The sequence below is a fragment of the Mytilus trossulus genome, chromosome 5 (assembly GCF_036588685.1).
Source record: "Mytilus trossulus isolate FHL-02 chromosome 5, PNRI_Mtr1.1.1.hap1, whole genome shotgun sequence".
Classification (NCBI taxonomy): Eukaryota; Metazoa; Mollusca; class Bivalvia; order Mytilida; family Mytilidae; genus Mytilus; species Mytilus trossulus.
In genome coordinates, this window is record NC_086377.1 from 42,616,190 (window position 1) to 42,733,266 (window position 117,077).

The 117,077-nt window shown below is 31.1% G+C and overlaps 1 protein-coding gene across 9 annotated transcripts; it reads left to right on the plus strand.

The window, feature by feature from the left end:
* The first annotated feature begins 17,761 nt into the window (after positions 1-17,761).
* Positions 17,762-108,447, plus strand: LOC134718859 (uncharacterized). 9 transcript variants are annotated; one of them, XM_063581671.1, is made up of 14 exons: positions 17,762-18,431; positions 82,377-82,454; positions 84,459-84,512; positions 85,336-85,389; positions 86,595-86,657; positions 87,996-88,134; positions 88,553-88,600; positions 90,842-90,963; positions 93,728-93,751; positions 94,350-94,373; positions 97,274-97,497; positions 99,254-99,323; positions 100,527-100,685; positions 102,756-108,447. In XM_063581671.1, exons 1-13 carry the CDS (start codon positions 18,312-18,314, stop codon positions 100,650-100,652), a joined length of 1,146 nt encoding a protein of 381 aa, XP_063437741.1. In that variant the 5' UTR covers positions 17,762-18,311; the 3' UTR covers positions 100,653-100,685; positions 102,756-108,447. The 9 variants fall into 9 exon arrangements, with proteins under 9 accessions (XP_063437741.1, XP_063437747.1, XP_063437746.1 ...); XM_063581677.1 differs by lacking the exon at positions 85,336-85,389 and having other exon boundaries at positions 17,770-18,431; XM_063581676.1 differs by lacking the exon at positions 84,459-84,512 and having other exon boundaries at positions 17,771-18,431.
* The last annotated feature ends 8,630 nt before the right edge of the window (positions 108,448-117,077 follow it).

Here is a 117,077-nt window from a genome sequence, read left to right on the forward strand (position 1 = left end):
AGAGGCGGATTTAGGGGGGGGGGCAGGGGGCCCGGGCCCCCCTTTTTGGGAAAAAATTTGGTTGCTTATATAGGGAATCACTGAAGCGTTACTGGAGCGGGCCCCCTCTTAGGTCAGTCAGTGGGCCCCCACTTATGAAAATTTCTAGATCCGCCACTGCGGCCTTCAGTGGTAGAGTTCGTGTTGCCCAATATATAGTTTTTGATGTAGTTCTTTTAATAAATCATCGTCGTTTTTCGTTTTTATTTTTTATCATTGTTTTTTCGGTTGCAATGGCATTGTCATTTTTGCTTCAACACATGAGTTTTGTATTTTCCCTTTGAAATCAGCCGTCTCTTCTTTTCTAACCGTATAAGTGAGAAACAGATTGGACTAACTGACTTTCGAAATGATTCTCCAGGTCAGCCTCATATATCTGACATGGTATATTTCGTGACTTACAAGAATTAGTCACAAACAACCCTAGTTAAGCTTTTGTTATCAATATTTTTACAAAATCTGAGTTTATAATTGATAAAAGAGCTTTGTGTGACGCGCATATAGGAATGATAAAATCTATCTCGATGAGTGGTGATCTATTCATACAATCACAAACAGACGCATTCGTTATATGCCATTGGTTTTCTCTCCAGAAATATATATGGCTTTTTTTGTCTTTTGGTTGTCTTTTTTTTTTTATAGATTAGACCGTTTGAATGATTTTACACTAGTAATTTTGGGGCCTTTTATAGCTTGTTGTTTGGTGTAAGCTAAGGCTCCGTGTTGAAGGCCGTACATTGACCTATAATGGTTTACTTTTATAAAGTGTTATTTGGATGGAGAGTTGTCTCATTTGCACTCATTCCACATCTTCCTATATCTATGGAACGAGAAAATGTTTATTTTAAAAATGTTCTCATAAATTTCCTTTGACAAACGAAAAAACATTTTCATTTGGAAAATCAATCAAGATTTGACAATTTTTTTTGGCTATAGTCATGACATGAAATGTGGCGTTAACCTATTTTGGGGTACGGGGTGCAGCGTAAGCAAAATGGCTTAAAGACCTATCACACACCCTCTACCTATATATGCAGCCTATGTAGCGTCGGTTGGCTCAATGGAGTAGGTCCGGTAAGGGCCGATTATGGCCTCAAATTTCATGTTCATCCGACGAATGATTTTCGACACTTTTTTTTAAAACAATTAGGTGTCTATTTGATTTGATTCAGTGAAAGATTTTTTACTGATTTAGTCATTTAAACCGCTCCGATTCAAGCTTAGATATGACAAATCTATCAGATATGCCAAAACATGTCACTTTTCAGATGATTTTTGTCAAAAATTAAAGTGGCCGCATCCGTGTCCATCCTCAAATTTTATATATGTTATGTATTATCATCAAATACAACTTACAGTTCAATATTAAGAATGAATACAAATGCGGCCACTTTCATTTAAGTAAACAAAATAACTAAAATGCTTAAATTGTGAACATTTCAGTAATTTAGCACGAGTTAATGATGCTAGTACCAGATATATGTGCATTGTATTGACAAAAACAGCCCATATTTATGTAGCAGAAGCATTCTTCTTTCCAATAAATAACTAACAGTTTATATTTTAACAATTTTGTAAAACTGCTATATTTTGTGGCCAAAAAGGGGTCTTACTGAACCTACTCCTTTTCAATTAATACTTTTAAAATTAGAGTTATTTGCATGAATACATGTGAACATTGCCACGAGACGATTTTTCGATTGCACAACCTTGTGAGAGATATGTAAATAGTCTTGGTCGCTATTCGTTCAATAAATCTGTCAAAATATAAAAATACGAAGATGTGGTATGATTGCCTATGAAACAACTCTCCTTTAAAGACCAAACTACATAGAAATTAACAACTATTTGTCATCGAACGGCCTTCAACAATATTCAAAACCCAAACCGCATTGACAATTGTCAGCTATAAATGGCCCCGGAAACTGGTTTTGTTTGTCATTGTCGACGTCGATAATTTGAAGCTATACTTGCCATTCGTCTCAACTCGGTCGATTCCGTACCCTCGAAGGAGAGAATCGGATTCTACCGAGGATTGCCGAATGCTATACATGCATGTATTTGCGGCACTAGTGAAAGATGATAGTGCATCCTTACTTTTCGTTAGGTTCTGTGAGAAATATATGTTGCTATACAAAAAAGATAATATAACCTGGGACACAACATTAAAGTGCACCCTAACTTTTCGTTAAGTTCTGTGAGAAATATTATGTTGCTATACAACAAAGATATAAACATTGTCCTGGGACCATAACAAGATTTCTATATTGCCCAAGCATTAAATATGCCATTGGTATCATAACAGCCACATTTTAAAAACATAAACAGGGTAACTAAAAGGTTGGGTTGATGGGTGTAACAAAGGTGAAACTCTTTTTTTTATTTTTATTTTTTTTATTTCGTTAACCTTGAATTTAATTTTTAAAATATTTGATCATGTAAGTTAACAACTAACTTTTTGAGAACTTTGAATTTAATTTCTAAAATATTTGATCATAATGACTAACATCGAACAATATACATCTATAATGTAAATACTACCCTCAAGGACTAACCATCTATCAGTATATACGTTGAATTGATCATATGCATGAATACCATGTAATGATGGTAATTCGATGCATCAATCAGTTTGAAAATAGCTTCATGAAAATACAACTAAAATGAATTGTTATACACTTCGGTATCGTGATGTTTTTTGTTTGGCAAAGACAGTCTAATTGCTCCCTAATATACAACAGGACTATTTTGTGTGGTGTTTTGAGAAAAGAACGTCTCGAATCATTTTGATATGAACAGAAACAGATACACATGTAATTTTAAGTTTTGTGTGCTAATAATTGAATTAAATGTAACAAAGCAAAGATTTTAGATCCAGTAAAATGAAGAACGACATCTACCATCATCTGTTTATATCAAAACTCCATCAGTTCTGTAAATTTAGAAATTTTTGCGTGGATTTGAATTTGAAAATGTTAAACAAATAACAAAAATGCGATAATAGTGATTTCTATGCTGTATTCCAATAAAGCTATCAAAATTATACGATTTAAAAATTATTTTTTTTGCGAAAATATAGCTTTTTACCAGTTACCGTAATAATAAACCAAATTGCAAATCTTTCTGAATATACAGTATCAAATCATTGTGTATGACAGTGCTAGAATGATAGTAGGGTTTTCGATACTGGTGAAATGCATTCTGGGTAATATTTTCAAAAGCGTACACCAATGCGTTTTGATTGGTTTAAAACGTTATAAACAATGGAAATTCAACCAATGAGGTAACGTTATTTTCACTTTGGGGTACGAACAATGAAATTACCCATGATGCTTTAGATTCTGAAACGGCCAAATTATTAGTTTTTGCAAATAATTGTCATTCAATATATTTTCTCTTGGAATACGGAATAAAACAATTGTCTTGTGTTTCAGTAAATATATAGTGTCATTGACTTCTGAAAACTGATATTCATTTCGGCCGTTGGTCTTAGTGAATTTGACAAAAGTCAGTCATGCCAACCTCACCAAATGACGACAGTAACTGTATATAGTATTCGATATGTTATTCAAAATCCTCATTCATGAATTTCTACTTTAAAATGTAAAATTTTCGAGCGCAATTGGCTCATGTTTCAAACTAGAGTAACCATACACTCTCTAGAGGTATGCTTATTTGGTTATAGAGAAATGAGTCTGTTTGCTTCACTTCACTTTCTTTGGGTCAAAGAAAACGTTATCTTACAACAAGAAGAAAGTTGGACGCCTAACGTGACTTTCAACTTAAGCTATCTTCTGATCTCTATTCTGGCGTTCCGCCTGTTTAATACGAGAAATCTTATCTTGTTTTTTCTTGTATTCTTTCCTTTATTCAAATGTTAAGTTATGTTTTTCTAAAGTACAATGTTCCGATCTCGTAATTTTCAATTAAATGGTTTACATTTTAAAGCGTTTAATGGACAATACGCCAAGGTTGTTGAAACATAGATATCTGTTTAATCAGGACACGCGTTTAGTGTGAATGTAAATAAATAACAAGGAGGCGTTGAAATAGAAAGTTCCTATTATGACAATACATTGTCATTTTCTTTGTATTTTTATCTCTTTGTAATCGAAAAAGCCTTTTGTGAACAAAGATTTAGTGCACAAATATTTTTTTTTTCAATCACTAAGGTCTTTTGTGAACAAAGATTAAGTGCACAATTTTTTTTTTTTTTTCAATCACTGATGTACGTCGTTTCATACTTACCAAGCACCATATTGAATTTGAATGTAAAAGTATAATATGTATAGAATATTAAATCTCGTTGGTTAACCATGATATCTGCCATTAATGTTTGAATTACTAACCTTTCTGATATATGAATAAAAAGATATGTGAGTTCTACGTCAATAAGACAGCAATCAAACGACAAAAATAACCAAAAACGTGTGAGTTCTACGTCAATAAGACAGCAATCAAACGACAAAAATAACACAAAACGTGTGAGTTATACGTCAATAAGACAGCAATCAAACGACAAAAATAACACAAAACGTGTGAGTTATACGTCAATAAGACAGCAATCAAACGACAAAAAGAACCAAATACGTCGATATATGTCACATTTCCTTCCTTATTTAACACGTGACTGGTATTCATTTCACACGTTCGTCAAACATGCAATCACTCGCTGCCAAAATAAAACTAAAAGTTGCATATATTGTTTACCTGGATGCAGTTATTCTACGAAGGTTTGCAATAACTGGCTACCAATCAAAACGATTGATTGATAAGAGACAACTACACTTCGTTTAAAAATACCTTTGAAAGCTCACTTTTTAACCACGGTTTGATATAATTCGTAAGTATATAAAAGGTACAGTTCGATACAGACAAGAAGAGTGAACTTTAAATGAAATGAGTGAAACCTGTTTAAACCGAACCTCTTCGAGACTGAAGATTTTGTTCGATTTTGGTCGATCATCGGTTTTATCAGGTCTACAGCGCATACAATTTGATATGATGGTGCTTAAGAACATGTTTGGTTTATGCAGGTTTTCGGTTTATGCAGGATTCGGTTTAGCCAGGTTTCTCACTGTACTAATATATAAAAATCTGGTAAACCAGGGGCTGTTTATCACAATTACCTCAATGCTCTTCAACTTCGTCCTGCTTTTTCGGCCTATATTTTTTTTTATTCGAGTGTCACTGGTGAGTCATATAGACGGAAAGCGTGCCAGGCGTACACAATTTTGATTCTGGTATATATTGAGTTAATTATACCTGATCTACGAGTTTGCATCTCATTTGTTATAACCTAAAACTGTACGATCATTGCTGATATTTTTCCGGACATGTTTCATTAGATTTATCATCTTCAGTTGTAGGGAATGGAATGTTGTGGGTTTTTTTTCTTCACAAGAGCAGTGGTACCTAACACTACAAGGAGATAACTCTGTAAAATCAGCTAAACGTTTGAATTACGTTGTGTTGTTAAGGGAATATTAAGCTTCTCAATGATCAAAATAAGGGTTTTCAAACTGCTATATATATATAACCAGTGTAATTTTTCTGATAAAACGGTTGGTTCAAAATTTTTGAAATTTTTATACTTTTGTAAAAGGGTCTGGAAATTAAACGAGCCAAATTAATTTTAGTGAAGGTGATGGGTACCACCTTAAATACAGAGGCTCACATTGGAAATGAACATATCTAAAATATTATTTATATGATCCATCTTAGTCTTAGCGATATAGCTTTCAGGGGCAGACCCAGGATTTATGAAAGTGATATATATTGCCGAGCGGAAGACAGTATAAATCGCGAGAAACATGAGTTTTCAGTGGCGGATCCAGAACTTTTCCTAAAAGGGGGGGGGGGGGACTCTCCAGTCATGCTTCAGTGATTTCCAATATAATCAACCAAATTTTTTCCAGATCTTCTAGTGAGTGGGGAACACCAATAAAACATGGAACTATCCATTATAAAATAATCTCTATAGCCACTCTACATCCTCATTTTCCAACTGCATGTTATTTAATATAAGTCCCATTTTGACCCTCGCAATCCTTAATAGAATGAATGGAGTTTGATAATTATATATAAGAAGCTTACTGACACAAAGACTAAGTCGGGAGTACATTAATATGGTATAGAATCTTTTTGTTCGTATATATTTATAATTTAAGATACGGTGTGGAGAAAGCCGTCAATACACTATTATAACTTACACAATAACGCCATACACGCTAAAGAGGCGCGGATAATACCACTAATTTTCCTTATGCATTTTAAATGTGACATTATTACTTTTCTGTTTGGTTAGGGAACCAAGTGTATTTTGCGAATTTAAAATGCGCTGAGTTTATAAGGGAAAACTAAACGTATATATTCACAGATCGTGAATTTTTATTTGACATTCATCTGGTCCAAAAGGGACTTTTTTCTGGGTTTTTTTCGTGTGTAGAAAGAACAGTTGTTTCTGGTTTGATTTTTTTTTACATTTTGTCATGTCTAGACCTTTTATAGCAGACTAAAATATTTGGGTTTCCTTATTGAAGGTCGCACGGTGGCCTAAATTGGATATCAAGCTACTCATGCATGCTTTATTTCTCTTTGAATTCTGCCCCCCTTTTTTACACGTAAATGGGTAACACAGATATCCCATGTTCACATATAGAAGACCATTTTCGTGCATAATTCAACCAATCAAAATACTGGAGTTTGTGTTTCAACCAATGCAGACAGGTTGTACTCCGGGAACTGAAAAAAAAGGTTACGACTAGGAGCACTGGAATTTACCTCCTAACGCAACTTGAGGTAATCGCAAGAAATATATTCCTTTGAATATTACCATCACATAAAAAAAAACATTGAAGAGTTGTCCTTCAAAGTTGTAACTTATGAGTGAATATTGGAAGAGCAGATTCATGATAGAATTTTAATAAACAAAGAAACGGATATCCGACAAGGAATTATAGCTTTGCATGTGGAAAATATATATTCCTAAATTCAAATTGTTTTTTCAAAATTTTATAACAGCTAATTTCAAATTATATCGGATTTCTGGACCTGAAACTTTAATAAAATATTGCAATCTACAAATGCATTGTCTCTTGTTAAGAATGAAATGGTAAGTAAGTGCAAAAACGTCAAACTATACACATTGTAACAGTTTTGTAATCCAAATGTTTAAAACTACATTGACATGACTGTGCCAAACTACATCGTAAATGCGGTTAACTACATTGTAATCATTGTAATACAATAAACAAATTGTAATGATTGTAATACAATAAACAACATTGTAATCATTGTAATACAGTAAACTACATTGTGAAACAGTAAACTACATTTTCAACATTAATAAAATTGAGAATGGAAATGGGGAATGTGTCAAAGAGACAACAACCCGACCAAATAAAAAAACACAACAGCAGAAGGTCACCAACAGGTCTTCAATGTAGCGAGAAATTCTCGCACCCGGAGGCGTCTTTAACTACATTATAATAAGGTAAATTAAATGTAGTAAGGTAAACTGCATTGAAATACAGTAAAAAAAATACTGAACTCCGAGGAAAATTCAAAACGGAAATTCCCTAATCAAATGGCAAAATCAAATGGCAAAATCAAACGATAAAACACATCAAACGAATGGACAATTATGGAAGTATGCTTTATACCACATCTTCCTATATCTGTTTATGATTTATACCACATCTTCCTATATCTAGTTATACCGTAGTATTACAGACTAGGGGAATAGATGGAGGCGATTATATACGGACACATAAAATAACATCAGCTCCCATTTCTACATTTTAATCAGACAAAGATTACGTCACAAACATAAATACAAAATACTGACAAAAGGGGAACAACTCTCTCTCACATACAGAAACATAATCTGACCATTCATACTGATATATAACAGTAGACTAAAGATTCTAATACTGAGACTGAGACTGAAAAATACACTTTTTAAGAACATTTCAATATCATAACAATACGAAAAAAGAAGATGTGATATGATTGCCAATGAGAAAACTATCCACAAGACACCAAAATGACACAGAAATTAACATATATATGTCACCGTACGGCCTTCAACAATGAACAAAGCCCATACCGCATATTCAGCTATAAAAGGCCCCGAAATGACAATGTAAAACAATTCAAACGAGAAAACTTACACTGTTTGAAATACAATAACTATACATTGGCTGATTTACGTCCAGTGGCAAATTAAATAAATATTCAGGACGAGAGCATTGTTATGAAATGAGTGAATAGACCTCCTTTGTACTATATATATATAGAGAGAGACCGACTCACTGTCTCGAATTTTTGTTCACAAGATAAACGTCAGCAGAAACACGTGTCACCTTTCACGGACGCATTATTCTGACACCGACCCGACCGTTATTTGCTCTTGCAACATGCTTAGTGGAATATTGAATAATAGATCAAAAGTGCAGAATAAAAGACGAAATATATAGAATAAAGAATAATGGGGTGCTTCAGTAAATATAGAGCATAGAGAAGAACATTACATTCACGTAGAACCCCATTCAGACCCTTACGTAAACGTTTCAGTGATGACATAAGTCGCAGAAGAAGCAAAAATAAACAGTATGCGCTCCTCATAAACCTAATCAGAGCAGATCTCCAGAAAACCAATTGGAGGTTTCCATATTTAGATTTTCTTGAGTTCAGTAAATATTTTATTTGATTCTTTAGAAATTTATAGTATCTTTCACTTATTCGGGAATTAATTACCCCTTTAAATTCTTAAAGTCTCATTCATTATTTACGTAATTGCTTCTTTTAATTTAATTAATGTAATTTTCAGCCATTTAAACATTTCTTTAAAGAGTCTCGAGAGAGTATTTGAAAACCTCCTTTCCTTTGAAACAGAAAAACAAGATTTATATAACGCAATAGTATAATGAAAACAAAATAACACATTAAAGAGATAACAAGATTCGTCAAAATACCACACACTTCGACAGATCACGTCCACAATACATATATAAAAAATACATATAAGAGAAAGCTATATGAATAGAATTGTTTGAGACGATTTAATAGATTATATCCCTTCCTATAGTATGAACGTTGTGCTAGAAAAACCAAATCCTAGAAGGTTACTCGTGCTCCACATTTTTATAACCACAATGCAGATATTGTGGTACACTTTGTATTTTTCGTCTGTTCCATTTTATGATAATCTTAGTGTTTTAACTGCTATATTGTATGATACACGTAGTATTCTTCATCTGTTCCTTTTTATAATACAACGAGTATTCGTAATCTCTTTCACTTAATGATACATTGAGTATTATTTAACTGTTCTATTGTATGATACACTGAATATTCTTTAAACGTTTAATTGTATGATACACTGAGTATTCTCTAACTGTTCCAGTTCTGATACAGGGATTATTCTTAAACTGTTCCATTTTATGATACACTTAGTAATCTTCATCTCTTCTTTTTTATAATACAACGAGTATTCGTTATCTCTTTCACTTAATGATACATTGAGTATTATTTAACTGTTCCATTTTATGATGCACTTAGTAATCTTTTACTGTTCTATTGTATGATATACTGAATATTCTTTAATTTTTCTATTGTATGATACACTGAGTATTCTTTCACTGTTCTAATGTATGCTTCACTTAGTATTCTTCAACTGTTCTATGATATGATACATTGAGTATTCTTCAACTGTTCTATTGTATGATATACTGAGTATTCTTCCACTGTTATATTGTATGCTAGACTTAGTATTCTTTAACTGTTCTATTGTATGCTAGACTTAGTATTCTTTAATTTTTCTATTGTATGATACACTGAGTATTCTTTAACTGTTCTATTGTATGATACACTTAGTATTCTTCAACTGTTCTATTGTATGTTACATTGAGTATTCTTTAACTGTAATATTGTATGATATACTGAGTATTTTTTAACTGTTCTATTGTATGATACACTTAGTATTCTTTAATTTTTCTATTGTATGATACACTGAGTATTCTTTAACTGTTCTATTGTATGATACACTTAGTATTCTTCAACTGTTCTATTGTATGTTACATTGAGTATTCTTTAACTGTTATATTGTATGATATACTGAGTATTTTTTAACTGTTCTATTGTATGATACACTTAGTATTCTTCAACTTTTCTATTGTATGTTACATTGAGTATTCTTTAACTGTTATATTGTATGATATACTGAGTATTTTTTAACTGTTCTATTGTATGATATATTGAGTATTCCTTCACTGTTCTATTGTATGATACACTGAGTATTCTTTAACTGTTCTATTGTACGATACACTGAGTATTCTTTAACTGTTTCATTGTATGTTACACTGAGTATTCTTTTATTGTTCTATTGTATGACACACCTATTGTATGATATACTGAGTATTCTTTAACTGTTCCATTGTATGTTACACGTATTCTATAACTGTTCTATTGTATGATATTCTGAGTATTCTATAACTGTTCTATTGTATGATACACTGAGTATTCTTTTATTGTTATATTTTATGATATATTGAGTATTGTTAAACTGTTCCATTGTATGTTACACTGAGTATTCTTTAACTGTTCTATTGTATGATATACTGAGTATTCCTTAACTGTTATTTTTTATGTTACATTGCGTATTCTTTAACTGTTCCATTTTATGTTACATTAAGTATTCTTATACGGTTCTATTGTATGATACACTGAGTATTCTTTCACTATTCAATTGTATGATACATTGAGTATTCTTTAACTGTTCTATTGTATGATATACTGAGTATTCCTTAACTGTTATTTTTTATGTTACATTGCGTATTCTTTAACTGTTCCATTTTATGTTAAATTGAGTATTCTTATACGGTTCTATTGTATGATACACTGAGTATTATTTCACTATTCAATTGTATGATAGATTGAGTATTCTTTAACTGTTCTATTGTATGATATACTGAGTATTCTTTAACTGTTCTAGTGTATGCTACACTGAGTATTCTTTAACTGTTCTATTGTATGCTACACTTAGTATTCTTCAACTGTTCTATGATATGATACATTGATTATTCTTTAACTGTTCTATTGTATGATGCACTGAGTATTCTTTAACTGTTCTATTGTATGCTAGACTTAGTATTCTTTAATTTTTCTATTGTATGATACACTGAGTATTCTTTAACTGTTCTATTGTATGATACACTTAATATTCTTCAACTTTTCTATTGTATGTTACATTGAGTATTCTTTAACTGTTATATTGTATGATATACTGAGTATTTTTAACTGTTCTATTGTATGATATACTGAGTATTCCTTCACTGTTCTAATGTATGATACACTGAGTATTCTTTAACTGTTCTATTGTACGATACACTGAGTATTCTTTAACTGTTCCATTGTATGTTACACTGAGTATTCTTTTATTGTTCTATTGTATGACACACCTATTGTATGATATACTGAGTATTCTTTAACTGTTCTATTGTATGCTACACTGAGTATTCTTTAACTGTTCTATTGAATGCTACACTTAGTATTCTTCAACTGTTCTATGATATGATACCTTGATTATTCTTTAACTGTTCTATTGTATGATGCACTGAGTATTCTTTAACTGTTCTATTGTATGCTAGACTTAGTATTCTTTAATTTTTCTATTGTATGATACACTGAGTATTTTTTAACTGTTCTATTGTATGATACACTTAGTATTCTTCAAGTTTTCTATTGTATGTTACATTGAGTATTCTTTAACTGTTCTATTGTATGATATACTGCGTATTCCTTCACTGTTCTATTGTATGATACACTGAGTATTCTTTAACTGTTCTATTGTACGATACACTGAGTATTCTTTAACTGTTCCATTGTATGTAACACTGAGTATTCTTTTATTGTTCTATTGTATGACACACCTATTGTATGATATACTGAGTATTCTTTAACTGTTCTATCGTATGATATTCTGAGTATTCTATAACTGTTCTATTGTATGATACACTGAGTATTCTTTTATTGTTATATTTTATGATATATTGAGTATTCTTTAACTGTTCCATTGTATGTTACACTGAGTATTCTTTAACTGTTATGTTTTATGTTACATTGCGTATTCTTTAACTGTTCCATTTTATGTTACATTAAGTATTCTTATACGGTTCTATTGTATTATACACTGAGTATTCTTTCACTATTCAATTGTATGGTACATTAAGTATTCTTTAACTGTTCTATTGTATGCTATACTGAGTATTCTTTAACTGTTCTATTGTTTGATACACTGAGTATTCCTTAACTGTTCCATTTATGATACACTGAATATTTCGAGTCATATCCTGTACCACTTTACTGTACACACACTGTTCGTTGTATGTAACTTTTTTATGGAACATGTTTCCATTACATGTTTCTCATAATGGTACAGCTATTCATTATCTGTTCATTATATAGTATACAAGTATTCATGTACATTTCTTTCTATGCAAAAATTATTCAATATAATACAAGTGTTGAATAATTGTTGTCTCTTGTACAAGTATTCATTTTCTTACTTTCTATAGTATAAGTATTCATTTTCTTCCTTTATATGATACAAGTATTTAGTATATGTTCTTCCTTTTATCCTACAAGTATTGATCATAGTTCCATTTAACGATACAAGGAGTCATAACATATTCCTTACAAGCTTTCAGTATCTATTCTTTTAATGATACAATTATATTCAGTGCAAGTTCTCTTTTTATTATAGAAGTGTTTATCATTTATTCCTTCTTTTTTTTTATATATACAAGTATTCATTGTATGTTCATTTTTTATGGTACAAGTATTGATTATACATGCTCTGATTTATAATACAAGTATTCATCATGTGTTCCTTTTTATGCTAAAATAATTCATTCCATGACGTCACAAAGTAGATCGGTTATTAAATATTCTAAAAATAATCGTGCAATATGCTCTGTGCAATTTGCTTTTTGCTAACCGCCGTTTTCTCTCTACCTTCGAAAATATAGTTTAACATGTGACTATCCCTAAACGAATCAAATTTGTTAAAATATACGAATTAATAATATCTACAAATATCCGCTACAGCAGAATGCATTAAGTGTGTAGGTAAAAGTGGTTTTTTTTTGGTTAGCTTGCTAACTGAACCGTGAAGTCATTATTATGTTAGGTAACTTGACTATCCTTTTAAGAGTATCTTAAGAGTATTAGATTATTCCTACAGATAACCACTATATCTCTAACTGTAGCACTAGATTAATCTGAAAGGAGGATAGTATACATAACCTTAGGCTTATAATGACTTCACAGTTCAGCTTACAAGCAAGTTCGTCACAGATTCTACCTTTACCTACAGATTTATTCAATGTATTCTGCTGTAACTGTCCTGTTTGTTTGATAATAAAGGCAAGTATTATTAGTTTAAGCAGGTTTTTGCTCTTTACATGGTAGTTTAAGATTCGTTCAATGACCTTTTATAAATTTGTTTGGTTGCATCCCAATGGTTATAGTTGACACATTTGGTTCAATTTGTTGCAGTTGTGTTGTAGTAGCTAGGAAAGCTGAACGAGACGGACATAGACAAAGTGATAAATAAAGCTCTTTCTATCCCATAGGACCGTTATAGCTGCAAAGTAGAACACAGTGACATCTTAAGTTGTCCTTGTTTTATTGGAATAAAATATAAACTAATCGAAGATATACAGGGAAGGTAAAGAACCATAACGAGTTTGGGGTCAATAGTTCAACGCTTAAGGTCACTGCTACTGATAGATGGGCTCTTTTGTTTTCTGTGTAGTGTGTTGTAGAGTGTTTGTCTTTTCGGTCATGCATGATATTCTCGGTCCTTTTTTCCTCGACCCCTCGTATCTTCTAGGACTTAGTCTCTCTTTTATAGATCAATAACAAAAAGTAACAATATATACATGTATAGCTGTAATAAAGCAAAACAATCCCATACATACAAACACCATAAACCACAGGACAGACAGAAATGATATCCATCATCAATTCCATGGCATTTCTACATCATGATCTAACGTATATTCGTTCATCTCTAGGCAAATTTTTTCTATATCTGTCTTTTTTTTTATAAGTTCTGTGTGAATTTTCATAGATAAATCTTGATACTTTCCATGACATTTTTTAAAAATAGGTATCAGAATTCGATTAAAATCTATCACTGGGTTCAAAATATCAATACCTTTATCTTCAGACAGATTCGATTCTTGCTATTAGAGAACCACGCAAGCAAAGATTCCTTCTAAGGGTTCAGACTAACCAAGGAGGTAAGGTTTATATATAACTTCCTTTGTATATAACCATGTACAATACCGGTATATGAAGGCATCTTTAAAAAGAGGCCAGTTTTTCAGACTGGAAACGAGCACATTATTTCGTAGTTTGCATCGCAATATATTTGTCTCCTGGTCATGTCTCGTCCAACATCTGCCTCGACGGCTATAGTTGCAAAATTTCTCAAGCTCGTGTCCCAAGGTATTTCTTCAAAAATTGAATTATAAATTAAGTTAGATAAATACACTTTTTTAATTTGATAAACACGTTTCAGGTAGATTTATGTCCAGCGGGCGAGATATAGTCAAAGCATATGGTTAAAAATCGCGTTTCTATGCTATAACTACTTAAAACACAATTAAAGTTCAATAAAAAATCTGGTCAAGTAACAGAAAGCTACATAGGGCGGCTAGACATCAAAACAATCAAAGTTTCTCACAATAATTTGCAAAAATCATTAATTATTCAACCCATTTCTTATTGATCATTTTTTTTTTACCGTAAGACAATTGACTATATTCGATAAATTATTTACTGTGTACCTTGAAAAAGTAACGAAATCGCCATTAATTAGATTAATAAAGAAGATTAAAATCGAACGTCTAACGCGGAATTAGGTGTTACTTCGCCACGTAAAAACGTAATTACTATGGGCCACAAAGGGGACATATGCTCTATCGACAAAATAAGATAAAGAAACTAATTCAATTTCTGACAAAAATAAAATTGGGTGTAATTTGATAGAAGCAATTGGATAGAGCAATTTGTGAGAAATAGTGACCATAAACTTATCTTTATTCATACGTATCTCTCCTGCAACGGAGAACCATAACTATTATATATATATTTATGTGTAATTTGGGATTAAAGAATAATGTGCGGAAGTGTTGCCAAGAAAAATGCGGCTGTAAAAAATTATTGAAAATTCTTGGTATCAAACACAAAACTATGGGAAAGTAATGTTTATTACTTTCGTGTTACAATAAGAAATTATCATTTATCAGATAATCCATACACGGTTGATCTAAACTATAAGGATACAACAGCTTCGCTTTTCCTGAAGTATATCCAGGGATGATACAATGTCTTATCTAAGGAAGAAATTTTAACAACCAATTACAAATTAAATTGAAGAAAAATGACAGTCATAAGTCGACAAACAAACTGGAATTGACATGGCAAAACAAATTAGAAAAAAACTACAAAAAGACAAACAATATAGTTTTAATCTGGTTTATTTAAGAATAATACATATCAAAATTAACCAGCTAATCAAACTATTGCTGAAATCACCAGTTTTAACTAACACGAAACTGTGCTTAGGATCAGACTCGTCTCCTCTGGAATAATTTCATATATTGTATACATGAACTTATCAATTTTATTTTGCAAAATTAAAATGTGAAAAGAGGAGGAATATGGGACAATGACACGCAGATACAGATAGTACAAAACCCCCAAAATGCAACTTAAAAATATATGATTTGATTCCTCGTCGGGTTAAAGCAAAACGTAGAAAATTGGTATTTGCTGCTTGCGCCACATAACATGCACGCACTTGACAGTCAACTATCACTAGCACGTTTAAAATATAACGTTCGATCTATAGTTTACACAGAAGGGTTCAAATTCATGTCATTAAATAACATGTTGTCGCCCTAATATTCATGATATATTTTCCACTGGACATCAAACACCAAAAAGGGCGCCGCAATCAAGCCGGGTTTAAGACCGGGTGAGTCATAAGAAATTCCGAATGAACCACCAACAAAAAGCAAGTCTTCCCGCGAACTGTTATCTTGTGGACTGTAGGACGTTAAAAATCCAGCTCAGTGAAAGCAGGGTTCCTATCCATATCTTATAAACACGTTTTCGTCATGAATATGCATATAACATTTGCCACTGGACGTAATTTACCAATCAATCATTATAACAATTTTTCTATAACTATAGTCGTGGCAACGAGCTGGTAAGTTTCTTTTACGTGTTGACCTGTAGTTGAATAACGAATTTTCAAAGGTATCTGCATACACAGTGTATGTCAAATAACAGCGAAAATTATGAGATTGTGGCATAAAACACGTAAACCTATACACACACATGATAAATTAACCTGTATATGTTAGTCCTTGTATAGCGCTTATTAGTTAATAAAAAGTAAGTCCCTAAGTAGCATTTATAAGTAAACAACAGAACCCGAGTTACCATTCGCTGAAATAAGAAATTAATAAAAAAAAAAAAATATGTGTCCAGATTTTTTTTTAAACAACGGTCATTTGTACTGGAGATAATTATTCAAAGATTTTACATTCGTGTCCACCCAATACTAGAAAAAAAAATCTCTCAATTATTTTGGCACATGATCCAAATATATCAGTACTAGTATATAGGAAGTTAAAGTCCAAGCCTAAGATTACAACTGTTCCTCCGTACTCCAGTGTAAACGATCGTCCTGAATATGCATGAAATATTTGCCACTGGACGTTAAGCAACCAACAATCAATCAATCCAGTGTAAAGGGTACATCTACAATTACTAGTCTACTTCATTCTGATGAGGGATCTTTATCGTATATCACTGCAAATTTCCTGACTAACGTCGGATAACGTATAGATCGCTACTTATACCACGAATCCTAACTCTGCGATGCTAGCCTAAGATTGGACTACATACAACCCCTCCACTAATCGTTAAACAATCGAAGTTTTAATATCAATTATTGTTTTTTAAGAATGTGAATCAATGACAACTTTTTTACCATGACTTTAGTCTTTAATAAGAAAAAAGTTTTGTTTAAATATTTCAGTGGTAAATATTTGATATGAAGTTTTTTTTTCATAGCAACAATATCGAATAATAGCAATAATTAGTTCAATTTGTATTTGGACCATTGACAGACTATTCACTAACATAATTTATAATATTAATATATTAGTCCTAGTTGTAACGCAATAATGAATTGTCATAAAATAAATTTCGTTTAAAACATAGCTATCATAAAAGCACTATAAACATTAAATTTGTATTGCTATCAATTTAAAAGCTTTATACCACTCATACAAGTTTGTCATAGTTCGATCATCTATGTCATAATATTTAAAATATGAAATAATTATTAAATTAAATATGCGTACAGACATGTACATATAACGTTCCCGTTAGACTCCCCAGTCAAAACATATTGAAAAGAGTTTTTAACACTCTTTTTATTAATAGATCATTGTTTGTTAAATACAAAACTGGGTGAAATGAATTTTCTTTCAATACGTTCCAAACCATTGAATTTCTATACAAATGTCGAATAAAGACATTTAGAAATTGTTATAAAACCTCATAAAACGGTTGGAAATGACTCAAGTTCGTTGATCTATCATTGTTAAATTTAATCTTAGTTAGGAAAAATAAAAGCATTAGTCCTAAATGATCCGATTTCAATCTATAATCGATTTTTAGTGAAAATAAATAAGTTTTATGCTAAACCTAACTAAGAACAATGGGGCGGGGTTACAGGTCATTTTTCCAATAGTTGATTGCATTGTGGGAAACCACGTGACTATTGTACACAGTGAATTCGCGTGCATTTAAATAACAAAATACTATGTTGAAAGCACAAGTGTTTGAAAGCAGAATGTAGTTTTACTTTGAAGGGGAAAAGTGTAGCACGTGCAAATATACATGTAGGTGACGGAAGTTTTTCACGAGACATTTCCCCCGAGTCTTTCAGCACTAGCACATTTCAACACCGAAAGTGATATTTCAGAGCACACGTTTTGTTATTCAAAATATTATCGGTTCACGATAAAATTATAACGTTAATCAACAATTCAGAGTCGTTAAATAAACATAGGAATTTATATTGAGTGGAGACACAGTGTGTATATTTACTAAACCAGTATTAATTTATTTACTTTTAAAAATAGTTATTTAATTAGTGCCGTGACTTTCACTTTGGTCAAATGTTGCTAACATCGAATATGAGGCAAACTCCAGAGGTGCCGAGTTCCTCTTTAAACACGGAGACAGCAATACAGTTATCACAGAGTATGGACTCAGTTAATACATCTCCAGAAGAAGAGGTGAGTTAATTTTACCTTAATTAATATCATACCTGAGCGCAGGTGAAAATGTCACCAAGCACGTGACGATGGAGAAATGATACTGAAATTGAACACAAGAACACGCCCCCTTAAATGTTGAAACTTTCTTTATAATTCTTGTAAACTGTATTATTTTTCTTGACGTTTTATTGCATTTTTGTGGTTTTTTGTTATGTAAAAAGAACGTAAAATGAAGATTTATTAAAATTACATTTTTAATACCTGTTCAAAAAGGAATAATACACGTTATTAAGAAATCATTTTAAATTTTGCTATTAAGAATTTTCCAAGTCAGTTTGTCGCTAAATTATTTAAAAGTTGTAAGACAAGAGATTTTACGGAAAATAAGCTCATTAAACATGATAGATTACGCTAGTAAAATTGGTCTCTCTGATCCGCAGAGATACATGAAACGATGTAATCAAATTCTGTTCTCATTTGGAAACAATTTGTAGCTCTATAAAGAGCCCTTGGGAATATTATTATCTATTTACTCATAGAGGCTTTCTTTTCAGTCCAAATTAATCAATTACGTTCATTATACATACATGTAAATTTATAATTGTAAAACAATAAACAATTCTTTGTATTATTCCCGATGTTCTAGTCGACTGAATAAAGAAAAATATATCGTTAAAATATGAAAATTAATGTTTATCACGCCTCTAGGAAAGAAATATGTAAATATTGTCTCAGTTTATGAATTTCATATTCATATTCTATATACAAATCATTATTGTAAGACCTTTTTATCTGTTTAACGAGGGTCCCACGGCAAGGGGTCTCTGCAAATTCTTTTCTTGTCTGTATACAAATCGTTACTGTAAGACCTTTTTATCTGTTAAACGAGGGTCCCACGGCAAGGGGTCGCTGTGCCAATTCTTTGTTCTTGTTGGCAATTTTCATAGCAATTCATATTCTGTGTACACATCATTACTGTATTACTTGTAAGACCTTTCTATCTGTTAAACGAGGGTCCACCGTCAAAGGGTGTCTGTGCCAGTTTTTGTTCTTGTTGGTAATTTCCATAGCGAGACGACCTGTTCCACATGGATTCCAACTAAGCTATCTACATGTCTCCTCAGGTTGTAATTGACTTCTCAGACTCGATCTCTTCTGGTTAAAAGTTTTCCTTTATATCTGATCTAATCAACATGCTGTTCTTTATAACTAAAGAGAGCTGGTACCTGCCTACATCGTTATTTTTACATGATACTCGGTAATGGGGCTTGACTTTATCCCTGTTATTTTCTTATTCTATGCATCCCTTTTTGTGCAAACACCCATATACCAATTTACAACCCGCGGGACACCCGTCGTCTTATAACGGTAACCCTTCTCATTTCTCATTTTCTTGCTTCACATTTTTTTCATGGTTTATTTGAACAGTTTATTTTCCAATGTACGAAACTTTTTTTTAGTGTTTTACCACGAAACTTTCTATGTTCAGCCCGTCTTTGGTACTATATAAATTATCAAATTTCAAATCTAAAATGGAACATGATTAAACAACAGTTAATACCTTTATGCAGTAAGTTCCAAAAGATTTGCTTGATCATCAAAATTGGGGATAATCCGACATACTTATGAACAATAGAAAGTTTTAAACTGAGCCGTTTGACAAAGATTTTTTGTTTAATTCCACCCAAATCCGACGACATTCAATACACAGTCGAAACGAACTAAACGACCTATAAAATGACCTCGAAAACAGATGTTAACATTTAAATAATTGCTATTTATTACTTTAAATTGTGTTTCTTAAATACGTTTTCTCTGTATTTATTTCAAAATTAATTTAAATTTTGTTGGTTTGTATTAAGGTAAACAATACTATGCTTACGCTAGGGTGTTGAAGATTAATGAAATCTGAGTCACGAATAAATACATATACAGAGGTTTGGACAAGATTCCAACCCAAAAATACACAACCGAAATTATTCTGCTTCGCGTGCTTAACGTGCAAATACATGTACATTTACATGCATGTGAGGTTGTTGCCAATGTAAACACATGCATATTCCCTCCCAGGTCACTTGTAATTCAAACCTCTTTATAAGAAAAACATTAGGAGCTTTGCTATAGATACTTCTGCCAGAACGGACTTCTGTGCGTCTGTCGACTTCTGTGCGTCTGTCGTAAGAATGTAGTTCATTATTTGGTTTGTAAACTCGAAGTTTTCGGACAGGAAACAACTTACTTGTTATATAATGTACACAAAGAGTTTTGTCAGTATCACCCACTATATCTAAATTCTTCCCACGAAATGCACTGCTGAATACATTTTTGGGAAAGTCAGGACGCTGAATGCCAGTGTTACAAAATGAAGAGAACAAACATAATGAAAGCCCCAGTTTCTAGAGAGTTAGACCATACATGTATCAGAGAGGACCACTAAGCGCTGTATTTACATTCTCAGTATCAACGTTATAGCAAAAGTCGATAAAATGTTTCGGAAGTATTTGTTTGTTTAAATTCCGTGAGCAGGCACCAAATGCCTGTTTGAAGTTTTCATCTTACTTGTTTCTTTCAAATCCTACGATCTAAAATTGATTTTGTAACGAGTTTTATTCGTGTTAGACAAGAAAATATGGATAGATATTCACGATTTACTTTCTTTCCTAATTAATCCAGACTATAAAACACATTTTAACTTTCTTCCGCAATTAACTGAACAGTGCATGGTAAAAATCGACCACGTTGAAATAGTTGTAATTTCTTAAGAAAACCAGACGGGCTCCTGTTCCGACATGTTACGATTTTATGTTGCATGCATTTGTTTTAGACAATAGAATATATTTTGTTTAAAACAGAATGTTGCAGCGTAATCATTTCATATATAAAACTATTTCAAAAGGAACAAAATGTTTCAGAACCATCAACTGGGGGTTCTGCCTGAAACAGTCAAATGTATTGGGTAAACGTTATAGCTGACTATGTGGTATGGGCTTTGCTCATTGTTGAAGGCCGTACGGTGACCTATAGCTGTTAATGTCTGTGTCATTTTGGTCTCTTGTGGAGAGTTGTCTCATTTGCAATCATACCACATATTCTTTTTTTTTTTTAATAATTATGGGCTTGATAAATTTTAACAAGTCTTTCTTCCCGGTAGTCTGATATATCAATGGAATACAGTAAGATAATATTTTAATGCTATACAGTACTGCACTCGCAGATGCACCATGGTACATTAATTTATTCAATTACGAATTAATTTTGGCTGGTGCTTGTTTTTACATCCCCTCACGTACCACAGTACTGAATGTAGATCTGAGACATGATTTGACTGAAAGCCGGTTTACAGAGTTTCATCTGGAGAGAGATTTTAATGAAGAAATACTTGAATCGTTATCCTATGTTGAACATTAAATTAAGTAAAGAGATAGTATGAAGATAACGTGAGGTTCGTAGTCCTAGAGTGAAGTTCAATTTGTTGATCTCTAAACAAATAAACCCGACATAATCACCCTGGATTATTTTATCAAATGAGGATCAACGGGGAGTCAAAACCTTTTTATATACAGTGAATACAGTGGATCAGTTAGCAGAGATAATTTGTGTTTCTGGACTTTGAATGAACACTTTACCCCAGATTAACAAAAGCTTCGTTAAGCATTACAATAATCGTGAAGGTTGAAGGTTAAATTCTTATGTAAACCTTACTAGCATGAGTAAAGACCTGTAAATATTTTTCCTGAAACAAAAAATATTTTTCTAAAACAAAATTAAAGTACATGGAGGAAGATAAAATGGTCTGTCATTCCATCTAAAGTTTTGCACCGAAGTCAGTATAACGATATGTGCCAGTTTAGAAGGAAGATTCACATAGGGCGTAATATGCACCAATGAGTTGTGCCATAAGGCCATAAGATTGAGGATTCTGATCGTACTGTAAAAAAATGTCATAAGATTACTCCTATTTTCTTGATGAATGCCAGATTCGAAAACAGTGCTCTGGTCGAATTTATTGACTTGGTAATTCCTTTTCTAGTTGACCAGTGATGCCATCAATTTGATCTCTGTCGGTATCAGAGCGGTAATTTGCCGGTCTCGCATGCATCACGTTTGGAAGATGAATCCCGTAAGGAAAAGATTCATGAAAACTAACTCTCTTATTGACCGAGAAATTGATAGGCAGTCCCTTAAGAATTGATCTGGTCGTAATGAAATTCGTTTGGATATTTATCATCCCCTCAGTTCGTCGTAATTTGGTTTATGTAGACTTCGTTTTGAGAAAGCACATGATATAAGTACAATGAGTTCGCATGGGTTGTCAGTGGACCAATAGTTTGTTATCGAAACCACTGAATCCTTTCTGACAACGCGGGTTGCAACCTAGACCATTTGGCCAACTAGGAGTTTTGACATCTTCGCTAGCCAAGGGTTACGATCCACTCTCCTCCTTTTGGAAGGGGGGGAATGGATCGTACTCAAAGGAGGGAGGTGGATCGTAACCCTTGGCTAGTGAAGACGGAGTTTTGAATAAAACAAGATAGAATACTTTATCCATAGAACATGCACCCTTGTGATGTATGTACGTTCTTTTTACCTCCTGGTAAACGATACCAAACTGATCGCTTTTTTTTCAAATCTATATATTCTTTAAAACTCCACTATATAGTTTGAGTACTAGACAAAGTTATTTCGTGCAAGATTATTGATATAGTATTGAAACTTCGTGGTTCGTTGCTTTGTAAGTTTTTACTGCTGATGATGAGATCCATGGAACAGCAACCAAACAAAAAATAGCCAAACGAATTGTACATTGATATTGCAGGCATAATGAAAAACTAATGCAGCTGTCTGACAGTCGAATTGATCGCACGAATTTTGAATCATACTGTCACTCTCATGAAAACTTGATCACTCAGCATGTAGGAAGTAAATCCGATCATTTTTTTCTGCACTCCCTTGCTGGCTAGATCTACAAATTAAGCACAAAAAACCTCTTACTGTTTTGTTATGTTTAAGCCGATTTCTGACAACTCGAGTTGACCGCGTCTAAAACATTGCCATTCATTTTCGTATCGTAACGACTGGTTTAGACACTATCATATGGAAGTCTATTGATTTTATTTCATTAGTAATTACCCGTATATTGACAGTTCTCGTGTATAATTGATACCTATTATAGACATTTAGAAGGATAATATTGGTTTATTTTAGCCTTACTTGGTCACTAAATATTTGTATATCGGCAGTAGTATTGAAGAGTCGATCTATCTTATAACGGGTAATGCTAGAATTGTCAGTAAATCACATGTAGACAGATATTTTGTAGATAATTGGGCTCAGAATCGTTTTATTTTTAGGATTCGTACGTCATTGTTTCAAAGATTTCCATTACTATTTTAAATATCCCGACAGGAATCTAATATGAAGTTGAATCATTGGAGAGCTATATAGACGCATGGAGGAATGACGCCTTTTGTGTTATTTTGTAGTTTAAAGTGAATGATAATGCCAGTAAGACATATAGCTTCATGCCGCAGTTTGTAGGCCAAAATTTTAAAACAATTAAGCAAGATATTCGCACCCACATGCGGTTTCATACATACATCAAAGGCTGATACGGATTCCCTTTTGTGGACAAAAATGGTTATTAAATATATAGAGAATCACTGAAGTATGACTGGAATGCCCCCCTCCATTTAGGGTATTTAGGGTTAAATCACCCCCCTTATGAAAATCCCAGGATCCGCCACTGTGTATGGCTTTAAAAACATTGAAATGCTTTACGTAAGATTTTGCCTCCTCACTCTACCCCACCATCTGAAATCCGAATGATGGACGAATCTTGATAACCTGTTTTATTCACATTTCATTCTTTTTTGTTTTGATAATGATGTGTCATTGTTAATTCAACAAGATCTCCGTATTCTACCATAGGAAGAATACGAACCTTATTCAAAGTAAAGATTAGAAAAAGGCATGTCAGAAACAAGTATCCTTTATCAACTGTTGTCTGTATAAGTAAACATTCAGAGGTCACCAAATATTTGATATCTCGATCTTTTCTTTGATTTCAAAGTTCATTTGTACTGATTCAGTGGTAAATATACAATGATATGCAATAATCATATGACCCCTCGCTCAGATCCAACATTTTAAGCGTTGAAGTCTGTCACTGCACGTGTGATCATTCTACATGTATAAAAGTAGCCAAGTCACTTCACCGAAGTATCTGTAAACCTTACATGTATACAAGTATTTTAACAACGAATTTCACTATATTGATTTAACGTTTGTGGCAACATTAAAGTATCTCGGTGATGATGGTATGAGGGAAGCTTATCTGCTGGAGAAATGGCTTAATTTTACATACTAAAATAGGTGGATAATTTTCTTTTCTAAATAACTTAAACAATCTTGTCTGCATGTGTAAAATCCTTTCTCGTCAGTGTAGATATGAGTTAATTGATATTGTTTCTTTTGAGATTTCGCGGATGAGCTTTGTCAAAATCGAAAATTGAAGGACACGAGGAACTATAAATATGTAATATGTTTGGTCTCCATCTACGAAGATGGGTATTATCAGATCTGCTGGCTTACTTCATTTGCCAAATTTTTATTTTCATTTTAATAAAGAGGGATTTAGGTGACATGAATATCTTGTCCTAGTTCCCTATTAAAATATGACAAGAAATACATGCTTGCTTCCGCTCAACGCCATGAATACTTATGAATTTACGGCCATTAAGCGCTAACAATCAATCATTCAACTTATGTCATACATGTATACCTCTTTGAACTTATAGGAACGATTCCCGGCGATGATGGGTTCGCCGTCTCGGTCAAATGTGCTTTGTCACCTCTTTGAAACAAGAAAAACGACACATTTTAATTTACGTTTTCAAATTTAATAATTACATTTATGATGTATGTATTTTAAAGAGCTTATACTTTTCACAAAGACTTTGTCTGGGGTAACGGTTTAGTATTTCTTCGTGCAGATCAAACAATCGATCGTTTCTCTTTTAATAAGCGATTTAATTTTACACAGGCAAACAATGCACAATAGTCTTTTAAAATTTTAAATAAAACTATAATTGTTTCCTTTCCACAATAACACAGAAAGTCTTGTCGAGTTATGGTTTTATCTACATTATTGTGTGTTTTTATAAAACTTTATATAAAGCTTAAACACAAATCCGATTTTGTTCTTTGGTAGAAATAATATTGGCTTAAAAATGAGAACAGGCTTTGTTCGTGGGTAAAAAGCGTAAAGGAACGGAACTAGGCGAAGCGACACTCGATACTCTTCGGAAAGTTAGTCATTGTGTATGGGCTTAGTTGAGGGAACCGGGGTGTGTAATTTTGCTTATGAGAAACCGTTTTAAATTTCGGTATTTTCTTTTGTCTTGTATGCTGTCAAACAATATTTTTTTCTTTCTCTGTTTTATTTTTTAATGACTTTGCACCTTTGACAACTCCTGTCCTGTGATTCAAGTTTATCAATATACATAACTTTTTCATCTGGTTAGGAACGGCCTGCAGGGGGTAACTGTCATAACTATTTTGTGTTTAACCACAAATTACTTGAACAGCATGTATATTACCAAAGTGATTTAAAAACTATTTTGATATTAAGAGATAATTTCTTAACATGCCAACATATGAACGAACAGCATTTGTATACTAGTATATGCATTCTTATGTAAGAGTGCACACCATGAAATTTTGATCGACCAGACCTCCTTGATGAATACTCCAGACATTTCTCTCTTCCATATTGAAAGTTAGGGAATATAATTTGTTTCTTTCGATGACCTGTCTCGCAAAAGTTGTTGGATCCTAACCTTTTCCTTCAAATATTACAAATCCGCCACTGTCCTTTCGGAGTTCTTTTGAATTTTCTTTGGTAGTACAAACAGGTCTCATCGAAGTCTACACATCGAAACGACAACATAACTAGGTACAACTAAAACCACAAGTTGAAGATAAACATGAAGAAACCTATGTCAAAAGATCAAAAGGAAAGGAAACAATTAACAAAGAAACCCAAAGTTGAGACCGTAAACTTAACTTTAACTTTAACCACAATTCTGTATACAGAAGATTGACAAAAACACTACAAACAAGAATGTGTCCCTAGTACACTGATGCCCCACTCCCACTACCATTTCCTATGGCCAGTGGACGGGGACATTAGGGTCAGAACTCTAATTTGGATGATTGGACTTCAACTTCATAATAAAATATCTAGACCAAAAACTTTAACCTGCATGAAGCGGGACAGACGGACGCACAGACCAGAAAACATAATGCCCATCTACTATCGTAGGTGGGGCATACAAATATCTCACCCCTCGTCTATCGTAGGTGGGGCATAAAAACAAAACAAAATTGAGACCGTAGACTTAGCTTTAACCACAATACTGTTTACAAAAGAAGAAACCGAACAAGTTTGAGCTATGTCATATGGCAGCAGGTGTATTTTGTTATGATCACAAAATATGTAAAGATATATTTAACTTATAATAAAATAACTATAACATCAAGTGTGTAGGTTATGTAACAACATATAAATATGTCACAATATTGTAAGTCGATATTTATTTATTTATTTATAACGAACTGTTCAAGGCCATTTTGTAAAAGAATCTTACATACTGGTATTTTGAACACGATTCTATCACTATATGATATAACGGTGTAGTTCTGACAAAAAAGTTACTGTTGATGATAACAGTAAATAATTTCACACCTGAAACGTAACATCTATGATGGTGTAGTGTTGAAATGTATTGAGTAATTTTTTGTAAATTTGGAAATGTGTATCTTGGTAATTCACGATATGCTGCTGAAAAAACGTGAATTAACCACAATCCTTAAGAAAAAGCACGTAGCATTTTTCTACAAGTTTTTTTTCGTTATTGAAATTATGCCACGGAAAAACGTCGACAGCTGTATTACGATTCTGTTGGGTGTCGGACATATTTACAGCTGATTTTCTAATGCTTGCAAAGTAAAATTTTGGTTGGCTTGCTTGCTTTGTTTGTATAATTATTTTTACAAGCTTTATAAATAAGATTGACATCTTTCAATAATGTATATAGGCCAAGTTTAACCTGTATACATTATATTTGAATTTAATTGGGTGTTATACTAATATAATTCTACAAAATACAAACAAACAAACAAAGCAAGTAAGCTAACCAAAGTTTTGCTCTACATGTTGTATGAAATGAGCTGTAACCAAATATTGTTTTCTCACTTTATCCAATTCATCCAATTGTCTGCCACCTTGTCAATTGATGTTAAAACCGAATTCCAGCAGAATTCTCTTGTTGTTATAATTGAGGGTTATGTGAGCTGCAGAGATGATAAAAAAACAACTCACATTCAATGCTAGAAAGAAAATAAACGGAGTTGGGGACAGAATAAGTTATCAATAACGATAGATCAAGTCGATTAATCGATCACTCAATCGAATAATCCGTCAATTTTCTATCGATCGAGGACGATTTCCTTATGTCTTTTATGAGGATTTTGAGGCTTCGTAAACGTAACTTGCAAGGAAGGAAGTTGAACTTCTGAATGGGTAGGCCAATATATATTATATATATTAATAACACCTTATATCAGTACCGTTGTGCAAATCTTTAGACTGTTATATATATATTATATATATATTGGCATGTATATACTTCTCATTTAAAGTACATGTAATACCTATCGTGTTGCTTAATTTAGATTTACTGTTGATTCTTATTATTCGTTGAATACCAATTTTCGTGGATTTCAAGGGTACAGGAGATTCACAAAATTAAATGTACAACGAATAACAACATTTCTGTAAATTTATATGCAGACGCGTCCAAACCACAAAATCAAAGATCAACGAACAGTGGTACCGTACCCACGGAAATAAATGAATCCACAGCAATCAAAATAATGTTTTAACGGAAGTTACATCTTAACCAAACGTTTAGATAAGGTATGATAATCATGGATGAATAACAGATCTTAGTTTTTTAAAAGACATCCAGTTATCACAAGGTTGTAATATATCAATTTATTTATCAATATAAAAATTGAGATTAGAATGATTTATTACTTTTTCTTCGTAAAGGATATACATTAGATGGGTTATTAAGTACCTCTTCAACAAGAGATAGTCTTGTTTCTGCTTAGGCCTTCCGCAATATTTTCATATCTTTTGAATCAGCTTGCTGATTATCATTTTAGAGGTGGAAAATCTGTAGACATTTCGATCTGATTTAGGACGTTGAAATGGAATGATTGCGTTAAACCGAAGCTATTGCTCTTTGGGAGAGAAGTGAAGAAACTTGTGGTAGTGACATAAACTGCTACCCTACTCAAAGTGCCATTCCATTTTCATATGAAATATTATAGCTTCCCGTTTACATGTTCTCGTCGTATATATATGCAGGTATTTGCAAGTAACAGTCAAACAAATTTGAAAAATTCAAAAATCATTAATACAGTCACGGGCAGCGTTTATATTAAAAGAAAGGTGCATTCGATTCATATGAACTCGGGTTTACTTTAAAGCACTGAGAAGGTCCAATACAAAGGTTTAGTTATATACATTGTGCTAAAATTAAGACAAAAGGATAGAAGTGGTACACACAAAAAAAAAACCGGTATAAAAAAAAAGATTTTTGTTTGTGTCTTTGCGGTGGTATTATTAAATCAACCCATATAGGGCCAAAGGACCGTTTGATGACAAAGTCACATACGTTTACACACAAAGGTGTGAATTAAACAGATCATATCCGCAGACAGACGACATATTCCATTACAGAGTTATTCTGCCTGGAGGCCTACATCTTAATTAAGTTAACACTTTACTGTGTAAAACATGTGATCTTTATGTCATTCAATTCATCAAGGAGAATTGAGATTGATTTATCGGAGATTCATTGACAAATTGGTTTATCATTTTCCAAACATCGGCAAGACTGTTTTTGTACGTTACGACGTTTTGAAGAATTTTGTCGTTTTTGAAAATATTAAATCAACACTTTACCAATTATTGAGGTCAAGATTAAGCACGTGAAGCATGTGCCGAAAGAAGATCAAAGTCTTTAAGAACAGTAAATCTTAGAAAAAGACGTATAAATTCATTGAGATTACAATAGATTAAACATTTACCAAGTACAAAAAAGTGGGATTTCAAACGAAAATGTTAGAATGTAGTATCTACCACTGGCGGATCCAGAAATTGTCATATGGGGGCTCACTGCATGACTGCCTAAGAGGGGGCCCGCTCCAGTCACGCTTCAGTGATTCCATATACAGATATATAAGCAACCAAATTAGGGGTTTCCATAAAGTGTATGCACTTGTCAATTCACACCTTCATGTTTTAAGATATCAATCAGTAAACCTCTATATGGATTCAGTGCATTGTCAGAATGCATAACCACAAGTGTAAAATATGTGATAATAAGGCCAATATTTCAACATTTAAAAAGAATATTCTAAATTCTTATATTAATGTCATACATCTGAATATTTTTATGCATTAAACGGAACAAAACATTTGAAGTTTTCTGTATAAGAATATATTACAAAACTTGATATAAATTCATTGACAAGGAGAATATTATATCTGTAATTCTTTGTTGTATATATATTTTATTCCATTTCATTTACATATGACAATTATAATTAATTGATAAATTTCTGAAATGGTAACAATAGAATTTACATTTATCAAAAGTTTATAAATACACTACAGGTAATATCGAGTTTGTCAGAGGAAAATTTAAGGGGAAAAGGGGGGGGGGGAACACTCTGACAGTCCCTTAAAAAGCTACATATACATGTAATGCACAAGACTAAATCAAAGCCCTGTCCCTTTCTTCTTTTTTTTAGGGATTAAAATTGACTTAAGAAAACAATAACAAGGAATATTAATAAAATAGCTGAAGTATATTCAAAATTACAAAATGATAAGGTGGGCTTCCCATGATGGTTCCAACATATATATTAAACTTCTGGTCCTGAACATGAAGCAAGATCCAATCAATCAATTAATTAATCAATCAATCAATCTTATGGTGAGCAGGTTAAAAAAGCTAAATCACCCTCTCCGACATGTAAATTTAAAGTCACGATTGCTAAAGTTAAATTCTGCACAATTTGAAAAAGGACAATTAAACAGGGGCTTAAATAGGGAAAAATAATAATTGTGGACTAGTTTGAAGTGTAAGGATATGGTTGTTACTAAGCCTCCTTTTGTCTAGATGTGTTCATTGCTTACAGGGTTTTGTACTGTGTTATTCATACACTGTATACAAACTTTTTGTAATCTTTTGAAGTCTTTATCAGATAACGAGGAAAAACAAAAGTAAAAAGCTATATCTTCACTGGGACAAGATAATACTAACGGCACTTTGATTTTTAAGTAGCAAATTATTGTGCCCTTCAGGACTAGATGACATTAAAGTCATATCATATAATCATCCTTATAATAAAGTTCATATGATGCATGTACATTCTTGCCATTATACATAATGAAATAGGTCTGAATTTGCAAAGGCATATATACATGTAGTTGTCTTGATAATCTTTTAAAAATAAATCTTGGAACCTCTTACTATCTGACTAATTGAAATAGTTCTTTAAACTAATTTTATGGTATTTTATTTTTTAATTAAAATTATCAAAATCTATTGGGTAAACTTTAAAAAGTAAAGTTGATCTAATTTTGGTGTAAGCTTTGGAAAATATAGCCTAGACTCTTATAGTATTCAGTAAGCTGTGATTTTAAGTCCTTAGTATAGGAGGAATAATTGCTAAATTGCCTAAAACAGATTTTGGTTTATTATATAGGGAATATATAAAGCATGACTGGAGTGGACCCACTCTTAGGCAGTCTGTGCCCCAAACCTCCCCCCCCCCTCATCACCCCCGGGGTGAAAATTTCTGGATTAAGCCACTGTAAAATGTGATAAACGGCTCTATATTTATTTACTTTCCCTATGATCTGCTTCAGCCAAGGACTCTTCAACTCTTGTATTATAGGATATATCTATGTATTTCTCCAATCAGCTTAGCTAATTACCTTATAATTAAGACCTGATGCTGGTACCAGATAGATATTGGAAATTGATGCCTGCAGAGTTCTTTCGTAAGCTGATTTTATAAGATCGTACTTACAATCATTGTCTTTTATGGAGTCTGAGTCAATTTTGCATTAAGTTTTTCTTTGTTGTGGTTTATGCGATGGAGAGAGATTGGCTTGCTTTCGTGACATTTATTTTTTAAGACATTTTCTTATCCTAAAAAAACGACTGATTGAAGATGGAAGAATCGGATAGGTTTTGCAATTATTTTTGAAATGCTGGCCTGTGAGGGGTTTTCAACAATTTATTTTAAAGACAAAAAAAACTTTTTTTATGCATCCAACAATTTTCTTTCATGTCCGTTGGTTGTGTGTATACTTTAGCGCCTTGCTCTTAGTACATCAAAACCAGTAAACTGACTGCCATATGCAGGGAGGTCCATACAACACTTTTGTAAGACACATTGTATTTCTTTTATTCAGATGACACTTTTGAGAAAATTTTGAGGAAGTTGAAATTTAAACTTAAATATGATGTTAAACATTTGAAAAGTTTCATTAAAAATAAAATTAAAAATTAAATGCACAAAAGTGCATAAATGTAGGAAAACTGCATAAACTATTAAATCAATTAGAGTTTACATTAATATTGTCTATTAGTCTATTAGGACATGTATAAGATAACACATTGTTATTAGTATACAAGATAAAAGATAAAGAAATCTATTACTAAAGTGTTTTAAACAACATGTTGAACCAATCATAATATTATATGTTGTGGAATGACGTACATTAAAAGAGCCTTGGAATTGAAATGTATTATTTCACAATTACAGTTATACAGACATCTGTCTTTTTCATTTATTTATTTCTAATACACTTAATAGGATACCTTGATTATGGTATAGTGGGGAAATAATTTCTATAGGGTAACATGCTGTGGGTGAACTTTGAGGTCAAGGCTAAATAAAAAAGATCTTTGTTTCTGTAAATATTTATATGTACTGGAATTTATATAGAATTGGTAAACCTTATAAAAAGTGCATGTTAAATATTGTAACTTTAATTCATATAGAAAATAAGAAGATGAGGTATGATTGTCAATAGGACAACTATCCATACCTTGATTATGGTATAGTGGGGAAATAATTTATATGGGGTAACATGCTGTGGTTGAACTTTGAGGGCAAGGCTTAACAAAAAAGATTCTTTTGTTTCTGTAAATATTTATGTGTACTGGAATTTATATAGTACTTGCAAACCCTTATAAAAAGTGCATGTTAATATTTTAATAGGATACCGTGATTATATTATAGTTGGGAAATAATTTCTAGAGGGTAGCATGCTGTGAGTTAACTTTGAGGGCAAGGCTAACGGGCAAAAAATGTTTAATTTTGTATATATTAATAAGTTTTAGAGTACATGTACTGGAATAATTGTCAATGAGACACAAAATTCACCAAAGTTCAAATGAATTGAATTTAAGCAATTTGTGGCTTAGTACAGCTTTCAACAATTTGAATAAACCCATATTGTATAGTTGCCTTTAAAGGCCCTAACATGAAAAATCTATTTTACAGTTAAGAAATGTACAGCCAGTTAAACAATTCTATATATCTGCTAATTAAAAAAAACACATATCAGGGTACATTTTTTTTATGGTCAGGGTTTTTAAGATTTAAATATTTTTAATATAAGTAACCATGCAATGACCTTTAATCTATAATGAAAGAAAGGTATACTGTTTAATTAGATTAACTTCAAACAAATTAAGGAAGCTCGTCATTTTACATCAGTGGGAAAATGAAAAAAAATGTCTCTTTTAAAGGAAGAAACAGGTGAATCTGCCGTTTAACAGAGAAATTTAGTAAATAAAAGTTGTCATCATCCATTATAACTTATAATGGAGTAAGGTAAAGTCGGAAAATTCCTCTGTAACCATAAATTTACAAAGCAGTAAAGGGATTAAAGAGAAGTCAAACAAAATAGTTCTGAATTTTTAATTTTATTTGACAATTGTGATAAATTTTGATTTGAGATACTTGGACTCGGTGGATATTGAAGATTATAGATGATGGGAGGTTTTACGGGATGACAGAAGATTGATTGAGTGTCCTTGAGACGAGAGGAGATTTGTGATAGCCATGTCCCCGTAGAGGAGATATGGAAAGGGGGTCAGTGGGTAGCAATATAACGGCATCTCATTATTTCATAATGATCACCCCTGCAAATGACCTGTCTTCTAACTTCATTTGTTTTTCAATTCTGACCTACATTTATCTTCATTAATATTTTATTTCTCTAGAACATTATAAAATATAATGTGTTCTGCATTTTAATGGTGATTAACATTTTTCTGCTTTTGGTAAGATTATATATAACGTGACAAAGGTTTATCTGTTCTTCTTTATTCTGACAAACAATTCTTTTAGCTTTGGCTAACTAATTTTATCTTTGTCTATGACATCACAAAAAGAGATAGACTTCTTTTCCAGTCTGACCAACATTTGTTTCTGCCTCCGGTAATATTATGTTGGTCAAAGACATGACAAAAATTAATCAGCTCATTTTATTTCCTCCTGACCAGCATCTTTCTGCTTGGAGTGGTATATTATATTGGTCAAAGACATGACCAAAATTTATCTGCTCTTAATTTCTAATCAACCCACTTTTCTCTCAATCCAAAAGAATATAAAAATATACTTATTTTTCATCCTGACCAACATTTCTTTGCTTGGAGTAATATTATATTGGTTTATGACACGACAAAAGTTTATCTTTTCTTCTTTAATGCAATGTTATCCTAACTCCTAATTCCTAATGCATAACTATCCAAATATAAGTTGTTTTAGCAACTACAAGCCATTTGGCACATCAATCTATAATAATTAATCATAACTTCTTAAGCTCTGGATTTTGTCTAGATTGTATTATTGGCATATTAGCTATAAATCTAAAAATTAAAGTGCCACTGCAAATTCTAATTTCACCAACAACTTTGAAATTTATGAGCTTTTATCGCTGTATCGAAAGAAATTATTAACTCTACACTTGAATGCAATAAGATGGAGTGTCTTTAAGACAAATATTTTGGTCAATATATTTGAATTGAACTTGTGAAGTATTTATTTACAATATACACAAATATATTTGCTAATGTATACTATGGTAAACAGTTAGGGCAGTCTAAATGGTTTTTAAGTGGAATTAGGACAAAATGTCCTGGTCTGGTCAGAATATTCATGTTGGAAGTCGTAAATTTTTATAGGTCAATAAATTTTAAATTTAGTACTTGTCTGAAAATAAATAGGTTTAAAGTTTGATAAAAAGGTGTTAAGTTGATGCTAAAATTGAAGCTTGATGTACTGCTGAGGAATGACAAAATTCATAGTGAGAAGTACACAATGTAACATTGAGGGGGGGGGGGGGGGTGGAGAGGGGGGGCAGGACCTTTTTTCAGGATGATGGTATCAGGTGTTTTTAAGCTCAGGATTTCAGATTGATCCTTTAAGGATCCAAGAATTCTTGTTTAGAATTTTGGGATGTCAGGATTTTAATTTCTTTTAATTCAGGACCTCAGGATCCCTCCGGCCCCCAACCCCCCCTAACATGGTCATTGATATCTAAATCTATATGAATTTGCTTGTATGAATATGAAAGGATTTAAAACAATGTGAAACCCATTTGGATTCATTATTTAACCCTTGGAGAATGTGTGTTATGTATAACATACCATAGTGACGCAATATTCAAATTACCTTTGAGGTCCATATTTTGTCATCTCTGATTTCTTTTAAAACAAATATTAAAGTGAAAAAAAATATCGACTAAAAGTTCAATTTCAAATGATTGCTAATTATGACAGAATTTCCTAGCATCTATTTGAACATTTTCTGAAATGTCTAAATCCATTATAAAAATCTTTATATTTATTTTATAGAAGATTAGCTGTTTTTGTTTAGTGTTATTTATATTAGACAAACAACAAGTATGTTTGCATAAGCCTTAAAGAGGACAGCTATATATTCTATAAAACCTTTTGGGTCATTATTCATGTTAAATTAACTAGATATACAACATAAAGATCATCACATAAATATCTAGGTAATTTTTTATGTTTAAAAATAAAGTAATAGGTTCATAAGGGCTAAGGCAGTAGTATTAGGCCAAATACATTAAAATATCAGTATTTATCTTATGAAAACGACCTAAAATTGCATGATTTAATATGTGTATTTGTTATTAAAATATTCTCAAAAATTAGATATTGTTGACATCAATTAGATGGCAAAAGATTTTTTTTCATTTTCATTTTTTCATTTATTCTTTTCCTTATTTGTTAAATTTGATTTTTTTATAGCTTGATGTAAAACATTGGTCTATTAAGAAGAAGACAGATTTAATACCCGAACCATTGCTATAATACTAGCTTTTATTTACCACATAATGGAACTATAGAGACTACTCTATTAAAAAAGATAGAAATGACCTAAGGGAAAACTCCTAAATCTTAGTAATTTGTCTTTCTGTCAGAGGTGTAGGTTTCATACCACATGGTGTCCATCTGAGGTCTAGTTAATAAACAAACAAAATTGAAAACAGGTTTTAGGTTTGGCTAGCTTAGATAGGTGTACGTTTCATACCACATCGTGTCCATCTGAGGTCTAGTTAATAAACAAAAAAAATTGAAAACAGGTTTTAGGTTTGGCTAGCTTAGATAGGTGTACGTTTCATACCACATCGTGTCCATCTGAGGTCTAGTTAATAAACAAACAAAATTGAAAACAGGTTTTAGGTTTGGCTAGCTTAGATAGGTGTACGTTTCATACCACATCGTGTCCACCTGAGGTCTAGTTAATAAACAAACAAAATTGAAAACAGGTTTTAGGTTTGGCTAGCTTAGATAGGTGTACGTTTCATACCACATTGTGTCCATCTGAGGTCTAGTTAATAAACAAACAAAATTGAAAACAGGTTTAGGTTTGTCTAGCTGAGATAAACTGTATAATATATATGATATGGGTAATTATTACTAATAGGACAGCCAATTTATGAGAGCAAGGAACATAAACAAATATTACTTTCATATTGGCTTAATGTATCTATTATCTATATTAACCTTGTGTGATTCAGAGATCTGGTTAATTATATTGGGGATTTTGTATATTAATTAACTTCTAGGCTAGACAAAACGAATCTTTGTTTGTCTATAGAAATTTTGTGTAATCTAGTTGATTATATTGTGATTTTGATTAACTTTTAGGCTAGACAAAAAAAAATCTTCGTTTATCTGTGTAAGCCCAGTTATCTAGTTAATTATATAGCTATTTTGTATCATTAATTAATTTCTAGGCTGAACAAGAATGATTCTTTGTTTTTCTATACAAACCTTGTAGGATCCAGTGATCTGGTTACTTAAAAGTTGTATGATACTACATAATTAAAATTCTAGGCTAGACCAAAAAAGTTGTTTATCTATAAAAACATTGTGTGATCCTGCTTATTTCATGTCTTGACCAATTAAGTTATGTGCAAATTCTGGGAACGATCAACATTGATGAAAGAAACCCAACAACACATAAACATATTTTAAGAAATAGCCTTTTGATTTGAATTCAAATCATGACATCACAAACCCTTATTTGTATGTGATATTTGCCCCTGAACGTTTAGCAGCCAACAATTCTCCCAACATAATACACATCTCTTAAACAATCAATTGAAGAACATGATTAATTTGTAAGTCTTGGAAATATTTCAATGTTTGCTATGGTCTTGGACACAAATTTCAACTATAAATACAATTTTCTGTAGGAAAATGTCTTTTTTGACAAAACAAAATTGCTTCCCAAGAAAATTTGAAAATATAGGTTTCATAATCTGATTTCTCCGACAATGCTTTTAAAGCTGTTATTGCAAATCTTTTGAATGTGTCTGTAACTATTTATCACAAACAGACAGTGTTTTGTAAGTCTCTGATTATATTTTTATGTAGAGATATTTGCATGCTTTTATTTTTGCCAGAGACATATATACACATATGTCTCTGTTTTTGCCTACAATAACAGTTTATAAATATCTTTTGAGAATTTCAAAAACTGTGAATTGATTGAAAAACAAATAATAATTTTGTGTTAGAATGTAAAAGAGAGATATCTATTACAAAGTTTATTTTAACAAGCTGTTAAAACCTTTTTTGTATAACTATAAATATGTAACAAGATTCTCATAACATCAATCTAAGAATTGATGCTCTGAAATTTGAATTGTGTTTTAAAAACTGGAAACAATATTGGACATATATAATTTTCTATAGACAGCGGCGGATCCAGAATTTTTCATAAGTTGGGGCCCACTGGCTACCTAAGAGGAGGCCCTATTTTGTCACGCTTCAGTGATTCCCTATATAAGCAACCAAATTTTTTTCTCAAAAGGGGGGGCCCCGGGCCCCCTGCCCCCTCTAAATCTGCCGCTGATAGACTAAATGAATAATGAATGCCAATCCATGAAGCCAAATATTTGATAAGTAAATACCTTATTCCTCAATCCACGTTAAAATTAGTACCTGGGATATATAAATTAATCCACAGTATTCTCAATTATTGTAAATTTAGAAATTATTATGAGCATTTATTATTGTGATCTTGTCAATTTAGACTTAATTTTTTGGATATTGAGAAAATTAATGTTTAATTCAGATACAAAATGTAAAATTGCGAGTTTATTTTTTTGCGACTACGACCCTTTAGCATTTATCGCTATAATTAAAAAACATCCCAATGATTTCTGAATTTACAGTAAACCAGTTGACAAACATGATAAGTTTAAAAAGACCTTGACTACCATGAGAAAAACAATAAAAAGAGTACATTAAGGACATTTGAGGTCCCTAGCTGCTCTGGTTTTTACATAAGACAAAATAATTAACAGTTCCATCTGCTAGCCAATCTTTCTTGTACATAAATAAAAATAATTATTGATTTACAACAAAACAGCCTTCATTTTTTTACACGAATCGAAATAGATAGAAACATTAAACCTTTGCGACATTAATTAACATTGACGGGGAGACTTTTCTCCATGTCTATAATATGTGCTAATTATGTTGATTACCTTAAAAGGAAATAAGACAATTATATAGGAAGGGTGATCTGTAGGAAAGATGGATGGGTTCCGTTGAGTGTCTGACTGTTGTCAGCTGATCTCGGGGCTGCCTCGACAGATACTAATGGGCTAGATCAGGCAATTGTGGCTAATAAGAGAATCTGAGCTGAAATAAGAGAATTTACAAGTACCAAGGGGTGAAAGATTAAGCCTTTTCTTGACCTAAAACTAGAGACTTACAAGTTTTACCAATTGCCTACTGTGAATAGTTTTACTGCCAGATTTTAATTTTGGAGGTGGCAATTCTTCAGTAGGAACTAACATTATTCTGGAGCACAGGCCGGTAGCCAGGTATTTCCAAGGGGGGGGGGGGGGGTTTGTTGGACTCACAATCTCGACTTTAACAGTCACAATTCGAACAGAAGATTGACTTTAACAGTGCTTATTTGTTTTCAAGGTTAGGGGGGGGGGGTCGTCCGAATCCCCTGGCTATGGGTATGGAACACCTAAGATCCCCCTTGATTTGATGGATCATTTATTTCTCACTCGTTAGCTTTGACACTATAAATTTTTAGATCATGAAAATTTTAGTGATCTCTCCAAAAATAAAATACTTCTCGATAGTATGTAACATATTTCAGCTATAGATGCAATATTTTACTGCAATTCAGCCCTAAGCTGATGCATCTATTTGCAGAACAGAAAAAAAAATTATAGAATTTTTAATTATTTTCTTGATCTGAACAATAAAATATTGAACGCTAGCTAATAAAATATTAAATTACACATAGATCAGAAAGATGAATGGACAAATTTATATCTGTTTGCTAAAATAGCTAAATTACGAAAAAAGAAAACCCAATATAAAAAACTATTGTTTTTCTCGTTGCTTTGTTTTGAGGCAATCATCTGACGTTTATTTATGGATCGGAGGTTTTTTCTGTAATGAAAGTTTCATCGAGGGAATAATTAGAGCTATGTATAAAACTGTACTGCTACTCCTTTAAAATCTATAAGTAACGGTCGCACTGGGCTATAACTGAAGATCAATGGTAGGTCTGAACATTACCTATTAAACTAGTGATGATTAACGATAAACTATATAGTAATTGTCTTGTAGTTTGGTAGGTATATAAAACACATTGCCTATTATAACCGTAATTGATTTTAAAATCAATGTCATTTCTGAGACTCGAGTGTTCCTTTTTGTTCCGCTGTCGGAGGTAAAACGAGTATTTGAAGTGTCGTTCTAGGGCTCTTCAGTTCTTCTTGAGTAGAACTGTTTAGACAATATGAGTGAACACAGGAAATTTGAATATTGGAAAATTTATCTTTGAAATGTGATGTAGATGGTGAAAATGATCCTGAAAATATGGGAAAGTTTGGACCAATATGATAAAAAGAAAGTTTTTCCCAGGCCTGATTTTTTTTTATACACTTCAAGTCTTTGTTAAATATGAAAATCAATCTTCAACACGTTTTTTCAGATTTTCAAATAACTTTTGTCTGCAGCCTTTCGATCTAGGGTTAAAATCGGTAAATAGATTTTAGAAGTTGAATCAGATATATAGACTATAACAATACCAGTCCATTGTTATCGGTCTATGCTCACCTTTGTTAAACTTTTGTATGAGAAAGTCTTGAATTAAATAGCGGGTTTGTTGATAACAAATCATCTATAGGTAAATTTAAAGATAATAGTTGTACGATTTTACGCTGGTACACGGCTTTTATATCATAGCTATTCAAAAGCCTGTCATAACTCAAACTCGATCTGTATATACAAGTATTAATAATCTATCAAATGCGATGGATTTAATAAAACGTCATATTTAAATAACAATTTACTCTGATCAACCCACGATAGGGTTTTATCTATTAACACTTTTCAATATCACTGACTTCGCTCAATGCTGGTCGTTCAAAGCAATTGTAAAAAATGCATTGAAATTTAATAATTAGCCGTTCTGTTTGAATAAAAAAGTGAAAACGACACTTCATTGTTAGTTAAGTTGTCTGGTTAAGTCTGTCAAGGGAGATAATCTGTTAATTCTTTTAATATTTATTAAAACGAGGCCCTGGTTTGAAGTTGATCCCAGGTGCACAAAAATGCAATAGTTCTGTCTGCACTAATGTGTTTGCAGTTAATCTAGTCGCAACTGTTAGCTTTGAAGTTGATGGCATTTGTAAGCCTGAGTTACATTTATAAGGCGGGGAATTAACAATAGTTCAGTTGTCTGAACACCTTAAGTTACAAAATTTATTCTTTGATGGACCCTTTCGAACATTTTTATCATCCACTTTTAGTATTTCTACATCATTCATAAGGGAGTCATCTGAGGTACGAAGCTGATAACCTTGGCCTGCCTTTTCTTTCCAAACAGACACACACACACACACACTTCAGAAGGACTTTAAGAATACCACTAGATAATTTTTAAAGTTACAAAAGTATTTTGTCAAACAGTTTTTAAACTTGTTTGCTTCTTTTACATCCATGGCTATCAAATTTTCAACTTTGAGTGTTCTAGATGAAAGAAAATCCAGAAAAGTGCTTCAAATGCATGAAATTTATAAACAGTTTTTCATTTTTTTTCAACCATTTTGCTTTTCAATCAAATGATTTTTGTACATAAGAATATTTTATCTATATATTTAACAGTTTCTATCCTGTTATCACCTTATTATCTGATTATAGTCTGATGATAGTTAAATTAAAGTTTCCCACCTGCCTCAATATATTTCTTCTTCAACTCAGTTGAAATCTATTGAAATCTTTCGAAATCTAGAATTTTGAATAGTTAACCCTCTTAGAGTTAAATACCTCATGTAAAGTTAAGAAAACTCTGAACTGAATCGAATTTTGTACATTGTCCCATGTTTAGCTATGTGATTGGTTGCTTAACATCCAGTGGCAAATATTTCATGCATGTTTAGAACGATGTTAAGTGAGAAAATATTGAAATGAGACAAACTTGGTACATACAATGTCCTATATATAGCAATGGAAAATTTCTATGATTTTTGTCCTCTAAATGTCTACCTTTATCATGAAATCAAAATAGCATATTTAATCATCTTAGAAAACATTAATACCCCATGTAAATTTAGAAAAATTCTGTAATAATACGAAATATTGGGTCTTTAATAACAATACTACGCCATATATGTTCTACTCATTGTTGAAGGTGGCCTAAAGTAGTTTAAAAAACCTCTTTTTCATTTAGTCTCTGGTGGAGAGTTGACGCAGTGGTTATCATACCAAATCTCCTTGTTTTATATTGGCACATGTAAACTGAAGATAACTGTTCTTCTTTGTTTTTTCCCTGTAAAATGTCTTTCTGTATTTTTTATCATTAGGTTTTTGTCTCGTTGACATATACCCCCACATCTCTGTTTATTATTAATTAAACATAAATATTTGCTACTCATACTGTTACATATTTTCAAAGTGATTCATTAAAATTAAAAATTGAAATTACATTTGTAACATGTATATATGTTTAACATATTATATTACCGGTTATGATAATTAGACAATAAATGGCTCCAGACATAAATGTCCCAGTTTTGACAGTTTGATACGACAGTTTTGACACATGTATAAAAAAACCTAACAATAAAAAAAATCGCTCCCTGACAATGGTAGTCGTTACAATAGGTAGCCATATTGTAAAGTGTATTTATTGAAATTAATTATTTGAAATTGGTTTGAAAAATAATATTGATTTGATGATAAAAATATGTACTTTTTGACTCTGTGTATGGGGGGTTTATGTGTTTGATTTATTCATTGAAAGGTTTTCCATGCTTATTGTCCAGTTCAAATATTAGAAGACACATTTTTTAAATTTGAAGCTACCATGGATTCATAATTATTTGTGGGAGGCCAACTTTTGTGAAATTGAAATTAACCATGAATTTAAAAGTTTTAAGATACATGTAGCGAAAATTTTCTAAAGGTCTGTATGCTGACTTTGCAAAATCATTTTGAAGCATTTTTCCTCATTCCATGAAAATTGATACTTGCAAAAAAAAATAAAAAATCTGCAGTTTCTAAAATTGTTTAACAACCTCTAGAAAAAGAAGTTTCAATATTTTCACGAAATTGTCAGATTAAAAAACAAAGTAAGATTTAGATGCCCAGTATCTGACTGATTAAAAGATGACTGATTATTCCAAGAAATGTATGAGGATAGATTTTCAACCCTTGATTGTTTTAGAAAGAAAGGATGAGATACATCAGCTAGGCAGGAAATTACTTTAAGGGGATCATAGTTTTTTTGTGACTTTAATAATTTCCTCCCCAGAATAAATCAGGCCTTAATACTTTGGCCCTTTAGTCTTTTTCAATTCTGCTTTGATATTGATCACTGATGAATCTTTAATAAACAAAATTTTAATCCTCAGATACCAGTATCTATGATGAGTTTATCTACTGTGGCTGAGTTATTGTCTCGTTGAACAGCAGAAAATAGCAAATGGTTTAAAATTTCCAAAAGAAAAAAAATCAGCCAGTCTTTAATTCTTCTCATGTCTATCTCGTTTTCCCTGCAGAGAGAACGATTTTTAAACAGGATCAAATTTTACGGCAAAATTGAGTATTTGATTCGATAATAATGACAGAACATTAATTTCAGTACAAATAGAAGATAAGAACTTAAATTCAATAGTCTCTATTAAAATCATATTACGAATCGAGGAGTAACAGGGAAACAAATTAATTAGTAATACAACCAGACCACTTTAAACTAACAACGAGATGCTGTAACTGATCTCACAATCAATTTTCATTATTGTAATACAAGTTTTGTCCTTGCATCGGACATAAAGCTCTTAACACTGATCTTACTTTAGGGACATTAAAGTGTTGATTTGAGAGTGACATACAAGTTTGTCCTTGCAACAGACATGACTGAGACTTATAACGCTGGTCTTATGTTAGGGACACATGTTGATTTGAGATTGACAAATAAATTTTGTCCTTGCTTTGGACATTGGCTTTTAACACTGGTCATCCTTGGGGACATTTAAGTGTTGATTTTGAGAGTGACATACAATGATACAAGTAAAAGTTTTGTCCTTGCATTGGACAATTAGCTTTTAACACTCAGATCTTACTTAAGGGAACTGTGTTGATTTTATAGTGACAAACCTTGCATCGGACATGAGGCTTTAAACGCAGGTCTAACGTTAGGGACACGTGTTGATTTGAGAGTGACATACAAGTTATGTTGTTGTTTTTGACATCAGGCTTATAACACTGGACTTACGTTAGGGGCATTTAGTATTGTTTTAAAAGAGTGTCATGCAAGTTTTGTCCTTATGTTGGACAAAAGACTTTTAACGCTGATCTTATGCTAGGGACAATTGTATTTCTATCCTGTAAGCAGAAATTTGTCTACATTTGTGACTGTGATTGCAATACAATCATGGTCAGTTCTTGGATTTTTTAAAAGTGAAATGGGGGGGGGGGGGGGGGGGGGGGGTTATTCCAGAAAATTTATCCTTAACCAATCATTGCAAAGAGATTTTTTTTAAACAATTTTAAGTTAAATGATGCTTTTCCGATCAAAGGGTTACTATCCCCTCTCCCCCCCCCCCCCCCCCCCCCAAAAAAAAAAAACAAACTGAATCTGCTATTGTTAACACTTGATCTGACTTTTAAGGGAGTTAGGCTTCTCAGTTTCATAATAATTAACTTTTCAAACCTCTAGCATATATTGATAGAGGATTAATAAAGGAATCAAAAGAGCAAAAAAATATATAGGTCACCATGCTTGTTTTTGAGATATTAGCCATTGAAATTTTGGCGGGAAAATATTCTCTTTTGACTTTTCATAGCTTTATCATTGACAAATTTGAGTCCTCAAAAACTATTATAAAATTATTAAAATTATATAAGACTTTAACAGACAGCTTATTATTATACATGTAAAAGAATTATAAAAAGAAAAATGGGGGGTCACTGGGCAAAATTTGTTAAGACATTCAAATGGATAAAACCAGAGGATTTTGAAAAATTGACCAAAATTCCAAAACATGACAAGCGAGCTTCCTTAAGTAGATGTTGACCTGTTTTACTTGTTATGTTGACTGTACCCATATCTAGTCAAAGTACTAGCATGTGAGTCAAAGATTTGTATGCATGTCATGACAGTCCATCCCCTCTGGAACATGTACATTAATTAGAACCTGAAAATTAATTGGAATTTACATTAATTATGAATATGCTGTCATACAGTTATTAAGATATATTGGTAAAAGGGTCAATTATAAGACTTTCTGTGTCATTTTTGTCTCCTGTGGAGAGTTGTCTCATTGGCAATCATACCACATCTTCTTTTTTATGTTAAGTATAGAAATGTTATTATATGTTTGTGCAGTTTTTGTTAATTAAATGTAATTAATACATGTATTTAAATTATTTGTTTGTGCAGTTTTAATTATTTATTAAAATGTAATACATGTATTTAAATTATTTATTATTTTTTCTTTTTAGGTAAGTCAAAAGTTTTACAACTTTGTTTATTGTCTGAAAGTAAAAATAGAAAGCTGCTGAATGTTGCAAAGAATACTAAGTAAGTTACAAAAAATACAAAAACAATATATCAAATTGAACATTGTTAGCAAATATCTTTTTTTTTTGGCTTGTTTGTAATGTCCTAGTAAATTAAGATTATAGTTCGAATGCTTTTAGCCAAAGCATGGTTCAAACTCTCAACCTCAGTGCTTAACAAATTCTATATATACAAACGGATATATGAGATTTGTGTGTATTTTATAAAATACTGAAATTTATGGTTCGTTCATCTGATAAACTCTAAAAATAAGTATCAAAGATGATATTTAAACTTCAGGGATTTGATAATATTTGAATGTTTCAAAAATTTAAGATATTTGCTAGCATTATGGTAATGAAAAACATTTATAAAAATTCCAACTATAGAAATAAGTAAAAGTCTGTTATCCTTTTGTTCAGCTTTCAACAGGATACCAGTAGACAATATATTCTTGAGCTTATGCTGATAATTCAGAGAGAAAATATCCATGATGATTCCAAATGCTGATATTGCAGTATAAACTTTGAATTAATACCACAAAATGGATACTCGTAGCTTAAGTAACATTATTCAAAGATTCCCAGGGTCTAATCACTCCGTTCATGAATTCTCACTCCAACTGACATAAATAATTTATGGCGCCATTAGGGAGTTAGGAGATGAAAGCCAGGATAGTCTGATATTTGCAGTTCGCCTCTCCTTGTTTATAAAATATTTAGTGTTGCAATTCTTCAAACCAATTAAGTAAGGAAAATAAGCTTGATATAAAAACGTGCACTCTTGACTGCATTGAAACTATTGTTAAATACAATTTGTCAAGTTGCTTTTGAGAAAGCTCTGAGAATGGATATAAAAATTGAATACATGATATTGTTGAAATTCCTATCCATCAAAATATTTAGAACAATTGAAAATGTCCATATTGACAATGAAATACATGTTATGTTCTCTATTGTTTATAATTCCTTGTTTTCTGCCTTTACAAATATTGGCGATATGTTTTCGAATGTTTGATTTTGAAAATGATTTGTGTAATTTGTACAAATTCTTCTGTCAGTAATTACTCGTTAGTTTCTATTTTAGTTTTCTTTGGCTACTGATTAAACATTTCATTGTCAGTTTCGTAATACATTGATTTAAGGTACTTTTTTAATTTAATATTATGACCTTCTAATACATGTATGTTATTTGATGTGCAATCAACACAATGTGTGTGCATTTTTAATGCAAACCAAAAATAAAATAAAATTTAATCTTACAAGCTAGCGTTTACTGAGCTATTACATAGGAAAGTTTGAAATATCTATGATCATTTTTTTTTTCTATCAACGGAAATGGTTTTATGACAAATAAACATTTAAAAGAGATAAGTTCAATCATGTCATAAATAAACACAAATATAAGGTAAAAAAATGAAGTTTTCCTAACCACTTGATTCATTAATCTCCGATCAGAACAAGTCTATCAGCATCCTTTCATGTTTAAATCACATGATTAGCCAAATAATACTGAAGTTTTTAGCTTGTTGATTGTGTTTTGATTACACAATTAAGACAGATGTACCCTGTACAAATCTTTATTGAAGATAAGAATTATTTGATTATGTGATTTTCAAAAGATTTATATCTGGTGCATCATGTTTTTGAAGACCTTTCTGGTCTTCTGCTGTTTTCTGATCTGAAGCATTTGTGTGTTTTACTTGATAGTAACTTCTGCTTTCATTGTAAAGAACAGATTGAACATTTATAATGAGTATTAAATGATAAAATAGTCTCTAAGCAAAATAATTTGTCTTAAATTAGTCTCTAAACAAACATTCCTCATTCTAAATCAATGGTTTTTAGTTCAAAGATTTGCAGAAAATTAGTTGGATTAATTTACAGATCTATTCTGTAATCCTAAATTTGAAATTAACATGTAGTTTGATCATTTGAGTCCCTAACTAATTTTAAATATTATTTTTAATGTTGTTATATCAGTTAAGAAAATTGTAAATCTTTTTTCATTGAATGAAGGATAAGACTTAATAATTACAAATTTTATTTTCATGCCGTTAGTAAAGCTAAGCTGTTAATTTGTAGAGAAAATTTTGTTCAAATCAGGTTTTTTAATCATCTATTGACGAACTGAATTTCTTAGATTGAATTATACTGAATCTTTGTTAACGTGAAAATTTATGAGACTGCAGCTCTTTTTAATAAAACTCCTACGATACATATAAGATAAAAATGAATCATAACTGGGACTATTATACTAACGTACCAGATTATAATTTGTATAGAAATGTGTATGACTTACAATTTTTTTCCCCCTTAGAACATTTTTAAAAGGGTTGCTGATAACCACTAATTCAAGAAGACATGTAGTACCCCATACGTAAACACTGATTCCATTATAGTGACGATGATGTTATACATGCCTTGGACGATTTATTAGAAATTTAAATGAAATCACAACAAAACAAATGCATTCTTTGTTCCCATAGTTAAGTACAAGTCTGATTTGGAATAGATTTTTTTCTCTGTTTATGTTTCATTTTACGGTTACTGAAAAAAAATCCCATAAATTTTAATTTGATTATTATTGGAGTACAGGTGCCATCTTAAGATTAGTAACCCTTCCCTGCCCTCTTTTAATACCTGATCATATTTTATTCAATACTTGTTGATTTTGTGTTTTGGATGTCTAAATTTGTCACACTGTTAGACGGACTGGACAATAGAAATGTTTGCTAGTTCTCAGGATTAGAGAATGACCTCCAGGGGTGATGGCCTTCATTTTCTACTCCACTGACCGCCTAATTGGTCATTTTCAATGGTTGTTGACCACAAATCTTTTGTAAAGCAATCATAAGGTATTCAAATCACTTGAAACTTGTTATACTGGTAGATCTCCAATTAGAAGATTGTTTAGACATATTATGCAGAATTTATTATTTCATTTTGTTAAATGCTGTGAAGTGGTATTATTCACTGTAGGGCAGGGAGAGTTTATTCTTGGAATGGTCACTTAATTAAACTTAATGAAAATTAAAATGGTAAATTGAGCCATTTTAGACAATATTTATATAATTATAAATATAAACTGATGACTCAATCAAGAAGCAATTTGGGTTTTGATTTGTTTTTATTGAAACTTTAAAAATTTCATTTGGGTAATATCTGTTGAGTGATTTATTACACTGTAGGGCAGGTACTAAATTACAATGCCAATTGAAATGGAAAATTCACTGATATAAGATGAAATTGTTGTATAAATTATGACTCAAGAAGCAATTTTGGCTTTAACATTTTTTTTGAAACTTTAAAATTTCTGCACTTAATTAACTACACCTTGTGTACGTAAACAGTAATAGTATTTGTTGATAATGTCAGTTTCTTTAAGAAAACATCTATTGTCATTGAAAAGTTACCTGTTACGAAAAAAATAATTTCAGTGTTAAATTGCATTAAAAGATGTTAAACAAGATAAGCTATTACGTTTGCATCTGATTAACATGTGCAACCCGCCCACAGTTGTTTGAAGTGATTACTCGCAAGGTACAAAGTGCTAACGGTCAAATTACCTGGTTGACAGGTAGAATAGTTATCTCACCTGTAATTTAAGGTAAACGAGTCGTTAGGATGACGACTATATCATTACATGTGTGATGGTATTTGTTTTTTGATGACATTGTGTCATAGATTTGATTGTGGTGGGGTTGTTTGTCTATGTGGCGTGGCCACAAGATTCATTTCAATTTAGTAAAACCACTAGAATTTTATTATGTAATCTCAATATAGTAGATTGAAACATGGTCGTTAAATAAATTAAAAAAATAAAAATTTTACAAGGATAATTAAAATTGAAAAAAAACCTGTTATGTAATGAAGTGATATGACTTCTACCTGTAGGTGGCACCACCAGTATCTTGCAGCATAATTTGTAAAATATTGCACTGTACTTTAAGGGATTTAAATATCGGGTGTGGGTTGACCTGAGTTATAGTTGATTTGGTATATGGTTACAATGATATCGAAAAAAATCGAAGCTAGTGACTATTTCAGACCCTGGCTGACAGTTTTTTTTTGGGGGGGGGGGGGGGGGGGGGGTTAAGTCCAAATTTGGGTTGACCTGTTATAGTTGAATTAAAATTGGTAAAATGTTACCACACTATTTTCTTCACTACAGTTATGAATCTTGTGTGTAGTGACTAATTTAGACCCTACCTGACATTTTTTTTTTGGGGGGGGAATAAGGCCAAAGGTTGACCTGAGTTATAGTGGAATTATAATTGGTATATGGTTATAACACTATTTTCCTCACTTGGGTTAAGAATCAACGCTTAAGTGACTATTTCAGACCCTACCTGATATTTTTTATTTGGAGAGGGGGGGGGGGGAATAAGGCCAAAGGTTGACCTGAGTTATAGTTGAATTAAAATTGGTATATGGTTACAACACTATTTTCCTCACTTGGGTTAAGAATCTAGGCTTAAGTGACTATTTCAGACCCTACCTGAAAGTTTTTGTTTGGAGGGATTAAGGCCAAATTTTCAACTTAATACACTTGAAGTGGACAGTTTACAATGAAACTATGTTAAAAGTTTTAATATAAGATGTATGAATCACCTGGTCGCAATAATAAATAGCTTAGAAAAACATTTCTGTTTAAGATGTTTGCTTAAAAGATTTTGAAAAACAATTTAAAAAAGACGGACAGACAGGGCAAATAACCATGCAGATATAAGTGTAAAGTGTTAAAAACTAAATATAGTATGTAGGGGATGTTCAGCAGAAAAATACATTCTGACGAGACTGTCTGGCCTTGAAATAAAACTTTTTACATCATAATCTCAGCCAAAGATGCCTCCCCCTTTTCATGTCATACTGTTTGCAGGGAAACCCCAAAATACACAAAGAATAGGATTTTTAGCTACTAAATAGATGGAGAAAAACAATGAAATTACAATTAGGTACATTGGTCAGCTATAGGGAAATTATTCAAATTTGGAAACATTTTAAAAATAGTGTTAGGTGTTATAAACCAAACAGGTGTTAATCTTTAAGATTGGGAAATTTCAAGTTTATGTGTTTTTTGGTTGTCAAGTAAATTTTGTCTTTTTTGATTGTCAAGTATAAAATTTTGTCTTATTTGGTTGTCAAGTAAATTTTAAGGTTCACATGTTATTAAATATACATAAATTCTGCACTTACATTTGTAGAAAAGAAAATCGTTACTCTCATATTTTAATTATTAATATGTTTCTCTTAAATTATGAAAAACTTGATTGAAAACCTTCGTAAAGTATCACTCTAACTAAATTATTCATCAACTATTTCACTGAATGTAAATATACTTCAAATACATGTATCGTTATAACAATAAAACTCGTTTAAAACTCATTTCACCGAATAAATGTGAAAATACTGTTCGTTTTGTCAAATCCATGCTTTTGACAAGTCATGTCACCTATTTGGTAAAGAAATTGAAAATTCTTCAAAAGCAGTTATTTTTCACGAGTAAATAAATTATCACCCATTTACAAAGACCAAACTTGTATATAATTTAAAAGGGTATAAAACACTTGTTATGAATTTTTAAAAGTAGATAATAGCGACTCGGTAATTGTAGTTAAGCGTTTGTTTAATCAGCGCTGGGAGAACGGTCATAGAAAATGGAAATTCAATTCATACTGTAAAATCTATATAATGAGACAAAATCTATATAATATCATGTTTTAAAAGTTTTTATCTGAGAGACGTATGATGGTAGGGAGCAGTCATTGTTTGTGTAAACCAGATGTATAGCACTTTGACAACATTATGTCATAAGTAAATATAAATATTGGAAACTATTTTGCATCAGAGGCTCAGCAAGGGATACCCCTAGTTAGTACATAGTAATTGTTTGCTTCAACAGTCTTAAAAAGGATAACACCCTATTAATACAGAGTTTTTGTTGGCTTTTGAGGTCTGACAAAGGGTATCTCCAAATTAAAGCAAAGCTCTTTTGAAATAAAGTCTGAATATTGGACATTTCCTACTTTATACAGTTATTTTTTGGTTCAGACGCTCCTCAGAAGATACCCCCTTCTCTTTTTCTTTTTTTTCCCCGTTTAGTTTTTGGAAAAATAGTTAATGGTGGGAAATTTCTCATAGTCTGTTTAACTCATTCACAAATGTTTTAGACTATTCTATTTAGAGCTTGTTGTATTGTATGGATATCTGTCTGTTTTTGAGGACACACTAAATTAAGGAATATTTCTTCCTCATGCAAAGCTCTGATACCTTGCCTGGCATTGGCTATACTTTTTGGTTTAGTCAGCTCTGTAAATTTGAATATTTTTTTGATTTTGATCATTTTGGTCTGGCACATTATTAAACTCTGAAGAGACATTTATAATTGAAATGTGCATCTGGTGCACTAAATTTGGTGCTGTTAATGTTATTGACCTAAATATGACTTGGTTAATTGGCGTCCAAGAGGTATCCCATATCTCCTTTAGTTCATTATAAGTCTATATATTGTTGTGAATTACCAAGACTTTTGACCATATTATGTATAGTTGATTATTGAAGGGAAGCAACTCTTTTGACTAGATTTTAGATTCTCTCTTCAATTCTATTTATGTCCATCAACTGCAAAAATGTAAATCAATAAATTTCATTTCCTACCTTTTATTGAAAGTCTTATTAATTCTGTTGCTATCCTTCACTCTTATTGAATGAATATTAGCAATATTAAAACATAATATGAAAAATCATTATATTTGACTGCATTTAAGATATTATTAAGCATATTTTTTGTCCATTGAGAAATTATATATATTAACATTTCAAAATCTGCAGTGTAATAACTCGCATTATTGCATTATACTTAAAATGTTCCAAAGGAATTTAAAAATCAATAGATTGGCTTAGGATAATAGGACTAATTGAAAGTTTATTAATGCAGATATTATGGGTATTCTGAAGCAAGCACTTTAGTCTACAATCAAAGGGCATATTGTAAAAAGAGGAGTGGATTTATGAATGTCTTTCATGAAAGATTAAGCAAAAAACAATTTGTTCAATGTTAAAACTTACATTGATTTTACTGATTATAAAACATGTCCTCAATTAAGATTTTAGTTAAGGAACTTAGAAATGAATGATTTGTTTAAATTGGTATTGAATAATTTATTTTGAAATAATTACAAAATCATGTAAATTAGTTTATTTCTGATTACTTTGTACTTAATTTAGAAGAGTGACAATTTATTATTTATGACAATTACTTTCTCAGCATGTTTCTAAGATGAAAACAGAACAAGTAGTAATCCTCAAATTCGTAGGAGGTTGTTTTTTTCCTTTCTTTAATTCATAGAGAGAATGTTCACTTTTAAAAGCATGTTAACAACTTTTTGTGAATTGTTTTAGGACTTATTTGTCTGTCTGTCTTTTAAGTCTGACCATGGTATTGTTTAGCTGTCATTTTCAACTTCTAGTTTCTATTTTCTAACAAGTTTCCTCAACCAAATGTTATGAAATTTATATACCATGCTTATTTCCACAAAACATAAAGTAGATAAGAATCATACAGAATGCCAACAAGTTATGGAACCAGTTTTTATAAACTGTGCCACTCCATAAATGTACTCCATATTTTAGAGTATCCTTATTGGTTTTGTGGTTGACTATTTAAAACATTATGGAATAATCTTAAGTATATCACATGATGAACTTAGTATATTGTTTAAATCACAGATCATTTGATAGCTGATTAACTTTTACTTCACATACAAACGTTCGCTGCACAAACGTGGCTTTTCGGTTAATTTTACTTTAATAGACGTTATTTGATTTATTCCTAACTATTTGTTTTAGTACACCTTCTGTATACAGTACGGGAGTTTAAAGTGAGATTTGGTATTAGCGATCAAACAAACGTTTTTAAGATCGATCATTTAAGATAGACGAGTATATCGTAAGATGTCGACGTTGTTTGACTTTCAAGTAACACAGACATGCACCTATTGTTTCCAATGTTTGCACATGTCTGTGTTTGGGCAGGTCTTGGACGGGGAATATTACTTTTAAATAGCGTAGAGCATTAGAGGGCAATTAATCTATATAAGCCCTTAATTCTTATAAAAATAAAACTGTGAGTCATAATTTGTCTTGTTTAAGGTATTGAATAAAATAACACAGTTCTATCGTGTTTGCATATACATTAGAGTAAATACATTTTATAGGTTTATAAGCACACTATGATTTAGAAAGTTAAGTTTAAATGTACTTTGAAAACACACTTTATATGTTCTTTGTTTCATTGGATGTGTATAAAAGCAGGGGCATATCCAGCCATTTAAAAAAAAGGGGGGTTACAACCCAGGATAAAGGGTGTGATCCAACCATATGTAAAATTGAGAATGGAAATGGGGAATTTGTCAAAGAGACAACAACCTGACCAAAGAAAAAAACAACAGCAGAAGGTGACACCAACAGGTCTTCAATGTAGCAAGAAATTCCCTCACCCGGAGGCGTCCTTCAGCTGGCCCCTTAACAAATGTCCCCATTCAAAATCATTGGTTGTCTTTTAGGGACTATTTTGCCAATATCAACCATGAATATAATACCTAGCAAAAGACATTACTATGTCTGCAAAATCTAAAACCACAAAATATAAAAGCCCATGAATCAAACCACATCATATAGATCGGGTTCTAAGGACAAGCGTACTTTTACAATGGTGTTAATTTTGTACAATTTTATGTTTATTTTTGTCTATGTAAAATTTTAAACTTTACATCATTGAAATATGTTTTTCAGTAGTAAGTTATTTGATAGAATGAAGGTTTTATATTTCAAATTAATAATTCAAAAAAATTTAATGGATAAAATATGATGATGATGAAGAGTACATTTCAAAAGATTGATTTAAAGATGACATAATTATTTATAAATTTGAAAGCATTGTAAATTCGACCTGAATTAGAGATGAACTTATTGTTGTTAAAAACAGTTGACGATTTTTTAGAGTTTGAAAAATAAAATTAAAATTTTTCACCTGTAATCTAAGGGAGATAAATCTACCTTACCTATTTAAAATTTATGACTTGGTTTTCTTCCTTATTTGAAAAATTGAGATACATGGGTAGCCAGGGGTTTCTTTTAAATATTAATAACCATCTTTTGTTGAATATGTTTAAACATATTACTAGAGTTGAATGAGTTTAAGCGACTTTTCAACGGCGAGATAATAGTTTGAGGGTTTTCAATCAATAATTAAGGTAAAACCCATCGACTCAATGATTTTCCATCAGTGCTCTATTCATAATTTACTATTGAGCATAAGTAAAACTAATTTTTTTTTCAATCAAGCGACACAATGATGACTATTGAATTTTCTTCAATGGGGCTTTTGTTGTGCTTTTGTAATTACGGACATGAAAGGCTTGAATAAAAAAGACACTGCTCTTAATGTGTTTTCGTATCCGTTTCAGTTGATAGTTTTCGCTTTGACATGTATAGTAAATAAACATTTGCTCAAATACTCCAGAGCACAATGAGTGTCCAATTTATATCGTTTTTTTCTACATCACGAGAAATTGATCACGGTAAAAAAATTAAATATACGCTTTTGATTGATGAAATGTAGGTTATGTTTGGAAGTTGATAATTTAAACACAGCTACTAAGCTTGTATTTATGACGATTTTTCATAACATAACAGGTTTATACCTAATGAACTTGTTAGAAAGCCTCACGACTGATTGCATTTAATTTCTTAAGTGAATTTCTTGTCCTAATCTTGTTATCAGACCAAATGGGTGTTAAGATAGGATTCTTGGTGAAAGAACATCACAAATCTGGTTCTTTTTAAATAGAGAACTAAAAGGGGTACAATCAGGGTGGATTTGATTGCTAAGATCAGATGTACCTGCAGAAAGGGGTACAATTAGGGTGGACTTGATTGTTAAGATCATATATACCTGCAGTTGATGTTGATAACCTTCATTGGTATAATTGGTCACAATTTTCCACATTTGAAACTAAGAGATGCTGAAAGGGGTACATTTAGGGTCAACTTGATTGCTATTAAATGTACCTGAAGGTGGTGTTTATCTTCATTGGTACAATTGGTCACTTAATAATGATAGACATTGTATTAAAATTGGAAATAAAAAAGGCTTAAAGATGATCTAACTTTATCAAATGTGATACCGTATAGCGGGCTATTTTCGCGGGTGTAAAATTTCGCGATTTTCATTGAACAAGGTATACGAAATATTTTGGCAGTTATTATTTTGGCGGATTAAACACTTTTATTAATACCTTTGTATGTACACCTTTAATTTGGCGGAATTTATTTTGGCGATTTAGTTCTGTCCGCGAAAATAAGCGAAAATTTGCACCCTGCGAAAATAACCCGCTATACGGTATAATCATGATATAGTTATGAATATAGCCAAGATACAAGTGTGCTGGTCTTGTAGTTTTTTTAAGATTAAATCTTTTTTGAATATATATATGAAAGATAGCTATGATCATGATGATAAACATGTACTCATGGTCTTTTGAAATCTATACTTTAACCTTGGCTAGGGATACAATTTTTTCTCAATCCATTGAAAATTGAAAGACTCAACAATATTAAGAATGACTATAAGCTGTATAAAAATAATGTCTACCGTTTTTTTCCCCCATCACTAGTAACTCCTCGAAATTACTACACTGGGGGCTATGTCTAGTTCAAACTCATTAACACTACAGAGGGCATAGTTTTCACATTTATTCTATAGTTAACTATTTGTGTTGTTTCAGCTCTGCTCTGTTTCTACATTATTTTTGCAAATTGAAATGCAATCATTATAAGAAGAGATAACAAAACAACAAATGATATATTTTTTTGATATTATAGTTTTTACTGAAAATTTGTCACTGATATTTGACTAAACAATAAAGCTATCAATTTTATCTTTTTGATATGAAAAATTTAAGAAATATTGTTCTCTCAATTTGAATTTTTTTTGGGGAAAATGTCTAAAAGTTTATTGTTATTTATGTGACTGAGCTTTTATCTATATTGAGTTATTCCCCTTGTTTAAAATGTAACTATTATAAAATTAGCCATATATATATTGTATACATGTATGTTGGGTACTACACATGTATTTAAAAGTTCTGTTACTGTCTAGAAGAGGATGCAAATAAATAATGATAAAAAAATAAATAAAAAAGATTTATCTAAAGTCTTTAGTACAAAAAACCAAGAAGATATAAAACTTAGGCTCGCCTGAGATTTTGACCAAAATAAGGAAGAATTTTTTTTTCTTAAATGGGTGTTTACAATTTTTCTTTTACTTATGTATGTAAATCAAGTTCATAAAAATATATATACATCTTTGATGGAAGATTTATTAATATTTAAAAAGGAAATAACTTTTAAAAGAATATTATACTAAGGTTTTAAAAACATCATAACATTTTTTGTCAATAAAAATCTTTGGTCCAGAGACAAACTTAAGTAAAATTCACATTAATTTTAATTATTCATTGAAATTTCATAAGAAATTGATAAGTACATTATATGTTAATAGTAAAATGTCGTGGTCCATAGAACGAAATGGAAAGTAATTAGGAAATTGTTGATTAAAATTTATAGATACTCATTCAAAATTAATGTTGAGCTTTTAAGTGAACAGGAACTTTTCCTTAAGGGCTATCCTTACAACTAACAGTATATGGTCGTGTTAACAAATTGAAAGTGTCTTGGGTCGTTAATCGCAATATATATATTCCCCAGCTAGGTCTTTGATGTGCTTGATTCCCCACCCGTGACACTTTTCTATGATGACAAACATTAGTTTCCATGACGATGACAGTAAAATCAGCCATGTATGGCAGGTAGAGATAATTACAAAATTATCTGAGTAGTAAGTATTAAAGATTGAAACGGGGACTTTGTGCGGTGTTGCATGAGACTGAAGCAAGAAAATGAAGTCATCCTTCACTTAATTTTATCATTTTCAACGATTTAATATTCGAAACCCGTTCAGTTCAAAATTGTTCAGGAGAAGACGTGGCCTTTGAAATGGGATAAAAGTGAGATTTATTAATTTCCGTCCTTCGATTCCGTCTGTGATTCAGAAAACCTAATACATGAAAATGTCCAGTTCATCAGTTAATGGTCATCCGGATCCTTATGATATTCTCCAGTTAAGGGTATGTATCAATACGTTAAAACAGCTTGTTGATTCAGAATATAAATGAGCAGACGTGAAATATCATTTTTCTCATTTAATTTATTCATTGATTAGCTATGACTGAGTCAGGTTTCACACACATTTACCTGTTAATATTGTATAAAAGTGCATTGGAAATAGTTTGTTTACATCCCATAACTTAAATTTTTATTAAAAAAGAATTGGAAAATGAAGAATGTATATGAAGATGTGGTATGATTGACAATGAGACAACTAATGATCCACCTGAGTTCCAAGGATGGGGGTGTAGATGTAAACAACTGTAGGAAAATATATGACCTTCGACAAGGAGTAAAATACATTATATATTTAAAGCTATAAAAAAAACCTCATACCTTATGTGAACCTGTTTTAATATTTAACCGGGTACATTTCACTTTATTTTTTATGAAGTTTAATGGGTAACTTTAGCTTTAATTTCATATGAATCAAATTTCAAAGAGGTAAAAAGTTCACATAACACTTTTAAACAATAATTTTGACATCTATATATACAATATGATTTGTCTGAAATCAGATAGTACCTAAATAATTGTTGAGGAACGTTTGTAAGTGGTTTATATTATGGTACTTGATGTGTCTCACTACAAAATAATTCAATTTATCTGTTGGAAAGTTGAAAGTGTCTGTTTTATAGCTGAAGGGTCAAACTTTTGGTTAATGATTGATTGCTTGATGTGTATGGGCCTAAGTGCTAAATATTTTATATAAAATTACTTTGGACAAACTTGAGAGATATCATGATCTTTGTTATGAGTTATATCAAATTTTATACACATATAGAAATCAGTCATTCATAACCTATTATTTTTTTATCTATCTCAATTTTATTCACATGCATAAGAAAATTAACCTATCTATAAAACATCTTGTAACACCTTTCCCCCATGTATAAGGTTTTATCAATAGATATAGGAAGATGTGGTGTGAGTGCCAATGAGACAACTCTCCATCCAAATAACAATTTAAAAAGTAAACCATTACAGTCAATCTTTATTCACAAATTTTATTCACATACATAAGACAAATTGTAAACCCTGTGTTTCACCTTTTTCCCCTTATTTCATATTCACAACACACTTTTCATCTTTTTTATTTTCATTAATTTACCAAAATCTGCTCTTCATGTTTCAGAATCTCATGGCATCTTTTATCTGTCAAAATATTTACATAAATAACAATTCATAAATAAGATAGACTTGTTCCTACACTTATAACAGTGTGATATTAATATAATTTACAATGTAAAGTGCTTGAGAACAAGTGTTTATATCTAATTGACTTTCTGAGGGTCTACTTGATTGGCACTTTCCCATGACAAGAAAAAGGTGCACTTGATTAAGCACTAATGGTTTAATTAAGTATCTTAACATGAGGAGATAGCCTTTGTGTTCTTACAGATGTCTGGCTGTTTTATGTTTTAATGAGAATCGGTGTGGTATATTTACTGTTTATTTATAAGTATAAGACATAAACAACTGCTTACTAATATTTTATTTGTTTGTTGGCTGCATGCAGTCAGTTAAGGGCTTAAAAGTCAGGAATCAGGATTGTTTGTTTATGAATTACAAATCATTAAGTAATACATGTAGGGCTGAATAAGATATTAAATTTTGTTGCAAAAATAGGGTTTATTATTTTAGTTATTTGATAAATTTTGTTTAGGTAGGTTAAACCACAATTTTTTTTGCCAAATGAAATATTATGTGGTAATTCCATGTAATAAAAAAAATTCTTTGGTAAATTCTAATCCAAAAAATAAGAAGGTATTATTAGCAATTGCAGTTATAAGTACCAAAGATTTAAAAATATTAAAGAAGCCATTTCTAGCTGCTGGTTGAAATATTCAATTCATTCACATGCACATTTTCTGCCAAATAATCATGCAATTTCATCTGAAAATTTCATGTAGCATAGCTATTTTAGTCTCAGATTAAAAATAAAAATAGTCTTAAATAAGATAAATTACGATTAAGATAGCAATATGGAAAGTCAGGGATGTTTAATATTAACTTTATGATAGTGTAACCATTACATAAGGGAAGGGAATATTTTAGAATACTGAAAGGAAAACAGGCATATTTAATTTTGTATCATTCTGTATGGTAAATAAAAGGGAATGTAAAGAGACAGATTGCATTTTATAACATTACTGTATCGTAAACACAGATTTAGAATGTAACCTTCTGTTTGCATACATTCAGATCGTATAATGAATTTATGAAGTATTTTTAAAATAACAAACAGGATCTGATAAAATTTTGAAGTTATTTAATATATGTCTGTTGTATATCATAAAAGTGCATGCTGTTTTATAATTGGGGGGTCTACAAGGAGATATTTTTGTAAGGTTTAGTTGAAATCATATGCATTAAATATTTTAACTCAGCATAGATACAATGCTAAAAAAGTTAATCTTTTGATGGGACTATTTCATATAACAATTCTTGCGATTATAATTTTTCAAATACATATCAACATATAAATTTTTAGGGTCTCAAGTTTTTACTTTGTATAGATGTGTATGGTTGATATCGACATATACATACTAATGTTCCTGGGAAGGGGTGAAGGGATTGTTTTAGCTTGCAGTTTACTCCTCCCCCTTTTTGTTAGTTAAGTTGGAAGTTGGGGAGGGGATATTTTGTAGCTAAAGAAATAAAACGATCTGACATGAAGGACTGGACAAATTATATTACCACTATCATAATAATTATCTATCAAACTCGTCTGTTTTACCACACTAACCCATTCCAAACATGTAAATTACCCTTGCATTTAATTGTATAGTATGAATTAGAAATAAATAACTGGTCTTTAAAAGCAATTTAGAAATTGGATTTGAGAATTAAGCTACAATTTAATCAATATTGAATGAAATCAGTGTTACAATCTGGTCATTTATCTGTTGTTAAACTGACCCTTAGGCCTCGGTCCAGGATAAACCATTAATTGATATCTTCATCAGAAATATTACCATTGAAATTGGAAAAAGTTTTATCATAATTTATTAACATGTAATTTTGAGAAAAAATACACGCCTCTGGGTGCGGGAATTTCTCACTACATTGAAGACCTATTGGTGACCTTCTGCTGTTGTTTTTTCTATGGTCGGGTTGTTGTCTCTTTGACACATTCCCCATTTCCATTCTCAATTTTAAGTCTATGTCAAAATATCTGGTAAATTATATATTTTATCAGTTCCGGCTTATTGTAAAAGTGCACGTGCACTTGCCCACAATTATCTGTGATAAGATAAATGTATATTTCTATAATTAATTTGACAGAGTTGTAATTAAACTTCAAAGTTCCCCAGTGTAGTCATATGTACTCCCTAGATGAAATATGAAACGGAAATATTTCATATTTGTAATTAAAGCTTTTTTGTTGCTTAGCTGAATCGGCTCATGCCATTTCTGTACTGGTAAATTAAACATGATCACCAATTTATGATATGCCCTAAATAGTTTTTATTCTGGAACAAGAATATATTGAGAGTTGGGTAAATCCAGAGTTATTTAACTTCTTTAAGTGTAACTGAGCCTCAGGTGGTCTATGTATATAATTTTTCAGTTGTAAATCAGGCTTATCCATGGTCAGCCAAAAAATTGTAAATAAAAAGTAAAAACTTAAGTTAAATATATAAAGTCATTTCACAAAATATAATGTAATATTTGATTTCATAAATATATTGAAATAAGTATAATTTCAACAATATATTGAAATCAAATCACTTCAACAATAAATTGAAATAAGTCATTTCACTACTACTTACATATTAAATACAAATATTTTTTTGAAAAAGCTGTTGAGTCACAAGAAAAACAATGTTCTCTTTGTGAGCCTCTGGAAACAGCAGCACCCCATTAAGAATGTTCAAGGCCAGGATCTAATGACAGGTTTGGCATCACAAGGTCATTAAAACTAATAAATCTGCATGTGTACATCCTCATAAAGGGTTAACAGTCTGATGTTTGGTGATAAAGATAAAAGGGGCATTATAGAAAATTATGGTTTATATTGTGGACATCCATTGTTTTGATTTGGTCATGAGAGTTGGGCATACTATAAAATGCTATGCGGGAATCAAAGGACACTGGTCATGAAAATTGGGCATACTAGAAAATGCTGAATGGGTATGAGGAACAGGGAATAAATAATTGGGAAATTTAATCAAATGCACATTATCCCCCTTTATCAGAATTAAAAAGCAAAAATATTGGACTGTTTCATGTTTCTCATGTTGGGGCCTTTTATAGTCGGGTATACTTTATGTTTTTTTCTCATGGCTGAAGGTGACCTGGTCATATGGCTGACTATAATTGGTTACGAGTACATCCACTTCATTTGAACTTTGGTGGATAGTTTTCTCATTGGCAATCATACTTGATAGATATATATAAAAGTTGATATAGTGTTTATATAATATTACTGATTACAGAACACTTCGGTTACAGTGATATATAATTACAAATTGAGTTAAATTTCTGAAATAAAAGCCAAATAATGATTAAACCAGAAAGTTTTTGTTTTGATTTCTATTACAGCTAATTTCATGCCACTTAATTACATCATCATTCATAGGGCTACAAGAAGGGAAATTTTTAAAATTATTTAATTAAAATACTGTTCAATTTATTTAAGCTTGAAATTGGTCTTATTTATTTATTATACTTTTAAAAAAGACAAATCTTATGATTTTTCTAATAAATAGAACAGGAAAATATTAATTTTGAAATTGAAGTTTGAATATTTATTCCTTCATAGAAGCAAAGATCATTGAGAAATAGAAGTCTATTTTTACAGACATGAAGCTACGCAAGGTTACAACGGTTCAGATATAACACCACAGAATTAATGTAATTGTATAAAACCTCCAATAGCATCTTTGATTAAGCAGACTTGTAGTGTTCGTACAACAGAAACTATTTGTTATATAAATAACATTTTAAACTCTCTGGTTTTTGGATTGGCATATTATACTACAGAGTATAGATTTTGCTCATAATATTGACAGCTGTACTGTGACCTATTATTAAACTAAAATCTGTTGTTGGTTTGTTGCTTATTTTCTCTATTACAACAGCTCTTTAATTTATATAGTATTTGCTAAAAAAAAATTCCAAATCAAGAAAGCAACAATTTTCTGTCATTTTATGCATGGTGGTATCAAAGTATAAATATACAATATTTGTCTGCAGCTAGACTTTAATAATGGTGAACATCTTTCATAGAAGCAGTGTGCACAGATAGCTACTAGTCCAATGCCCCAGACTAGTAAAATTTCATTCGGACTAGTAAGATTTTGCAAAACTTTGTTTGGACCAATAAGAAAAATGTCATGATATTGGTCTTAAGACTAGTAGTTGAACAAGTTTTTGGTGCAGACTGTCTTAGAAGTGGAAGCCTGTCTGTCGTTTACAACCATATATAAGGTTGACCTCTGAATGTCTATTTTGATGACCTTGTGTCGTTGTAAGGTTGCTGTCTCTAAGAAAAAAGGTAACAGGAAATGTGTTAGAGACAACAACGCAACCAAAGAGCAAAAATACCTGAAGAGTCTCCAACACAGCTAGACAATCCAACACCTGACCTCACAGTCATAAAACTTTCGAGCATGAGTTTTGTACTCAGACTCGAAAATCAACCAATCAAATTGCTGGATTTCATGTTTCAAGCATGATTTTTGTGCTCAGAGCACTGAGCAAAGTTTTATGCCTTCAAGGCCAGAGGTCACGGCCTCAGCTGGACCCTTAACAAAATGTGAACTAGTTCAATTAAAATGGAGTAATACTAAACTCTATAACATATAAATGAACTAAAATGTTTACACTGCTTCTCCTTCAGCTCATCATGTCATCACATGATGCAAAGATTGAAAGTTTCAGGTGGTACCCAACACTTTCACTAAAATTAATTTGGCTCGTTTAATTTTCGTAAAAATTTTGTCAAATTTACTTTGACCCTTTGACAAAAATATAGAAAATTGAAAAAATTTGAACCAACCGTTTTATCGGAAAATTACACTGGTTATATAGCAGTTTGACAAACACCAATTTTGATCATTGAGAAGCTTAATATTCCCTTTACAACACCACGTAATTAAAAAGTTTAGCTGACTATACAGAGTTATCTCCCTGTAGTGTTAGGTACCTCTTTAAGTAGGATTGCATGACATACCCATATGTATGTGGAAAGTCCAAATGAGTGGGAGTTGATCAAGTTGGTTGATCAAAACCACTTTTAAATATATTCTGATCAGTTTCCTAGTTTTTGTCTGTGCTTGTTCAATATTAATAGAAATGATTAATATAAAGGATGTTTTCCAAATGTAAATACTTCAATTCTGTCTTTTTTTCCATTTAAATGGAACCTGAATACAGACTTCAAGAGACTATTTATAGTCATAATTGTTAAATGTACATTTGGAATCCCGCTGCAAATGTTTGCACCTGTCCTAAGTCAGGAATCTGATGTACAGTAGTTGTCGTTTGTTTATGTAATATATACGTGTTTCTCGTTTCTTGTTTTGTTTATATAGATTAGACCGTTGGTTTTCCCGTTTGTATGGTTTTACACTAGTAATTTTGGGGCCCTTTATAGCTTGTTGTTCGGTGTGAGCCAAGGCTCCGTGTTGAAGGACGTACTTTGACCTATAATGGTTTACTTTTTAAATTGTTATTTGGATGGAGAGTTGTCTCATTGGCACTCACACCACATCTTCCTATATCTATTTGGATAGGAATAATTTATTAGGTCACTAAAGACAACAGTTTAGCAGATTTATCTTAGTTAGTTTTCTTGTTTGAATTGTTTTGCATTATCATTTTGGGGCCTTTTAAAGCTGACTGTGGGATGTGAGCTTAGCTCATTTTTTTTAAGACTGTATGGTGACCCGTAGTTTTAAATTTCTGTGTCATTTTGAGCTCTTGTTGTGAGTTGTCTGATTGGCAATCATATCTTATCTTCTTTTTTAGATTTATACTTTCTTGAAATAAAGTATTTTCATTCAAAATCAAGACACTTGCTTACAGCAATTTGATAAGAATATAAATGTAGCTGTAATTGTCCATTGGACTTTCAGCTATCCATTGACATTTGTACTAAAACCTTTTAACATCTACTAGTCAAATATTTTTAGCAATAAATGTTTTATAATGGTCGATTACAACTTTGTATCATGCCAATATGAGATGCTTTTAACGACTTGAAACAAAGAAATGTTTTTGTTCAATTGTTTAAGATAAAACTTTGTTTCCATGACAATGGGTCTGTTTTTACCGAACAAAAATAGTTACGTTTTAACAGAGATAACCTTTTGTGTTTTCATGTTGATGAAGATAGACGAATTCTGTCTGTTATTGATTAGACTCAAAAATAGCGCTGATAAATTTGTTCATCTACTTTTTTTTTTTAAAGTAGGGTACCACAGTTATCAGTCTCATTTGATGTGTTTTCCTTTGTAAAGAAGAGAGACTGGCACCAATGGGCCTATGAAGTACCTAAAATTGAAAAAAAAAATTAAAAAAATTGGATGTGTTTAACACTGTGACCATAAAAAGAAAGAATGATGAAAATACAAAAACATCAAATGAAAACTGATTGAAAACCCCACCATAACTAGCGATGAATTAGATTCTCAGAAAATGTCATCCATTCCTTTTGCCGAGGTCGCATGGTTATCTCTGGACACTGGCCGCCACAATATAGCCAAAGTGCTGAAAGTGGTGTTAATCATCCAAAATCAACAATCTGTCATGAATCAGTTCCTGCATAAGATTTATTTTAAACACTCTCTGCAATTTTTCATTAACTGTTTTTCCCAATTGATAAACCAAGATAGCAGATTATTTGAAATCCTTTAAAGTCTTTTAAATTCATCCAGTAGTAAGTTGTAACTAATGCTACAATAACGCATCTTTTTGGTTCCTTCATCTTAGGTTAAAATTGGCATCTGTTTAAATTTCAGAGGCAGACAATTCTTACAAAATCAGGAACTAGATCAAAATGAATTTCCACTTGTCCCTGAAAAAAAATACATTAGTATAAAAAATCGATACTTTTGTGAAATCGTTTAACCTTTGATTGATCATGTCAATTCATTTAAGATTTACCAATAAAACACGATAAAATAATTATCGTCAATTAATATCATATTTTGTAATTGGCGGAAGATAAAAAATGATTGTCAAAATGTTTTTTATACTGTAATGATGTGATAGATTGTCTTGGTATTAGGAGCTGTGTATTAATTGATAAAAAATCCAATATATTGGTCGTTGATGAATTATTTCCTGTCGAGCAATGTTTGTAGTGTGTTCTCCGGAGACGTACCATATGGATTAAAGGAAAGAGTTTTGTTCGTTTGGATCCAGTAAATTTTGAGAGAGGAAAACTTTGAAAATTTGTCAATAGGAAGATATATTTTGATTATCGTTTTTTGAGGACAAACACTTTTGATATTACTCAACCTGATGATTATGTTTTAAATATGGATATTTGAGGAACTCTTTTGGTATAACTCAATCAAAAATCGGTATTTAATTTCAAGGAAAAAACTTTTGTATTACTCAATCAGATGATTATGTTTTAAATACCGATTTTTGAGAGAGATAAGACTTTCGGTATTACGCAATCAAATGACAATGTTTTGATTATCGATTTCTGAGGGGGAAAAACTTTGTGGTATTAATCAGAAAGACGGTATTGTTCTAATTTGTGCTTGAAGGTTGAGTGTGAATAATGGTGACAGCTAATTTAAACTCTGCTTGGTGTTTGTTTCTTCATTTGAACTTAAGGTGGTTGTCAAATAAAATCTTTGTTTCATGTGGATGCAGCTTGTTAGATTTAAAATTTTAGAAATATCACAATGTCAGAATCATTCAGTGTTTAAATCTTTAACATTTTTTGTTAAAGATAAAATAAAATTGAGAATGGAAATGGGGAATGTGTCAAAGAGACAACAATCCGACCAAATAAAAAACAAACAGCAGAAAGTCCCCACAGGTCTTCAATGTAGCGAGAATTTCCCGCAAGAGTATTTTTACCAAGTTTATATTTGTGACATTGAATATAAATAATTGTAAACATTAATGAGACAGGAACCCAACAATAAAAGTTTTGTAAAAATAATAAAAGACTATCTGTTGTGACCTGCAGTTGTTTGGATGCATATGTGTTTTTGGGTTGCCTGCCTGCACTCAGCTTTGAGAGGATTTTTCTAAAATAATTTTGTGGTGCAATGAAGAGAACCTATCAATTATGGGTAAAATTTAGAAACCTCACAAGTTGTAACTTAATCAATCAAGACAAATGACTGAAAATGAGACATACCCCAGCGCTGGACAACAAATTACTTTTAGTACAGTTTACATTTAGGGACAATTAATTATTTTACTAGTCTGTATGCATTATATTTCAACAATGTATGCAGGCAAATCTGCATCTTCATATGTAAGATATTTACTCCTTCTTTGCTTAACAATGCAGACTTTATTAGGGATATGTAGTAATCCAGACCAATTTATCTAATTATTTCAGACATGTTTTGTTGAAAGACAAAAAAAATGTGAAAAAATACTCAGACACTGTTTTCGTTAATATAATGGGGAATATACCTAATGACTGCTATGCATGAGTCTTTATAAATTTATAAACCAAGTCTGGATTATCAAATACATTTATTTTGATCAGCAATTCAGCTTCCTGTGGGACGGAATATTTGCCATTTCTATACATTTGCACAGAAACATCGATACAAATTGTTGGAGTTTGACTACGAAAGTTATTTGATTTTTCTTGTTACGAGGAAATATGCATATACATTTACGTTAGGGAAAATAAACATGAGAATTAATAAAGACCGAAGACAATACACTGAGAGGTGTTTTGCTTCAATTAACGTAATTTGATTTATAATACGATTTTTTTTGTAATTGTGCCACATCAATTTTATACGTTGTGAAAAAGATGATATTATTCGGTAAATGCATTTGAATCGTGTAGTCGTGATTAATTCTACTCAATGCTGATTCATGTGAATGTTTTTATTGCTCGCCTGTGTTCATACTATATGGTTGTAGATTATAGAAAAAGAGAAATTAATTTTCAAGTCTCTTAGGCAATGTTGAAATTCCATTTGTATGTGAATATTGTTCCACAGTAGACAGTGATGAGATCAAATTAAACGCAAGAATGCCTTTGAAATAAATATTACCACACAAGAACATTGAAAAGTTTTTAGGGGATTGAGGCAATGCGATCGTGGATAAAAAACGATATACAGCAAATACATAAAAGTTTTTAACACTTAAATCTGAACATTTATAGATGGACGATTTTAAAATATCTTTTTAAAGTTACTTTGCAGAGCTTGAAAATTACTTTTTTTTAATAAAACATTAAAAATAAAAGTTGACATAAAATTTCCTTTGAAGTTTTTTTTATCCCCCATTTATAGTCGGTATCAACCTTTGATGAGCTAGTCCACAAATTGTCCAAAAAACCAAAACATTGCTGTGTTTTGAAGTATTGGTTGAATGCATAAGGAACCATTTTGACAAGTGTCACAGTTATATATTCATATTTATGTATAAGGTGACTTTGACATGCTGGCATAATATTTGCATTTGTATTAGGGAAAAATTAATGTATTAATCGTGATTACTTTGATTGATCGTAGATAAGGAAAGGTTATTGAAAAGTATGATAACCATGATTGTTCATTAATAGATTTTCTGTTGAATTGTTTTGCTTTGTCATGTAGGAGCCTTTCATAGATGACTATATGGTATGGGTTTTGCTTATTGTTCAAGGCTGTACAGTGACCTAAAGATGTTAGTTTCTGTGTCATTTTGGTCTCTTGTGGAGAGTTGTCTCATAATGGCAATCAAACCACATCTTCTTTTTATGCCCCACCTACGATAGTAGAGGGACATTATGTTTTCTGGTCTGTGTGTCCGTTCGTCCATTAGTCTGTTCGTCCGTCCGTTCGTCTGTCCCACCTCAGGTTAAAGTTTTTGGTCGACATGTGAAAGTCAAATTATTGTTCCGTGAAAACAGGAAATGAAGTCTAGCCGGACACAGAAAATTTCAAAAAAAGAGAATTGCTTACATATATAGTGTGAGCAGGATACGGGAATCTGACAAAACAGTAAGCAGGGTCCAGGATTGGAACCCCCCAATGACACCCCATCTAAAGCTAAAAAAGAATGTCCTTTTAAAAAAAATTCTCTATGATCTTGATTTAAAGACGTAAAGGGAGTGTGAACCGAGCTCTAATTAGAAAAAAAGCCCATATAAATTAATTTTATTACAATCTAGCTGCCTCGATTACATTAGTAAATCAATTTTATAAGTGTAAAATGTATGAACAAATCGCAGGTTTATATTGCATGGCTTCCATGTTGGCCACAACTTACAATCATACTTGCCAATAAACACTACCGCCATGTTGTGAAATTAAAGCGAAAATGGAAAACATAAGAGAGTTTTGTAAATAAGTAATGATGCCAGCGTGCGCTGATAGAATGTTAATTTCCGCAGCATAAATTATTCATAGCTCCTACCTGATTAATGGGCAATAACTGGTGATTTAATTAGCAGTTTTTGAAACAAAATGATGGCTATAATTCCAAGAAAACAACAGTTCTTGTTCCGAGAATCTCTTGGGTACGATTGTCATTAAACATGGCCACAGGGTCTTGGTATTAGGTTGTAAAATTGTATTAAAGATGGGTCCTGGTTTCCATCTAGTTACTGAGCTTGTTATTGAATAATACCAGAGTAATAAAAGTTTGATTATTATGTTTGTGTTTTTGTCGAATAATTTAAATGAGTCCTAAAAATCGTAGAACAAATAACTGTGGATTTATTATTTGTTGGATATAAATTTTTATGGATTTTTCGGTATGAATGGTGAACGACAAAACTAAATCTGAACTTTGTATAGTTTATATGCAAAATTCAACATAACCACGAAATCAAACAGTCAGGAAAAAGTCCAAGTCTACGTAACTCAATCCATTGATGCAAGTTTTAATTAGTGTGAAGTTGTGAACTCTGTCTTGTAGCAATTTTCCCAATAATAAAATCATCACCAAAAAGAATCTTTTTGAGATAACCAGATAGAATGTCCTCTGATCTAACATGACCATAAAATAATTTGATTACTTTAAAGTCTTACACACTGATAAAAGTTTTCTTTGTTGCTGAGCAATTGTTTCTAATTTCTCCGGGTTTCTTATGATCTCTGAGCCAGATCGGAATCATTTTCTGATTAATAGAAAAAGGCAACCCACGACAGTACAACATAAAACGTGTATATCATGGAATACAAAGTTAACGAGACGTTGTCATGTGATGTTCCAAGTTTCTCCTCGGGAAATCAATACTCCTAATTGCTACTCTGTTAAATAATTTACTTTGTTTGATTATAGCGAAACAGTAAATAGTTCTACTAAGGGATCTTTTGGTGTTAGGGAAGTGAATTATTCAAGAATTTACGACTTTGGCGTGTAGGGATTGTCACTAACGGTATGATCTTCACAGGAAGGTGATCGGATAAGATATTGCTTATATTGTAAAAGGGGTTAATTACGACCAAGGCTTACATCAAAGAATAGGCATTTTATATTATATTTTATGGTAGTGGATATGAAGAAATATTACCCAGTCGATAACAAATTTGTTAGTAATATTACCCTTGGTATTTTTCTTCATGTATATTAGTACAGAATGGTTATGGATATGTTGCCTCATATCCATCCCGTAAATAATAAAAGTTTACGATAATGCAGAATCGCTCGTTAATGCTGTCATGAATTTTCTAAGATCTATCAAAGTTATTGTTATTACTGCAATGAAGATACGATCTTACAAAGATAGAACCAAGAAACACTTTCTTTTTGCTTGTTAAAATTAATTATTCAAAGCAACAAAAAGGTAGTGACATGCAAATTGATAAAATAAAGTTTCAATGTAATTGGGATAAAAATAAAAAGATTTGATTGGTCCAACATAGTCATTTGACTTAAAACAGTTATTCATAACCCAATGAAGCACAAAATCTTTGACTCAACCAAAGAATAGTCCTTTTAATGTTTAAAAAAAAAATATGTGTAGGTTTGTGTTGATCTTCCATTAGTGTATATAATACTTATAACATATAAGTAATAAATGATAAAAACATCTTTCCCAGGTTTCTAATAAAGTTAGAGTTCGTTGACTTTTCCTGTCAGCTTTGATTAAAAAGTATATAAAGACAGAACCTAAGAAATTCTGATGTTTACAAATATGATTTAATGGTAGTGAGATAATTTTCTCGATACATATATTTACTTAATAATAAATAAATTGGCTCTGATATCAAAGTATATTTTTATTTATGTCAGATCATTTAGTCTCACCATAAGTTAATGGTCTAAATCACGATAACATGATACAATCGTGTTATTTGACTTAATATGAAGTGGGCTGTGAATAATATTTTTTGCCAATGTTTGAGAATTACTTTTTTTATACTAGTTGATGAACATTTTCATTTATACAGTGAGGCATATACAATAGCTAAAAGGGAAAAGAAACGGGTAAATCTAGCCTTTTTTAAAAGGAGGGGTTCCAACCCTGGATAAAAGGGGTTTCAAGTTCCAACCATATGTCCAATTCTGAAAAACAGCTAGACTCTTAAATTTTCATTTCACAAAACACAACACATTGGCAAAGCCATATTAAAATACTATTGTACTAGACTTTCAAAAATTCTGAAAAGGTTCCATTAAATGTCATGGTTTGTAAATAGATATTGCATTTTGTGGTTTGCCATGTGGTATTTATACAGACCTGTAAATAGCGACAAGCATTGTCATAATTAGTGAAATATGACAGATTGGCAGGACATATATTGACAGCTTGCTGTTTTATTACATAATAATATTTACCAAATATGTAAATATTGTGACTTTAATAGAGATATAATTAGGCCTATGTCACTTACTCATTCTATGTAAATGGAATGTTCTGAACTTAAGTATGAAATATTTGCTGCTGGACATTGGAAGACAAAACCAATTTATGTAAATGAAATATCCTAAACATACTGGTTTGAAATATTTGATGCTGGACATTTCTATGTAAATGGAATTATACTGAACTGATCAGATTAATTGGATGCTTGACTTTTAGAGACAAATATTAGCAAATACACTGAATTGAATATGTGTATAGATAAAGAATTTTTAGGATGTATTTAGTTGCAATAAATTTTATATTTATTAGTTTTTTTCTAGGATGTAAACAAATGCAATAAATTTTATTTTATGTCCCAGCACATATCCAACATAGCTTATGCCCGACAAAAAAAAAAGGCGAGAGTACTTAAGTTACAAAGATTCATTTGATCAGCTTTGTGGTAGAAATGGATTGTTTCACAACATCTTTATAGACAGAATAGACAGTAATGGCTAATGCCTATATATGCTTATTTATGTAAATGAGACTTTAAAAAAAGGAAGAACTGTTTCTTATGTTAAAATTACAAATGGCTGCAGCATTGTGAATGAGGATTCTGAACCATATATTAATTTCTTTATACACTGGGTAGTCTAGACTATTTTTCTAAAATCATTTATTAAAATGAAATGTAAGAATTAATAATATTTGTAGCCAATGTTTTGTGGTGTATGATTTCAAAAAAAGTAATAAAATTATTTGAATTACCTCCCCTGGAATGAGATAGTTAATTCATGAAATACTAATTGATTATTTATTGACTAGGAGATGGAAGTCGATTTTATGATAAAATTGATCATAAATAAAGAGATTATTTGTTTAAAAGACAAATATTATTCCACGATTACAAGGTATATCTCCCTCTTAAGCTTTCAAAACTGTTGTAAAAAACGTGATAGGATTGTTAAACGACCTATAAAGCTGTCACTTCTAAAGATCACATTGATGAAGTAATTCTGGGAGATAAATTATTCTTTATGAATCAATTCTCCGTAATAAAAGATTAAATTGCTTTGTGTATATGTCTTGTTGCTGTAATGATCTGACCAGTTAAAAAAATCCCTGATTGATTTATTTGAATTTTTTTTTCATGATTAAATGGAATAGATATGTCCCTCGTAGAATTCATTGTTTGATTTGTATTTTTCGTCAGGGCGAGCTTTTTGTTTTTATGTTAAGCAAATTAATAAGATTGACACAAACACACGCAAACACCTGAAAAAATCGTATTGATTAATAGCCGAGACAAATTCAATGATGTTTTCGTATAAAAAAATCATCATTGAATCTGAATTAAGAAAAATACAACTAGAAGTCTATTGATGCAATTTTCCGAATCGGTGAATTGATTATTAATGCATTGTGTAATGCTAGTTTGTACTAAGATACAGTGCATGTTATCAACTCTTAAAACATTTACTTCAAAATTATAACTATCGATTGGCTAACTTAAGTAATGGCTGCGTCAGTTGATTAACTTTATTGGTAAGATATATATTGTTGGACAGATAGTAGCTTAATCTATATAAAATATCATATAACAGAGTGACAGGTTAATAAAGTTAACAATGCCTGCTATGATAGGTCAATGCAGTTCTAAATTGTGCAGGAAAAGATACCAATTTCAGTAGTCAGGATTGATGGAAAATTGTATATTTTTTTCTGTGAATATTTGATTGTGTGCATGGTTAAGTCTCTATTAAAACTTAAGCCCTGTAGAAAATTTGAAATTAAGATTAGTAGTTCACCAAAATAAACATCAAATTCGTGAAAGTTCCTGTAAGGTGAGGATCTGTAATTTTATGTGGAGGGTTCCCTTGGGAATTAAGAGTTTGAGATTTAGGGGTCTTAATAATTTGACACACAATTTTCGCTGTAAAATTTTGATAAATTCTATTTTCAATACATTTGGCAGGGTTCAATGGTGCATACCTGCCAACTGTCACTTTTTGCGGGGGATTTCCCAAATTGAAATTTTGAAAGAGCAATTTTGTCCACAATTTTAAACAAAACAATTAATTTTGTGATGACATTCAGACTTGTAAAAGTATGAAGAAGCCAAAAAAACAACATTAAAATGGATTTGAAGGCCCCCTTGAAGATTTGTTAGGACTCTGACAGCCATCTTGCATGAAAAAAAACTATGGGCATTTTGAAAAGTTGTCAGGTATGAGGGTGCACCTACCCCTCAAATACTGATGATTAAAGAAGCCAAAGTATTCAAAACTATTTCATCTATTACATAGAGTTTAATGGTAGATGATATGAACATGGGTTAAATTATAAAAATAATATTTCTAAATGGTTTTCCAACCTTGAAACATTTTCTACAGTTGAATAGAATAGATAAAACAGTATAACAAAAAACATCTCTAGCCTGGCATTCTCCAGGGAATTTAGAAAGACAAAATTGATGAAACAAAATTCGACATTTTCATTAAAAGAATTCAGAAAAATACAATGTTGCTTAATCCCAACGGACTCGAGGAATCTAATGTTCTAACATGTGCAGACTAGTGCATTAATGATAAATAAGGGTAATTATATATCGATCATGGACTCTTAACGATGTCATCGTCTGAAAAAATTATTTCCCAATATTATTTAATACTTGTAAATTTATAGAAATTTGTTTACTGTATAATGATGTAAAGATGTATTGAATCACGCATGATGAGAGATTAAGGTGGATATTTTAAACTTTAATATCGTTATAATTTTATGTTTAAAATGAAAAAAAGTTTTTAAATATCTTTTCAAGTATATAAAGGCTTTTAGATTTGTTGAACCTCTAAAGTAGACCTCAGATTTTAATGAGTTATGAAGTGGAAAGATTGGTGTAGTACATGAAATTGGTTTTAAGGCTCAGGTATTTTTCTGGAGGTCTGGTTTTTGGTTTAGAGAATTCAGAATAAATTGTAAATAGTGCAAAAAAAGGGTAAACAAAAACTATAAAAAGTAGGTAAACACTATTAAAGATAAGAGAACAAAGAGCAAATTTCTAATGAATCGAAAAAATTGATAAAAAGATATAAAATATTACAGAATTGAAGAGGACCCCCTCATTCTCAGCCCCTCCCCTTTAAAACCCCCAATTTCCAGACCCCTCTGAACTCCTTCATGTCACTTGAAGTCTTTTAGATAAATGTCCAGTGGACAACAATGGTATACACACCCTTATGCATCAAACAGCAAAATTAATAAAGCTTTTCTCCAATGCATAGAATATTAATGTGATTCCTGTGCAACAGACAGGAAATTCAATAGAATTACTGGCCGGCTTTCATATCTGATAAAATTCGGTTAAAAATATTGAAAAGCTCTGAAACAGTTATAATCTTTCAGGATGTTTATGAGTAAGCTGTCAATTGAGAAATAGAATCTTAAATCAATAGTAATTCCTAGTCAAAACAATACCTCTTTCAAGAAAATATACAATTTAATCGTTAAAAAGCCGTTAATGGCATGAATTTCCTTATTTCTACTGTGAGATCAAATTTAAGGCATGTTAATTTTGAAATGATGTACTGTGATACAACATTACCTTATAATACATATGATGAAATTCATGTTTTAGACTGTGTGACATTTCATTTAAAGATTTATCATTTTTCTTGCTTGACTTTCATTTTCTAATGTCAAATATCATATTACCAATTTGCCTGACATTAACAGACTTTCTCCATCTAGTTGAGATGAGGAACAGCAACAGAAACATTTATTTTTTTTTATTTTGGGATACTTCCAACTATTTATGTATATATTGTCTTGTGCCCATCCACACTACATGTGTACTTGATAATTGTGATAAATGCAAAATTATAATTTTGCAATATAATCCCATCTTAATTTTTGCAATATCTAAAAAACAGAGCCAAAGTTTCAAAATTTACAGTACAGTCATATCAATAAATTTCAGCGGAGATCACTTAATCAACAAAACAATTAAAGAAATGCTTTATCTGCAGAATATGACCAAAGAGATACGAGTTCAGTTCTGCAGATTCCTGCTTTACAGATCTCATTTCTCGTGAATAATTTGATATATCAGTTCAATCTATGGTTAAATGACAGAAACAATTAAAGATTGACTGTCTCTGGTTTGTGTTATTGATTTAGATTTAACACTCGGCTGTAGTTCTCTAAGTCAGGAACACCACTATGCCATTTCTCAACTCAACTCTTCATAAAAAAATTGATGTTTTTGAAGATCCATCTCAAAAGACATCATCCGAACTTTGTTGATTCCCCATTGAGGAAGCAACGGAATAATTTGTTCATTTAAGATTTATTAAGTAGACCAGACAATGAATGCTCGATTAGATGAAGAATTATATAGAATGAAACATGGATCGTATTTTATCTTTGGGGACATAAACTTTGTCTTTTTAATGATCTGTTTTTCTGTACTCAAAGTTTGCTCCTAGTCTGGAGACGTATATATAATAGCTAAATAAATTATAATGATAAATTTGTCTATGAATTGAATAGAACTGAATTAATTATCAAATAAGATCAAATGGAATAGAATAGATATGGCAACATATCAATATATATATAAAAAAAATGCACTTGGTAGATATGAAAGTAAAGAGCTGTTTTCAGTCTCCTTTATTCTTTCAACTTTCAACGTAACAATATTGAAGAAAAAAATTAAATAAAAAAAGCACTTGATAAAATTTTGCGAAGAAACAGCTTTTATTCAAATTCCACATCTTCTTTATTTCTGCTCATAGCCAAAATTCACTCTTATTGCATCTATGTCTTAATTGAGGACCTTGGCATTGGGATGCATTTGTCAAATTTTAATGCATAAAAAAGTGCTTTTATATATATTGATGTTTTCTGTCTCCTACATTTGTTCAACCATAGTTAAAAAATAACTCTTAGGTTAAAAAAGTGAAAAAACTATGCGAATTAAGTTTTTTATCCTACATTGAACTTTTGATGTTATCGGATCCCTTTTTGCATGTCTTAATTGCAGTATCTGGCATTGGAAGTAAACATATTTTTTTATTTTACCAGTTTATTTTATTTAATCATAGGTTATAAAAATAACAATATGCCTAGAGGTGGATAAAATCTATAGATATAATTTACAAAAGAGATAATTGAATTATTAAATAGCATTGATTAAGTTAGTGATAAAGTAAACACTATTCTATCATGTTTTTCTCTGATGATAATTCTTGGGAATAAGCAACACGATGTGATTGAACCCTTAAGACAGATACAATAGGACATATGGAATATATCAAAAGTTTAACCACTCCGTCAATTCCGTGTTATAATTCCCGAGTGACGGGAGAGAATGTTGACTTGTATTATTGGAAATTTTCGGCATTGTTTTATCAATAAACAATTGTCACTGGCTTTGGCTGCTTGTATTGCTTGTATTGTAGAGATTTATGCATAATTAATCAATATGCTCCATTGATCCTCCAAACTCCTATTCTGCGTGAGGTAACATCTCATATTTCACATTTTTTTGGTCTGGCAAAGAGATGGGGGATTGATACCTGAAGTTTTTCTCTCAATTTTTCTCTGATTATTTGGGTGATGGTTCTTGGTATAATGTAATTGGAAAGTCCAGAGACTGTTACAGGATCAATAGTGTGTTTATATTAATTAGTCTGAATATAGCGCAGAGAAGATTGTCTGTCATGTGGAATTAATGGAGGGGATTCAGGTAAAAAATATTATTACAAATTTATCTTGTTTTACCTTAAAAAAAATGTCTGAAAATAATTATGTATAATGATTTATCTTGTATTTATCATAAAAAAATGAGGTTAAGATATCATCTGAATATAATGATTTGATTAGTATATGATATAAGAGCATTTAATTTTTGTGTTTTTTTTTTAATTTTGGGTCCTCGTTAAATGCTCTCCATTGTTAATGTTTTTTTGGGCCGTGTGCATCAGAATTGATATCCAAATATAAATCCTGATGCATTTATTCTAGATATTGTCTGGATTATGATTCCATTGGTATTTTTTAGTGGGTTAAAATTTCTAGGATTTGTCTCTAAGTTAAGGTTCATGGGTGTTTTCGTGGATCTGCAGCATGTGCAGTTTGTAAAAGTTAGGGTCTGCTGTATTGAAAGGTGATATTTTTTGTAAATGAAATTTGAATATATTTGTCCTTCGAATACTGGTCTTTTCAGTAATTCAATCATAGAAACTGCAGGCCTGTTTATGAAGGAATTTGCTGACTTTATTGTCATCAAATTAGAAATGAAAAATGTTCACGATAGGAATCAATATGTGAGTTTTCACATACATGCATACTTACTTATTAATCTGACCCTAGCTGCAATTTCTCCATTTAAATCATAAAAAACATCTAATCATGCTAATTTTTGAATTTATGGTTTGCTTTTTGAATAACATGTAGACATTCTCATGAAAATTACAACCATAAAAGTGATGTTATGAAATGAAAGTTGATGAAATGGGAGGCATGATATACCAGAAGCTACACTTTCAAATTAACGTCCTAATATCATGCTACTGCTAATTAATTGAAATGAAAGTCTCCAGAGATATGTAATACATTTCTGAAGATTTTACTGTCACTTTCATTTGCAATCAGCTGCTTGAAAATGAACAATTTAATTCAGTATTCTTTAGACTAATGAATGGAAAAAACAGAACATACACGTACATATTATATAATCTATAGAAAAAGATGACTTGGGGATAGAATCATTTGGTTGGAGGGTTCTAGGATAGAAATAAGATGTACTTGATGTTGCGTTCAACTAATTAGTTGTTATGATCATACATGAAATATCTGCCACTGGATGTTATGAAACCAAAAACAATCAATTAATTGATCAAGTAGGCAAGGGATTTCTTTTATGTACTTGGCCTATTGGGCAAGTTGCACATGGGTAAAATTTGTGGTGGACCTTCGAGAAAGCTCCTTGTCTTTAAACTTGATTCATTATTTATTATGGAGTACACATTTTTGTGGTTTCATTGGTAAAAAAAGGTTTACAAAAGCTTTACATGTTCAACAAAATTCCAATTTCATATAATCTTCTATATATACACATTTTTAATCCTTGAAATAGAATAATTACAAATAAACAATTTTTCCTCTCTCCACCAAAGTTGGTACATATGTAGCTAGAAAAATTAATAAATCCTTGTACAGTAAACAATATTTGAAATTAAGGTTGATTAAAAAAGTGACAGACAAATTAATTACATGTTTCGCATAAATTAACATATGTAATCAAATAATCAAAATGGAATAACAACGATCTGAAAATAATTCAGAATCAGATCAACAAATATGACACCATCGAATATATTGAGATCCAATTTTCCCGTGACAGACATGGATGTATAGATCTTTTGTCACTTCATCCTTGGATAGTGTATAAACCTCGACACAGCGTCGTATCGATTAATGGGTCATATATAGATGGTATTTATATTAAGAAGCTTATTCGTTCACAGTTATAATTGAGAATTGAAAAACTGGCCTCCGATTCCCCCGTGGATATGTTAATGTATAGCAGGTCTTGTATCAAAGGAAATTAATTACAGGTGTTGAATCAAGGTAGAAATATACCTGTTGTCACATTGAGATGATGTACTATATCTAAAAGGTGATTGAGTTTTAATGCACTATATATATGTTTTTATAATAGAAATAATAAACTTTAATTTGGAAATACCGAAATCCAGCTGTGCTGCGATACAGATGGGGTGCACCAGGCACATCCACCCCCCTAAATAGATAAAAAGTACTAAGGAAACAAAGATTTACAGCTAACCTTGTGTTTAAAAGGGTCCTCTAAGTTCTAATTCTTAGAAACACCAAGCCCCCTCCCCCTCTCCTTTTTTACGTTTTTCTGTATCTGTCTGCCCTCTGCCCTGGAAATCATCCGTTGAATTTTATGTTGTGGGGTTTCTCTGGTAGCTGTTATTTAACTCCATTGTCATAAGTCTATTACACAATTCACTCTAACTCTCTCATCTATCAGAACTAGTACAATGATGTGAACGAAAATATCAACCATTGCCTGTCCAACTAGTGTAAATTTCAAGCCCTGTCACTTTTCAAGGTTAAATACTTTAAAGTCTCAATTAATCGGTCACGATCGTCATTCCGCAAGAATCAATTTATTTTGCAATACAGGGAAAAACGATCTGTAGTAGAAAAATATTACAGAATAAGTTTTAGCAGATAGAATGAATATTTGATTTATAATGGATCATTTTTAATAGATGATAGTTTCCCATTATTTGACAAGAACTATAAAATCATTAGAAAGTGGACAGAGACAGATCATGATGGAAGGTCTTGTATACAGTGCCATTGATCAACGCTCAAGATTTGTGGCTCCAATACTATACAGGGGAAATGCTCCAATTTTAAAATGTATTTCCTTGTAATAAGAGTAAAATGTACTTTCATAAAATTCCATTTAAACTTTTTTTTATTCTAAGATGGATAGAGTAAAACTCAACTCTTACAAGATTTGTTGCTTCGATACTTTACAGCGTAAATGCTCCAATTTTAAAATATATTTCCTTGTAATTAGAGTAAAATGTACTTTGATTCAATTAAAACTTATTTAAAGATGGATAGCTAAGTCACTCAAATCTTGTTTATGTATCTTGTACAAGATTTGTGCCTTGATATCTAACAGTGGAAATGCTCCAATTTTAAAATGTATTTCCTTGTAATTAGAGTAAAATGTACTTTCAATTTCCATGAAAACTTATTTAAAGATGGATAGCTAAAAATCGACTTATGTATCTTGTACAAGATTTGTGGCTTTGATATTTTATACATATTTCCTTGTAATTAAAGAGTCTGAAAGGTGGCGTCATTAGACTCATTACTCTACTGCTGAAATGCTCCAGTTTTATACAGATTTCCTTGTAATTAGAGTTAGATGTTTGCTTATTCCATATATAATTTAAAGACAGATACTGAAAACTCAGCTCTTACAAGATTTGTGGTTTCATTGTATTTAAAAAGCCTATTAAAAGACTCAGAAAGCTGTTGAAATTTGACCTACTGACATATCACCAACACTTATATTTACTTATTAGTAACTGTAGTCTTACTTGACCATTGTACGAGATTTGCAGCCATTTTTATGTTACAGTGAAAATGCTCCAGTTATTATACATATTTCCTTGTAATAATTGCAAATATTAGGAGCATTTCTAATATCATATTTATGTGATTTTTGTGATGGTCTCAATCTTATTATCAACTCATTTCTAAGATGTGTTGAATATTTTAAACAACTAACAAATTTATCCTTGACCATCATTTGACATTTGATTTTTGGGATCATAAATTTATCCTTATTGGTAATTTCAGTGATAAATATCTATGTATTTCCGTTATCCAATGACAGTTACTAAGACACCAATATATATCAGTAATTTCTCAGCCAAACTGTCCCAGGAAACCATTTATTTTCATTTATGTCTCGTTGTCAGGAAAGTTATTGGAAGAAAGCAACCAAATTGTTGACTTTTAGTTTAGCATGGACATAACAAATATAACACATGTACTTTAAATGGATGTAACCGAAAAAAAAAAGAGATTTAATTATTTCATTTATAAACTGGAAAGTTTCCCCCAATTGAATATTTAAGAATTATAGTTGATTACCGAGGTGACCCTTTGAGGTCAACAGAATATAACAAAGTTATCCAGAAGTTCTATAAATTCACAAAATAAAGAGCATGCCATTGGTTTTGCAAGCCACTCTAAAATTGCATTCTTTAATTTGTTACATGATACATGCAAAATGCACTACTACGTTAAGAAGAAAAACATATCCAAATACAGAAAGATACAAAATTGAATAATAGAAATGATCTTTTATCTGCGGACATCTTTTCTTTAAAAGGCAGAATTTATTTTCCAAAGCTAGAGAAAACTGCAAAGTTAATTTGCATGTCCATACAAATGACCAGCACATGACCATTATTTATGGTCATTTTGTAATCCAACAGCCCAGCACATGACCATAATACAATAAGGAGATGTGGTAAATTGATTGCCAATTATAGAACTAGGAACCAGAGTCTAAATGACTGGTTCCATGTCTGTACTGGTTCACTTATCATTATTTATTGCCAATTACAGAACTAGGAACCAGTTAATCCAAATGACTTGGATTCCATGTCTGTACCGGTTCACTTGTCATTATTTTCTCTGTAATATAAGCCTTTACTGCAGTTTAACTTGCCGTAAGAGAATTCTATCGTTAATATACACGACTGAATTAACTCTCATTCCGGGCTAAAATTGGTAATATAATAGACCCGTTCAGGGTTGGAAATTAAGTTAACCTTTCGCTGTAACGAGTTTAATCATAGGCTATGGGTTATGATGGTTTAGTCAATGGAAGAATCTGTAAATAAGATTCTGTGATACTGATAATGATTTGAGTATGACTATAATTATATCATAAACACTATCATTTTGATATTTAGAAAAGGTATATATGGTACATGTATAATTAAGGTTCAATCTCTTCAAAGATGAGCTATTTAATGAATAGTAAAGAGTTTGCATCAGTAAAACATTGACAATTTTCATACATTTGAAAGAACTTAAAATTGATCACATATATTTGAAAATATTCAACAATTCATTAATTTTTTTGCAACATTACTTTTATTTATCATCCTAGGCTAAATATATACATAATGTATTTGCAACTGGACATTTAAAGCAAGTAACAATCAATTATATATATAAAATTGAGAATGGAAATGGGGAATGTGTCAAAGAGACAACAACCCGACCAAATAAAAAAACAACAGCAGAAGGTCACCAACAGGTCTTCAATGTAGCGAGAAATTCTTGCTCCCGGAGGCGTCCTTCAGCTGGCCCCTAAACAAATATATACTAGTTCAGTGATAATGAACGCCATACTAATTTCCAAATTGTACACAAGAAACTAAAATTAAAATGTATTTATTTTTTCAGGTACGAACACTATTTGTGAGTGGTCTGCCTATGGATGCAAAGCCAAGAGAATTATATCTCCTCTTCAGAGCTTACAAGGTAACGATTATCGCCAAAATGTCTCGACAAAAATATTTTTACAAAAATGTCTCCACAAAAAACTCATCAAAATACTAAGTCTTATGAATTGGTACACAAGACATGCATTTTGTCTTCATAAAGTTCATCAGTGTTGCTTAAATCAAAACAGTTAGAAGACTGGATCAAAATAGAAATTGAGCAGCGAGAAAAACCTCAAACTTAAAAACATTTTTTGCCATAGGTTATGTATGCCTTGGTTTCGAAAAAGCTTCAGTGTTTTGAATAATTCAACACAAAAAACATGAAACGAGTAGTCAGACCAACAAAATCTATTCTAAACTGGAACAAACCTAATGATTTTTAAACTTGAAGACAATCAGTCATGTGTCACATTGAAAATGATTTATTGGCAGAAATACAAGACAAAGTGCACAAAGTTTCAAGAACAGAAAAGCGCTAAGACAAAGCATGACATAAATTAAGATTACACTGGAGTAAATGACACCTAAATTCCCAACTTGATGCTCAACGAAAAATCTCAGATCAGTAACCATTCAATAATTCATCAGAGCTACTAATTATAACAGAAATTCTTATCAATGCTTAATTAAAACTTAAGCTATAACTTTTCTACGGAATTGAAGTGTCATTTACGTCAGGAGAAAATCGCCTTCAGAAGAAAACATTATGCCATTCGTGTCAAACAAACAAAAACTGATTTTGAAATCTTCTTCATAGTTGAACGGTTAACTTGGCTGGTTTATCCACCAGTGAATTGACAAATCATGAAATTGTAATAATATTAGAATTTAAGTGAGTTATCTTCTGCATGCTGATATAAGAGATTACGTAAAGTGACAATTTTTGCTTCTTTGTAATTTTAAACGGTTAAGAATCGGTAGAAAGAGCGAGAAGCTAAAATCAACACCATTGCGTAATATTTCAATTTTAGCAAAAAATAACATTAAATGACACAATATTTATGAGATAGCGTTTTTTTTCATTTTAGAGCTTGTGAATAAAAGCCTGATTTTAATTCTCTTAATGTCTGCAGAAATAATTCTTTCTTTTAACCTAATCTGATAATCCTAATAGTTTCCTTAGCTCCTGCTTTTATTCCCCTGAGCCAGATTATATTAAGTTTTATTGAATTCAGTCTTAGATTATTGCCATACTGTGTATAAGGTGTCACAAATAGAATTTGAAATTTCATTCCTAAATCATACTTTAGATGGCGTGAAGCAATTGTTACTGTAATTACTTCAAGTTTAGCATGAAATTTAAGAAATTTAAGCTTATCTAGAGTTTAACATGAAAAAAAATTTAACTCGTAAAATATAAGCATTCATACCTTGTAGAATAGATATGTCTGACTAAGGATAGAATTAGTGAAAACTTTATTGAAGTACAATACACTAAATAATGTTAAAATTACTATTAAGGACACCATATATACACTTAGGCATTTCATCCTTTATTTTATTTTCAATCTTTTTTTTTGCTCGTTAAACATGAATATTGTTATAGAAAATGATCTTGGTGTAACTAATATGGATGTTGGAGTGTTGTGTCAAATTTGAATGTTGGTAATGGCAGATCGAAATTGTTGCTGTGTTTGGTAAAAGGGTTCACAATTGAGAAAACAACATAGGCTATGTAGATCTCAAAAATGCTTACCGATGGTCTATGAATATAAACTTGGCCTTCAGAATATTGATGCGTTTTGAAATAGAATTTATGCAAATATCTTACCAAATTTTGGGGATCCATTTTAATGTTTGAGGTACAAAACACACTCATACAAGCAATACATAACACATCAGTTCTAAATTCCTCTTAGTTTTTGGAGATTTTATTAACATTTGGGTCATAATTCAAAAAGTGAATTTCAAAGTTGTGAAATAGGGATGTTGAACTAATTTGACATGTGGCTAAAATATCATTCTTTGTGTTCTGTATCAATCTAATGCTTTACTAAATGTATCAAAATGCTATAGGTTGGAAACGTTTTACTGATTTCAGGGTTATGAAAATGCTTTACTAAAGGTGATGGGTAAACCTGGCAAAAATAACAGTGTAAGTTGGTCACCATGGTAACCACATGGTGAAAGTTTATGTGTCAGAATTATGTTATTTTTCACCATCACCATAGTGTTTCACCATTGCAGCGTTAATACAATAAAAATTAACACAATTTTATTACATGTCTGTCCGTTAATTCACCAAAAATGTTATTGTTCATAATTTCACCATTAACAGCGGCATGTGTATATTTTTTTTGTAGAATGATATTTGCAGACTAACAAATATGGCATTGCACCATCACATGACTAACACATTATTTGTAATTAACATATCATTTTAATATGCTGAAATTTGTCAGGTCATATTTGTCAAAAAAAGTATAATCATGGTCTGTGACCTTTGTGTACTTTGACCTTGCAAATTTGACCTTGACCCAATTTTTAGCTATAGAGCAGGCTATTGGCTATTCAGCTTCTTTTTATTGCTTATATTATATAGTGTATCTCAACATTTTGGTCAAGATTGCAGTTTTAAGAGATGCATTTATCAACAAATTATTCAAGTCTTGGTTTATTATACAATTATCCGTCCATTTTTAAAAGTGGTTTCCAACCATATGTCTTATTCAAAAGCATTGATCATCAACAAAAGGAAGGTTTTAACCCTGAAGAACCCCCCTCTTTTTCCCATTTGGGTCACTGTCTATTATGACATTTATGCTTCAAATATAGATTTGTTTTAGACAGCATATTTATAAGTAATAAAGAGATCTGAATAGTTACTAACAATAACCAATAGCCTGCGAGTATTAATGTCACATGTTTACAGCTCACAGCTCACGTTGCTTGTATGTTTCACATTATGTTTTTTACAGGGTTATGAAGGTTCGTTATTAAAGGTCACGAACAAAAACGGCAAAAATACCTCAGTAAGTACTGCATAATGTTGTGTATTGATTGCTCCTATAGTAGGAGCACCACCACATGGAAATAAATCAGGTATGATTTGGAAAAGAAATTGAATGCAATTGTCTGAAAACAGATGAGGAAAAATAAAAGTTTTGGGTCATCAACTGATTGATTAATTGATTGATTGGTTGATTGATTTGTGTGTTGATTGATTGATTGATTGATATTCAGCTTCAAATGTTTCTTGTACATAAGTGACCATTTAAAATGATGCTGTGATAGGAATAGACAACTTTCAAGTTCAATGCATATCCGTCAAAAACTCTGGTTTTAGTGAACATCATTCATGTGTTTAGGGGCATCATCACTTCTATTCCAATGTTGAATGAGTGGTTGGAAAATTATAATACTATATTGCAAGATCTATTCGGCAAACTAGATTATCATAATTGGCAATCAGCACTGCAGTCATAAGGTCATTGTGCTTAAGTACCTACGTAACAAAAATTATTTCTAGTTTATCCTGCACAATGACGATCACTTAGACACTTGATGAACGTTGAAAGTGCAGGGATACAGGCGACCCCCTCTATCTGGTAAATGACATCACTAAGGCACACCTTATTGACGAGTTTTTTCAGGTGATGGATGAACTCGAAAGTGGTCTATTAATATACCCTGATTTGTAATTAACTGTCAACATTGTAAGAGAAGAACTAGAAGCTTTGATCATTTCAGAAAAGTCATTCAAAATCTATAATATTACCACCAGAGACAAATAATGCATCTTTATGAAAAATAATAAAAGTACCAATTTGTAAGAATAATTGTAAGGAAAAGAAAAACAGAATTGATAGTTGAGACATTTTTAAGACTTGCATTATGATTTCTTAATATATAGGCATTCAGAACGTAAATTATTAAAAAACAATTGTGCAAAGAATAGTTTCATTGAGGATTTTAAATTGTTACAATTGCAATGTATATAAAATATATATAGTTAGTAACTGTTAATTTAGAAATGTTGTGCTAGATTATTGATTGCGACTGCATACAAAATGTGCTATCCAAAGATAAATCGTCAAAACCTATTCCATCACAATTTTTGCCTGAAATAAACATGTAAAAAAGTTTTTAATTCACGATACATAATACCATTGAAGATAGATATATTTTAAGTATTATACAAGAGTTAGATATTCAATTGTGTTCCCTCTCTTTGTAGCCTGTAGGATTTGTAACATTCAGTTCCCGAGCATCTGCAGAAGTAGCCAAGCAAGATTTACAAGTAAGAAATCATTTATTTTCCATTGTTCATCTATTACTGGGAGCAGGTGCTATTATCCAATCTCTGGAATTTATAGAAACTATTACTTAGCTGAGATATGTATAAAACTAAATTTCAAACTTCGTACCAGACAGAGGAAGTGCCATTAGCGCAACATTCTTTTTTTCATTTAAATTGTAAAATGTTTATTTTTTAAAGCAACATTTTTTGCCAGAAATCTTTAAATTCTGTCCAATTGTTTTAATATTTCAATACAGAACAGATATTTGATAAATGCAAGATTGATAAATGTGGGTTTTTAAAAAAAAATATAGAATTGAAATAGGCCTTCATCATTTACAACAAATAGTTCTTTTTGATGCAAGGCTTATCCAATTGCATGTTTTTCTGTAATAAAACATCTGAGCAATTTCTGAAGTTGCAGTATTGATTCAGTATAGATTTCTTCCAACAATCAAAATTCTGCTTCATAAATGTGATTTTTTTTAATGGTGAATCTTCAATAGATGCAGTAGAAAATTAGAACAGTTATATATCATGTTTTGTAATTTCCTTAATTAACAAATTATTTTCAAGTTAAATTTAGATAAAGTTTACATTAAGTATTATGATCTAAATATGGTCCACATATACCAGTAGTATTTTTTTCTAATGTATTGCAACAAAATACAATCTTTGTGATAGTTTTATTTACTGTAAACCAACTTATTTTTGCGGATACTTTATTTCGCGTTTATCTCTAGCTAGTCTACTTCACAGCGATTTAATTTGGCGATTTTCTAATTAACTTGATGCAGTTTATTAAGGAAAGATCCAAGTTATACATATTCGCGATGATTTAATTTCGCATTATTTTTCTACTTGTGAAAGTCGCGAAAATTAATCACTCGCAAAATTAAGTTGGTTTACAGTATTTAGCCAGATAATAAAACAGACGTGATTAAGGCCATACAGTGACCTGTCATTGCACATATGCGTTTATAATGATGTAATATTGCAGTGATCATTTCAAGGAAGCTTATATACTTGCTATATGTATAAAAGTCACAACTAAACTCCAAAGTAAATTTAAAAAGTGGAAGCCCATAAAAACTTAACAAAATCAAGACTTTTTCTTCTTACTGGAAAAGCCTTATTTCTGACTTGGTACATGCATTTTCTAAGAACATGGTGTTATTGCTAGCTTAACCTGCAACTTGCATGCAATTGTTTATACTTCTATTATATTGACAAAATTGTGTGAGTAATGTCGGACATAAAGCGTGGGATTCTTTATAGCATAGCATGGTATTCAATTATTAAAAACTAAAAAGTTATAACTGAACATTTTGATTTCAGGGTGTGAGATTTGACCCTGACCTACCACAGACTCTGAGATTAGAGTTTGCCAAGAGTAATACTAAAGTTACGAAGCCAAAACAACAAAGTCCCCAGCCTGCGGCAACACTTCCCACGTTTATACATCCTCTTACTGGTCGTAAGTATACATCGTCGAATGCAAATAGGATTTTATATATTATGAAAAGAACAATTGAAACAAATATGAAGAGATTTTATTTTATTTCTGAAATGACAAAGAACAATTTTTTAATCATAGCTAAAAGAAACAAATACTGATTTCAGTCAATGAGTTCATACTTGTATCTTATTTGAGCCTCCATTTAATTTGGATTTCAAATTTTAGTGTTTTACGTACTTCTGAATATCCATAAGAATTAAATCAGCCTCCATTTAATTTTTGCTCTATGTACTTAAGGAACCACTTTAAGAAAAATTAACAATATTGGAGTAATTTTTGAAATAGGAGAAATGATATGTTATTTTTACATAAATATAATTATTTTTGGTTATTTTTATTGGGTCAAATTAGATAACATTGTAATATATATTTTGAGGCGGGGGTTCAATGTCTGAATCGTTAACTGGACGAGCGTTGACTGTCGGTAAGATATAATGTGTGGTGTGTAAGGGGCTTTTATGGTGCTAAAAGGGTGTTGTCCCATGTTACAAATATTTGTCTATTACAAATAAATGATAATTGCTAAAATTATGTAAGAAATTTATGTGCAGCAGTAAATGAAAGATGATTATTCAATTTTGTTGATAGCAAAATTTTCTTTTCTACTTTATTTTCCTGGTATAATGCTATTTAATTACTTAATTGTCGAAAATTAGAAATGCACTCCCACACACTCTTAGAAGTTAAAAGTTTCAATAACTTTATTACAATATTAATATGATTGATTGCTGGCTTTCATTATTGCAATATTAGATTATGAAGCGGTTTAATAATTTCAAATAAATGGACGTATTGAAAAAAAAAATCATCAAGGTGTGTTTCTCTACTCCCAGTCAGTTCATGACTATGGTTACATCAAAAGCATGCATTTAAATTTTGAAAAGTTTTGTTTTGATTATCATTTATGATATGATTTACAAGTTTTATATTATGGATAAATTCATATACTTGATATATGTGTAATTGCTGCTTCGAAACTCAATACATCAGAAATCACCAATACTCATATAAAAAGACTGATTACGTAATTTTAGCAATTATAAAAAAGATAAATGACGTCTTTATCATATTAATAAAGTTGATAAATTTGAAGGAGATTTTTTTTTGTCATGGATAATGAAGTTTAAATGATATTGTACAACTAGGCAATGTTAATATTTCTATGCAGTTTAATTGATTAAATTGATATATGTAAATTTTATTACGGTATAAATCAGGTGCACAGAGATTCTCCTAGTAGATAGAGGGAGCTACTGGGAGATTTCTTAAATAAGATTGACACAGAATTCTCTAAAACCTACATCGTCATATACATGTATTTGTCTTAATCATAACTACCATTTTTTTTAAAATCTCCATGGGGGGATTTTTAGACAAGACAAACTAATGCAACACTTATATATGTCATAAATGCTTTTAATCTTGTATCTTATATGGTGTTTAGAGTATATATATAAATCTAAAATGTCATTTTAATTCCTTTGAATACCTGCTTTGAGGTATTTAGTTGCTATAATTGAGGATGTTGTCGAAATTTTCAATGAATCAAGCCTGGTAGTTGGTCTGAATTTAAATTAAGGATTTTTTTAGCCTATTACTGTGATAGGTGATAGTAACATTTCATCTGTGTCATTCTTAACCTTACTGTCTGCCATTTTATGTCTGGTCATGAAAATACATTTAATTTTTTTAATTTTATCCAAAAGTAGGTGACCCCATTATCTGTCTATGGATTTTCAATTTTGATATGTATGATCATTTGATCTCAAGAAGAGAAATTTTTGATAACATTTGATGAGAAAAAAATAGAGTAATGAATTATAATTTTTGATAAAAATTTAATTTTCACAAGTATTTCATGACCAGGAAAGTTTTTGAAGTTTAATTTGATGCACAACACCATTAAAACAGCAGGTGACAGAATGCTGTGAGGAACAGAGGATTGTGGGTAAATTAAATGGCAGACATTTTTCACTTGAACAACGATTCTTGAGAAAGTATCATAATTTCATACGAAATTAGACCGCTTTTTTTCAAAAACTGTTGAGTTTTTAAGAAAAGTGTTTTGTTTTTGAAGTGAAAATTTTGGTACTTTTCTGAGAATTATAAGATCAAATGGATAAGTTTTACATAAGGAATATATTTTCTTACTTTTCAGGTTGCAACAAATGAACATAAATTCTCGTTAGAATGGGGATGATGTAAGCGGCCATTTTAGACACTTGTTGCTATGGATACAAGTTAATATTTGTTAAATTATTTTCTAATCCAGCACATTTTCTTATAAAATTTCACAATAGCATGCAAAATGAGCTTTAGACAACTTTTAATAGAATTTTATAATTTTTTTCTAAGTCACTGCATTACATATAAATATAGATTATCACCCCATTCTATGAGCCAATCAAACTCTGCAATTTGTCACATGATATGAATTTTGAATATTCAACAGTTATGCTATTCAAGATTAATGTGTTTGGCAATACCTGTCATTTGATTGGTTGCAGACGACAGTTTTTAATACAATACACACAAATGCCTGGGTTGCGGTAACATTTTATTTGATGGTAGTAGGGTACTTACTTACACATACTAGCATATTCACGTGTGCGTGTTTCTTTTCTCCCTCACTTTACAGAAGAGTTAGGTGCTGCCTTTATCCCAGGTGCTCCTGAGGCGTGGGCGCCACACCCATTGGCTGCCTATCCTGAGTTAAATCCGAATGCTGCAGCTATCCATCACACAGCACTCATCCAGCACCCAGCCTTAGCACAAGTTCCGGTACGGGTTAGTTATCATTTACTTCCATTTATCGCACTCGTGCAAAACTAGTCACATATCACCATGGTAACAAACATTTTATATCACATGATTGAACAATTAACATGATTTGGAATGTTGGTGTCACAACAGATTTGAATCACAGAGGTAACACCCTAAACCATAATGTTTGGTTATGAGTTGTGATGGTAATTATTTGAGGAAGCTGAAGAAGACGATCAACACTTGCTAATGTGATGCACAGGATAACAGGTTGAATTTGAGAGTAAATATGATACATCTTCAACCATGTTCAAGAAAAAAAATCTAATTTTAAATTTCCCAATTTAGGAATTAATTGTTTATTAGTACAATGGGTTCAAATTATCTCTTTGATGGATGGATATTATTTGGCAAAAATACAAACTTATAAAAAAACTTGAACCAAACTTTAGCTGAAAAATTTCATTGGATATATATATAACAGTTTGACAAACACTAATTTTGATCATTGAGAAGCTTAATATTTCCTAAACCACAGGAACGTGATTAAAATGTTCGGCTAATTTTTACAAAGTTTTCTCCATGTAGTGATATCTACCACCTTAAGCTCCACTCAACATCTTAAATAAAATTTACCCCTTGAAAAAAGAAAAAAGTGTTGAACACATGGATGGTTTGTGTTGTAATATGGATAAAAGATAGATCATGTTGGATATTGTTTGTGTTATAACCAGGAGTATCATTGCCTTAATGTACAGTTTTGTTTTGCACGATGTGATAATTGGAAAATGTGTGGTGTGTTTATGTGTATTTTGACTGTGTATTGCAAATGTGATTGTGTATTTTTATGTCAAAATGTTTTGATGTATATGTGGGTAAAATGACAGAGATCTAATGGTTTGGGTATACAAATAATTACCTTTGATTTTTGTTCAGGATATTGTAAAAAGTTTGACCTACTATTACTCACACAATTCAAGTTGATGTTGGTTTCAAGTTTTGGCTTTTTTTCAATCTTTGAATTTTGATTTTGACTAAAATTTGTTGAAAAGCTAAATGCTAAGATTAAAAACAAGAAGACCATTCATAAATAGGTTCTATCAAGTTTGGGCTTACAAGAAAAAAGACCATTAAATTTATCAGAAAGATTGGAAAAGATATTTGATATTTATACACAGTACTTGTTTCTGACTTCTGAATAAAGCAGTTTCAATGGAATTTAACAGAAGTGGTCAAAATATAGGATTCTGCCTCTTTGACCAAAGGCTATTTAATCATCTCTACACTGTCGCCCTTGGTCCGATAACACCTAATGTGCACCTATGATGTATTCTTCAATAATGACTCTGCTAAAATCCTTAACATAGTTGTTCATTCATAAGTTTCATAAACTCTGTAGTGTTGGAGTCAGGGTTTTTTAAGTTGGGCCAACCACTTATAAAAACTTTGAACAAATAAAATATCTTTTGGTACCTTTTTGTTCTGGTAATTTTTTTGTAGGATAGAAATTGATGCTAAAGAAGCCATTTGCAATACACAGTCACTTTACTTTAGTATATATTATGTACATATACAACTATGTTATAATGGATAGAATATTTATACTTTTATATATACATGTTTAAACAATTTTGGTATTTTAAATATTGTTACATTTGTTGCTATAAAATGACTGTTTGTATAAGGATGAATGTAACTGTATTTTTGCAATTTGATTTAAAGTTTTAAATGATTGTATTACAATAAAATATACTGTGTTTTATACAGTTGTCTCAAGATTTGCCGTTTACATGTAAATAAATTGATCAATGAAAGAAAAAGAAACTTCGTAGAATCTAAATTTTTGTTTTAAATGTGTAGAATATGCGTAAAAAGCTTTTTGTAGCAGATTAATACCTACTAAGTAATTGATATTAGATTTGGTGGAAGTTTTCTCAACTTTTGCATGTAAACCCAAATCAGTGGTATTGGATACTCAGAATTGGCAGTGGCTGGCAAAAAAAAAATGAATTAGTTTTCACATATAAAACTAAAGCCTGTTAGATAGACATAATTTACAATCTGGATCTGCTTCAATTTTGAATACTGTAAATTCAGAAATTATTGCAATGTTTTTATATTGGGAATTGTGACGGTTATAATCGCAATAAATTAAACTCATATTTTTAATATTTTATACAAATTAAACAGGAATTTTCTCAATATTTAAAAAAATAAAAATCGCATTTTAGTCTCAAATGACAAAATGCAATAATGAATGCATGCAATAAATTCTGAATTTACAGTATGTTTGTTCAATAAAATTGAGAAAAAAGTAAGATTTTTTTATCGTCTCTTCAAAATCTAATTTTATAATTATGATGTCCGTTATTTGTCAATAATTTTTGTTAAATTAAATTGCCTAGTAGAACACACCCGTTCTGATTTGCTGATTCAAACCCATGATTGATATGATACACCCGTTCTGATTTGCTGATTCAAACCCATGATTGATATGATACACAAGTTCTGATTTGCTGATTCAAACCCATGATTGATATGATACACAAGTTCTGATTTGCTGATTCAAGCCCATGATTGATATGATACACAAGTTCTGATTTGCTGATTCAAACCCATGATTGATATGATACACAAGTTCTGATTTGCTGATTCAAACCCATGATTGATATGATACACAAGTTCTGATTTGCTGACTCAAACCCATGATTGATATGAAACACAATTTTTAATTGGCTGTTCACTTATTGCCCCACTGCTTAATTTTTGTACTATTTTTAATTTCCAGGAATGGATACACCACTTTCCACAGGTAAATTTAACAACCAATAACAGTTAACAGTTCCTCTATTTATTAACAGTTAATTAAATGACATGCATGACAGTCACACATATATATAGTTTTATCGGATGTATATAGGAATTTCCAGTGTAAATTTTAGTAACATGTTTTAAAATGAAAAACAATTTCAACACTTCTTGCACAAAGGTGGCGCCATCTTGTTTACATTCTTATACTTAACAGAAAAAAGAGGAGATAATTCAAGCACTCAATTTGAAGGGTGTTGGTTTAATGTAATGATATTTTCATGTTCATGACACTTTTTTCTCGATACAAAAGTGAGATATTTGAAAATTGAGCTGACGGCAACCAAAACTGAGATAATAAAAAAATGAAAGATGATGGTTGAAGTTTATATACGAATGTGTTTTTCATTTTGTTCTGTGTGTCAAAACAGTATTTATTTTCCGATTTATCTAATCTTTACTGCATCATGCAACTTCTGGGTGTCAGGAAAATTAAGAAAAAAAAACATTATTTTATTACCATTACTGACTAAAATGCAAAAAAAAATTAAACATATTTATGCCAGCCCATTTACAATATTTCCTTGTTTGAACATTTTTAGGAATGGATTACACATTTTCCTCAGGTAAAAGAAAAAATCCTCATTTAATGCACAATAGCTTGATGAAAAAAATATATCAAAATTTCATTTTTTGACTTGTATGAATTTTAATATTTTTAATACTTTTAAAAAGTTTTTACCAAATAATGATTTAATATTGGTTGTATCGAAATTAATGAAAATTTTATATGTCGTCTACACGCAGTATAATTACACCATTGTTATTTCTGATAAATTTTACATGGAACTCAACTGATTTTAATTTTAGCAATTTACTTTTTATCTGGAAAAAAATCTATCTGAGCCAAGTATAAAATTAAGCAGATGTGGTATGAATGCCATTGACACAACTCTCCACCAGAGACCAAATGATGTAAATATAAGCAATCATAGGCTGTCATCAGGAGAAAAATCCTTAACCATCTAGTCAGCTATATAAGTCTCTGGCATGAAAAATGTACAGCAATTCAAAAGGAAAACTTACAACCCATTTAAAAAAAATATTGTTTACAAAATACACAAATATGACAGACATGAACAAATGACAACCACTGAAATACCGGCCTCTGAAATGTGTAAAATTTAGCAAACAATTGTGAATCTCTGTGGTCTATAGTTGAAAGAGTTCTGTCTACCAGCTTTAACTAGATAATGAATATCAATGGTGTTTTTATACTGTGTGTAAATTTTTGTCAACTTTTCTGTATTTTGTTTTTATAACTAAAGACAGATCTGAAACAAATTTAACAGCTCATTTAACCAAAAAAAATATGGTGAGGTGGGTATATGAAAAATGAGAATAATTTTTTGTTCATCAAGCTATGAAAATAAAATTAAGTAATTCACAAATAAGTGTATGAAATAATTTCACTGTTATTCTTCACAAAAGCAGCTTTTCAAACTTGCAATTTGGTGGTAATTTCATTCATTTAATTTTCAGAAATCACACTTTAAAATAAATTTTCTAATTCAATTATAAATCAGAGATTTCTTTTGACTTTTGATTTTAAAGTCTGATTTGGATCATTATAAACATTGCTACTTCTTTTGTCATCAAGATCTAAATGATAAAAGATCCAAACTTTATGAAAATTATTTCATATTTCATGACAATGTTTATGCTGTAAAATGTTGAATTTTAATGTTAAAATATTGGATTTTTAAGAAAACAAATTTAATGTGAATAATTTTTCAAATGAAATCACAATTTTAAACTACCATCATTTTCATGTTTGAACATTATAAACAAATGCTTTATTTTGTCCTTATGTTAGTTCTCTGTTGCATGTCTTGTTCAGTTGCAATGTGGCTTTTATTCAAGCCTATTTGTGAAGTTGCAATTCCTGCTTTTATTCATGTATCATTTTGGTAAGCGATCTATTGCTTTTTATGTTGTAACTTTTCTCTCCCTTGACAGTGAAATTATTTCAGACATACATGGCTACATATTTAATGACAATATGATAAAAAAAAAAATTGAAGGGTCCTGATAATACTTCTTATCTGTCTTCTGGTACAGGCTGACTTTTGTTTTAAAGTTTTTCCTTCATTTGGAAATATGACCTTGACTTTATGGTCGGTCAAGGTCCATTAAAACTCCCATCATCAAGAAATATTAAAATAGGAAAATATCCTTTAACTTCTGAACGGCAAAATTTCAATTTTTAGACATCTGGTTCCACTTTCGAATTTTCAAACCTTTAATATAACTGCAGATGTCCATTTACACAATTTATATTTCAAGGAAAGATAACTCTAATTGACCTTTAAGATTGTTTCAACAGAAACTTGAAGGAGAAAGTCAAAGTTGTTTGAGTAAAATTTCATTGCATGTGTCCTTAGTTTCAGCATGAACTTTGAACTTGTACAGGCTGCATGAACAACTAGTTACAGAATGACATGATATTAACAGCATGTTTAACACTTGTCTAAAGATCTGCTGTCGTCTGCTATCTGTGTCAATTAAAAAAAATGTATATATATCTAAATATTACCATGGATCAAGCTAATATAAAGAAAAAAATTTGTAAAGAAAAGTTTTTGGTTACAACAAAGAAATAATAAAAGTGAAAAAAAAAGAAAAAAAAAGAATTATATAAAATGCACTTAATTACTGATGAAAATATTTTGTAAATTTACTTTATGATTGAAAATTAGTCTTTTCTCTTTGGTCATGTTTGAAAAGTGTCTGATACAAATAGTTTTAATCAAATTGTTTAAAATTTTGATTGAATAAGGTAATTTTTAGATATTTTACATAATACAAGAGGTTCACTGACAAATAAAAAATATAATATAATTTCACATGACAGTTTTTGTGAATTGTTATATGAAATAAAAAGAAATTGATTCATTGTAATTGTTTATGATATTAGTTTTCCAATAGAGATAATTTCTCAACTCTGTGCTTATAACCTATTGCATCTTTGTAGCAGTGGGTTTGATTACAGCTGATTTCATAATCTTGGTAGAATTTAGTTTATGCTCTTAATGTTTACTGTAAACCAACTTGTTTTCATGTATTCGTGTTTAGATCTTTTTAGTCCAGGTTGCAGTGATTCAATTTGACAATTTTTAAGTTAAATTGATGCAGTTGAATAAGGTAAAAAGCCAATTTTTACATATTTGCAACGATTTGTTTGTGTTTTTTATCTACTCGTGAAAATTTGTTGGTCTACAGTATTGTACTTGAGCTGAACATATAAAGATTTTCAACAAAATAAAAGTTGAAATTCAGTCAAAATAACATTACTTGATATATTATTAAAATTTTTGTATCAGAAAAAAAACCTTGATATAAAAACTTTTAAGCAAGATACCCAAAAAATGGAAACAGCTGTAACAGGCACAGATCATTAACATATCTATTTAAAGAACCACTTATCACATGATCACTGGAATCACGGGTCTATGTTTATTAACAGATACATCACCCAGCAGTTGTAGCACCCCATACGGCCGTATCAGCTGCCTTGCCACATCCGCCATTAGCAGCCACGCCTATTTTAACTAGCCCAATTAGCACGATGAGCACCCCCTCGACGTCGAGTTCGCCACTGATGCAGCAAAATGCACCGTGCTCCACGCTCTTTGTGGCCAATCTTGGTCAATTTTCATCTGAGCAGGAGCTTAAGGACTTGTTTAGCAGGTTAGTTCACTGGCCATCTTTGGGCCACTAACATGGTCCAAGTCACTTCAGGCATTTGGTAGAGGTCAGAGTTCAAAGTACTTCATTCTCTCATGGTCTCCATTAATTTTGTAGGATTTGTGGTTTTGTTACTCTTGTGTTGGATGATTTTGTTCATCTTCTTATTTTAGACCGGTATTGTATGTTGAATCCTGATATTTTCAACAAGGGTTTGTTGGTGTCCAACAGATGTAAATCATCCGCTCTCAATCAGAAATTTGTTTGAATTTGTGTCAATTGTCAAATCATAGAACCAATTCATATTCATGTAGTGGTTTATCATCAGTCTCCCAAAGGATTGTTTTTTTTTTTGTTTTTTTTTTTTATAGTTTTTGATTAAATTTAACCCTACCGGTACATATTTATTAATATTGTTGTTATAGTGAAATTTGCTTTGTTTGAACTGGCACATGCTATATTTTGTTTGTTCTTTTCACCATTTTTCTTAAATCATCTCTCTCTTAAAAAAAGTTTGGGAGGTGTTAGGTTTAATTTTATTTCACCTCTGAATCTTGTATACTGATCCTGCAATGTTACCCTGCCTCTGCCTGAAGTGATTTTGGATCTTTTCATAGCATCTTTGAAAATGGCAATTCTTTGAAAACATATTTGAAAAAGAATTTTTTATCTCTTTTTTTTCTTCTTCAAATATTGAGGGATGGACTTCACGTTAATGCTTGGTATGTCTGAATGTTTAATTATCAAAATCACATGTTATGGCAGTATTCATACTAAAAAATATATCAATAAAAAAAGCGCTTATAAAATCTACCTTTGTTATGGCAAGTACTTCCAACTTACCAGCATATTTTGGCAATGTCATTTTTAGAAGAAAAAATAAACTTGAAAAATGAATGATGTTAATATTTTAATTTCCAGGCAAAAGTTGTGAAATAGATGTTAATGTTTTGATTTTGAAACAAAACTTGTGAAATAATAACAAAAAACAAGAGTAAACATATAGATTTTCAAGGATGCTAGTACTAATATATTAGTATAGATTATTTCTCACTTATCTGGGATTGACATACCTACATAGTTTTTTTTCCAGAAATAATTTTCACTCTCTATGCATTACACCCTATATATGACAAAATCAGTAGTATTGCTTCTTTTTAAATCCGTTTGATGTTGTACAAGGCAGCATATAGAATTTACAATTATAGAATGAATTTACAGCTATTCTACGATATTTATTATATTTCACTATGTACCACTGACGACACTGCTTCCAAGATAGTAGTAACCTGTTTTCATGCAATATGAAAGTGTTTGACAAGACCACATGGCATAATGTTTAACTAATTTAAAACAAGATTATAATGATATGTAAATGCATTATTTGTTGCATGCACATGTATCACACTGAAAAATCTTATGTAATTTTTGTATATATATAAAGTCGCAGTTGAATACTCTCTGTTTAAAACAGTTGTCAGATTGAAGATGGTTCAAGAAAATAAAACTCTGAAAGTTTCATTACACTTTAAAGAAAAGATACATAAAAATTTAAGTAAATTCCAAAGAAAAAAGATAATGACTGCAAGAAGAAGATAAACATCAAATACTACATCCTTAGGATTATTATAAGGTTTAGAAGTTAATCAAACCCTCACAAAAATATAGTCGCTTTGGTGAATTGGTGTAGTGAATTCATATTGCCTTTATACTAAGATTTTTTTTTTCAATATTTCAAAGTTTTGTTTTTTTCTTGTAGTTTTCAGGGTTTCAACCGGCTAAGAATGCATAATAAAGGAGGTTCACCAGTGGCATTTGTAGAGTTTCAGGTAAGTTAAAAGAAAAGCGCTGTAAGTTTTAGTCCTTAAAAGTCATCAATATACGGTTATATTTGAACACATCTTACAACTAACAGCAAACATTGTTAATTCCATATAAAAAATGCATAAAAGAAAGAGTTCTACATTTTCCAAATATGGAATACCAGACGATTTGTTAAGAGGAATGTTTTGTCAACATTGTTATTTGAATAAACACAAAACCACAGGCTGTAAATCAAACAAACAAAATACCAGGCTAGTTCATAAGGTAGAAATCTGAAAGAGTTTATTTTCAAAATCAATTTCAAAATCAGGAAACAGTAAGAAAAAAAATACAAACTTTTAATTAAAAATAACACATAAAACCAAACGATTTCAACCTTGTTGGTGTAAAAAAGTAAAATGTGCTAATTGCCATTTACTTTAATCAATTATATCAATGTTATTCACAACCTAGCATGTCATCTATATTTGTCACTCAGCATCGACAGCAGGATTTGTTTGGTGCCTATATATTCTTAGCATCACTGCATATTTATTTTTGTCTGGCTGTAAAAGTTCCCTACCTTTGCACTGTAGCGTGTTAACAAGCATTAGATAATTGTTTTTTTTGCCTATTTCTGTCATCACAAATATTCAGTGCCTTTACACACTTTTTTCAGAAATCTGTGTTATCTCCCCTATATGTGCTCTTATTTGCATATTTTATCACATGACTTTCAAATTAGATCACATTGCCAGTCAATCATGTCACATGCTAGTTTTCTTCAACCAGAGGATTCAGATCATTTGCACTGTCAAAATATCTCAGTAAATAAATTGTCTACAAGGTGGATAATAGAGATTAAATTTCAAGATATTTTTTATTGCCTTAAATTCCCCCACAAAATCATCCCTTTACCTAGAACTACCTGGAACCAAAGCTTTCCTGTTGCAGTTCATGAGTTGGTCAATGTTTGTATCCCTTGAGTCAACTGGAAAAAAGGCTGTCTATTTGGAATCTACTGAGAAAAAAAGTATAGAAGAAATAAAATTTCTAAATGAGCCTCAAGTTTCGGATTAACTTATATTGCCTCAATGTGATTGCATTCATGCAATGGAAGTAAATTGTACAGTTAGACAGAATGCAGTGCCCCTAAATCATCTCAGATGGGTCAGACAGAAACAAGTAATGCAAGACCCAATGAAAATTTAATTTACATTTTATTCCAGGATTTAAAACAAGCAACAGAAGCATTGAATAGACTACAGGGTTTTGTTCTCCTCTCCTCTGATAGAGGAGGAATACGTATTGAATATGCAAAAAATAAGATGGGTGAGGTGGTGAGTGGACTTTAACACTGTTACTATGGTAACAACCCAATTAAACAAGTAAGAACAATTTATAAATCCTCTGGCTGTAGCTAGAAAATGGAGTCCGAAAAAGGGGAGACAATTTACAAAGGGGAATAATTTGGGAGATAAACTGAATAAAGTCGATGATAACAAAAAGTCCAATCAACACCTGAATGTAGCAGGGACGTGTTTTTATTCTTTCTCTATAAACAATGCACATGATCTACTAATAAAATCCTATTATTTCCTTGGTCTAATTGAAAGGAAATTTGAATTTTATATTCTATATAACAAAGTAGCTTCACATTTTTATGCAGTTCACAAACAGATCATAGCTTCCTGCAGCATGTTTCACAAACTTTTTATAGATGTTATAGCTCCCCTTTTCTTTCTTTGCAGATGGTGTCCAAAGTTGTGCTGGTTCTTCCCTCTTTTTTCATTTTTCATCTTATTTTGAAATAATAAACAGTTGTTCAGATTTTTTTCTTTGAAAACAAGTACCCTAAAATATATGTTTTTTTATTTATTATACGTCCTTGAATTGATCAATCTAAACTCTTTTTTTTCACAGTACTGTTAAAAGGGAGGTAATTCAAAGAAGTTTTTCAATCAAATGGCACAAATTTATATTTATTTATTGTCAAAGCATGTGTGAGTTCAAAATTCATTTAGAATCATAGGATAACTCCCAAGATTTCAACAAAAAATCAACCAATAAATATGACAGCAATTATTGATAAGAAAGTTGCTCATAATTCTTGATTTCGTACTGACATTTGACTCGTTATTTTATGTTTAAAAAATAGTAAATTGCGGAAATTATAATTTTTCATTAGCCCTTATACATACCTTTTCCTTTCCCTTTTTAAGAGAGAGAACCAGAGTGTTTCAATAAAAAAAATTCTAAAACCTGCATATCTGAATTAAGTTCTTCATAGGTTGTCATTGTTTCATGTTTATTTCTTAATTATTTGTCTGTCTTATGTGTTTCAATGCTATCAGATTTTACAAATTGTACCGAAGAACAATTTTGATAAGTATAAGTGTCCCCATGCACCAACAGATAGAGAAAGAACCATTTTAAACTAAAAAAATACCAGATTAGGACACCATAATGATTTGAGCATGTGCAGATATTTTTTTCTATAAATATTTTCGTCACCCAAAACTTGACTTTTATTATGTGTTTATTCAGTTATTTTTATCAGCACATATAATTTAGTATGTTGTGTATCACATTGTCTCCCCTATTTTGACCCCAGTAGTGTAAATCACATGATCACTGCATGAGTAGGTGATTTGATACAGCACTGCCAATCAGATTAATGAAAAACATCTCATAAAGCTGATAACCAATCATATTGAACATTTCAAAACTCTATGTAGATTTTGTTTCTATTTTCCTACCTTTTGTTTTTCACTATGCAGTAACATTAAAGCATGGGCAGACGCACAAAGCAGTTATTCTTTTAACCATATGTATACATGTGAATATATAAAAATGTTTTTATAAACCAACCAGCTTGAATGGAAATATTATGTTTCCTAGTATGCATAAAAAAACATTGTCTTTCAACCAACAACATACTTCAAGACAATACCCTGAAATTTTTGTATACCACAAAAATATTCAAAAGAAAAAACTTTATATTTAATGAATTGGAGCTGCAACTAACAGACAATGTGTTAGTCCGAGATTGGAGTAGTAGATTTTTTAACTGATATATACTGTAAATTCAGACAATTTTTAGTGCATTTTAGAATTGTGACGTTTGAAAAGTAATAGTTTAAATTTTGGAATTTAGAAATGCTGCATTGGTATAGCGCATTCAAAATATAAAAGACTTGTTTTTTTTGTACAAACTTTTCCTGTTGCAAAAATAATCTTAGTGAAAATTTCTGAATTTACTTTATTTTTTTTACGTTCTTATCATCTACAGCCTTCCAAAAAAATGTAATCACTACTGTACCAGTCATTTCATGAGTTTGGTTGTGGAGAGAATCAGATACTGGTTCAGAGTTATGTGGGTCATAGTTCCAAGTAATGTTTTACTCATCTGTTTTATATGACAATAATACTAAATAGAAATATCATATTGTTTTCAGGGTACAAATCAAGAGGTTCCTATGATGGTACCTGGTCATACCACCATTTCACCCACCTCAGTGTTATGATCTCATTGGTCACCATGGACACAACTATTCTGCTTAATGATTGGACATCTTCATGGTTACCAAGGAGACAGAACTGATGACAATTTCCTGTAATAAAAGGGAGATAACTTATTTATTTGTTAATTCAATGGTTGTTAATGAATAGTTCAGTGATTTTTTTTTGTATTATATTATAATAAGTATATATCTATATATAGTGATTTAGCTATTTATATAAAATATGCATGAAATTTGTTGAAACCATTTTTTCTGGTTTTTATGTTGATATTGAATATTGTGTATTGATTATTTGTTTATTTGTTTTAGTGTTTAGCTATGTATCGAAGGATTGTGATTGGCTACGAAAAAGAACACAAGATTTGCTTGGTAACTGTCTTATTGATATTTACCCCACTTTTCCTTTTACTCACATATTTATATACATAACACACTTTGGATGACCCACTAAATATTCCAACACAACCAAAGGTTAAAGGTTAAAAAGTGACCTTCGATGGGTTATTTTTTGTAGAAAGTTTATTTGGTGATTTTTTTTTGGCAATACAAAATATTGCTTGTCAAAAAACATACCACTTTAAAAAGAATTTGAAAACACTTCTTTAAACACATCAGAAAAAAATAAAAAAAAGATAAAAAAAAATATGAATAATATTTCACCTTATAATCATCACATAAGTAAGATAGATTAATTCACTAAATTGACACATTTTCAATAGCCAATCACAATCCTTGATTAACTAGCTTCATTTTCATATTTAAATCATGTTATTTTTTGTCTCTGTTATTCCTTGAATATTTATTTTTTGAGGTCAGTTCAGGTGAAGTTTTAAGTACACAAAACCAGAACATCTGGTTCAGATATTAATTTTCCATTATTGTCTATTTTGGAAGCCATGCGCAAAACATGATATTTCAAATAAATTTCTGTGTTTTTTTCACTTTGTTTAATATTCAACTAAATTAAGACCAATTAAAAAAAAAAAAAAATCGGAACAAAAAATATACCTGGGGAGATCAAATTTAGAAAGAAGATTATCGAATTGAATTAAAAAATAAATGTTCAAGTGAGCTACCTTAGTAATAGTCTCATGATTTGTTATTGATATTACATAATTAGTAAAGAGTTTTGATTAGCTCTTTTTCCGTCCAATCATTTCTTCAACATATCTTCACTGCAGGGGCATATCTATATTCAAACGAACAGTTATTATGCCTTTTAATTTTAATGATTGCACAGATCCTTGGCGGTGTTTTATGCATTGATGTAGTGAGGAATTCACCGTTTATGAATCTAATGCATTCTGGGTAATATTGAGGAATTGCTTAAGATGTGAGTTGTAATACAAACTGTGTGCAATTCTTCAAATAATCAGAACAATTCAGGGATTTTGTTTTGTTTTTTATTCAAAATGTAAATTTTTAATCACACGAGGAGCTGTAAATTACAGTTAACCTCTTGTACCATACACAAAAAAGTATAATCTAGATTTTATAAAGTATTCAGTCAAATTTGAAAATTTCGATGTGTTCTGTAAGAATAATGAATATGAATAAAAATTTATTTAGTTTTAATTTTGTTTAAAAAAAATAGATTGTTTACCATTAAGGAGTTTGAAATAGTTAACAAAAATTTTGGTAGATTGAAAAACTCATTTATTATTAATCCGAAACCATGACAACGAATACTTTTCATCTTTTTAATATGCAAATTGTGTATCTGTGTTAATAATATTCTCTGTTTTGGTTGTGCTAAAAGTCAATAAAAATTCCTTCAATTATTAGATTTTAATCTATTAATTATCTATATTTGAATTGACAATGTAAATTGTTCAGGAGTTTGAAATTCCAGCCTATGACGTGATGAACAACAGGACCAATTTAAGCATCTCATCATTTTTTTTAAATGGTCCCCCATTTTTTGTACATTTTTTGAAGTATTCCCTTCGAACAAATGCTTTGAAATTGACATTTTTTTTCAATGACATTCCACTTGTAATAATTTCCAATGCTATTATTGTTAATTGTTCTAATATTATATGTGTTGACGAAAAAACATCAAACTTTTTATGCAAATGTTGTTTACAATTTGTTGTTTTGTTTAAAATGTATAATGGAGGCAACCATATATAGTGCTGTGTAAGTGTTTTGTGTGTGAAATGAATTTCAGCTGTCTTTACGATAAATTGAATAGTCTCCCTTGTAATTGTGAGAAATGACAATTACCTCCCTTTGATTTATATCAAATTAACTCTACAGTTAGTGTAGTATAAAAATGAATTAAATATTGCTGTTAATCTGACAATTTACAAAGAGTTTTTCTCTAATCAAGAACAAACAAACAAGCAAGATGAATTGTTAAGAGAGCTGAAATTATTTGTAAATATTAAATGTGTTACATGTCTTTTTATACTTTTTTCATGAAAAGAATATTTAGATGATAGAATTAAATTGATGAAACTCTTCATTATGAAATTGTTTTCAAATAGAAGCAATATAGTGTTTTGTAGAGAATTATTTTCATTTTTTGCTTTATTATTTATTTTGCTCATTGAGGTCAACATAAGGTGATTGACATTGCTTGTAATATAATCAAATATTGAATTATTATTTTGTATATTTATCCTTTGTTGGACCCCAAAATCTTACAGTTTTTGTTTGCTTTTCTGTCTCAAGAGAAAGAAATTGCCATTGGTGGGGTTCGTGAAAGGAGGGTTATAAGCTTTTTGTATTACTCAGTATTTATATCCCTTCTAGGGCCTCAATATATGAAATCCATACTAAGTTGTAGTGTCATGTTTAGTAGCATATTATTTTAGTCATATTTTATGTTTACAATGAAGTTTTGTCTGATAAATAAACAGCAATAACCTACTTTTCATGTGACACTGTTAAATATTGTTAGACCTCTTATGCATATTGGAAAACAATTCCTAAACAGGTTTTTATTTTATCTGTGTTTAATGAAAAGTGGGATTAAGCAGAATTTGATCATCCCTTTTGGTGCCCCATTTTTTGTTTGTTGTGTTGGTTAATAGGTGATTTCTTTTTCATGGGAGAGGAATATGTTTGGTTTTAGAAAATAGTTACTGTTTTTTTATTATTTACTTCTGAAAAATGGGTACAGGCTATGCCTTACTTAAACAAAGCTGATATTTAGGTTAGGAGAAAAAGAACTAAACATTGGGAGAATTTGACAAAGAAAGTGCTTCAGTTAACAGTATTGTTTTCATTATTCAATTTAGTTCACCAATAATAATTCATTTAAAGTCTGCTCAGTAAATTTCTTGTTTTTCATTCAAATAGATAAATACAATACATCTTCATACCAAAATCTACTGAATCCAAGCAGTACTTGTTTCTATGTCTTTTTAATTGAAATAACTATAACTGCAAACAAGTTATAGGAATGATATCTTATTAATAAGGGTAGACAATTTAAGTATAGCTTATAAAACAGTATTAAGATAAGTAATACTCAGAATTTTTTTCAAGAACAAAGCTTTTCTGTTGTTTTTTCCAAACTGCTGTACAAAATTTGTGTTCTATTTTTTTAGTTGAAAATAATATGTCATTTTCATAAAACTAACAAAAATATTCTTGATACAGGGTAAAAATGAAAGCAATATCATATATTCAAGGCCTTTTTTCTTATGTTTTATTGAGTTCCCTTGTTTTACTTATTTCTTATTAAATTTTTTGGTTAAGGTAGAATTAACAATATATCTGTGCAATATTTAGGACATTTTATAAATATAATTTTCCAATGATTTCTATAATAATTTTACTAATTGTCTAATTACAAAGCAATATTTATTTGATAAACTGTGGACATGGATTTGTTAATTTATATCAATTCTAATATAATGAAATATATGTTGAAGGTTTCCAATGTTAGTTAAAATTTTAACTTTATTAGCTCCATAGAAGAGAGTTATGTATTTCTATTGAAAGAGTATCATGCTAGTATTTTATTAAAAATAATTTCTTACTAAAATCTTTTATAATGGTAAAAACGAATAATGTAATTGAAATTTTTTTTTTAAAATTTGGAATATTTAATTTTTATTAATATCGAGATCAGCTTCAGGATGCTCTTTTATTAAAATTATCTAATTAAGTTTCTTCCTAATAAAGAAAATTGACTATACAAATCACTAATATGTTTTTATGATAAGACAATTGACTGTACAGATTAAAGACAATTGACTGTACAGATTAAAGACAATTAAAGTACAGATTAGAAACGTACAGTAATATGGGTAAAATAGTTAGTAGCCTGTGATAATTTGTTTATAAATATTTAATAAATGGATTAAGATAAAAATTATGTAAATTAGATGATTTGTGACTAAATGAATTAACTAATCAAAACTTTAAAGAAATAAATTCCTTGACCTCTTTTATATATAGTCTGAAATATCATGTAAATAGGAAATCTATTTATAGTAACAATTGAATTTGGATGTGTACAGACAGTATATATATACACTTGTTAACAATTCAAGTAAACTTTTCACAAGATTCTAACCATTTGTTAACAAATTATATTAGCCTACACTAGTATACCCTCAAACATGCAATTCACAATGAACAAAATGGACTTTGATTTTGAAATGCATCATTTAAGCCAAATCTGTAATGGTGTAGGTAAACTAAAAATTTAACTCAACACTTAGTCATGGGTCCTGATTTCATATTTGAACACATTATATATGTTTCGTTCCCCTTTCTTTTCTAGGGCATTATATTTATGCAGTTTGACTGTCTGTACACAACCAAAATGTTCATCAGTAGTTCTGTATAGTTAGTTGTTGATTCTCTGGTCAGAGACTAAATTATTTAGCTGTGTGATTGTAAATTGTAGATGTGTGATGGTTACATGGTCATTTTATTGTAAAACATCCACTCCCAGGTCACCATGGTGACATGGTGTTTTTTTATTGTGGAAATTTCCCTGGCAATGCTACTTAAATTTTTTAAATATAATCTTTTTGTAATTTATTCGGCCAAAATATACTTATTAGAGGTTCAATACCTATGTTTTCGAATGTTTACTTCCATATATTCAGATTTCTGTATATGTTTTTTGTATTTTGATATTTTTGTTCAATTTACAAAGCACTAGATGTGCAAGGTTCAGGTTGTTGTACTATTAGTTCCGATTTGTAGAAAATCAATTCAATATCAATTGTTATTAGAGTGATGTAAAACTCCTAATTCAACTAAAATTAAATTTACTTTTGGCCATTATTTAATACATTCAAATTTTGTAATAGTTTTTTTTCCTTGCCAGTGGCATTCAGAAAGATTGTGCAATGTTACTTTTGCTCAAGACAATTTTAATTTATGCATTTGACCTTCTGACCTTCAACAAAGGTTAAAAGTGCCATATAGTATGCAAGTATAAGTCGAACTTTTGACACACATATCTTTTACTTTTGACCAATTTTAGCTTGAAAAAATCAATCTGATAAACTGTAATGTAACTTTCTTTTAATCACATGATCCTTTGTATTAGTTTTGATTGGTTGTTGAAGGTCAAATGGTCTTTTGCTGTTACTATGACAATGACAGAGTTCGTGACTGTTTATATCTGAAATAAATCAGCAGATGTCTCCATTTATATGTGTTTATTTTATCTTTGTTTGCCATATATTGATGAAGATAGATATAAGAAGATGTGGTATAAGTGCCAATGAGACAACTCTCCATCCAAGTCACAATAGGGAAGTCTAAATTGTGATTGGTCACTTTTATAATTTATTCTTTCAAAAGTTTTATATCACGAGAACCAGCTTGCATCTAGTGTAAGGGGATGAATAAAGGCAACAGTAGTATACCACTGTTCAAAACTCAGAAATCCATGGACAAAAAACAAAATCGGGGTAACAAACTAAAACCGAGGGAAACGCATTAAATATAAGAGGAGAACAATGACACAACACCGAAACGCAACACACACAGAAACTGACCAAGCATCAGACAAAATCCCACGAGAATAACACATATAACATCTAAACCAAATACATGAATTTGGGATAAACAAGTACCGTGGCACGTCTTATCTTAATATCTCAAAACTGATAAGAGAAAACAAACGACACAACATTAAAATGCAACAGTCGGATTTAATCAAAAGATTTGAAAATTGGTATTTCTTGCATCTGCAACAAATGGAAGTTTTTAACGACCTTGACTGGCTATACAGCCCTTGCACGGTCGGTCTTGCATCTGCTCTAAACATTAAGAAACTTACCGTTTGAAGAATAAATTGTCTGGATAAGGTGACACTTAAAAAGATTTGTATATTTGTATTTGCATTATAAAGATTATGCCATGTTTTATTCAACTAATTGAAATATTTAAAACATCAAATTCACCACATTTAAAAAAATACATAATAACCTTCCTTAATTGATGGTTGTGGCAAATTTCATAAATACTCCTAGGTTTTTACATATGATCAAGCTTCCACTCTCTCTGAATTTATAAGGGCCCACAGTGGTTGTCCTATAGTTATCAGTCTGTCTGTCTGTCTGCCATCTGCAACATATTGTATCCCCTCTATATCTAGAGAACCATTATTATTTCATAGGATATACATGACATGTATATTAACCAACATTCAGGAGGTGTCATCATGTATGTACAACTTCCTGAGTCAAAGGTTGAGGTCAAACACTTTGGTTTCAGTTGACAACCTCATTTCCCATGATAAAGATACAAATGTTAACCACATGTTATTCACAGCAGGGCCCTCAGAGAGGAGTAGTTGGCTTATAAACCCATTAGATATACAAGCACTCTCCCTAGTGTACCGTGAGTGTTCCTTTGTCTAATAAATTAATTGGCTGATCAGGGCTAGGGAAAGTTTAAACACCAGTTCTAGTGTACAGTGTTCCATTGTCTAATAAATTGTTTGGCTGATGAGAGCTAGTGAAAGTACAAGCACACGTTCTGGTGTACAATGTTCCTTTGTCTGATGAATTGATTGGCTGATCATGGCTAGTGAAAGTACAAGCAGCAATTCTGGTGTACAGTTTTCCTTTGTCAGACGGATTGATTGACTGATCAGGGCTAGTGAGAGTAGTCACCCGTTCTGGTGTACAGTGTTCCTTTGCCAGATGGATTGATTGGCTGATAAGGGCTAGTGAAAGTACAAGCACCCATTCTGGTGTACAGTGTTCCTTTGTCTGATGGATTGATTGGCTAATTAGGATAATGAAAGTACAAGCACCCATTCTGGTGTACAGTTTTCCTTTGTCTAATGGATTGACTGGTCAGGCCTAGTGAAAGTACAAGCACCAATTCTGGTGTACAGTGTTCCTTTGCCAGATGGATTGATTGACTGATCAGGATAATGAAAGTACAAGCACCCGTTCTGGTGTACAGTGTTCCTTTGTCTGATGGATTGGTTGGCTAATTAGGGCTAGTGAAAGTACAATCACCCGTTCTAGTGTACAGTGTTCCTTTGTCTGATGGATTGATTGGCTAATTAGGGCTAGTGAAAGTACAATTACTCGTTCTGGTGTACAGTGTTCCTTTGTCTGATGAATTTATTGACTGATCAGGGCTAGTGAAAGTACAATCACCCGTTCTAGTGTACAGTGTTCCTTTGTCTAATAAATTGATTGGCTAATTAGGGCTAGTGAAAGTACAATCACCCGTTCTGGTAAACAGTGTTCCTTTGTCTGATTGATTGATTGACTGATCAGGGCTAGTGTAAGTACAATAACCCGTTCTAGTGTACAGTGTTCCTTTGTCTGATTGATTGATTGGCTAATAAAGGCTTGTAAAAGTATAAGCACCCATTCTGGTGTACAATTTTCCTTTGTCAGATGGATGGATTGACTGATCAGGATAATGAAAGTACAATCACCCGTTCTAGTGTACAGTGTTCCTTTGTCTGATTGATTGATTGGCTAATAAAGGCTTGTAAAAGTATAAGCACCCATTCTGGTGTACAGTTTTCCTTTGTCAGATGGATTGATTGGCTGATCAGGGCTAGTGAAAGTGCAAGCACCCATTTTGGTGTACAGTGTTTCTTTGTCAGATGGATTGATTGGCTGATCAGGGTTAGTGAAAGTACAATCACCCGTTCTAGTGTACAGTGTTTTTTTCTCTAATAAATTGATGCATGATCAGGCCTTGCTAAGGTACAATCAACCGTGCTGGTGTACAGTGAACCACTGTATGCCGAATTGATACTGATCAAGCCTGGATTAAGTACTAGCTCCCACTCTGGTAAACAGTCCTCTATTGTCTGGTGAATTGATTGACTGATCAGGGCTGGTGAAAATACAATCACCCACTTTGGTGTGGTGTTCCATTTTATTATGAAATGATTGATAAGTCAGGGCTTAGTGAAAATACAACCAACCACTCTGCTGTACAGTGTTCCATTGTCTGACGTATTGATTGATCAGGGTTAGCTAAGGTACTAATATCTACTCTGGTAAAAGGCCTAGCTATTAAAGGTACATTCCATTCGTCCACTCGGATGTACAGGGTTCCATACAAAATAATATGTACTAGTATAAAATATCAATAATGAAATATCTAAATCAGTTAATTCTTTATTAATTTTTATCAAAGGATATTGCCTTCATATTTATTCAACTTCTGCATTAAAAAGACAGTTATATTATACTTTTAATATGAATAAAACATTCACCATAGAATTATAATCCAATTATTTTCGACGAAAAATATTGTGCTTGAAATGCTCTGTCGCCACAGACACTGATGCATAAAAAACCTTATACACCTTAATACTAGGGTTCAAATGTAACAAATAAATCAGAGACAAGCGCTTGCGTGTGTCGCTCAAACTGGCGTATACCGGTATTGTTTTGCTAAATAAAATAGCATCTTCATCAAAACAGACAAAGCACGGGAATAATTTGCGTACAGTTCAAACTAAGGGACAAAAATATCAAAAATAGGCCAAACAATAATGTGCCCATAGTAAACATGGATGCCCCACTCGCACTTTCATTTTCTATGTTCAGTAGACCGTAATATTGGAGTAAAAACTCTAATTTGCTATTAAAATTTTAATCACATCACAGGGAACAAGTGTACTAAGTTTCAAGTTGATTGGACTTCAACTTCAATAAAAAAAAAATCCATTACTAAAAAATTAAACCCGAAGCGGGACAGGTGGACGGACGGACGAACGGACGCACAGATAGAAAAAAATAAGTCGTAAAGACGGGACATACAAATAAAGAATAGAGAGTGTTAAGTTAAAATATAAAGAACAGAAAATAATAGGAAGGTATGATGTAAAGAATATAGAAAACACGAATAAAAAAATAAAAAATAGAGAAATGAAGGATGAATGTCTTTTGTCTCTCTTTTAGCTTTGTATATGCTTGTTTTCACGACATGTTACAACAGCAGCAGTTATCAGGCTAGCAATACTTGAGCGACATGTTGTATTTTTCATGGATAAGTGATTTTAAGAAATATTAATTACACAATATCAATCGCGACACGAAATATGGAAACAGGTGAAAATGTTTGATCAATATGTTTAAAACTGTTGTAGTAAATATTACAAAATAGCGTGACATGCCTATGAAATATTTAAACATTACATATTGGGTGAATAAATATGCCATGTCGTTACCTATTAGTTACAGTACACTATATTTCTGAATTTAATTAATAAGTGAGCGAAAACATATCAAAAACATAACGGTTTTTATTTTATCAAAAAGCTTGCGCGAGATTTGTATTGAATATTTTGAAATCAGTGGACTAATTATATTACGGTTTCTAGCATTGCCATAACAAAGTCTCATTTCATTAAAATCTAGGATAATATTGAAAATGTTTGACTTTGGATATGTATTCAGATTTTATTTTGATAAATCATGACTTTTTTAAAAAACACAGCATGGACCGCCTGTATGCATCAGGGGGTCCTGGGTTTGTGAAATGGAGGGGGTGGGGCTGTGAGTAAGTTTCAGTATTTTAAAAAATATGCCGAGCTTAGTGATGCGAACTTTTTGGAAGACGATAATATGCCATAAATACTGTTTTAGGGTATTGTATATGTTCCAGATCGTATGAGTATTTGGACCGTACGCGTACGGTCGGACTGATATTAAGAAGTTGGTCGAGTTTATTAGATACAAATGTATATAACAGATCAACATAACTTACATGTATATCTCCAATTAATATAAAAAGTTCAACAGCATTTGACACAAAAACTTAATATTTTAACTATTTAAAAAGATCACGCTTATTAAATCTGTTAATCTCCTGTATTTTGCAGGCCAGTAATTCGTTATATTGCAGCTCAGTAACTTATTATCATTGAAATTGAAGTTATCGGAAGTAAACATAATGTGGGAGGAATTGTTTTAGAATATTTATGAACTTTACAAAAGAAATGCCTACGCAAAGGAACATGCATTAACAAAACATGACTGTAAATGTAAAAAAAACAAACGATATTCTTATTAGAAAACAAGTGTCACCTTTGGCCAGAGTAACAAAATAGAATTAACGGATATACACTTAAAGAAATATTTAATTTCAATTGTTCGCTTATTCACTTTATCCATCTATTTTGTAATAAAAACAATTTGTATAACTAAAAATCAAGATTTTGATAAATGTTTGTTTAAATTTAACCCATATGATCACAAAACATGTATGATCAGCTGGACCGTACGCGTATACGTATACGGTCCGGACCGTACGCGTACGGTCCAAATACTCATATGGTCTGGAACACATACATTGTTACACTATTGTTTCAGATGAGGGCGAAGGTTGGCACCTATTAAAACGTTTAAACCCGCTGCATTTGTTCAGGAATTTGATGTTTCAGTATAGTTGTCGTTTGTTGATGTGGTCGCAAGAGTCTCTCGTTTCTTGTGTTTTTTTATATAGATTATAGAACGTTAGATTTTCCATTTGAATGGTTTTAACTAGTCATTTTGGGACCTTTTTAGCTTGCTGTTCGATGTGAGCTAGAGCTCCGTGTTGAAGACCGTACTTTGACCTATACTATATGCTGAGTTTACTTTCACAAATTGTGACTTGGATGGAGAGTTGTCTCAATGGAACACACCACATCGTATTATATCTATTGAGGACACTCATAGGGTCTTTCCATTTGAAACAAACACATTCATTTTGAAACAAGTTGTTGGCGTGACACGGGTTATGTTCTTCTCAATTAGTTTATGATGGTACGATACTAAACCCATAACTGGAGGGAATGTGCATTTTTTTCATATGATAAAGTCATAATCTTTCAATCAGTTCATTTGAGGTCTGGAGCTGGTATGTCAGTAAATGCTAATAGTCCTTTGTTAATTTATGTATCATTGTCATTTTGATTAGTATCTTTTGTTAACTATTCTGACATCGTATATATACTCGGACTTCTTTTAAATTGAGGTTTGCTGTGCGTCTTGTTGTGTGTTTCTTTATTCTACATTGGCAAAAAGTAAAGGAGGGTTGAGATCTCACAAAACATGTTTATCCCCGCCGCATTTTTGCGCTTGTCCAATGTTTGTTAGTCTTTTTTTTTTTTTTTTTTTTAAGTTTAGTTCCCTTATATGGTTTTGAGTTTAGTATGCCAGCAATATTCACTGAATTAGTACACATTTTAATTTAGGTCCAACTGAGGCCACATCGGGGTGCGGAATTTTCTAGCTGCGTTGAAGACGTATTGTTGGCCTTCAATTGTCATCTGCTCTTTGGTCGGGTTGTTGTCTCTACATATTTCCAATTTTCATTCTCTATTTTGTCCTATTAAGAAAAGTGGCCGTGTAATGCTGTTCAAAGAAGGTGATAGGAATCACAAGTTTGAAGACCTTAAAAACTCATTTCTTATGAAATATCACTTTATGAGAGGCAAACAGATTATCCAGTAATATTGCCATTGTCTCAAGATTATCATTAAATGTAACATAAATTTAACAACAACAGTATATAAAGGAATGCATTATATCTCAAGATACATGGTGCTTCTGTTGTAAGAAACAAAAGAGACAGAAATCACCAATATCTAAAAAAAAAAAGCAAAAAAAAACCAGGCAGACACAAATAAAACAACCAACAAAAAAATACAGAAAGTTAAAGACTGCATGCGCGACCAACGATATGCCTAAAAAGGCAGGACCGGTACAGTTCCTTTAAATTTAAACCATATCAATGTTCAGAAAGTCTTTAGATATGCTTCAAAATTCATTTATAATAAAAGAACATTCTTAACCAAAACAAAGACGCTCAAGCTCTGCACTGTCGTAAATCTAAAATGCATCTATTTTTTTATTCCAACATTTGCAAGACGTATACAATCTTAATTTGACCGACAAGGCGTATCAGAATTATTCTCAACAGAAATTGTCTAATTGGCAATCTTACCACATCTCCTCATTTTTTATATTGCATACAATTCATGAACTGAAATACAAACTTGTAAAAACGCATACCTATACTTGCTTTACACATCGTTGTCAATGTAATGAAATTTGACACGACTTTCATACAAGTGAGAGCTTTAGCTAGTTATAAAACCAGGTTTAACGTTTAATCCACCATTTTCTACATACGAAAATGCCTGTACCCAGTCAGGAATATGACAGTTGTTAACCATGTGCAGTCGTTTGATGTGTTTCAGCTTTTGATTTAGCAATATAATTAATGACTTTCCGTTTCGAATTTTCCTCGGAAATCAGTATTTTTGTGATTTAACTTTTTCTTTACCTGCTGTTTACATTAAAAAGACAGACACATCTGCCGTAAAACATATTCTGAGAAATTTACAAGTGACGACATATTTTTACATATAGATATACTTTTTATGGATTTAATTTCGTATGGTTTTGTGATTTTGAAAGCATTTAAACTCAAGTTATTGACACAATACCATGTGAAAAATTAACGAACCATATAAACGGTTAAACCAAACTCTGACTGAATAAATACTATAGCATATTGATCAATTTCGTACAGTAAATAGACATGACAAAAGGTGATTTTAATCCATTCTCCCTCTAAAGAGACTCAGCTTTGTGGTGTTTCGTTGGCGTAATGAAGGGTACGCAAGAAGCGCTCGCACAAAGACATCATGTCTTCGATATATCGAATGCAGTAATGGTTCATTTGTACGATGAACCTGGGATTCATCATTTGGTTAGTTATTTCATATGAAAGTTATTAATAATGAATTAAGTGTTTATTATGGATAGTTCGGAACGATTTACAGATCGACATTTTGCACCTGTGTGTTGAAATTGTAGAAAACAATGTCGATCTTCCTGTTTGTGTTTTATCGGTTGTTTTCTCGTTTTAAAATATGTTGTAAAGACGATTCATTGCTTCTTTTGGTTATTTGCGTTTTTTTTGCAGTTTCGTCTACATATGTGCAACATGTCTCCTTTCTATGCTCCATATCTTATGTTACATCATTATATGTACTGCAATGCTTTCCGTGTGTTTCTTTAATTCCCGTTACATCATGTAATATTAACGATGAAAGAGAGGCGAAAGATACCTATGGGATGTATTCAAACTCATACGTCGAAAATAACTTATGCATTAATTATCAATCTTTAACATAATATGTGAAAATAATACATATTACAACACTCCTTCTAGTCCTTAGTGACACTGTTTAATCCTTAGTGCACTAAGGAGTCCTTAGCAGTGTTTAGACGTACCGGAAAATAACCTAACAACGAAATAGCTAAAAGTGTGTAATTTAAAAGACCAACAGGTAAACAAAAGTACATAAAACACAACATAGCAAACTAAAGACTGAGAAGCACGAACTCCATCAAAAACCAGGTGTGATTTCAGATGCTCTGTAAGTGTAAGCATATCCGGCTCCACCGTGACATATATGGCACCCGTCGTGTTGTTCATATAAGTAATCAACAATCAATTAGTTAATTTTTTTTTACGATAGTTTACATTGGTTTCTTTTTTTATACTATCAAGACTAAACAGAAATATATACCATCCGGCCCAATACCACCCCTCCTTCTGTGATTTTTTGCTTTTTCAAATTTTTTGTCAAATTTAGTGGTGTAACAATTTTAGACCAGCATAGGTCATAAACATCTCTTCAATTATTTTTTCTATTTTTTACTATTGTACGTTAAGCCTATAGCTGGTTAAAAAACCCAGAGATTAAGATTTCTAATTTGAATCACATAGTTCCCTTTCTCTGTATAATTCATACAAAACATTTTTTCTTCTTCACATTATGACCTTTAG

Excerpts from the sequence above, each read along its gene's own strand:
- LOC134718859 (XM_063581671.1), top strand. The coding sequence starts at position 18,312 with ATGTTGCTAACATCGAATATGAGGCAAACTCCAGAGGTGCCGAGTTCC. Across the intron at positions 88,601-90,841 it reads TGGACGAGCGTTGACTGTCG|GTGCTCCTGAGGCGTGGGCG; the intron begins GTAAGATATAAT and ends CCTTTATCCCAG. Across the intron at positions 90,964-93,727 it reads TAGCACAAGTTCCGGTACGG|GAATGGATACACCACTTTCC; the intron begins GTTAGTTATCAT and ends TTTAATTTCCAG.